Below are 124,905 nucleotides of genomic sequence, written 5' to 3'. Positions count from 1 at the left end.
ATAAGTATACGTTGTAAAATATTAGCCACGTGTCTATCTATCTCTATCTGTCTAGAGCTTGATGTCTGTAGCATGGCGGCGTGGAGCTTTACACCAAACTACGTAGAAATAAAATAACTGCAGAATTTACAAGAGCCGGCCTGAGAGAGGTGAATGGTGTGATACAGGGGAGTGTTTCTACGTCAGGCGAGAGGCTTAAGAAAGATGGCACCCCCTGAAGAGAGCAGGGAGGTTTGGGTAAACCACCACCACTGGGCCAGAGAGAGGGTTTGAGGCGGAAAAGAGGTCGCGAGCTTAGGAGCAGTGGGTATCAGTGGTGCCAACCCTCCCGATCCACTGATCCAGGCCGGAGACCACTGATTACAGGACAAGTCCCCTGCCTCCCGATTCCTGCATGCAGGAACCCGATGGTAAAACTGCCGGAAATAACATGTCCATACCTGTCAGGCGGCTCGAATCTGCCCCTCCAATAACTACCCCTGACATCAAAGGGTTGTCCTTAATTCTTGGAGGGGGAGATTACAGCTTCGACATTTTATTTACATAGCGCAAACAAAACGGAGTTTAGAATTCTGGTTATGGTTGCCAGAGTTTAGAACTCTGTTTTTGTTTACCAGAGTTTAGAACTATGGTTATGTTTGCCAGAGTTTAGAACTATGGTTTTCTTTGCCAGAGTTTAGAGCTCTGGTTATGTTCGCCAGAGTTTAGAACTCTGTTTTTGTTTACCAGAGTTTAGAACTATGGTTATGTTTGCCAGAGTTTAGAACTATGGTTTTCTTTGCCAGAGTTTAGAGCTCTGGTTATGTTCGCCAGAGTTTAGAACTCTGGTTATGTTCGCCAGAGTTTAGAACTCTGTTTTTGTTTACCAGTGTTTAGAACTATGGTTATGTTTGCCAGAGTTTAGAACTATGGTTTTGTTTGAGCGATGTTATTAAACGGACACATTTGAAATGCTGATGCTGTCACCAAACATACCAATAGACCCCATTCAGGTAGATTGCCTCTGCTCCAGCGCGTGTCTCTGACGACCGACAATACATTCTCCTGACTTTTTATTTTGAATTCCCCTCTTGCCTGATCTAAAATGTTGGAATGCATGGTAGCAGTGATGAGCCAAGGGAAAAAAGCAAATACCTTATGTGATGTTGAACGCCTGTCTATTACAGCAAGGCCTCTAGGCACTTGCAGCTGCATCAGGATTGAATCTCTGCTGATTGTTTTGGGCTGGGCTCATGTGGAGTTTGGGTTTAGTGCCCTTCCCAGGCTTGGCGGCTTTGGGGTCCGTGTTGGCGAGGACGGGGGGGGGGCGCGTGACTGGGTATTACCGCACAGGCCTGTACGTGGGTGTGGCTTGCAAGGGTAACACTCTCGGCTAATGCAATCAAGGAAAATGGGCTGACTATCCTCAGCAAAAGACAGCCATAATTGGGAAGCAATAGGCCCTTTACACAACACGGCCTTGGTGCCACTGCACCTACTGCATTACCGACAGCTTACACGTTTGATTGTCTTTGACTCCGTGTCTCCCTTCCCCGGTGCCCTTGCCCACCTCTCCTGGTAAAAAAAAAAGAGAGAATGGACCAGTATTGTATTGTATCGTAATTGCATTTATATTGAGCTTATTATCCATCCCTGAAGCGCCTTTTCGGCGAGAAGGACACTACGTCAGAACCCATGAAGGGTTAGTGTTGAATTAATATAGTTAGTGTAATATGTAAGTAATTTGAGTGGTGATATGTTACACAGAGGCAAGCTAACAGCAACAGAGGTGGGCCAGGTGGAAGATGGGAGAGAGGGCTGCACCTGTCCACGACCAAAAATTGTGGCAACACACACACCACACAAGTGTGGGGTGACGAGGCTGTAATAAACGCGACGAGGGAGAGGACCAAAGGAAAGGGGGAGGGAGATGGTCAGAGAAGGGGAGGGGGGATGAGGGGGGCGATGTGGGGGAGGAGAGAGACTACGCGAGGAAAGGCTGAGCTTGAGAAAACAGCCATTCACATGAAAATACGCATACGATCAGCCGGAGTCTGTCCTCGGCCGTGACAACCAGCAGAGACGGAGATTGCTGACGGTGAGCGGGGTGCACACCGCATGCAGCAGGCGCAGCTCGGATCTCTGACCGCACCGCAGACTGCAAGCCAGGGACAGCCGGCTGGAAATGCTGGAACTGGAAATAGAGACTATCTGCTCGAGACACAGTGCGAACCAGAGGTGAGACCGCCTCCAAACTCAAGAACTGACACTGTCTCCAACCTCAAGAACTGAGACCGCCTCCAACTTCAAGTCATACTGCAAACCAGAGCCGAGACTGCCTCTAGGCTCGAGACTGCAAACTAGAGCCGAGACTGCCTCTAGGCTCGAGACTGTAAACTAGAGCCGAGACTGCCTCCAGTCTCGAGACTGCCGACCAGAACCGAGACTGCTTCCAGGCTCGAGACTGCAAACCAGAGCAAACCAGACTGCCCCTAAGCTCGAGTCTGTCTGCAGACCAGGGCTGAAACTGTAAACCAGAGCCGAGACTGCCTCCAGGCTCGAGACTGTAAACCAGAGCCGGGACTGCTTCCAGGCTCGAGACTGCAAACCAGAGCAAACCAGACTGCCCCTAAGCTCGAGTCTGTCTGCAGACCAGAGCCGTGACTGCCTTCAAATGCGAAGTACAGTGAAAAGGCTGACAACAAGAGACAGACACTACTACAGGAAAACACTGCATGCTAGCTGGAATTAGACTGCAGAGTTTGCAAGGTACTGTTAGTCTGCAAACCCGGCCCCTGAGTGTTGTCACGGCGGGCACTGCAGAGAAGAGACAGCAGCAAGCAGAGCTACTGAGACCGGTCACTGGAGCAAAAGACGACCGAGTGTGAAAAGAAGAGAAGTTACAGACTGCAGCGAGAGCTGCTGGTGTGATTTCTCCCAAACCAATAATGAACGATTCATAATAAGCAAATACAATCAGATGGTTCAGAAACCGGACAACAGAGACCGCAGAGCTCGAGGCAAGAGACTACGGCTATTGGAAAGCGGAGACCCTCGGGTTTGCAGCCAGGTGCGGCAGACACGGTAAACAGAGGCGCTGTGGTCAAGAGACTGCAGAGAACGAGAAACGTGAAGCCAGACACTGCAGCGACCTGAAGGAAGAGTCAAGAGACGACACCCACTGGACGGCAGCGGCTGCCCCCTCCCTGGAGAGGAGAGACCGCGGCTGCCCCCTCCCTGGAGAGGAGAGACCGCACGGCTCGAGGCAGGGGAGAGACTGCAGAGCAGAGGCCGTGGCTCCTTCACGCCATTGCCAAGGTGAGAGGCTCGCGCGATCCATTCAGAGGGGGTGTGGGGGGGTGAACTCCTCAATCAGAGCCATCGAGCACCGGATTATGAATGGATTTGGGAGGAAGGACCCCCCCCCCCCCCTAACCCCCTATCCCCTTTGCATGCGCACACTGGGGGCAGGCGGCCGCATTTTCCAAGCCCAGTCTTTAACAGTTGCCTGTTTTATTGGGTGAATACAATATTTGATAAATAATTCAATATCATAGGCAGTGTACACCAAAATCCCCACATATTTGTTCAAAATAGCACTGGAAAGGTGGGTATCGCTGGAGCATAGGGGGTGTGTGCATTGGGGGCGGGGTGTGGGGGTCTCAAACAGCAGTCAGCCACCTGTACGATGGGGCTGGGCGGTATGCTTCATGCCCGGCGCAGGAGCACTTGCAAGGATGTCATGGCCTCTGGTGCAAGCAAAAAAATGTCCTCCCGGCAGCTGTTGGGGAGTAAAATACATGAATTATCAGGGCTCAATGTGTCCCTCAGGGCTCTGGGTACCACTGCACCTGCTGCACCAATTGTAGCCCCGCCCCATACCTGGTGCTGGGGAGAGTGTTGAGTCTGCTATTTGGGGGTATTGCTCTGTGGCTGTTGATTTAGATTCTCAGTGGAATCAGGGTGTCTTAGCAGGGAGCCTGTGTATCTGCCAGCTATCTCGGGAGGGATGGGTGAGGGCTGAACTGTGTCACCGGGTCCTCTGAAACATACATGTGCCTAGGGTTACATCTGGCTCTTGTCTGAGTTGGGGGCCCCCTGTGGGGACCAGAGCCTCTCCAGTTGGTGATTTTCTGGGGATCTCTGTTTCTGGGGTGACGTGGGGGCTTTTTTTTACCGTAGTGAATCATTTTGAGACCAAATAGGCACATAGAGCCGTAATAATAATGTTGTTCTTCCGAAAACATCAACGTTTTTTGTTCCCTAAAAACACCGCCTTCCCGTGTCACCTTCATTGATAAAAGAAGTGTTGGCCGAGCCAATAGTTCCGAATGCTACCGTTTTGGCTTTGTCAATGCTTGTTTTGTCACTTGTTTTGTAAAACATTTTTTGGGGGAACTTGGTGGACCTTCGCCAATAGAAAACAATGGCTAAAAGCAATGCATTTTTTTGGTCTTAAAAAGCATGCGTTGCCATAGTAGCCCTTGTACTGGAGAAAACTACTTTATGTGCAGCTGTTCACCTTGTGGGCGAGCAGAATGCGCTAACTCACAGTGAAATTAGCCAGTGGCTGAAATGGGCTGTCCCATAACCCAAAAGCTCATATGCGCGTCCAAGTGTTCCAGAATCAGGTCATGAGTCGTGTATGATGTGAAGACTCCGGTGGGAACGCGCTGCTTGCCTTTTATACCAGGAGGATGGACTGTACTTGTATTTACAACCTGTAAGGTTTACAAGGGACTATCACTCTTACAGCCACATTGAACCACATTCCCATGACTTGATTCTGAAACACATGGAGGCTCTTATAAGATTTTAAACTTATATATGTGAATCAGTTGTGGACGCACCTCACTTACATCGCTTTGAAGATTGATATCACCACTGATTCTTACTCTCCGTGTGTGTGGAATTTTATTATAGTGTCTTGTGTATTGAATGAGCCTTGAAGAAGCAGAAATCCAGCAAAACATGTGTTGGATACTTGTGATTTGATGTGTTGTATTTTTGTATGATCATAATGGTTATTTGTGACTTGATTGTTGCAACCTTGTATGGTCAAAATGTTTATGTGATTAAATAAGCACATACAAATATTTCAAATTAATGCTTTTATTGTTGTCCTAATTACTGCTCTTTGGATTGATGTTCCTATTTCCCCCTCTACACCTTATTGAAGCTCATGTAACATTGGTCAGCTGGATGAATTGATTTGTGGGTGAGTCTATCACAGGGCCAGTTTCTAAGTTTATCCATTCTCTTTATCAGATATATATGTATTACCTACTGGCGGTCACCAGTATGTAATTATGGTTAGGACCATGTTGTCATAGGAAAAGCATTTTTTTGACTTGGCTATAACTTTGGCGTAGTTTGACCAATCTTCATGAAACTTTCCAAAAAAGTGCCAAAGGTATATTCTGTGTGTCATGAAAAGTTTGGGGGTGACTTGTGCAGTTGGGACTGGGAAATTGGGGTGCAAAATAAGGGTGCATTTGTAGAGTTAATTCCCATAGGAACCTTTAGCCACACCTACAGCCTGAACCGCTGAATGAACTTGCACTAAATTTGGCAGGGAGGTATATTTTGGATCAAGGAAGTGCCTTTTGCTTATTTGGTGCAAATTCGTTCAGTAGTTGTTGAGAAATGTAAGTTGAAAATTATAGTGATAGCTCTGGTCGTGAAGCCTTCATGAAAAAAGACAAGCTCGTGTAGGGAAATGCACCACTCTGGCTGCCGACACTTCAACCTGGAAGTGTTGGCATCCATCTTGGGACTCGGCTTAACTGAGTACCCAAAAAAGTGCAAATAAAGAAAAGGGGGCAGGGTAGGAATTCCCTACCCCCCACACCATGGTCTTGGGGTCCCCCTTGAATCCCCTCATGACATAAAAGAATACAAATAAAAAAATGCAGCAAAATCACGATATTCGCAGCAAAAATAAAAAAAATATCAAGCACGGGCTCCTGTGCTTGCCTTTAAATAACCCCGGGTGGGCCATGTCCCCGGGGGTTATTTATGTACTCTCTCAGCTCGATTCCAGCCTGGCATTTTCACACTCTCCTCTACACCCAGCCTGAGCAGCGGCTTTGGCCATTTCTTGCACCTTCACACCCTCTTCTCTCTGCACTTCTTGCTCTTTCAGTTTGCCTGTCTGTCTGTCACTCTTACACTCGACTTCTCCGTGCATTTAAGGCTCTCCCTAAATAATACCTGCCTGGCACGCTCATTCTCTCTCCCCTCTATGTAGTTCTTCCTATCCCGGTTTTGGCTCGGTCTGACACCATCACACCCTCTCCTGTCGATCCAGTCCTGCTCTGTCATCTTCAGGCACCGCCATACTCTTTCTCCTCTATGCACGTTCTGCCCTCCTGGCTTTAGCCGGTTTATAACCCTCTCACTGCCCCCACTCCATGCAGTTTCTGCTTTATCAACTCGAGCTCGCCTGCATTTTCATATTCTCTCCTTTATACATATCCTGCTTTCCGGTCTGCCTGCCTCACACCTTCCCACTCTCTTCAATTCGTACTCGCCCAGTTCTAGCCCTCTTTAGCACCCTCGCACTGGCCCACCTGTGCAACCCATGCTCATCTTGCCCTGTCTTGCACTCTCTTCCTTCTATCCATGCACCTCCTTCTGAACGGTGCCTTCAGTTCAGTTCCTGCTTTAACTAAACTCTCCTGCACATTAGCTTGCCTCATGTATCCTCACAGTCTCCACTACCTGACTTAAACTTTGTTCCTTCTCCCACCAGTCCTGCCTTTACCTCTTTAACTCCCCATTCCTCTCCCTACTGGCCAAACACCTTAGGGCAGCACCCTTCTCCCACTCCCATTCTTTCAGGAATTATACTGCATTTTAATTGCTTTTACTACACCTATAGGGAGCCCTGAAGCCTTTCACTATATTGGAAGCACACTACAACCTGTAGAATGTGTGGTTGGAAATGTGTTGTCTTTGTTTTGGTCCTATGTGGCCGTATTTCCATGTTGTGCTTGATGACCACTGGGGTGTGGTTAGCGTGTTATGGGATGCAATGGATGAAGACGTGTTTGAGAGAGAGCTCACAGTTTATAGTTCTCATTAAGCCGGCAGCTTTCAATAACTTTGCAGGTCCCTTTATGATATTTTGTATGATTATAGTCCAATTAGCTGGTTACTGCACTGGGATTTCGATTCTGAGATATTTTGCTTAAAGTTTATGGTCCTCAGCAGGCATAGATTGGAGGAAGACACGGCGGAGAGATGTACTGGGATAGAGTTTGGTAAAAATAATCCCACGTCCTTGTGAGATGTCAACAAGACGTCATAGTATGTAGCTGGTTAGGACCTGCAGCAGTGGGCTCAATTAAAGGGCTCTGTTGTCCGGTGGCTTGCGGCAGATCTCTTCAGTTATTCAATGACTGTTCTTGATAGCTCCTCCTTCATTCATTCACTCTATCTTGCCCTCTGTTTTCCTTCCCCTGGGTTTCTTTCCCATTCTCCTCCCCTTCAGCAACCAGAGTTGTCCTCAGCATCACATAAAGTGCTATGTAAATAGAGATATAGGAACTCCAAATCTGTGGGAATTGTCTAGTTATAGTTATCTCAAGTAACTATAACTCATGCCTAAAGGTAACTATAACTCACACCTTTGATATGCAGTGTTAATTTCCCCACCTTGATAATAACACTGCAACATTTGCAATGAAATTATTGATGAGAAAACTGGGGCCACAAGTTATAGTTACTTGAGATAACTATGACTGGGGAATTTCTGTGGTTTTTAGAGTTTAAAATGTTACATTGTTACTGAACATTTCCCTAAACTATCAAGTTACTTTAACCTTGGGTTTTTTCAGTGAATAGATTTTATATGCAGTGTTTCCTATCTTTTTCTGAATTATTGACTGCTGTATGTACGGATAGTTGGAAAAGCCATTAAGGGAGGAACAACATTAGTATGGCACCCGCCACCATGACTGACACCTTAAAATACATCCACGTCGTCATCAGCTGGTGCAGAGGAGAGTCACAACACGCAGACATCAGCCACTGCACAGTGTGGAGTAAGGCATGGTTACATCCTTCACTTAACACTGTTTAGCTTGTTTCAATGCTCTGACGCCGTGATTGACATTTTCACTACCCCGGGGCTATTGCTGCATGTCACAGAGATAACATGGCTGTTTTATGCAGATGATGGGATTAATCCATATTGCTCTCACGGGAAGACGGCCAAATGAAGTCAGAGCTGCACAAGACACACTGTAGTGTAGATCATGGGAGCCGCAGGGCAATCTTTTGTCTTTCAAAGGCTGTAAAAAGTAATAAAAAATCACTAACAGCAAATAAATTGAACTTTTCACACTTCTTGGCTTTGCATTGCATGCACCTTTGTGTTCTTAACTGGATTTCAGATCACTGCAGAAACTAGCGGTAGCAAAGCCAATGGGTCTGTCCTTTGCAAGCTAGTGCAATTATAAAAATATATATTTTTTTATTAGTTTCATTGATATACACCAATAAGCCAGAAATTAAAGTCAACATTACAGTATTCACTTTTATCATAGTCCAAACCTCACCGCCATACAAGTGCCATGCCCGCCCAACATTAAATCATATACATGACCAATCCTTTATCTCTATTCATGGAATTCCCTGAGAACCCCCACCCCAGCCCCACCAATGCCTCTCCTCCCCCAGCCTCGTAACTACCCTTCCATTGCAGCAAATTCTACCATACCCATGCAGTCATCCCCTGTTGCTTCCTTCTTGTTTTGTGGGTTAGTGTCTGTATTATGTGACTGTGGGCCATATGTATCAAAATCGTCTTTTGCGAGTGGCAAATAGCGATTTTTTGTGAATCGCTATTTGAGAATCGCAAAATGCTATGTACGTAGGATTTGCAATAAATTTAGCGAATCCTACATATTCCTTAATTGCAAATCTCAAATTGCGATTCGCAATTAAGGAATACCTCCCCAATCATTCCTATGGGCCTAGAGGCCCATAGGAATGACTGGGGAGACATTCTCAATTTGCGATTCTCAATTAGAGAATCACAAATTGAGAATGCAATTTCAAAGGTGCAAGGGTGTCAAAAGAACACCCCTGAAATAAGCATGGGTGCACATGTGGCGCACATACCATGAGCGTCCCATGGCACTTTGAAAAATGCAAAAAAGTAACATTTTCAAAGAAATCGCAAATTATCACCAACTTGAAGTTGGTGGTAATTTGCGATTCCTTAAGGTCAAATTGCACTTTTTTGGTGCTTCTTAAATTGCATTTAAGGAATCACAAAATTTGCGATTCCTTAAATGCAAACGCAAAATAAGAAATCGCAAATTTAGCGATTCCTTATTTTGCACGCAGATTTGCCTCATACATACCACTAAGCAAAATTGCAATCGGAAATGCCGAAATTCTGCTAATTTTGGCGTTTGCAATCACAATTTTGCTTGATACATATGGCCCTGTGTCCCCGGGTGTTGTGTGCCCCGTCTGCTTCTTGAAATGCTTCCAGTGTTGCCGCCCAGGTTTCTAAGTCTTTCATCACTTTGTCATTGTGTCTGGTCCGTCTGATGTGTGTCTCCTCTGCCAACGCCAACTCAATTGTGTCCCTACTCTACAATGAGATTGAGGGGGCGTTCTTTCCCAGCCACCCCATAGCTACCCACCTTTTAGCAATGACCAGCTCAAGCTGTAGGAACTTCCATCGCATTGTCACCCTCTGGGGTTTCTTAATTATGCCCAGGAGACAACGTCTTGGGGCATCTTCAAGTTCAGTTCTAATTAAAATCCACAGTCTTGTCACCCCTGTTGCCCATAAAGCATGCAGCATTGGACACAGCCAGGCCATATGCAGAAAGGAAGCCCCATCCGTTTCAAATTTTGGGCCGGTTGCTGCCCTTCCCCTATACATTCTATTCAGTTTGATTGACGTCAGATAATTTTGATGGATATAATGAAAGTGTATCAATTTGAACATGGCATTGCATGACACCTTTTATATCAATTCACATGTCGACATCCATTCTATATCTGTCAACGGATACATTAAGTCATTCAAAAACGGTGTGGATTTAATGGTCTCCCTGACCCTATCCTTTCTAAGTGCTTTAAAGAGCATGGACAGCAAATGTCAAGTCGAACCAACTGTCAGCATCATTTGTAGCATCTCAGCCTGCTGGGGGGGTTCAGGGAACGCTGTCCACTGAGAATTCCTCGCATGCTTCCTCAGGGTACAGGTCTCCCCGCGTTCCACAATCACCCTCCCTCTAGCAGGAAACTGACAAATCTTCACTCATTCATTTAAACGGCACCAGTGCCCACTAATCCATCTCTCTCGCAAAATGGGGTGGGCTCATCGCTCTTTTAATCACCCTCTCCCAAATGTCTGGGATTTGTCTCACCAGCTAGGAGAAGTGCCTTGGTACCCTTTATCCCGTCATAATCAACTCCATTAGGGCAGTATTCCTGCATGTGCCCTGCAGCATTCTCTTCTCCCAGGTGTCTTCTGTCATCGCCCACTGAGCCGCATGTTGCAGTTCAGTTGCATGATAATAAAACCTGATATCAGGTAATCACATGCCCCCTCATCCATATCCAATTTGTGGGTAACAAGTGCCACTCTGCTTCTCTTACCTGCCCACACTAAGGTTACCAGAAGGCATGCCAGTGTCCTAAAAGTTTCTCAACGGAGCGTGTGTAACAAGTCCAACACTATATAGAGGCTGGGGGGGGGGGGATCTTCGCATTGGCGATTGTTCTTGCCACTGAAAGATTCAACATATTCCAGAAAGCGGTAGATCGTGTTAGACCCTCTAGAATCTTATCTATGTAATGGCATTATTGCTCCTCTGTACTATGTGCCCCCCTTAATTCCCAAATATTGAAATGCATCAGTTTCCCATTTCAAGCCCAGGTTAGGCACGTCAGGTCCAGGGGAATCAAGCAACTCTCCCAGTGGAAACAACAGCATCTTACTTCCATAAACCTGGGGATCTACTATGGCTCCTAAGTCATCTAATGCTGTCAATAACAGTGGTACATAGTCTATTGGTCTCTATGGGTAGAAAGAGCATCTACCTCATACAGCGGTATCGGATGCAAGTTATCACCTATCTTAAGAAGTGTGGCTCACTGGTTAGAGCAGGCAGACCCAGAAGCAGAGGTCAGACCCGGGACCAGGGTTCAATTCCCGACGCGGCAGGGTCTTGAGCTTAAATGTCCACGGACTCGATAATTCTCGCTACGGTGCCTGACCTAATCATGGGTTCACACTCTGCAACTCTGGGCATTAAGCTTGCTTAATCTCCACAACGGCCCCCGCGGCGGGATGCCTGGCTTTCACCTTGGGGATGCCCTGTAGGGGCTATCTCACAGGGTAAAGTCAGGACGGGTTCCCAAGGCAAGCGCTTAGAGACCCCTGGGTAATAAGCGCTATATAAATCCAATATACAATACAATACAATACAATACCATATCCTCCCATGTCCCACCTACATTTCACTGCCAAGGATTCAATTTCCAGGGCGAACAACAGAGGGGACAGGGGACATCCCTGGCGGATGCCCCGTTCCACTGCCCAGTCTACAGAGACTATCCCACTACTTTTAACCCTTGCCCGAGGGGCATTGTAAAGGAGCTTTGCCCAACTGCCAAACGTTTGGACCAAAGCCCATTGTGTCACAGGCCCTGTAGCAGATATGTCCATCCAAGCATATCCCATGCTTTTGCGATATCCACTGAAACCAGTACAAACTCCTCCCTGCTACTCTCCACTGAATGCAGTAGATGTGTCAACCTATGCAGATTCATAGCCATACTGCGGCCCGCTATGAAGCCACACTGATCTTCATGGACCAGTGTCCCCACCACTGCAGGCTATCTTTCTTCAAGTATCTTGCACAACACCTTTGTGTCTGTATTAAGGTTGGTCAGACGCCTATAAGAAGAGGGATCCACTGGGTCTCCTCCTGGCTTTGGCACCATTCATATCACTTCTTCTCCCCCAGTTTTTGCTGCCATCTGCAATGCAAAAATCTGGTAATACTCCACAGGAAAGTTGTCTCCGCCTGGGGTCTTCCCTCCAACCATTTTCTCCAGTACCTCACTCAGCTCCTCTAGTGTGATCTCCGCCTCCTGCTCAGGGGGGGAGGGAGGGCAGCGGGACCACAGGAAGGTCTATCCATGCCAAATAGGTGGCAACGGTCTCAACAGCAGGATGCCACCCACAACCATACAATCCTGTTAGATGGTCTTTGAGCACAACATTGATTGCAGTCTGCATCGTTGCTACTCACCCATCAGGTCATCCAAGGGCCATAATCGGTGATCGATCCATCTCCCATTTTAGTTTCAAGCCAGAAATGTGCTAGGTTTGTCGCCCACTCTGTGCAGGATTTGTTGATTCTCGACCTATCCAAATCTTCGTCCAATACCCAATTAAAGCCCCCCACCCACAGTATCTTGCTTGACATACAGTCAGTCAACAAGGGCTCTACCGCGAGCACTGGGAGACTGCTTCAGAGGCAGCTGTGAGCTCTACAAATGGTTTGTATTGTATTGAGAACCCAAATTATGTGCGGACTTCGCAGGAACTGTGGGCCCCTGCTCCTTGGCATGAGCGGGGAATGTGAGGGGCTGGTAGAGGCTGCAGACCTATGAGATCTTGACGCAGTGGCAACAAAGGGTCTCACAGACTGGAGACTCTGCAAGCCATGGTTACACCTCGAGTGCCAGTCCAGCAAGATGGCCCTTTGGAGAGCGAATAGGAATGTAATGGAGAGAGAAGGAGCAGATGACAGATGAGGACTTTGAGATGGGAGAACTCAGAGTGGATGGAGCAAGGGAAAACTAAAACAACACACTGGTGGGGAGGTACTTTCTCATTGCCATTGTCGAATGTGCCTGATGGCTGTGCATAATGAGAAGGGGCTATGGGTATGGAGGTAAAAATGGGTAAGATTAAACAATCCCAGGTGGCAGCGGGAGTGTCTCGACTTTGCAACTGTGGAACTCAGATATAATTAGATAGGGATACATAGGGCAGCTGGTGTTCGGCTCCTGGTGGTGTTTCATCCCTTCTGGACTGGAGACCTGCTGGTTGCTACCTTGCTCCTGTGTATTTCAATAGCTAGTTAATGCATAGGCTTGTGTAAGGCTCACTAGTTTTATTTTTGTTTATTTTGCATTGTGGAATTGGGAGGGAAAGGCTTGAAAGCATAATCTGACCTAATAGGATGGGTAAGCACAATGTGTTGTTGTTATCTAGTGTTTACCCAGGGAGGAGACTGGTGTTGCAGGGTCCTGATTTCCATCTTCTGGCTAATGTGGACCCTATTTATCTGAAAGACAAAATAAAACTGCAGCTCACTGGCATATGAGCATGCGCCTGGCCTCCTGATCAGTGGTGCAAATTCAAATCTGACCTCTCTTGCAGGCACAGCAGTGATACATTTCTAGTCCTGTCTCTACAGTCTGTTAAGTCTACCCCTTTCTCATAATCTTCATCCTGCTTTTCCGTAAGAAGAGAATAACTAGTCCAGAGCTCAGCATAAATTTAAGTCAAAACTAAAAAAACATCTGATCCAATAGCACCGATAAGAAAGCAGTCCTCCTTCAGACCCTGGATAGTGATTTTCTAAGACTATTAGCTTGTTGCCTATTGCTTCCGGAGGCAATCACAAAATGATGGAAGAATGACTCCACTAGAAACAAAACAAAGGTAACAGACAAATATGCCCTGGTAATACACATGCCATATAATGCATGGTATCTCTCCTTATTTATTTATTTATTTATTTATATATAAAGTTTAATATAGAGCGAACAAGATCCAGAGGGATATCAGAGCCCTTTACAATAGAATGGAAGGAAGGACATAAATACAACATTGTCATCAATTGGGAGTAAAAGGACAAAAAAAAACTGCATTAAATGCCGATTCAAGGACAATTTCACCATGGAGGGTAATACAATAAAACAGTCTGAGGTAAACAGGAGCAAAAACAAACGCTGGCACAATGGACATAGGAAACAGAGTCTTCGAACAGATGAGCCTAGCCCAATTAGGGTAGGAATGTATTCATAAATGCCGTCGTTCAGGAGATTTTGCGTACTTCCAGTGGAAGAGAGTTCCATATCTTTGGGACAGCGCCTGAGAAGGCTCTGTGATAAGTTCTCTTTTTGCTGAAGATGTGTGGTTTCAAGAGGAAAGTATCGGTGCTTCTTGAGGCTCTTGCACCACAGTGTAGTTGCACAATATTCCAGTGGCAGCTGACATGGCTTGTGGGTGGCAGGGCGGGAGCGAGGTGGGGGGCACTGTTAGGCGCGGGGTGCACAATTAAAAATAAATAAAACACTTACTTTGCCACTGGGTTCCGCGTCTCTGCTCCTGCTCTTCCCGTCTGACTCGAGAAACAAGAAGCACAGTCAGGCTCCCCGACCAATCACATCAATGCAGCATTGTGATTGGTCTCAGCATCCTGGTTCAACGCTCAGCCAGGGAATGGGGGTCTGGGCATGTTATCCATACAGGCTATGATGCAGCCTGCATGGAGAACAGCGAAATGGGTTGGCCAAACAGTCATGTGCACATAGGAGTGGGCAAACCACTGCTCCCCTGCCCTGTTCCAAGAGCTGAGCTACCCTGCCCGCAAAGCAGCACAGAAACATAAAATGATAATAGCTCAAAGTTATTATCCTTTTATATTTCCCTTACTTTGCACTGCTTAAAAGCAGTGGGGAGCCGCCCCTGAACTATACTTGCTCAAAACCTCTTTCTCATCCCCAACGGCAAAGCTATGTGCATCTTTGCAACAGAATCCCATGGATGTGCAAAAACTGTTGTCATGCAGTGGCCTTTAATCATTCAAAAAAAAGTTGATGTCAAGCATAGCACGGACATCTCAAGCATTAATACAATGCAATATTCATCACAAGATGCGGAACCCCAGCATCTGCTTTCTCGGGTCAAGGCAGCTAGCTACATGGTGTACCACTTCTGTTCCACCTAACCCATCTTCTCGCATCCAGCTTCCTAGCCACCTCCAGCACCTTTTCAAATGATGCTCAGGCGAGCACCACTCTTGAAATGACCAACAGGTAAATGTTCTCCAGCACATTAAGTGGCATCTACTGCAAGCAGCCCGTCCACGCTATCAGCAGCACCTTCTATCCCGCTGTGGATTATTTTTGCCTTGGGCGCCAACAGGTGTGTGCCTCAGCACATCCATGCACCTTCTGACATGCAAACAGTCCAGACCCTCAGGAGGCCTACGCCTCAAACCTGACAGATGCTAACTACATCACTAGCCCCTTACTCACTGCTGGGGCGTGTGTGATCATATGTGAGTATGTAGTAGTGCTGCATCTCAACAGCACACTTCCTGCCTCTCCTTCCCTTATGTCTCATCACCAAGGCTGGTAATGGGGTGAATGCTTTTGTTTTACCACATAGCTTTTCAGTGTCTCTTTCATGGCAGCACAACATGGAGCACCTGAATACATTGGTTCAGGGTCTTGCCAACCATCAAGCATCAATTGCTCTTTTGCGGTGTGGAAACCATTATGATATGTGATTTTAACTTTAGCCAAGTGCATCAGCAAATGATATTACCCTGAAAAAATGTATGCTCCTGAAGGGGGAGAAGCTTCAAGCCTGTTTTTCTCTGCCTGCCCTCAGTCTGAAACCTCAAACCACCCTTCAGACTGCCCCACTAACTGAAGAATCTCTTTGTTCATTAATAATGACAACCCCAAACCACTCTGCACACTTTAGCCTTGTCCAATGTCCAACCAACTTTCTATTCTTCAAAGCTACACCAAATGAGAAGTGTGCATTACAGCCTGCGTGGAGAACATGACCAGACCCCCATTACCTGGCTGAGCGACGAACCAGGACACTCAGACCAGTCTCATTGCTGCATTGCAGCGTTGTGATTGGTCAGGGGAGCTTGGCTGTGCTTCCTGTTCCTCTAGTCCGATGAGGAGAGCAGGAGCAGGGATGCAGAACCCGGCGGCAAGGTAAGTGTTTATTTTTTTTACATGTGCACCCCGGCGCCTGCTCACCACCCGCAAGCCATGCTGGCCGCCACTGCCAAACAGTATAGTTCAACAGTTCACTTACTGCTTTTAGTAAACATTTCCCTGTTTGAAAAAATACCCTTTTTAAATTGAAGGCCCCAAATTAAACATGAAATATGACAAATATTTAACAGATCACATGGTCTGTTCAGAGTTCCAGTGACATTTCTATTGTGATGTCACCAGCAAAACATAATGGAAACAACAACATAGCAAACCACAGCAGAATTATGAAAAACATAACACATCACTACCACAACAAAATGAGACATAACCAATATGCACAAATATTCTTTCCACACATTACCACTTCTACAAATCCTCTTTCATAATAAGGTGGTAAAAGGAGTTTGTACCAATTTACTTTTCACCAAGGATGTGTAATAGGACTAGTAAAAAATGTTTTGTGCTTCGGCCCCCAATGTGTAGACTGTGGCTGCCTTTGTTGATGTGGCTGAACATGTGAGTAACGTCCGGTGACAGTGCATTGTTCGTTCTGGCCGACTGCTGGGACAGAAGGCCTCTGTCTTTGTCCATCGGTCCCAGGGCGTTCAAAGAGTGCTGGGGAGGGCCATGCTCTCTGTGTGGGAGCTAAGATCAGCAGGCACTGTGCTGCTGAAGGCTGGGCTCGGCCAGGCAGAGCATTGATTGAAATACTGAGGAGAACTGTGAGGAGAGAAAAAAGAGAAGTTGGGGGGGGGGGGGGAGGGGAGGGGTTGAGATATATAATATTATAAGACCAGTGCTTAATTTGGGCCTGTGGTTGCAGGTGGGGTCCACTGGCTCTCCATTTGGGGACTCATCAGATTTTACCCCAGCGTAAGAGCGAGGAAAGCACGAAAGGAGGAAAGAAGGAGGAAGATAAAGTCTAAAGAAAAGTGGCAAAGGGAGTAAGGATTGACAAAAATGAACCTGCAAGAGTGAAATAAAGGAACAGGGAGTGTATGGCGGTAGAAGGAGGAGGCATGAGTTAGAATCTGGACAATGCAGCCTTGAAATCAGGCAATCCCGATATTCATCAGCAGCGACTAAGGGCTTTTGTTTTGAGAAAAACTTAGGGAGCTTATTGTTTTTAACAAATTAAGCACTGTGAAAAAAAATAAGGAAGAGGGAGGGAGAGTGGAAGAAAGAGAAATTAAAAACCAAAGTTGGAGCAATGAAGAGGGGAACTAAAGGGGGCGGAAGAAAAAGAAAAAGCAAGTATTGTGTAGCATCCCAGAAGAAGCAAACATCATCTTTCAAGTACGTAGAAGCGACAGAGAGCCTAGGAAAGTAAGGAAGAAAGAATGAGGACAAAAAAAGGTTATGAAGAAGCAAAAGGGCGAGATAAAAAAAGGATGGGAATGAGGGTAAGGTGGGTGAATGAAGATAAAGGAAAATGTGGCCAGGAATAGGGGTGAGTGAAAGAGTGTTGGAATGAGGGACACATATGGGGTGAGTTTAATGGAACAGAGAAGGAACATATAATGGAACTGGCAGAGAAAATTTGGAGGAATGAAAGGGATAATGGCGGAATGTAGGGAAAGGTGCAAGGTAAGAGAGAAATGGACCAGGTCTAATTATGGCATTGTTAACTAAACTGTAATCATGTAAATTAGATTTTGGAAATTACTAATTTCAGAGAACTGTCGTCTGTTGTGCATCCATTGTGGGAAAACGTGTGATGCATTATTTTCGCTAGACTTAACAGATAATTGGGGTCAATTTCAGAGATACTGACATCCAGTCGGTTGGGATTGCTCCACGCTCATGACGAGTTGGGTAGGTTGCCTACCAGCTTGTGAATGGGAAAAGAAGGCTTTTAGTCTAAAACATGCTTCCGGGTCAGTCCACACCCTGTCCTCACCACTACCTAATCAACACTGCCAGTAGTTAACACTGTATCAGCGATCCTAAAGAAATACAAATCAATTCCTCTCTCAGATCAATATGTTCACAGCATTTCCATCAAGATGATTTATCACCTGTGTGACCCAAAGGCCTAACCCAACCCAAGCAATGAGAAGGATATGGACATCTCTGATGGACATAAGTGAAATCAGCACTAACCATGATTCCCACGGCTGGTCCTGGGGCTGCCTGAAGGAAGGAAGATAACGGAACCCATTTCTGCCTAATCCTGCATGTTCTGAAAGGTTCGAAACGCAAAAAGCCAAGATTTCCTGGGCACAAAGATAATTTACTGAGCACAGGGTACATCCTAATTTACTGACAGAGGAACTTGTGTGAGTCCAAGCAGGGCCAAATTGTAAAATGGACCGTGGAAACGACTAGAGACCAGTGAAGGAATCGCCAAAGTTGAGCCTAATGTTGCACTGTGCAGTACAGGCGGCTAGTTTAAAGTGGTGCAGTGTCATATATTATTGCAGTCTTCTATGTTGGTTTGAATGTGTGCTCTGGTGTGTAGGTGGTGCCTATATGGTAATTCTGGTTATTCTTTTCTTTCAGAAGTTCAGAGAATTTTCTTGTGGAACAAGGAACATGAAGGAACTGCCTGCAGTAACAACCTGACAATTGTGCTTCATGATGTGAGATGAAGGTTATAAAGGGACCATCTCCAGGGACATGCTGAAGCCCCCTCTTCTCATTCTTGGAGACGGCCTATGAAGGGTGGCATGGCTTCTGTAGAACAGCTTAGAGTCTACCTTATGATCACCTTATTGATTAACTCTGACAATGTGTTCGCCACCTCTGACATATATCAAACCTCACCACTTCCTGTCGGAAATGTCACAATGCATGGAGGAGAGGTCCAGCACCATTCTACAGATTCGAGCACTTCTCTGTTGGACCCCAATTTGGAGCTTTCACTGTTCAAAGGTGAGGCTAGTAATCTGGAGATGCTTGGGGAGAGCGACATAGATTCTTTTCTCCTTTCAGACCCTCTTATGGATGATATATTTTCAGAGGATGAAAGGATGTCTTCAACCATAGTAAATTTTTTGACTCCTGTGAATCCACTTTGGACAGAACTTCCCCTCGATGAGACTTCTATAAACCCTCGGCTGCCCAGCTACCATTTGCCAGAAGAAGAACCTGTCCAGGAACCTTTCCATAGAAATGCAATTGTCAGCACTGATACGTTAGCCCGTGGGGGACAGTCAACTCTTGAGTGGAGTAGTTCAGTTTTGACGTCCAGGCTTGGTGAAGAAATCAGTTCTTCAGCCTCTCCATCAAGCCTTTCCCCTCCAGGACAAATGCAGCTTCCTCAATCCACGTTAGTGTCCCAATTATCAGACCCTGTCCCCTCCGTGGAGGTACCCTCCACTACTAGGCCTACGTTAGATGTCAAATCTACTACAGTATGGCAAGAGTTATTTGACACTGTGGGACCACCAAGCACATCTTCTCAAGATGGAAACCTGGATAATCCAGATGCAGCTGTGGAGTTACCAGAACATTCTGTGATTTATGACGCTGAGGAAGACACAGGAATAGCTCCCGTTGATGTGGTCAGGGACACACCATCCACGGAAAAGACCATGGATGTAATTTACAGGCTTCCAGTACTCACAAGTGCATCAACCTCAACAGAGTTGGAAACTGGGGTTCAAGACATCATCTCTTCAAGTAAGTACTATTCTGAGCCTTCATCGTCAGCTATTTAACATATACATGTTATCCCAAGTAAAGCAAATAAGAAGCAGCTTTCATCATAAAGTAAAGAAATGAACCTTCCCGGTGTCATTAAGCAAAATAAATAAGCAACATACTTGAGTACAGAAAGTTCCACAGAGGAACTCCATCAACTCTGATTTAAAGGTTCCAAACAAAATCTTAAAGCAATATCATTAACAAAGTTAGTGCTTAGTTCAAATAATTGTCTAAAAGCTGTGGTAGATGTTAGCTTGTGTGTGGGTCCTCACTGCAAGATACTAGGAGAAACCCCATATCGTTGCAATCTAGCATATTATACTTCCTGTGTTAGTTTATCATGGATTGTGTCACTCTAAAGAAGGATCATTACATGTGTTCTAAGAATTGCATTGGGCCCAACACTGCTGTTAAATTGCACATTTCTATGATACAGGGTTAGCGATACAACAGAGTTACTGACTGCTTTTAGACTGAATCCTCCTTTTGGGCTGTTATTGATGTGTTAATCCATTGTATTATTAAATGGCCATTCAATATGGTCACAAAAATATGGCAGGTGAGAGCGGACCTCCATAACTTCTTTCACAATCACAGAATCCCCGTGTGCTATTCCTTAACTCCTAGATGGAGGGTTCCTACAGTGTTTTAAAAATGTGTCATCATAGTGATGGACCTCAAGTGAAGCCTGCAGCAATGCCATGGGCATCTAACAGACAATGTCCACTTTGCAAATGAACGGCACCCGCTTTGAAGTGGCGCTATCCAACCAACGGTTTGTGCCCACAACTTTGTTTACAAACATTGACGCATATCCTTTGCATGAAAGGAGAAGGATGAGTTATTCGTAACCCTTCTTCCTTGTGAATCTCTTGAACATTGCAATTCCCAAATCCAATTCTCAATGACGCTGTCAGTCAGCTTTTTATCGTCAAAAAGCCTGTAATTTTTCACTCTGCAGGCTTTGCAACTGCAGAAAGCAACAGAAAATAAGGCCTTAAGTCTTTTAGTGTTTTCTTATGGACATACCATCTTAAAAGTTGAGGCTAGTATTTTGATTTAGCGATGGGGTGTTACTGGAAGGGTTTTGTTGTCGACTTTTGGTCTTACTCTGGATCACAGTGTGAGGTGTGTGTTGATCTGAGCTCCCAACTGGATGAAATGTGTTTGTTTGTTTACTCATGATATCTGACAATACGTAACAATAGGATAGATCCAGAAATAATGCTGGTGTTTGGACTGTTCCACATTGAGAGAGTGCCACTCCAATTAGACTGCTATACTCTGAGGTTAAACACAACAACACCCATTAATCGTCTTCTTTCTTGAGGACAGCCATTGTTTTTGTATTCTGTTTTTATTGATTTGTGTACAGCCATTATTACTCATGCCTCTTGGTGTTCTGTACAACCTATATTGCAACCAATCTACCAGTGCAAAATGTATTTTGCTATTTTCTATTTTATGCGTGGTACTTGGACTAGAGCCTTGGTTTCGGGTGCCCCAGCACACTTCATTAAGCTTTAACAAAGCATTAAAAAGTAGATGTGAAGAGTCACAACTTGATCCCGCCCCTCCGACCACACCTGTGAACACTAGAAAACGCTCTTACAACCTCTTCCTCCCCCCTTCACTTCACTCTGCATGCACAGGTGGAATGAATCACTGGGAGGCATCTAAAGTGTCTGCCATTGAACTGTGGGTGGGCATTGCCAACATGTGACTGACTTTGCCCAGCATTGCCAGTTAGCTTTGCTCACCGCAGCATGCCAGGCTACCCAAGCCCTTGCACCATGAATATTGCAAGTCTCAGAAATATGGCACCAGGCCTACGGCGGTCAGATGGGAAGTTGTCTCCCCCTTCCTGAGGTAGCTGTACTGATGAACAAATGCAGTAGTGGCTCACTTTGGTGTGCTACAACAAATGCATTTATTTAATTGGACATTTAAAGAACATTCTGAGACCAACCTTGAACAGTAACCTGTGTGGGCTGAAGATGGTCCATCTCACAATAATTCTGCGAATGACCCCTTTTTTTAATGAACTCAAAGCAGATGCAAATTAAAGAGCGCTGGCCGCAGAGCTGCTGGCTTTCTCGGTCATATTTGCACGAGTAACCAGAGAGGAAGGTCTTGGGAAGCGTCTGAACAAGAAGCACATCATAGACCCTGCAGGAACCCGAGCCAGTCTGACCCTGAAATTCAGGCTATAGTAGAGCAGGGTTCAGGTGAGCTTGGCCAACAATGCCGAAAGGCTGGGCACAGCCCTTTAATGAATATTTCTCCTCAGCATCTTCATGGCTGATTTCAACTTACTTCCTGACCAGAGCTTGTGAAAGTGGATGTTTCCTGCTCCCCTCTACCAAACCCCTCCTCCTGTATGGTGGAATGGGTGGACCTGTTAAATGACAAGACACGCACAAACACTTCATTAATTGTGCATCTGTTGTTGTTCGTTAAAAGCACAGATACTGCAAGACTTACTCATGTGATAGCCCTGCCAAAAAACAAACATTTAGAATTTTTTTAGACGGCATGGTGGAGCTTAAGCGTGGTTCAGTATTTATAAATAGCCACATACGATAGATATAGAAGTCTCTTGTAAAAATTCCAATTGAATTGTAATGAAATCATATTAGATAGACCATGGATAAAAACCTGGTATGATTCAATTGGTGTCTTTGTGAAAGTTGGAGCAGCAAGCATAACATACCGTATTATATATTGAAAGGATCATAAGGGACACTTCGTTTAAATCAAAAGAAAAGTTTATCCTGAGTATGTTTTGATATAAAATTGAAAAGTTCAGTTCTTCTAGGGCCACTACCCTCAGGGCCACTGGAATTATGTGGTTCTACGATCACAGGTTTTTTAACTAATTCTGGATTTGCCGCATAATCCATCATGTGCTGCATAATCTGCACAAAAAAATGTTTCTAGCTCAAACAGATGCAAAGTTACTAATATATGATGACATGTGTTCTGCTCGTAGTGGAAGGCCGTCTGCAAAGGTTAATCGGTCATCTTTCAGTTGCTTATTTCTAAATTTGGTTCTTAAACTAGTACTAATCAGATACAATCTTTGCCCAGGCAGTATTGCCATGTGTAAAATAAAAAAAATTATGAACACTATAAAAAAAAAAGTGCTGCATTACACCATGTAATTTGCCTTTGTTGCCACATAATTTGGTGCTACTGCCAAATAATTCCAGTGACCCTTCTATTACAACACACAGCAAATATTAGGCTAAAGATTAATTTCGTTTCTCTTCTCCAGTTTCTTTTTGTTACGTAGATCTGTATAAAGTGCTTTCCAGGGTTTTTGCAAAATAAAATAAAAAGTTCAGTACTTTCTGGGGGTCTAAATTACAGGGTCAGGAGTGGCTCAAAGATGAATACTGTCTCTGTTGTTTATGAAGATCTGTATTACGTGCCTCCCAAGTATTCTTGCCAACAGGTTTCAACTCTCAACAGTGGATTAATCTTTGGTGAGGTCTCTCTCAGGGCCACCTGCATTATAAACAAAGATCTCTGTTTCAGAAGCTTTGACATCCTTCAACTCAAAATGTCAGCGGTCAATAAAATTAAAAGAGTGAAACAATTCATTTCATAAAATGCACCTTGTGTAAAACTCTATTCAACCGAAAATTAGAATAACCCCTTCATATGAAATGTTCAAAGAAGAACTAAAGAATCTCCTATTCCGGCATTAGTCACACATGACTAATAGCAAATCAGGACCAGGAACTGTAGGAAATATGATCTCGATTGTGATTGCTAATATTGCTTAGCATCTAGTATTTATGATTTTATCGGGTAACTTACTAGCTTTCTCACTCTTCTGTTTATCTTTTCTAGTCTATCAATGCATCCTACATATCGAATTTACATATGTATGAATATCATTTTTTATTCCAATTTGCACTTGTAAAACCGTATACGTATGCATAGTGCTTTGGAACCCACCGGGTCACGTGCACGCTGCATCAACTATCAACTGAAAAACAAACAAATGGTAACTGCTAGCATGAGGCTGGCAAAGCGAAGACAAGCTATACACAGTGCACACAGGGTGTTAAACAAAACCTTAGCAATAAGGATCCAAAAAAGAAAAAAGGTAACAGGCCAAATGTTGGACTGCGGTTCTCATGCCCATCTTAGTAATGGGTGGAAGGCTAAATCTTAGTGGTTGGAGGAGTTTGGTAGATATCTGCTAATGTTAAAATGAGAAGCTGTCTGTCAAGCTATTGCTGGTGCCTGTATGGTGCCTATGCTGATTAATAGGACATTTGCAGATCAGGATTGCAGAATGCTACACATACTAGTGTAGACACTCGTGCATGAACACTCATAAAGAAATTAAAATAACCTTAAAAGCGGATTTAGAAAAAAACCTGGGCTCTAAGCAGAGCCTAAGCACTAGAATAAACCTTGAAGTGCTGCTTGAAGCATTTGAAATGATTTTGAAATGGAGGATTCTGAGATCTTTCTGAGTTGTATTTCTGCTTTCCTTATATTGTTGGAGGGTTGTTTGTTCACTGATTCTGGTCTAAAGGTATGGCGGTGGTTGTTCTACTAAGGGATTTCAATGCAATCTGGAGACTGTGACTGTGATATTGTTTGGGGTGTCTAGGTTTGATTTTTGTTTTTCTTGTGAGTGGGCGTCTTTCTGAACACTGTTTTGTACATGTTTGAAGGTAATCTGCTGTGTAGAAAACAATCATTATGTTGAGCTTATTAGACAGTACTTGCTCTGTCTGTTGCGAGACATATTGTGGCTTACCAAGAACATAGAGAGGCTTGGACTCCATTAATTGTTTACCATTGGTTGGTTTTCCTTGTTACTCTCCTTTGCCTGCTTATTTCTGGCCCAGATTGTCAATCTTGTCTTTGTCAGTCCCATAGACCATTGGCTCTTTGCAGTCTATTTTTCTTGGCTGGCATTGTTTCCACTGCTTGCTTTTCAAGAAATAGTTTTAAGGTCTCGCCTATGCAACGCGCATGTGTGGCGTAGGAGGAGACCTCATTGAATCGGTTTGCTTTAGGCCAAAAACGTGCACGCATTGCATTGCTTTGAATGGCAACGAGTGCATGTTTGGCGGTTCCCTTGTGTGAGCCAGCTTTGGCGACATCTGTTTGTAATTAACTTGCAAACAGATGGTGCCCCTGCTCGCTCCCGCAAGGGAAATGCTGTGTGTGCTCTCTGTCACTGGGGGGCTACGCCGAGAGAGTTTTTTTTTCTTAGCAGTCGTTCTCTGCAACCAGTTCGTGATGGGTCCAGGGAGGGTCTCAGTTCTAGGAATATTATGATTTACCATGCTCGGCCCTAACTACCACTCCAAAGTCAACGACATTAGGAGTCGAGTTTAACAGATGTAGTGCTGATATAGGGTGCAATTAGCCATTAAGGAAATTACTCAGTTTCATCTCGAATATCAACAGATACTCCATCCCTGCATGCTGTAGTCCCTGGGAAATTTGCATTGGCAGAGCCAATATGTTGCTTTGTTAAAAGGCAATTCTCGAGCTATTGGAGGGAAAACTGCATTTACTATCTCCTACTAGCTTCAGAATGGCAGGCCTACATTTCCCTCTCACTCTTTTTTCCACTGTTGTATTTTTCTCTTTCTCCTTTACTGAGCGTTTTTCTCTTTTCCTTTACTTTTGCTTCCCTTTTCTTTTTCGCTGCCTCTCTCCTGTTCCTTTCTTGTTCTGTTTTCCCCTATTTCGTTTCTTTTCCTTTCTCTTGTGTTACCTTCTTTTCCCTCTCTCTACTTTCTCTTTTCCTCCACCCTCTCTTCTTTCTTTCTCCCTCTTTTTCTTACCTTCCCCCTTCTCTCTCTCCATCTCTCTCTCTCTCTCTCTCTCTCTCTCTACTTTGCTCCGTTTCTGGCACTCTCCTTTGCGAACACTTGCTCTCTCTTGCAATCTCTCTTTCTGTCTCTCCCTCTCATAGATTTCCTTGGGACCTCCAACCACCCATAAACTTTTCGCAGATGTGTTTTGACTTGAGCTGCTGGTGGGGAGAAGGTGCTGCCCTGCCTCCGTTGCCGCGATCTCCGACTCAACGGAGAATTAATTTAAGTTAATTAAAAAAAAAAGTTTGCTTACCCAGGGTCCTGTGCATCCAGTAGCAGCTGCCAACTGCTACAATTAATGTCAACTTCATATATAATCTTGATTGGGTAGAAGTTTAAAATGGGGATGTTTTAACTCCAATCAGAAGCTTTTCCAAGGCGAGTAGTTATTTGAAGCTGCGGCCCTTTGAGGCCTATTTGAAGCTTTTCTTAAGTCCTTCGTCTTCAGACTATTTCCAGACTATTGGGTTTGTGGGCTTCCCGGTCTAAATTTAGCCAGACATTCACATGCAGCCTCCAATCTTGGAGTCTTCCCAAGGAACATTAATTAGCATTTTGTGAAAGTGTGCATTTTGTGCCGTTCTTGGTATGTTTTGTTAAGATGAACGGCCAGAGCAGGACGGCCTTCGGAGGCTTCCCATCTTGATGGACCATTCATGCCAATATCCCTTATCTGGACGCTGTTCCCGTCAATGCATGGTCTCCGGACACCCCCAGGCCCTCCCACTTAAAAAAATGCTTTTGCACACTTTTTTTTCCTTTTTAGTTACCGATCCATGATGGATTGGCAATTAAAAGAAAAAAAAAGCATGAGAAATTTGTAGGAGTGCTTGTGCATGGAGCACATGGCTATAAAATTACATGGGCAGCCCCATCAAAGGCTTTTGTTTTTTCCCCTTAACTTTAGCCATGCTACAAAGCATTATGGATGCTGTGCAGCATTGCTGAAAACCATTGGCATAGCCAATAGGTCACCATGGGTAGATATATTGACTTTGCCAGTGCTTGTTTTTTATACAAAGATCGTTTGAGTATTTCAGCGTTCTTTCATTACTGTCTTTTCTGTGTTGTTTAGCCACAGGGAGACAAATACATAATATTAGGAATGTCTGTTGGTAGGCAGAAAGGTTTAATTATTCCCAGAAAAGATTCTTTCATGAGTCCTCCAACATCCTCCCCAGAAGGGAAGTTGTAAGGCCACATGTTCCAACAAATACAGATACCTCTGGGCCTGTGGGTAATTGGTGACAAGTTCTTCAACATGGTTTCTGACGACTCCTATGCAATAATGTAGAGGATGTCCTATACCCAAAGTTTTTTCTTTTGGGCTTTTCATGGCGTGGGAATCAGGCCCACCTGACAGAGTTTTTGGACTTGCCTAAGACAACGCGCATGCGCTCTCTCATTTGCATGAGATTTTGTTTACTAAAAGGGGCTTGGAGCCTGCATATTGTTTACCATTCATTGTGTCTCTTATTTGTTGCCTTCTAATTGGCCAGTGCGTGACAGTTTCACTTTCTCTGCTTTTTTGTGCAGCATGTACCAGGTACTAATTGTATCCTTTTAATTAATGTCCTACTGCAGCTCTTAATGCAATTGAGGAACTATTTTTCTTTCTTCTTCTCCTGTTGTTCGCTGTTCTTAGTGTTGCTTCTTCCGTGTTATTTCTGTCCGCGTCATAGCCCCTGTTGTCAGTGTTGCTTCTTCCCTCCCTCCCACCTTCTGTTGTCCATGTTGCTTCTATCCTTCCACCTCCTACCCTACTGTTGTCCATGTTGCTTCTTCCATCCCTCCTCCCATCCTCTTGTTGTCAGTGTTGCTTCTTGCCTCCCGCCTCCCATGGCCTGTGCTGCCTCGCCACTCCCCATAGAAAACGTACTATGATGTGGGTAGTGCTGGTCACGTCAAAGCCGTGTATTACCCTCCCGTTGCCTGTGTTGCCTGATAACCCATTGCCCGCCCACACTCACTATGAGAAAAAAAGCACTGTGACACAGCCAGCACTAGCTGCGTAATAGCACGTATTTCTAACTTTTAGCCATGCTGCTCAGCATCCGCGCTGCTGTACAACGTGGCTCACAAATATTTGTAAAGCCAATAGCTCTCGCATAGGTGCGACCTATTGGCTTTTCCAATGTTTTATTTTCAATGAAGTCAGAAGGCTATGAGTTGGTAGAGTGGTTGCAGTTTCCCAGTGCCTCCGCTGTATCACCGTTCAGAAACTAATTCCATCACTGGTTCCTCAGGAGGAGTCAGTGGTCTAACGTGGGTTGATAAGCCAGGCAACTGGAAGCCTCCTTTGAAACCCTTGTTGCTGTTGTTCTGCTACAGCTTCATTCGGATACCTCCGTTTTATATGTTATTCCCTTAGTGAGTTCCTCTCAAACACCTGCTTTATTTCATCTAACAGTTTGCAATGAACCCCCCCTTGTGATGTCTCAGCTTTAGGCTCGACTCCATTGATTTGGGATGCAGGTCGCCTCAGACTATACTTAAAGCCCAGATGTTTTGGAGAGGTGGCATAACCAGTGGGAGCAGAATGGCAGTGCCCTAGTGGGATGTGGGGGAGCCTTTCTTTCTATCTGAAGGAAATAAGGGCTTGGTGATGGTAGTCGGTCGATGCATCATCAATAACCCGCTAATTTGTGGTGTCAGGGGACCATGAAAAAGGAGGAAAGGCCTTCATTTCTTCTCGCAGCTCAAGATGGCACCCATCCTTTCCTATACCTGGATGTGGGCAGAGTTGGTGGTTTATTGGAGCGGAATAAACAAGGAAAGAACTTGTCTCGAAAGTGTTGTTTTTTAAGTTTTTATGTATGGGGTACATTCACAGGAGATGGAAAGCTACATTCAACAAAGGTGCGTCTATTTTGTTGGGGTTTAGCCGCGACCTCAGAGGGTCTTAAGGTATAGCAGGCCTGATAAGTGAGTAATCAGGCTCAGAGGGGGGACGGTGAGTCCAGCTGAAGAAAAGACCTACAGGTCAGTGAGCAGCACTGTTCCAGTAAGTGGGCAATCTGGGCAGAGGACTGGTAGGTTTAAGGGAGGAAATGGTTGAGTAGTTAGTAGAAAGTAAAGTGCCCACTCGATCTGGGAGAGGAGTGGGTGAAAGAGAGAGGGGATAAAGTTGAGGGTGGAAATATTGGACTCACAAAATTATACATTTGTTTGAACCTTAGGCACTTATCTTTTTTTGTGAGTCTGCGGGGTCAACAGTGTGTTTTTAGGTTTTGCCTCGCCAAAAAGATGCGCTCTGCGCATCTTTTTCGCGCAGGCGAAAACCTGATGAGAACTGTAGTGTGCTTTGGGTCGGCCCTCGTCATTCATTGGCTGGCTCCGTAAATGGAGCCTAGCCATTGGATGAGGGGCCTGTCCGTCAATGCCGGACCAGACACGGGGGCGTTCCCGACATTCTTTGGCTTTTGCCGACGTCACGCGACGCCGGGAACGCCCCCGATTCTGGTCCGGCATTGCCGGCTCCCGCCTTCCGTCGTCAGCGTCTCTCCTCCCCCTTTCCCGCCCCCTCCCGCTTGTTTCTTGGTGCCCGCCTTCCCGGCCGTCGAATCTGTTCCTTCGTGCTCCGTCTCTCCTCCCCCTTTCCCGCCCCCTCCCGCTTGTTTCCTCATGGGCGCCTTCCTGCTCCAAGGCCGTCGTCGGCCGTCGTCAGCGTCTCTCCTCCCCCTTTCCCGCCCCCTCCCGCTTGTTTCCTCATGGCCGCCTTCCTCCTTCCCCGCCCCCGGAGCCCGGACACAGACTCAGCGCGGCGGCTGCACTCCACACGGACCCGGCTCCTGGCCCCCTCACCCTACCGAAACGGTTCCAGCAGGTTTCTGGGGCCCGACACCCCCGTCCAGCAGGTAAGAACGGCACCCCGGGAGGGAGGATGTGCTGCAGGGGGAAGGGAGCTGGGAGGAGACAGCCGGATCGGTCCGAGCCCGGAGACCAGGCAGGTAGGACAGTGGCACGGGGCACTTGGTTATTCTGTGGATTATTGTAGCCGTCCCAAGTGGCTAGGCTTCAGGGCGCTTCATCTGTAACTGGAAGACAAGTCCCCGAGGGTGCGGGCATTGTGTGCGCCAAGCGATACCCTGCCTGCCTGTCTGCTCTCTTTACTGGAGCGCTGCAGCCAACTGTGTGAGTACAACCCGCACTCTGCGCATACGCCCTAGTGGCCACAGTGCTCTCTATGTATGACAGCTGCCCCAGCCTTGGCTTTGTTGCCACCGCACTTTGCATACTGGGATTTTTGAGCCCATGCGTATAGTGTTAGAAGCAAAACTACCTGTCCCAGAATGCAACGGTCTACCGGCTTCAAAGCAAGGACAGGAGAAGTGTGTTTTCAGCATATACATCTCATTGACAGCTATGACATTTTACTCCGGGAAACTGGGAGATTTATCTGGAAAAGCGCCAGGACTAGGAGGGAGTGTGTGTCCGTCGGGAGCTTGCATTCAGCCTGTCATCCTTAGAAGTCGATGCATTATTCAGGCTAGAGGTGTTATTCCAAACAGACTGGGTGGTCTGTGGCAGAGCCTGTCAAAAGCCAAGCACGACTGACTCAGTAGTTCATCCTATCAAGGTTGATGAAAGTCGTAATGTAGATTGGACAATAATCGAATTGAGAGATAGCCCACCCTGGCAGGGCGTCAAGATTAGTATTCCTGTAGCTGATTAAGTGTTGGCCGCACCCGGCATGCCACTGACTCTCCCAGCCTTTCAGAATTAACCCCTGCAGGGAAATCAACTGTCAGCTCTTTAATAGCCTGTCGTGTCTCATCACTGTTCCTCGTGTTCACTTAAGCAATAGGGAAGATGTTAAATTGCGGAATTTCTAGTTCAATAACTTGCCTTCGAATATTATTTGAGCGCACTGTGTGATCTTGGGCAAATCACTTTAGCTTATTTTCCGTGGGGTGGAAAATCATGCACAGCGTAGTACACACAAAATGTATTTATCCACTTGTTACAGATTAAATGATTGTGCCGGCAGCCAATATCTTCGCTCTCGCTCGTTCTCACTACGACAAGCTGCGCATTGCAAGTTACCGAATGTACAAGTACTCGCGCCACCTTCAAGTGCACAGCATTGGCAAAGTCCTGACGAGCAAACTAGCGAAGAGACGGACTACTTAATGTTTGACATAGAAATGTATGAATTTGGAAAGTTTGCAAATATCTTAGCTACTTGTAAAGTGCCTGTTCAACGCAAGGGCAGTTTCAAAGCGCTGCAAATGTCACCAGCCTTGGGGTTGGGAGGACCGAAGCAAGAACCGGGACTCGAGCCTGTGATCGCAGGTCCCACCCACAGCTCTGCCCGGGGGTGCGATGAGGCATCTCGAGTTCTATAGTAAATGAAACATTACCGTTATGGCTTGTTAAAATATAGGGCTTCAAGACGGCCTCAGTGTTGAGCTTTCATGTATCAACCTGTTGTATTGTGGGAGATGTAGTCTTGGCCAGTTTCAATTAAACAAACGGGACCAAGATACCGGTTAACAGGAAACGTACAGGGCATAACATTCATTAGTCATGAAGACAGCTTGTACCTCTAAAAATCCGGAAACCCTGCATGCGAATATGATGTTACGTTAAATGCACTTGAATCGCACAATCCCAACCTTTCAGGATCCGCGTGCCCTGTCCGGCTCGCCCATTCACTGGCGTGAATGCGGTTGTGTGTAGAAATGTGTCCCTAAGAGAGGCGGGCAGGCTGGGAGCAGACTGGTATGTGCATTGCTTGGTGGTGGGTTATAGTCAGGGAACAAATCCTAAAAAAATAAGTGGGGATACAGAGTGCAGATACAGAGTGCAGATACAGAGTGCAGATACAGAGTGCAGATACAGAGTGCAGATACAGAGTGCAGATACAGAGTGCAGATTCAGAGTGCAGAGTGGAGCTTCAGAGTGCAGAGTGGAGCTTCAGAGTGCAGAGTGGAGCTTCAGAGTGCAGAGTGGAGCTTCAGAGTGCAGAGTGCAGATTCAGAGTGCAGAGTGGAGCTTCAGAGTGCAGAGTGGAGCTTCAGAGTGCAGAGTGGAGCTTCAGAGTGCAGAGTGGAGCTTCAGAGTGCAGAGTGGAGCTTCAGAGTGGAGCTTCAGAGTGGAGCTTCAGAGTGGAGCTTCAGAGTGGAGCTTCAGAGTGCAGAGTGGAGCTTCAGAGTGCAGAGTGGAGCTTCAGAGTGTCAAGAGCAATGCCAATAGCTCTAACTTTAACAAAGGCAAAACCATTGCATTGTAAATGCTTGTTGTGAGTTCTGTCCTGTCTTGGCCACACAGCGACAATGATCAGTTGCAATCATGTCTCCCTCGTAGAAGGAGAGAAACGGAGGGCGCCGGGGCACAAGAGCCCGACACAGACCAAGGCTGGGTGTGGCGAGCAGTCAGGACTCCGCTGGAGCTATTCAGATGACGCTTCTTGTTGCCACCACGCAGTGGAGAGCTCTCGCCGCAGGAGCTGATGCTGAAGGGCTATGTGTTGCATTTTTGATGCAGAACTGCTTGTGGATGCCCGTCACATTTGCACTGTACTAAGATGCCATTGGTATACCCATCCCACGTGCCGTGCTGACCCCCATTCAGTATTCTGAGTGAAGCCAGAAGTGGTTCGATGCTCCATCTTCCAGCAGAAGCCTTTAGAATGTCAAATTCATCATGCACAAAGTGCAGTGTTTACCTCTTCGTCCCTCACTAGCCTCCTCCCTCCACTGCTCTTACAACCTCCTTCTTTAACCGTCCTTTTATCTCTTTCCCTTTCAGCCTCCACTCTTCTTTTTGTTGCCTTGCTTTCTCCCACTCTTCTTCTCTTTACCCGATTAATCTTTCCCCTTCCTTCTTCCTTATCTCTTTTTACCATTGATCCCTCTGCTTTTCAGCCCTTTTATTTTACATTCCTTCGTTTATTCTCTCCTCTTTTTTCATTACTCCTCCATTTCTCGCAGTGCTTTAGTATTCATCCAATCATTCTTCTAGCCTTTTCCATCAGTTCCCCACTTTCTTCCCTCATTTTTTCACTGCATGACCGCCTCGCCATTGTAGTTTTTTTCTTCACCAATTAGCTCTCTAACCCTTTTGTTTATTCCCTCAGCCTTTTCTCCCTCTAGGCTCTCCTACAGCTTTTTATTTTCCCTTTAACTATCATTCCTTCTCGCTTTCTCACTCTGCTTATTGTTTTTCAAACTATATATATGCCTCTCTTTCATTATTGTGTCCTTCTCTCACTTCTCAATTGTTGCTCTCTCTTGCCTTCTCTCCCACTATATATCTTTCCCCCTCTCTTTCTATTTCCCTCGCCCTCAACCCCTTCACACTCCTTCTTTTCTTCACCTTGCAATTCTGCTCTATCATTTACTGTTGTTGTTTTCTTTCCACCTGTCTGTTATGTACTTGGTCTCCTCAGCAACTCTATTTCATTTCCTTCCCATAGTCACCCCTTCATTCCTTTTACTATCTGCACCTCTTACTAATCCCTTTGCTGTTTTCTTGCTCCCACTGGTCTTACTCCTCCGTTCTTTCCTCTTTCACCCTTTGTCGCCTCTAGCCCAGTCCATCTCTCTCTCTGTTTCCCTTTTCATTTCTTCTCTCTCTCGCTCTCTCACTTTCTCTTCCTCTTTCTTTCTTCCTTCGTCTCTCCATCTGTCCCTATCCATTCTATTTACTCCTTTCTCTTTTCATCCATCCATCTCGCTCATCCTCGTTCTCTCTCGCTGTCTCTGATTTCTTTCTTACCCTTTTATCTCTCTCCTACCTTTTCTAATTATCTGTGCCCTGCACACCCTTTCTTTCTACCCCACTCCACCCACTGCCTTTTTCTATTCATTATCTCTTTCTCTATTGCGCTCAGTGTCTATTCATTTCTTTATGTTTTATTCATTCTGTATCCTGCCTCTCCCTCTGTGTTGTTAATTTCCTCACTTTCCATCAATGTCTTTCTGTTTCTTTCACATCTTGTTGCTGACTCAAGTTAACTTGCAGTTCTTAATTAATAAAAAAAAATAAGTGCCATGGCCCAACGTTTTGCTCAGAATCCCACGGCCGGCAATATCGAAATCAGGGCGCCAAATGATTCCACTTCATATCTCTTTAACCTACCACCAAACACACCCTGCCTCTTTATCTCATTCTTGCAGATTCTTTTTTATCCCTGTTTATCGATTTCTCACTGTTTTACCATCTTTCTCTTCCTCCTCCTTTCCCCCTTTAGTATTTTTCTCTCTCTAGAAGTCTGTTGAGCAAAAAGAAGTGCTTATCCCCAAAAATGAGTGCCGGTGAGACCTACCTGAAAGCACTGGCTGAAATCAAGCATTGAAGTTCAGCTATAAATCACCAACACTCAGCAGAAAAATTGATAATCTTATCATGTATTAAACTCTTTTGATACAAATATGTTTACCTTCTGCAGATTCTCTGCTGATCTCGCTACCCGGGATATTTATTTGAGTGGGAAAAGTGGACAAAAATGCAAGGAAAGAACCACTGGCCAACATCTTGCTCTTTAATAGATTCACCGTAACTCCTGATCAGTACAACGAGCATGGCATCAGGCAAGCTTGGGGCGCACATTACCATAATGCATTAGCACTACTATCCATTTTACTCAGTCAGTACATCTCCTGCCACTTACCTCACCTCCTTTCATTCAGTGCAGGAAAATCTTATGTTTTTACCCTATTGAGGTTCGGCTGCACATCTGTTCAAAGCCAGCCTTCCTGTCCCTATAATGCTTTCCCAATTACCTGCAAAGCTTTTACCCTGGCTCGACATTTAGGGTCTTGTCAGAAAATATTAGCAATCGGGAAACTCACAACTAACTGATTTTTAGAGCGACAACAATGAAGTTATACTCAGTAACCAGCATCACTGGTTTGCTTGTCATCTCAACCCCAGGAAGAAGTCTTAAGATCTACGAGTCTCCACTAGTGTGCCACCGCCTCGATTAGGACATTGCAAGAACACTTTCAGGACCTCACAGAAAAGCCAGGATCTATAGATTCTATCCTCTCTTGTTCTTATTGATATCTTTTATTCTGGACTCCATTTTCAATAGAGCACCTTCAAACTGGGGCTGGGTCCTTGTGAACTATTCTTGAGTTATGTTCCTTGTTTCCACAGAGGTCTCCAATGCTACCCTTCCGCTGTGTAACGGTGGATGTTCTGCACGCACCAAGTTCTAGGTGCGGCCACTCTTTTGCAGCCTCCCTATCTTCACTGTGAGCAACTGCTAGGAAAACTCTCAAGGAATATCATCATCCTCTTCCCCTTTAACATTTACATCTGGGGTAAGCAACTCTCACTTGGCTCACCGTCTCCAACAAATGTTGGTACTGTTTTAAAAATAACTTCAGTTTGCTTTATCTTCTACTTGGTCACGGCTCAGCATTCATAGGCTGGAGGGATGCAAGGTGGATGCAGCTGCGAGTTTATGCACATGTGTGTGTGATGTGTGTGTGCACGCGAGTGTGCAAGACTTGCCTATTTTTCAAAGCGGTCTCTTCTTTTATGACACTAAAAAGCTTAAATTGTGCACACACTCTCGTCACTGAGATACTGTCGGTTGTGTTTCTCCTAATTATGTTTCCATATCACTGCATGCACCTCTAAAACTTCCTGTTTGAGTAAGCATCCTCTAATCTGAAAATGGCAGTTCTACTTCCTCAGACTCTACTGTGATCTCTCACCATGTGGGTCAATTATGTGCTACAATGTTATCTGCAAATATAGGATCACTGATCACCTTCCCTAGTCCCCTGTGGTTCTCCACCGGCCACTCACTAAATATCCGACCTCCTATACTTTGGCTCAGAGTCAATTTAGCATCATCTACCATCTTGTCACCTTCAGTCAGCCAGATGGAGAGTGATCCTCTCAGACTCACTGGAGCCACAGTTTCAGAGTAGGTTTAATTTTGCGGCCTCCCTATGGTTTATCTAGTGGCACTGCCCTGAGGACCAATATCAAGTACTCTCAAGAGCACAGCACAGAGAATAGAGTGTAGAGTACAATCATTTGTTGCCTGGGTTTTAGTTAGGCCTGGGCGGAGTTCCGCTACACAGAACTCCACAAAGTGACAAAAAAACAAAGCCAACCTAGGCGGAGTTCTGAGATCGGCGGAGTGCGTTACCTCACACTGTTTTTTTATTGCACTGGGTGTTTGCCCCGTGCTGTAACATCAGTATGAACAGCATCATGTGCAGCGCAAGAGGGCGCTGCAGCTTCCTCAACACTAACGGAAGGTTTCTCAACGAGAGCGGTAGCGACCATCCGCGACCGCCCACATTGACAAATGTCGCTGGGGAGCGGTCTTGCACTGGATTTTTCCTCGCTTGCGCTCGCCAGCTTTCTGAGAGAAAAAACTCTGCTTCTCTACACGGAGCAGAGTTTTTCGGAACTCTGTGAGCTCCGCGGAGTGTGAAAAACTCCACAAACTCCGCGAACAGAGTGGAGTTCACCACCCAAGACTAGTTTTACTACTTTATTGAAAGTGCAGCTGTGTGGAAGAACTATTGCTACCAATTCTTTGAAATATACAAAGAATGGAATTTGGCTCCAAACAGATGTGTAGTTTTGTCTCCCCCTCATACTATCGCCTGTTTGGTGGATCATTCTAATGCCAATGAAGTGCTTGCACTGGAATACATAACGTTCTATTTACATTCCAAAAGTACTCCGAACCATCACACATTACATTTTTTTAATCTCATAGATTCATTGTATACAGAAAGCAATTGTTTTTGCTTTGCTCCACACTGCAGCTGTCTTTTTAAATGCTTTGCTTAAGACTCACAATGTAAGGCATTTTCTGCTTTGCAATGGTTGCATTTATCAGACTGCTGCGATTATTAAAAACAAATGCACCTACTCATCAGGAAATGTGAATTGGCTTCAGTGAAGCCCCCCCCTGCAGGGAAGCTCACATTGGCTGCGTGCTTACTGCTGCACCATGGCCATATGCCTCAGTTTGGTGGCTGGAAAAAAACTGAAATGCGAAATCACTAGAAATATATGCAAACATTATTTGCAAACCTGCAAGAGCTACCTTTAGGGAAGCGTGGTCTAGAGGCGGCCTAGGAGCAGCAGGCTGCTTGTTTCTAGTGACTGTCAGAAGTGCCTGGTGTGCCACCTTTTTCACATTCAAAAATGCTGCTTATTTATACTGTTTTACATGCTCAGTTTGCCGGGTAGCGGGAGGCTAGGGGTAATACTGCACTCAGAGGCTCTTCCTGAGTGAGCCTCGGCAGAATGATACATAGTGCAACCCTTCTCTCTCACCTTGTTTACATCTCCTCTCGACGTCTTAGCACCCTTGCCTGTGCTCGCTTGGGTCCTTTCTATGTTGCATTCCTTCACCTTATCTATCGCTCGGATCCTTATTTTCTTGCTTTCGTCAGCGCCACCATAGCATCACTCTGTGCAACCATTCAACAACAACTGGTTCAAATATGTTCTCTCAATGTTTCAAGCTTTATTACAAATGTCACAAAACGATGTTAATATTTCACTTCTGTTCTTGGATTTTCATCACAATAAAATACACTGAACATAATCTTATCAAAAGTTATTTACAAAAGTTTAAGCTATTGCCATTATAAATTACAATAACTTTTATTTAAGTATTAATTATTTAAAAAAATTAAAAGCCATTGTTATTTGTAATATCAATACATCTAAGGCACGTAAATACAACACATCTTGCATTACAAATGCTATAAGTGTCACATTTGCGAAAGTTATAACTATTGGCATTGTAAATGACAAAGCTATTAATTTCGCTATTTTCAAAACCAACCAATAAATAAAAAAAATTGTCATTTACAATACCAATACCTCAAACTTTCCTAATGCGAGACCTATTGCATTGCAAATGCTTGTTCTTGCTTTCCTGATCTTTCCACCATCTCTCACACTTTGTCTATGCTTCTATCCATCTCCATTTTCACGTCTGTGTACTGTGCCTGCGTGTGCTTGTCTAAAATTCACACAGCACCCCGTTCTTCAAACGCTGCACTTTCTCTTCAAGCCGCACCTTCACACACAGCACTTTGTTGCACACAGCACGCTGTTTTGTGTTCATATGTCTCGTTCTTCACACATAAGATCCTATTCTTCTTCCAATGCACCCTGTTCGCCATACACCGCGCCCTCTCGCTCTCACAGAGCCCCCTGGCCTCCGTCAGGGATGTTTCAGCCTTTGCCGTGGCCTAGGCCCAGGCCCAGCCGCCCATTCTTGGCTCGCGCTGGCGTGCCCTGTGCTCATCATAAGCATCCCGGGACAGTCACACGGCGCGCGAGGACCACAAACAGCTATTCATTTCTATGTACCATAGCTCGACTTCCTTCGCTACCCCTCGTGCTCTCTTCCGCCATTTCTGATTCGCTCCCTTATTTATGTATATTATCTCTACTTTTCTCAACCACCCACTCTGTTTCCTCCCCCTTTTCTTTCTATCCCCTTTCCACGTTCTGTCACTGCCTCTCTCTTTTTTTCCATTACATGAGATAAATCCATGTCCAATTCTCCCTTAACTTTCCCTGCCTAAGTGTCTTTCCCTCTCTCCCAATATCTGAATGTCCCTCTCCTCTCTAACGTTCGTTCTCCTCTATACTTGTCTGCACATCCACCTGCGACCCTCTCTCTGTCCACCCGCCACTCACTCTCTCATGTATTCTTTGGCTCTCGCTCTGTCTTCTTGTTCTCTAGCTTCCTGCCTCGCCTACTTTTTCACACTCCCTCTATTTAGGTCATACAATTGTACAAGTTTGCAAAAGGAAAACTCATAAATATGCATATATTTAATGAAATAAAAGTAACACATACTGAGGATGAAATTACCTATATCGTATCTAATGTCTGTGCATTATGTTACTGTATGTATTACTCAATCACCCTGTCCATCTAATAGAAAGATAAGTGCCAAAGATTTTGATGGTCTCTTAATAAGAAAAGAATTGTATTCAACGTACAATAGGCCCATCAGGAGGAACACGAGTAAAGAGACATCTGTTTTGTTTAATAGTGCCCCAATTTTCTGCCTTGGTTCATCAAAAGTGATAGATTTTATCTGTCCAAATTCTAAGGCAGAAGCTACCAAAATATGTCCATATCTGTTGGCCACATTTAAGTATTGTTCCCAAACAAGAGGGTTTCAGTTGAGCGTTGTGTCCAGTTCTGGAATATACAGCAGAATATTGTATCCAGTTCTGAAGGTCACACCTGGAGTGTTGTGTAATGTTTGGGCAGCATCACATCTAGCATATTGTGCCTAGTTCTGAAGGCCATGTCTGAGATACTACGTATTGTCGGATACTACATGTGGTGCATTGTTTCGAGTCGTGAAGGCCACACCCAAATACGGTGGAAGGTCTGGACAACCATCAGGCATATTGTGTCCACTTCTGGAGGACACATGTCCTGAAAGAAAAGGTTGAAAATAGCTCTCAGACAGGCCCTCTAGAGCGCGCTCTTTAAACCACACAGTCTTTGACGAGAGACTCAAGAGGGTGGTCACATGTACACTGATGGAAAGGCGAGCAGGTGGATATGCTGGAGATACCATTATTCACATATGGGAATAAATAGAGCTGATGGGGTTGCATCTTTCAGCGGAAGAGCAGGGCTGGAGCTTGTGCACAACGTCTTGCTCTCTTGTTGGAATCCATGTAACAAAATCCATTGTGTACATTCACTTGTTCTTTGTACAGTCGGTTGTTTTTCCCGTGTTGAGAGTGTTTATTGTGCTGTAGTCCCTTTCGTTCCTTTTTTAGGTCTCGCCTACAGAAAGCTACAGACAGATCTATTTTCTCCAATGCATTAAAAAATATACATATGGTGAGCTTTCGGTCAGCCCCTGATCACTATTGATTGGCTTTCTTGTCAGACCTATTTGCTTGCTTCTTGATTAATAATTGTTCTTCTTTTGTTTGTCCCTCCCCTGGAGCACAGCTTCTTTACCATCCTTTTCATTGAGTGACTTGTATTCTTCCATTGCTTACAATCAGGGAACTATTAAAGCAGTTTTTTCCTATATAGCGTTTGCGCCACGCACTGTCGACCCAAAGGTATTGGAGAGCCTAATATGAGCACTAGGTACTATACAGTATACACCATTTTTTTGAAGAAAAATTTAATGTTTAATATTCCATTAGCAGCCTGTATCAAGTCATTGATACTCTCCAGTCCATGGTACCAAAATAAAATGGTAATTAAATAATTTTTTACCATTTTATTTTTAACTCTTTCTGTGCCTGCATGTGAGGGGGCGATACTCCTCCACGCTTATGGAGGAACCTCCACCGGTGCATGTGTTTTTTTGCTTTCTCTATCGTCTTCATCTTTCCTCCCCAAATCCTCCGCTCGCTTTGTGGCGGCTCCTCCTCTAAGGCAGAGGAGCATCACCCACTGCATTTTTTGCAGTTACACAAAGGGAAAATAAAATGAAAATAACTTGCATTATTATCAATTTCTTTTCTCCTACTTCTGCCCGCTTTGCGTTAGAGGGGCAGAGGAGGAGTGGTAGCACCCTCCTAAAGTGCTCAGTGACTGCTTGGCCAGCCCTCTCGGGCCGCCCAAGACAGTCTTGTGCACTCCGCATGTTCTCCATTCAGGCTGCATCACAGCCTGCATGGAGACCATGCCCAGGCTCCCAGTCAGCGCCTGAGTGGCAAAACATGGCGCTCAGGCCAATCACAATGCTGCTAAGGCAGCGTTGTGATTGGCTGACTGGTTGCCTGGGTGTGCTTCTGGTAAAGCAGAGCAACTGAAGACTATGGAGGTGAGTAAGCAGCAAGAAGATAAGTTAAAAAAAAATATTCCCACTTCCCCGGGATGCAATCCTGCTGCCCCCTATCTTCCGTGTCCTCCTACCCCTGCCCCCTACCTCTGATCAGTGCCATCCGCCACTGCCCTCGCTGTCTGTGTAGCTCCACTCTACCTTGAGCTATTCTATTGCTTCTTCTGCCCCTTTCCAACTGGGTTTAATTTTTTTTAATTTTTAACCCACTGTCAAAAATTGGCTTCTAGCTGGGGTTCTTTGAGGTCCACCACAAGTATTAAAGGCACTATCTTGTGAAATCTAGTTGAAGATTTCAACATGTAAACATGTGTTCACCGGCTAGCAGCTTTGTCACAAAGCAGATCAGCTTAAATTTTAGAGAATGTGTAAAGCATGTATAAGCTTCAAACCAGCTAAAATGTCAAAAACACAAACCAATAAAAAATCCCGCCTCAAATTCTAACAATAAAGAATGATTTAATTAACAAAATGGCACTAAAATAACCATAATAAAATAAGTGAAACCAGAGGTATGAATTTGAGAAGATTTAAGCAAAAATAGTACTAAAAAGCGCTAAGCATCAGTGTGGGTCAACATGTCGTGGTAGACAGGGACCTAGGCATGATTTGAGGCTGACCGCAATGGAGCGTAAGTCAGATATACCAACCAAGTTTACCTTGGGACTTCATCTCAAAATTGGATGTCAAAATCCTTCAGCAGAGCAAGGCAGCAGGCTGTATCCCAGGCGGGATCCACAATATCGGATAGTCACTGGATGAGGTCTTGGTGAAGTCGTTGGTCTTGGTGGGAAAAGTTCCAAGATAGAAAATTTGAATTTCATGCGCAGGGAAGTCTTCTAATCAGGTAGCTACTTTTGGCGTCTTCATTATGTCAAGATTTCTGCTTTCAGCCTTAGCCTCTTTGTTAGAGCTTGGAACCCTCCAGCTGGGCAACGCAACGCGTATGTGTCCAATGAGAAATCCATGAGGTCAGATACTTTCTAGCTGAGGTCCCACCAAAACAGATTTGCTGCTGCGGAGAAGCTCTGAAGCAGGGAAACATGTTTCTGTAGTCCAGTGAGGTCATGCTTTGAGTGGATTGACTTGGCAGGCTTGTCCTGGTCCACCGGAGCTCTTGAAGTCCCTCAAAAGATTTTTGTCCCAGCTTTTCACAGGTGTTAGAAGGTGTCCAAGGACCTCAGGAACAGCACTTGAGGGTAGTGACTCACTCCAGCAGAGGCCACCAGCAGTGTACAGGCCACGTACAGTTGGTACTAGTCAACTAGGAGTTGCAGGAAAAAGCCTCTTGTAGCTTTTTGTATCCCTGTAGCCAAACAGGAAACCAGTTAAGTGACCCTTGGAGTCCACTTCTTTGTCCTGGGTGCAAGAGAGAGCAGGTTCAATCCTACAGGGCTACACTCAGGTCACAGACAACAGGTCCAGTTCTGTTCTTCCTCAGGTCCTGTAGTGTTCTGAAGAAGGTGTCTCGAGATACTGTATTTCTGCCAGGCACAGGCAGGTGGGTGGAGGTGACTCCTTGCCCCTCCATAAGCAATAAAGTAAAAGTACACATAGTTGGCCCTACTCGCATTTGCGTCAGTTCTCATGTTCCCTACTACATACAATCCCGCAGTACCCCTCACTCACTAAATCCAAGACGAAGAAACCCTTCCCACGTTGTGTAGAGCGTGTGTACCTGCCCAGAGGTGTTGTGAGTGTAATAAGCTGTCCTTTTCTGTGGTCATCCAAACCAGTTCTAGGGGCAGCTTTCCCCTTCACTGGGTTTGGTGCCGCCTGTAAGGTAAAAAAGGGCCTGTTCATCTGTCAGATGACATCTGCTTGTGCACCCTTGAAGTACATTCCATTCCTGGGGGCTCTGCTAGGTAGAACCCCCTGGCGTTTTCAGGCTGGGATGGCAAATTTTGTGCCAAAAATAGCAAAAATTACAATCCCAAACCCGAAATTCTGAGGCATTTTTGCAACAGGCGGAACATATGCCTGTCATACTTCTCAATCCTTAGTCTGTCACTGCTGGATACTCTGACAAGTCACAGTTTGCAGCACCTTGCCTTGGACCAGGAGGGTGCCTAATGCCAGAGAGTGTGTATCTACAATTTAAAACTGCTCTCTCTGGCAACCAGCATCCACAATTCCTAAAGTGTATGGGGCAGCAGGTGGCGAAAGGAGTGGGGGAAAAATAGAGGTAAGGAGAGGGGCGCAAGGAGTATCCCGGTGTTGTTTGGGGATTGATGTTATGGCCTCGGCAGAGAGAAGGCACAGAAGGGGTTGGGGTGCATAGGAGGGAGTATGTAGGGTTAAGATCTGAGCTGCCATCTTTGGAACTAGGGAACCAGGTCAAAATCATCTCAACATCCTGTGATTCAGGGCAAATCACTTAATGTCCCCATGTAAATAGCACTCATGCAAAGCGCTCCAGTGATGTTCAAGTTTGCACTATATAATAAAGCAAATGGGGTTATAGAGGAGAGAGTGAGGGGATAGTGGTGCAGCAGAGGAGAGAGGATGTGTTGTTAAAACCTGAGCAGGCGACTTTGGAAGTGAGGAACCCGGTCAGCATCCCTGCGTCAGCTCAACATCCTATCATTCTGGGAAAATCATTTAATGTTCCACGTTACCTCATGCTCATGTAAAGCCCTCCAATACAGGTCCAGTTTGTGCTATATAAAGCAGCAAAATAAATTAATAAATAAAGAATCAAGGTGCAGCAGGTACCACAAAACAAAGGTAATGACAGGGAGGTAAGCAGAGATCTGGGTGCAGCCTGTTAGCACAGGAAGAGAGCCCTGTGCATTGTAGGGGATTAACTGGAGAAATTTAGCACCTCAGCCACCAGGCACCTTGTTGTTTACCCTCATTTTATTGGCTCTAAATAGCACAGGGCCAATAGAAGGAAGAGCAGCCTTAATATTTTTAGAATGGAAAATCTGTGCATGAACTTTTGTAAAAAAAAAAAAATCACAATATCCTGGGGGGTCTGGCTAGGGGAACACAAACACTTCCCCAAACCCAGGCCATTGCCTTTGTTCTGGGAGCACTTTTCACACCTCATCAAGGCTAGGCACTTACTGGATCAATGCTATAAAACTAGTGCAAAATAGCCTCCAGGAACTTCAGGCATGGAAAAATTTACTTTGTAAAAGTTACTTTCTTACTATTTACTCAAAATCAGACTTCACAATTTTGTAGGGCTTTTAATAAATATTTAAAATAGTGGCGTAATCCTATTTCTATCTGGTCCTAATCCATGTATAGCAGAATTGCTGTTTAATATAGCTTTCCAGTACTTTGCTGTGGGCCGGCCAACCTTGCTACAGTGAAAATAGCTTTTTGGTGCTAGTCACTAGTAAGGCCTTCTAATTTTACATTTGTGCATGTCCTACTTTTAAATTGCATGCACTCTGCATTGTGGACTGTAAGGTCTACATAGGGTGAATCAAAGGCCTACATTGGGGTGACGTATTAATATTTAAAAGGAGGGACTGCTCCTTTCAGAAAGGGTGTATTTTGATACATTTACATTGGCCATAGGCCGTGCCTATAGACTTAGGGATGGTAGAAAAAAGATGAGAAAAAAAGATACAATAAGATTTATACAACGTTTAGGAGTGATGTTGGTAAACTAAGTAGATTTTGGCTAGACATTGACCCTTAGTTCTCCAGAGTGTAGATGGTATAGCCTATGCAAATATTTCGTTAATAAGAAGACAACATTTAGCTATAATGGTAGTGGTGAATATAACATCCGACGAGCTATGTTGTGTACATATCAATATGCAGTTGTGATATGATCTATGTATAGAGTACCATCAGGCTCTTAAGAGAGAGAGTTATGAAAAATCTAAGCGCAGTAAAAACTGGGGGTTGAAAGTACCACATTGTATCTCATGTATTAGTATGCAAACACTGGACACCACATGTGGAATTTCGATTTAATGGCATTGAGGATGTGCATACAGACAAGACAGGGGGAGTTAGAGATATGAGCATATACCAGATAGAAGCCCGTTGGATAAGGAAATTGAAAGCAGTAGAAATGGCAGGTACAATTTGGTCCTATGTTACCACTTTTTCTTCCATCCTCTTTCACTCATTTTTTTTAATGTATTGCTCCAAGAGTGGCTGCCTCATCATGATCTATGCATGCACATGTGTGGTGACAGATGCACATATATACGTCATCACACAAAGGTTGCTGTAGCACCATTGTGCATACGTGATAATGCTTGTGTTCCTATGCATAATTGTACTTTTTCTTTTGCCTATGCTGGTGGTAGTAGCCTTTTATTTTCTCTTTTACCAATGCTGAACAGTATCAACAACGATTGGGAAAACCAATAGGTCTGTATTGAAAAAGCTAAAATGGGAGACCAGTTGGGTTTGCCAGTCCCTGTTTTAATTAGGGGCCTTATGATTTTGACTTTCTGTCTTTTAGATTGTATTTCTAAACTGTTGATGTCAGCAGACAGTGAGCCCTGCCTTTGTCTCCTTTGTAACAAAGGAGGGTGTAAACTGGTTTTCGTCCACCAAAAGACGTTACTGATGGTTGAAGCTATATTGCTATTCTTCAATACAACACATTGTCCTTATGCACTGCTACTGATAACGTGTATGGTGTTTTTTGTATTACTTTATGCTTTTTTACGTTAATGTTTCAGTCTTTCTATCTTCCACTTTCTGGCCATCATTTCATTACTTAAAGGCGTTGGGCACAAATCAACTTGTAAAAGCGAAGACAGCCTGGAGTGGAAGTTAGAGTTGAAAAGCACTCGTTACAGCGCATGCGCTTACAACACATGCCATTACAACGCAAGTCATTACAACGACGAGTTGTTCCATCACATGCCATTACAACGCAAGTCGTTACAACGACTTGCTGTAGAGGGGGTGCTGGATATTAGAATAGTATAATTTACTATTCCAACTCCAATGTGTGCAACAGTAGGGAAGGTGTTGGATTGAAAATCCAACAAATCTAACACCTTCTGCCCCCTACAGCAAGTGGTTGTAACGACTTGGTTTGTAATGGCAAGCGATGTAATAACGCGTTGTTGTAACAATTGGCGTTGTAATGGCATGCGTTGCAAACGATGGAGAAGTGTGGCTCAATAGTTAGAGAGGCAGACCCTGATGCAGAGGTCTGGCCCGGGACCAGGGTTGAATTCCCCGCCTCGGCGGGTCTTGGGCTCAAAATTCCACGGACCTGATACTTCTCGCCTCGGTGCCTATTCCAATCATGGAGTCCCACTCTGCAACTCGGGGCAATAGCTTGCTTAATCTCCACAACGGCCCCCACAACGCTAAGGATGCCTGGCCTCCACCTTGGTGGTGCCCAGGAGTGGACCCCTCACAGGGAAAGCCAGGATGGGTTCCACAGCGGTATTCGTACAAGCGCCTTGAGACCCTTGCGGGTGAGTAGTGCGCTATAGAAGTATCAGTTTACATTTACATTTTACATTACGATGCGTTGTAAACGTTGTTTACCGTTAGAGTTACTGTGTCGCATTCTGGGAAGTGATGAACAGGCTTGTTTGGCCTAGCTGCCTGTATCATTTTTATCATTTGTTTATGCCTCAGACCTCTTTTTTGCTCGTAGCTGTTCATGGTTACATCTGTTTTCTCATCTACTGAATGATTAATTGTTGACCGGGTGCTGTGAAGGGGTGTTTCCTTACTGTTTACCACAGCATGGTGTGCACAGGGGAAAGGAATTTGTTTGCACAGAGAGTGCGTGAACTGCATAAAGCAGCAGTAACTTTGTTGCTCTTGGTGTGACATTGTGCCGTTCGGTGTTTTGTGAGCGCCTCCTCGTTCCCTGCCTGAGCTGCCTCCCCCTGAACTGGAGGCGCTGGTTTCTGCTACATCTCAAGGTGAAACCGTGGTTTTACTGGTCACTGCGTGGGAACTGTCGAGCTGTGTCTGAGCTCATCAGGAGGTGCGCCCAGCCTTCACCCCCTCCCTTGCAGCGGCATGCATGCCACCACACAAAAAATGCCTCATTGAGGGAGCCTCGTGAGCAAGGAAGACATTACCTATTTGATGTTTTATTACTTGCAAAACACACGTGATGTTAACAAACCCAACTATTTAATTCCCTACAAAACAAGTGTGAGGTTGATAAACATAAGTGAAATAAGACAGTCTCATGTTCTGCGTATATGTTTCTGTTTCATGGAGATTTATAGCAATTTAACTAGATTTCAGACTGGTTTTGTAGGCAGTCAAATTCAAGAGATTGCTGTTCAGGGTTTGCCTGACTTTTTTTTATAGTTTATTTTAAAACATTCACTGTATAATTGCGGGGAGGAACTCGTTTGTAATCATTCTTAGTGGCTTACTCTGCTTTCTGGGTTTCAGACTCCATATACCAGTTTAGAAAGGACACAGCTTCTCAGATCTGACATTCCAGAATCCTATGTTTACGTTTTGTGGCCCTCTTTTTGTTATAACACCTTGAGTTATAGCGCCTAGCCTCCTTGGTGAGAGAGCATGCCTCCCGTTGATTGATAGAGTGTAGCACCTTTGAGTGTCAGACCACATCCTCTGTGGGTAACACATCCTATGGCCTGTTTGGGGGACGAGGCTTGACCTCTTTAGATGATAGATCACGGTTATCTTCATCCACTTAAACGGACCACTTTGGTAAACACAAACTGGACTCTCAGGTTAACAGATTTGCCCACTTTGGGCTACAGGTCTTGGCCTTTTTAGGTCGAGCCTACCGCAGCGCGCATGCGCTACAAGACTTTTAGTAAGGGGTACCAGAAAGCTCACCACAAGCTTGTGCGTGTGGTTTTGTTTTCGTCACAGGCTATTGGCTTTTGCGTGCGTCTTTCTAAGTAAGACAGCACGCAATTAGGCAAAGGCAGGCGCATGTCCTGCCTTTGCTCAGCCCACGGCCTTTTGCTTGGGGTTACCTGCACTGGTGACATCTGTTTGCAATTATCGTGCACAAACGTGTGCTCGATAATTGAAAACAGATGTCTCGCTGTGGCGCGCACTGGGGCACCACTCTCATGCTTGTTTTGGCTGCCGGCGCCTCATGTTTCCCCGCAGCTTGACTTTTTTGGCGCTCACAGTCACAGGATCTTTGCTTCCATACTTCCCCGCTCTCCGCATGCCACCATACCCCAAGCGCCTTCAGCAGGACAATGGTAAAACGCCCATCATTGGTATGTGTGTGTTAACGTGCTGCAGTTGAGCTTTCAGTAAAAGTTGTTTGATAATTGATGCAGAACTATTATCTGTTTCTGTGGATGTGTGGTGTTCGTTGGGGTCACCGGCTTCCACCAGAGAGCATGTGACCCTCCTTTCCTGGCCCCTGGGGTTTTGGGGAAGTAGCGTCACCCCTCTCCCGAAGCCCCCTAACAGTGACAGTTTTCTGGTCCATTCAGGATGATCAACAAGCATCATTCACCCCCCACACTGCTCTCCGTTATTTCCAGTGTACTGCACGGAACCCCGGACCTTTAAGAATCACAACATCGCTGGGTTGCCCCGCAGCCGCATCGGTGCTCTCGAAAGTAATGACTTGTGGAAAACAGGTAATTTGTTTCTGCCGCGGGAGACCAACAAGCCAAGCCTCCGCGGGAGGCAGCTAAACATTTTTATCGTGCTCGGTTAACCCCCTCCCTGAAACCAGACATATTAAGCACTGCCACGGCCTGGGCTCCGGTTGCGCACCACCGTCCGAAGGTGCGATTCTGATGCCCGCCTGGGTGCGCTCACGGGAAGGGGATGGGCCGAGGTGCCACAGCCTGAGCTCACCACTGCAGAACGAGACATTTGTTTGTGATGTCGACTTGTTTACCTTCCTTTTAGTAAAATCACCTGGCTACTGTGTTTCGCAACCGTGTGCTGGAAAGGTGGGGGATTGGTGGAATTATCGTAGTTTTAAATCACATAAAATACAGCGCTGAAACCACTCTGGATTCATATGTGAGATTGCAGTGAACTACTCTAAGTAGAATCCAATTTAGCAAGTATTTAAAACTCTGTCATCTATCATTGTGCGCGCTTAAAGAACAGCAGCAGTGATGTTTCTGTAGTAGAATAGAACCTCAGCGCTTGTTCTATTGAATGATTCCAGTTATCTACGTCAGCGGTTCTTAACATTTTGACTGCAGTGGACCCCGACTGAATAAATCCTCGGACAAGTCAGTATGCAAAGTCAAGGACCCCAGCCTAACCAATTTTCTACGATTTGAACCACAGGACAATACACTAAAGTACAAAAACATAAATACAACAAGCATTGGCATAGCCAAAAGTCTCGGCTTTGGGACCTTAAAAGTCTTTAGACATGCAACAGTTGATGTTGTTGCACCAAGGATATTGTGCTGTATAACTAAACACTTATAAGGTCCCAATGGCGAGACCTATATGCTTGTTTAAACTGAGGTCTCTCTCTCTCTGTCTAGCTCTCTCTCTCTTTTTCTCTTTCTCTCTTCCTATAATAAGTTGGAAAGTAACCTTATCTATTTGATTCACAGTCCTTGGTGACATATTCCAGCTTTCTTTGGTTGACAGAGCTTGTCCTCCTAGGTATGAAAAGCTGTTCTCATCACGGACAGGCAATTTGCTCCCTGGGTGATAGATTGGGAGGCTCTGGGTGACTGGTTCCCCCTTGCAGGTTACAAACTCTGAGTGAGAGATCCTACACTATGTGATGGATAAGTCTCTGTTGGCAAAAGTAGCTGTTCAGAGTGAACAGTTTGTGCCTTTTATGTTAAACGTTTGATAAATGATGATACTTTGTTTTTTCCAATTTAAATCTGATTAGGTAGTGGCCGTTTATAGCTTGCCACCTCAAATCATTGATTTACTGGTTTTCTGCCTTTAATAGTATGCAAGACTACAACATGGTACTATGCCAAACTCCAGTATCTGGGTAGAGAAATGTAACACACCAGCCGTCTCTTTGTTATTGTAGCTGAGCCACATGTCTATGTAATGTGCTGTTGACAAGCAGAATAGGGCTGGTTTGTAGTCAAATCATGGATTATCTCAAGAGGTAGGTTAAGGGTCGCCCACCCCCACACTATATCATTTTAAGAGTTAGTAATCTAAAAAGTGAAATCAAAATGACACCAGTATTCTCTGATAAGAAAATAATCTATCCCTGGTACCCTATGGTAGCCAAACTATGGCGAGAACAAATCATCTGTAATTTACTGCATATTTGAATTAATCGCTGCTGTAGGAAGCAGAGGGATTGTTTATGATGGGTAAACGGTGTGGAACATAGATGCAGGGCCATAAATGATTGCAGGTTTGTCCCCGGCAACCATCTTCCTAACCAACCATCTCCCATTTTAACATCTAGACTGCTGGTCAAAGACTAAGCCTTCTAACATTGCCCAAAATGGCGTCCGTCATAAGTATTTGAATTCAGCCACAAACAATAAGTATGGCCCCAGTCAAACAGAACGAGGCCTCCTATCTCTCTCTCTCTCTCTCTCTCTCTCTCTCTCTCTCTCTCTCAAGTCACTCGCTCACATTCTCTAATTTCCTCTAACTCATGAAAACACATTTTCCGGTTAATTGGACATGGACTATTTTATTTGCTCTGGTACGAGCTGAGACAGTTTTAGATGCCAGGGAATAGCGAAGAAATGCACGGGATATAGGTGTCAGGGGACTAGCAGAATAAGCCATGTTGGCACTTTTTGTGTAAATATTGTATCTAGTCATATGCCATTTGTAGATTTCCTGATATGCTGTGCAAACCCAGAGGCAACATTTCCTTTCAAAAAGATGCATTTGTAAGATATGCATGTTCAATGAAGCAGATTGTTTCTACTATCTGCAATGTTCAATTATTACAATGAAATTCACAGTGCCTACAGCGACTTGAGGGTGAACTGATGGTGTGAATCCTAGCATATAGGGATAAAAAAACAGAAAGTAGACCCTCTTAACATTCTGTGTTTTTCCAAATTATGACATATCTGAAATTCATTTAGTCCTGAATAAAGTTATAATAGTAAATAAAACTAACCTCGTGCGAGGAACAACAAAAATACAACATGCTCTTTGTCATTAATTATTAGATTTTTTAAAAATCCAAAATTGGCCACCAAGCCATTGGAAAACGGGCTTTCTATGAAAGAATGCATCCCATGGTTTAGCAATATTTCTATCCCTTCTCTCGGCCCTCTGCAGCAATAAATGGAAGTAAACAATTACTGTAAGTCCATCACCTCCCCTGAAAGGAATTCTCCTCCACTTCTGCCCACAAAACTGCCTCTGCTCAGTGATGCTTGATGCTAGTTGTTTATCCGCAGCCCTCTTAAAACCTAGCCACGGCTTCTCAATGGTGAAACGCAGCGTTTGCCATTTGCCAAGCATGTTGTGCATAAAAGCCAAAGAGCTACACTTTGATCTTATCTATTCAGAGGACATTGCCCCAGAAGTCTTTTATAGTTCATCCAGGCGTTGTTCTGCAAACCTAACAAGTGTAGCAATGTTGGTGTTTTGTTGTTCTTGAGAGAATGAGTGATTCTCTGGCCTACTCTGCCAGAAAATCCGTACTTGTTTAGTATTTTGATAATTGTAAACTTATATACCCTAATGTTTACAATGTGGGTATATGCATGTAGATCCCTGGATGGATGGCAACTACCTTGAACTGTGAACAGCCTTTCTCATTGCAATGATTGACTTCATACTTTATGGAAATAGCTTTATAAGCCTTGCCTGGCTGATGAGCAGCACCAATGTATTTCTCTGAGACAGTTATAGATATCTTTTGACGTAGGCATGGTGTTTTACACAAATCAGAATGCTCCAGACAAAACTGGCAAACCTTCTGATTGTACAGGTATAGTTGGTAGCACTTCCTGATGCTCAAGTAATCGTGGATTTGCTTAGCCACACTTGGTTCTAATTCCAACTTAAGTTATGTGGGAGAAGTAAATGGAAGGTGACCGGCTTTGAAAAGCAAACACAGAAGTAGGACGTCAATTTTGCATCGACGAGGGCACTAAATGCTTTGGCAGTGATCACCAACGTAGAAAACACGAGAATTAGCTACTAAGGATACATGTTATGTTATGTTATATAGGGATTTGTATCGCGCACTGCTACTCAAGAGTGTCCTGGCACGGAGGGAGATCAGTGACATGAAGGCCACATTTGTACATTGGGTCATCCGTGTTAAGTAAATTGCTTTCTGATAAGGTTTGCAACGCAGGCATGCACTGGAACACATGAAAGCTTGCCTTCCTCTGTGATTAACTGGCCCTATCTGAAAACAAGTACATGCTAAAGCAACCCTGCGTGGCTTTTCATGGCCTCGTAATGGTGTAAGGCAACGCAGTTCAAGTCCCTGCGTTGCCTCACAATACCACTGGGAAGTGTGCCACGGGCATTGAGGTGGGTGTTTCCACTCAATGTCCATGGTTTTTAAAACATTTCCAGATTTGCAAAATAGTGTAATTCCGGGAATGCGTCAGAACGCTGGGTGACATAATGGTTGTTTTTGCGAAGGAAGGTGTGAAGTACTTGGCAGGGGAAGCTGGGCTCACTGTTGGTTCAGAGCGCACCAGCCTGTAGGTCATGGGGAGGGAGGGGCACTCCTGCTCACCTAGAATCGTCCAGGTTGCCAAGGCATTAGTCTGTCCACACAACCTGGGCAGGTAGTAATTGTCCCTGATCGTGAATGCTGATGCTTGTGCCACATGTCCATAGTGTACAGCTTTAAACGTACTCAAGCATTTCTGAAGCTAGACTTTTGAACCCCAATCTTGCAGAATTAGCGCGTGGACGTTAACTGACGGAGTAGCAGTGCTTTAATGGGCCGGTACTCACCGGTACTGAGTACCGGCACTTCTCCGTTTTCTCCTCCTGAGTACCGGAACTTATTTTCGGGCAAGGAGAGTACCGGTACCCCAGAAGCAGCAGGGCTCAGGCCGGAAGTACGGGTACGTGCAATGCAAAAACTAATGAAAATGACCCTTTCAGATGGAGCGTGTTTATGTGCAGCTCTGGCAGGCAACGGGTAGTGTATTCCTGCGCTAGGTTGCACCTGCAGTGTTAGGTTCTAATTGGGATCGCAGCGAGAATGAGGATGTGGTCAGAGCTGCCGACAGTGGAACCGGAGAATCAGGTTCGAATCCCGTGGTCGGCTCATCATCCTGTGATTCTGGACAACTCCCTTAACCAGTGGTGCTTCAAAAAAAGTAAGCTTTAATGCAAATGTTCTGATTCTCATGTAAAGCGCTTAAATGTCAAACGCAAGTTCGCGCAATATCAAACTTCCAAAAATTAGGCCCTGCACATACAACATAGAAGCTGATGCTTGCCATGTCTCCTATGTAAGGAGGCAGTTTGATATTGTGCTAATTTGGCCCATGGGCATTTAAGCGCTTTACTTGACAATCAGAACATTTGCTTTAAAGCTTACTTATGTGGCTATTGTTAAATTCCTGGCTCTTAGCCACGCTCTTAACTGCCCATCCAGTCTAATTAGTGAGTACCGGCACTTCTACTTTTCCATTTAAAGCACTGCGGAGTAGCATCCACAGGGATCGGCCGTGAACCTACCGGTTTGAACCCTAATGGCCTTCATTTGTTAGAGTTCGATAAAAGGAGGCACGTTCATCTGTTTCCAAGTTCCAGACACTATTAGGAGCGCCTAGAGGCCGTTCAGGTGTTGGTGTCCGCTGCCTGTTATTGTTATAACCTTCGCCATCTTACCCGATGCTTTGCTTCTGTGACTCCAAGATCTGCTTTAATCCGTCCCCGGATTTGAACGGATTGTGCACCAGAACATGGCTGAGCTGAAAATACAAATTGAAATATGACGCAGTTCTCGAGGGAAATCAGATCTCATCTGGAGCGAAATTCGGTGGCAATTATCCGCGTAATTCACTTCTCCAGTGCATCTGTTCTCTGCGGAAACCAGAAAAGGAACATCCCTGGGACCCTGCTGGACGGGTGGGGGTGGTTGGAGAGCTCGGTGGGGTGGGGTGAAGGGGAAAAAGGTGGCCTAGACGCAACCTATACCACGTCAGAAATATTCATTTTAAACCCACCGTTTGACATTTATTTGATAGACAATATGACCGGGGCACTGGGAGGGGCTCGGGCTCTAATTATGGGCAACTGGGCTGGCATTTACTGACTCTGGCCTGGCATTCGAAGCCCCTGTCACTGCCCCCTTTGACTCAGCAGTGAAGAAAGCTGCAGCTTGTGTGCAAATCAATAAGTGCTATGAAGGCTAGGTTTACTTTATTTATATTTCAGCCTTACCCGCTTCTGTTTTACGAGGTTAAAGGGTTAACAATGGCACTTCCACCTACCTCGGGAAATTTCAATCGATCACCGATCGTGGGCTATGCATGTAACGTGAGGCACAGTCGGTCATAAACATGCAACCTTCTACTCCAAGGTAGGTTGAAATTGCCCTGGGAGATGACAAACCTGGAACAAAATCATGGGATTTCAAACATTCATAATATCCTCCCAGGCCTCTGTGCCTCAGTGTCGAATGAGAAAAACTATCGATGGGTGGAATACCTGAATTAATTTTGTAGAGACTTTCTCAAGGCCGGAGTGTGGAACCAAAAGCAGCCCTGTTAAAAATGCTTTCCCATTCATTCATTCTCTCTATCTCTCCTTTCTCTTCTGCCTCCCTGATCACTTTCACGCTTCCTCCCTCCTTCCCCCTCTCGCTCTCTTGAAGCTCCCCCCTTTCTGCAATTGATTTCGGAGGAAAGTTACAGAGGGACCAGGAGCTGCCCTGGGCTTTCATACCCGGCCGCTAATGGCCTGTCTGACCATGCTCTTTCAGATAGCGTTGTGTTATATCCTGTTAATCTCTTTCCCTGCTGCTCAGCCTGTGTGTGTGTGATGTCATTGGAATGTTCCTGTGTGCATGGTTTGAATGTGTGGTCAGTTTGATTGAGTGGGCTGAGCAGCTGGATGCTGCTCCCGGTGGGGCCACCTGCCACCTTCCTTCCTTATTCTTACCTTCCTTATTACCTACTTTAACCAATAAACACCCTTTCAAGAATACCTACGACTACTGGATCTTCTTACCTTACAAATTACATTTTCTACATTGCAACAATGGCGACGAGCGAGAAAGAACTACGTGTGCAGGAACTACATTTGAAAAATGGAACTACAAAGATGGAAAGTAAAGCTTTTAAAAGAAGAAAAGCAACGCTTTTGATGCCCCACCGGTGTCATGTCACATCTGACAGCCTACAGGAAACATCAATAAAGGTATGTTTCAAGCGTTGGTCTTTGTGCAGATTATTGAATTTTAAACTAGGAGATTTATTGGCAAGAGCGTCAAAATTTAGAGTTATGACTGTTGTCAGAGAGAAACGGTGGAAAACTTAAATATATTTCGTCAAGATTTTCAGAGCCCAACTTTAATTGTCTATCTATTTATAATTCAAGGGCAAAGATGTGAACTCTTAAGCATTTTATTTGAGGCGGCTGCTTTCATTTGGTCTATAACCTGTGAAGATAATTGTGACAGATATCTGGACTATTTAAAAGTAAATTGCAGCTGTGAAACAAATGAGCGCTGCGTTCATGGAAAGATAACTGCCTTTTCAATTCATTATCTGCAAGCATGTGTACACGCTGCGATTTTTGTTTCCACTTTGAGGCTTCCGTTTTTCTTTATAATCAGAAATTAATTTGAGCAGTGTTTGGGAGGCAATTGACTGCCAGCGCCATCAACTTAACAAGTGCCAGCGCGCTCAACTCAACGGAGCTGTAACATTCATTGTACTTTCTTCGTTTTTCATTTAAAACTCTGACACTCACCGTCCTGTTCGGGGATGACGGTTGAGTTGTCAGTTGGTCTGCAGCGATCCTTGCCCTTCCCCTGCTTCACGCTGTGTGATGACGTCTTCAGAGTGTTTCGAGGAGTTGGCGAAGGGGAGCTCTCCTCGTGTTCCATTTCCGTGATGTCAGCCTATGACTCACCGCCTTTGTTTCAGCACATCTTCTCAGCCTATGAGTCATCGCCTTTCATCAAGTGCATTTTCACTGTGAGCCATCGGGCGAAGACGTGACTGACAGCGTGATGTTTGCTGCGTGCTGTTGTTATTCATCAAGCGTTTCTGACATAAAGCCTTTCCTTCCTAATGTCTGCCATCGTTTTCATCATCGTGTCACAGCGACTGGCACGCTAACTTGTTTTAAACCCTGCAAGTTTCTGGGATGTTTTCGTTTATATTTCAAGAGACAAGGTACTGTTTATTTATTCAAGTCTCACAATTCACAACGTCCATGACAACGGTGACTACTTTTATTATTTTAGTTTCTTATTTTTCATCAGTCGCTATTTACATATATATTGATATACATGTTGTGTTCTGTGTAATTTATGGAACTGTTGTTTGCTGAAATTGATGAATTAATTTATTTATACTGTTTGCTTTTAAGGTCGATTTTAATTGTTAAGTTTACTATGCTGAGTTCTGGCAATGTTTGAATTTATTTATGGAAATTAACCACATTGTGCTCAATTAATTTGAGGAGTTCACCACTTAAGTAGTAGTGCTCTATTTTAAATAGAGGGGTTCACACTCAATTAATTTGAGGTGTTCATTACATATTGATATTTATTTATGCTGATTTTTGATGAACCACTTATGTAATAGTGAGAGGAGTTCACACTTTATTGCGATTAGTTGTGCATAGTCTATATTTATTGCTGAACTTTGAGGAGTTCAATGTTGGTGTGTATTTTCTTGAACTTTGAGGAGTTCAATTTGTGTATTTTCTTGAACTTTGAGGAGTTCAATTTGTGTATTTTCTTAAACTTTGAGGAGTTCAATGCTAGTGTGAATTTTGATGAACTTTGAGGAGTTCAATGGTAATGTGTATTTTGATGAACTTTGAGGAGTTCAATGCTAGTGTGTATTTTGAATTTGTTGCGGAGCCACATTAGTGCTCATGGTTTGAGGTGCTCCATTTGTTTATCAAATTATATGAGGATGAGTCCTCAGTTCTGTTTATTCTTGTTTTATTTTTTCTGAACCACGCAAGTGCTCTATTTAGTTAGAGGTGTTCAGTTTTACAGAGAGTCGTTAGGTAGCCATGTACCCCATGCATTAGGTGTTATGCGCTTTGTTCTTTATACTTTATTTAAGTGGTTTTGGACAGCGTGGTAACTCCTACGTCCTAAAATTGTTATTCTATTGGGACGCTTTTTTGTTTAGTTTGATTCCCTAGTATTGCTTTTCGTGACAGTCTGGCCAACTGGCATGATTGGTAATATTTTGGGTTTTTCTTTGAGATGGGGGATGGTTGTATGTGATTTCTCTTTCCGTTTGGTGCGAGAAGATATTATTCCTGGTTTTGTGCGAAAAGATATTTTTCCTCTCCATGTATCTTTCATGTTGATATATTGCTATTTCATGATATTATTTACAGTTATTCATTTTCTATGTTGACTGTTCATTTCATGATATTATTTACAGTTATTCATTTTCTATGTTGACTGTTTATTTGAAATCCTGATTTTGTCACCATCAGGACATACTGTGTTTAATTTCACCCTCCCTCTTTTCTTTTCTTTGTTTTAAAAGAGGGAGATGTGTTATATCCTGTTAATCTCTTTCCCTGCTGCTCAGCCTGTGTGTGTGTGATGTCATTGGAATGTTCCTGTGTGCATGGTTTGAATGTGTGGTCAGTTTGATTGAGTGGGCTGAGCAGCTGGATGCTGCTCCCGGTGGGGCCACCTGCCACCTTCCTTCCTTATTCTTACCTTCCTTATTACCTACTTTAACCAATAAACACCCTTTCAAGAATACCTACGACTACTGGATCTTCTTACCTTACAAATTACATTTTCTACATTGCAACACGTTGTGTGTCATAGACGAACAGGTCCATATTTATTACAAGGTTGGCACTGATTCCTCCAAGAGACTCCCTTCAATGGCTGAAGACCACAAAGAAAAGACTAGGACTAGTCCTTGAGATACTCTGATGGTCGCTGGTAACCACTGTGATTTGGAAGCAGGTCCTATTTTAACCTCTTCGGTGCTCATGACGAGACCAGGTCGTCATGAGTTACAATGGAGCTGTGCTCATGACGAACTGGTCTCGACATAACGGCTCTGCTCCGCCCCCGCGCGATTGATTCCACGCCTGCGCTGACAAATTAATCAGTGGGCGGGGTCATGACTAGACCAGCTCGTCATGAGCACAGCTCCACCGTGACTCATGATGAGCTGGTCTCGTCACGAGGACCGTGGCGCCGCGCTCACCCCCTGCCCCCCATCGCACCATGGGGGAATTACCCCCGCAGGGAAGAGGTTAAGGTCCTACAGGAATGTTCATGCAGTGAGTCTTTATCTCTTTGCCACTGCTCAAGGACTCCTATTAAACATCCAACAGAACAGTAGTACATAGTTTCATGTACTGTACTCTCTGAAGTAGCACATCTGGATGAGCCGGTGTGGAACGGAGAGGTAGGAAGAAGCCTTGTGTATTACATTATAGATGAATTAAATGCATGTTGACAGGATTCTTTGGGGGGTGATAACCCCTGGTGGAATCACACTTTCATATTGCTTCTTGTTTCACCATTTTAGTTGATGTGGAATTTTTTCCTGTGCTGAGGATCAGTGTCACAAGTCACCAGATAAAGGTTTGGTATTCTCCAAGGCCCTACTTAATTAAGGCCGCAGCGCGATCTAATTGAGTAGGTACCCAGACATTTCTCTTCTACTTCAGTGTGACCTTGACATAGCCTTGCCTTTCCAACTCATTTTGGTGTCTGTCTCCGGCATTTTTAAGTCGAGCCTGGGCAGCGCATGCGCTGCTCCGAGGCATGCAGTATTGGAATATGGCTTTGAAGCCCCACCCACTCTCCTCCCATATTTGTAACTGGGTTGTGTCATTTTCCTTCATAAACGCTGGCTTCCGAGTCGTTATTAGGCTTGTTAGTCCCTCCTTGGTACCGCCTTGTCTGAATTGTTACCTCCTAGAACGACTGGACCTTTTACTTGTCTTGTTACACGGTCTGCTTTATCTTGACTGTGAGCACTATTTTGTTTAATGGTTTGCCCTATTCCAGCCACTAGGTCGCCGGACGCCACCCGCTTTTATTTTACTAATTAATGGCGGTCCCCTTTAACTAAGGCAGCCGCTTTTCTTTCTTTCTTTCTTTTACTTACTAATGGTGGTCCTCATTAAGAATAGCGGTCGAGCGTACTTATTACTATTAAAGTGAAAGCACTGCATGGAAGCTTTTACAAAAAAAAATCTGTTTGTCAACTTGACAAACAGATCCTTTTTTGTCCTTCAAAGCTCTGCATGCCCCGGTTCCTTACATGTATCTCTATGTTCTGTTCTCCGCCTCTTGTCTGTGCTGTGGCCAATGGAATAAATGTAATAAAGCACTTCAGACTTATTTTAGATTCACATCCTTTCTAATCGAAAAGTAGGATTTTATGTGTCTACCTTCCATGAATCAATCCATTTTCAGGAGGTCAGTCTGTGGCCTGAGGAATATGACAACTGAACAATGCACTGTAGTCATAGAGATAACCACAGCAGCACACTTTCACAAAGGAGATGGACTGCTTGCCTACCCCCTGCAAATCTAGGTTCCCATCTGTCAAGAGAGCAGAAGTCCCAAAACACCCATGTCTGGATGGAGGCTCTCTGGACATGATGTATTTGAGCTTATATAGCGCACAGCTACCCACAAAGGGTTTCCCGGCGCTTGCTTAGGGAACCCGTCCTGGTATTCCCCTGTGAGATAACCCCGGCAGGGTATCCACAAGGTGAAAGCCAGGCATCCCGCCGCGAGGGGCCGTTGTGGAGATTAAGCAAGCTATTGCCCAGAGTCGCAGAGTGTGAACCCGTGAGTTGAGAAGGCACCGGAGCGAGAATTATCGAGTCCGTGGAATTTTCAGCCCAAGACCCGCCGAGGCAGTGAATTGAACCCTGGTCCAGGGCCGATCTCAGCTTCCGGGTCTGCCGCCTCTAACCCCTGAGCTACACTTCTCCATACATATAGCAGTGGAAATTATTGATTGCCTGCTATTCCCAAGGATTCCAGAGTGACTGTGCACCTTTATGCAACTTATTTTAGATGTTGTGGCTTTCCTTCAAATGTTTGGGGAGAACTTTAAATGTGAGGGCTCAGTTAGTTTGGACCAAGGACCGCTTTTCTGAATATACACCGAATGTAAACTGACATTGTGAGTCAGATCATAAGTTAATCTTTGTTTTAAAGAACTCAGCACTAGTACAAATAATTGGATAGAGGGAGCCAGGACACTTGGATACCTCCCTTAATACAATAGGGAATATTCTATTGGCCTGAGGAATCTGCTGCTGCTATGACATGACAGAGAAGAGATTAGAGTGACTGCCATGCTGAGAAACTCTCATTTGCCCTCATTCTCCTATTCTCTGCATCCTTCAAAAAAAATTGTAGCTAGAATAACATTATCAATGGAGGTACGGGGAAGGAGTAAGTTACATAGATTTAGGGTCGACCACTGCCAAGTAAGCAGACTGCCTGAGGCTATCTTCACCCCTTATCTTGTCTGTTCATTGCTTGATTGTGGCACCCAGGAATACAGCTAAACTGTGATGGCTTTGGATTACCACTCAGAGTTATTGTCTGTTGTCCCTGACTGTACAGTTTTCACCTGTGCTTTCCCCACTTACCTCGCCCTCTTTATGTGAGCTGTAGGGAGTCTGTGTGCTATCGCCTCTTCACTTAAATAATGCAGAAACTCTCTGAACTTAAAACTCAAGATCTCATGTCCCAAAGAGAAAATTGTGCCTGAGCCTCTCCCTATCTCAACCCTTCTAAGGTGAGATCTCTAGTGTACACAGATATAGATAAGACTGAAAGGCCGTGTAGAATGTTCACAGCTCTTACCCAGTGTACTGAATAACTAGTACTGTAGTCCAATTGAAATTGTATTTACTAAGTAATTGCAGTCAACATAAATCAAACTCAGATTTTTAAGTCTCACCTATGCAGCGCATGCGCAGTCTCTTCTGAGACATGCTGTATCTACTCTGCTTGGGCTCCGAGCACACTCATCGCTTTTCATTCATTCCTGTTAGTGTCCTTCATAAATGCCTGTGTTTTTTTGATGAATCTGTTTTATAAGTCCCTCCTTTTAGTATTTAGATCATGCTCATGGAGCCTGTCCCTGTTACATGTGGTCTTACTCTTTTGGTTATCTATGTTATTTTGTACGCACCATGTTTTTCGTTTGCATAAGTTAGTGTATTAGGTTTGTAGTTATTGTTGCCCTCTCGACTAAAACTCACATATGTGTTTTATGGGTTGTTTTTGTTTTGTCTTGGCTCATGTTTTATTGCCTTTCCCCTTAAAGCACGCTTATCTGATTGTCATTTTCGTCAGCTCGTGTTTTGCCTTTCCAACTAAAACCCAATTATCTTTTTTTTTCGTTTCCCTCAGCTTGTGCTTTAGGATTGTAGTTGCACAGGTGGCCATTTTATTTCCCCTTAGAAATGGCTTTTCCATGAGGCATTTCAGGCAGTCTAAGTTCAATTCTGGAAGCCCTGTATACTAGTATTTAATTTTGTAACTGTGTATTCTGAATATGTTGTCGAATCATTCATGCAAAATAAAGAAAACAATAGAAAATAGAAAAAAGTCAAACTTACAATTCCAAAACATTCTCTGAGGTGCATCAACACATAAATCTGTTGAACTTTCCCTTTCTCTTTCTCTCTCTTTATTTATCAGTTGGAGGGTGTTTGATTTGTCATAGAAAGCTTTCATCTTCGGAACCCTGTAACTTTTGATGATATTCTTGTTAATACAAAAACAAAAGCGAAATAGTATTAAAAGATTTTTGTATATATGACGTTGCAGCCCCCCCCACTGGCTCCAGTGTTTAAACATTATAAGAGGGGCATATTTTAAATTCAGCCTAAAAATTCTCCATAATGGCTGTTCTCTGATGTGCAAGTTCTCTTCAGATTATTTTTGTGCATGTTAGTGCGCCGCATTTCAACCTCAGATTTCTTTTTCTTCTAGATACATTTTTATGTATAGCAGATTTTCTATAAAGTCATTTAAATAAGGTACCCATTAAAGGCATACACGATTTTTGAAGCTACCTAAATGCATTCTCAAGCAAACAGATGTGATTAAATCAAATGGAGACAAAGAAATATAATACACTTGTGGCATTTGTCATTAATCATCATATTTGATAACATCATGCAATACAAAACAAAATGTAAAATAATGTCAAACTTCACGATGTTACTTCTCTGAATGGGACTGTCTATAGTTACACAACCAGTCCTCTAATGAGGTATTTCTAAACTACTACCAGATGACATACATACAGAATTTAAAAATGTGTTAATACTTCTAATGTAACATGCACTCTTTTTGGGACATCATAGGGATACATAGTGCTCTGTCATTATTATGTCAGGGTGGTTTTCCTGTTAAATTATCATTATTTGGAGACACAGGGAAGCCGAAAAGGTCAGTGTTTCCTCACATTGCAAATTAAGTGAGGTTTTCCACCAGATGTAGCATTCTTTTTCAGCAAATTGTTGCATACATAAATTCATTTTTTTCACATATTTTTTCTGTCTTGAAAAAATCGATTTTTTTAAAATTAATTCTTGTTTTGTACGAGCAGATTCATTGTTTGTCATTTTTTCATGATAATGTAAGATGGTATATGGATATTCACAATTCACGGAAAAGTTATGGTGGGCCTAAATCTGCCCCAATTCACCCTTTACCATAATAAACTCAAGAAGATCCGGTTAGTTTTTCATTATGTACAAATTGTGCCTTCCACACATCCCATACAAAATATATAACAGAGGGAAGCGCATATGAGTCCCATATTTCAAGAAAGAAATGCAATATTCTTTACTGTGCATAATATTCTCAATAAAAGTCTTTTGAACAGTATGGTCGGCAAAAAAGGAGCATATTAACCCAATTTCTATACCTCACACCATATAATTGCATCATTCTTAGCACCGTTGCTGTACTCCATTTTCTTTAAATAAATTATCACAGTCTGGCTGAATCTGTAAGTAACAGAATGTTATGTGCCACTTCAAATTAGCATGCCTTCTAAGTAAAATGGATTCCCTTATTAATTGAGGACTGATGTTCTGATAGAACTGGTCTATCAAACAACCCACCCTTATCTTTGCAAATATGCTTCTGTCTAAGTGTCAATACAAGGACGTCAAACCCTCTACCACATGGTGTGGCAAGCGTCATCATTGGGTTTGCACTTACTACACCCCTTCACCTCATTCAATCTACACTGCCACATATTGCCACATCACACATACACCTTTTTGCACCTTGCACCGTCTACGTCCCCTCCATCACACCTCCGTAAATCCCTAGCTTACAGCACCATCTGTACCTTACAACAGTGTCACTACCTTGCTAATAGTTTAACCACTGGCGATCAACCGGGTAGCATTCCAACCCATTATTGTTTTATCCACCATGCCACCTCAGCTTAGACCAAGCAATATAAAAATCAGTCTTGGTCCTACTCCAAAACGAACTGTCCAGCACAAACTGCCAAACCAGGTCCTCTCTGATCTGAAATACAAGCAACCCAAGAATGGTGTTAGCGTATTTTGGAGTCATACAGTCGGATGTAATTTTGGTGCATGCAGGTTAGAGTAGTGGGGCGGTGGGGCAGTGTGGGGGGTATTTTGATGGGCAATCATGAGGGAAAATGTATTATTTTCCCTCATCATCGTCTGTCGAAATATCCCCCACACAACCCCATCTGCTCTTACGCAGCTTACGCAGGTCGCAGCTGGGCAGAAGATTGATAACTACCTGAACAATCACATTCACAAAAAAAGAAGTACATTTAGAACTCACACAAAACATCCATCAAAAAATAATATACACAACACTACATTCAAACAAACAAACATACATCAAATAAACAGCAACACATTAAATATTATTGGATTAATACAAACAATAGACACTTAATGTACACTTAACTGCAGTTAAACAAAGGAAAAAAAACTCAGGCAAAGGCAAGACCAATTGGTGTTCCCAAAGGTACAGTGCTGAGTGAACAGAACAGTACATTTTATTGTGTGCTTTCCACGTGATGACTCCTACGTACTACCACCCCCCCTACCCCACCGGCCACCAACCTTCAAGAGTAAACGTTGACTGTTCAACTTGACCAGTACCAATTTCGTGAGTTTGCAGCAGAATCTCCCCCATTTTTTTCCAAGAACAAAAGGAAATACTTGTCATAAGGATTGCCCAGTTGCCCTTGAGACCGATAGGCTACTGAGAACTGTTCTGCAGTGTGTGTGTTACAGTGAAGTTGGAAAACTGACTGGTGTTTAAGGCAGTTGTTATTGATTACATTTTGGAGACTGATTGAGACTGTTTTCTCAGTTATCTTGCTGAGAAATGCTAAGTGCCTGATTACAATTGGCAAGTGCTGGATGCAATCGCATCCGATAAAATCCAACACTGAGGTGTTCAGAATGTATCTGCTGTGATAAAGATTGACTATTCTACGTTTTTAGGTCTCGGCTAGCGTAGGATGCGCACATGCGCGGTCTCGCTGGCGAGATTTAATGACTTGAAGTAGCGAGGTTAAGCCCCGCCCCTCTTCTCCATTGGCTGGTCTCCGAAACTGCAGCCAGCCATTGGAGAAGAGGTCCCAGTGACGACATTCTTTCGATCTCAGCCCCGTCTTTTTCGGATTGGGGGACGTGTTTTAGACTTTCTTTCTACCCTCTTCTCCATTGGCTGGAACAGTCAAAAACACGCCCCCCCAGTCTGAAAAGGACGGGGCTTACAGACAGTGTGAGCACAAGCAGCTTTTCTATGAGGCGTGTTTTTCTATGGGGTGTGTCTTTGATTGTTGTTTGTTGCCCCGTCCTTTTGAGATTGGGGGGCGTGTTTTGGACATTCTTTCTATGGGGCGTTTTTCTATGGGCAAGGTTGTAAGCTCTCTGTGACGCACATCGTGCAAAGGCTTTCTCAGTAGTCTTTTTCCCAACATAGCCGCTATGCTCTAGTGCTAGAGCCTGCCTCTTTCCATTCCCCACTCCCTCCCCCTTGCCCAGACTCCGGTTTCCGACCACACTCTTCCGCTTCCTTAAAGTGACTTTAAGAGAACAATACTGTAAGTGCAGGCGTGTGCAGTGGCGCACGTACGCAGGTCCCAGGGAAGAGGGCCAGGGAGCGGCACGCGTGACTAGGGGGAGGCACTGCAGCGGAATTCACTGAACTGCAGTCGCTCTCAGCGGCCCACAGATTCCATCCGACGGAAGTCTACCCGTAAATGTACATGTGGTTTCCAAATTGGGGACTCAGGAGTAGGGACCCGTGGCTCCCCCGCTATGTCTGGAACAGCCTGGTGATCGCCTTCCACATGCCGGGCAAGAGCGAGGTGCTAAGGGTTGAGCGAGGCCGGCTGCGGGCCGGGCTGGAGGCCTGCCCACCGCTGCTCCCCTACAGGCCACGAGTGTGCAGCGCCCGGAGCCCACCAGGGAGAAGGTGCCCGAAGGCGGGTGAGTAGAAGTGATCGTCTGTTATGGTCTGGACCCGTGCCCTCACCTGCCCCGGCCCCTGATGCCTGTGTTCATAACCCGCGAACAGAGGGAGGGGCCGGGGCAGGTGAGGGCATGGGTCCAGACTTCGAATCAACGCCTGGTATGTAGACACCTCTTGTGTCTCCCACAGCTGTGCCCACCAACCCTCGCTCACCGTCCAGCCCCTGCAGATCTCCCCCTCCTAACTACCGCCCTGCAGCCCTCTCCTTCACCCTGTCCACCCCCATTGTCCGCTCCCTCACCACCTCCAGTCCAGCCCTTTCCCTCACCATGTCCATCTCCTAGAGTCCTCTCACTCACTCACCCTCCAGCCCTCTCCCTCCCTCCCCTCACATACCGGCTGCACTCCCCGTCCCTGGGGTCTGCCCTCATTTACTGCCCATGCTCCCTGCATACACACCCCCACTGTCCGGTCCCTGCATACCGCCCTCCATTCACTGTAAACACCTGACGGCTCTTTCCCTCTCCACCAACCCTCGCTTACCATCCAGCTCCTGCAGATCTCCCCCTCCTCACTGCCGCCCTGCAGCCCTCTCTCTCAACCTGTCCACCCCCACAGTCCGCTCCTTCACCACCTCCCGTCCAGCCCCCTCCTGTGCATGGGGGGGTGTGTGGCTGTGTATTTGTGGCTGTGTTTGTGTGGCTGTGTGTGTGTGTGGCTGTGTGTGTGTGGCTGTCTGTGTGTGGCTGTGTGTGTGTGTGTGTGGCTGTGTGTGTGTGTTTGTGGCTGTGTGTGTGTGTGGCTGTGTGTGTGTGTGTGGCTGTGTGTGTGTGTGTGTGGCTGTGTGTGTGTGTGTGTGGCTGAGTGTGTGTGGCTGTGTGTGTGTGGCTGTGTGTGTGTGTGTGGCTCTGTGTGGGTGTGGGTCTGTGTGTTTGTGTGTGGCATTTGCGATAGATTAAGCTATTGGCATTGTAAATGGCAATGCCTTTTATTTATCTGTTTTTAAAACCAACACAAAAATAAAAAATTTGTCATTTACAATGCCAATAGCTCAAACTTTTTCAAAGGTGAGACCGTTGCATTGTAAATGCTTGTTTTAGGAATAACATAAGCTCTAAATCCTCATGTGCGGTTACATTTTGTCCTTTGTTAAATTCAGCCAGATTCAACCTGCAGAAATTTAACAAAGGCTGCTATCTTTTCACTCCTCCACTCTCTGACTCACCCCAAAACCCATTCTACTACTATGATCAACAAAATAACCCTTTCTAGAGTTTTACCTCCTCAACCCCTGCTTGCATCGTCTCATACTTCATTTACTATTCAGATATCCCAAACAAGCCTTACTAAACCCTTCCCTCTGACTTCTTCCCCTCCTCCCCCTTTACTCATCCCAAACCTCCTCCTACTGCTATGAGCTCCCAAAAAAACACTTTCTAGACCCTACCCACTTCTATCCCTCCACTATTCTTTTCAATCCAATTTACAGACTAACATGTATTGTAAGTATATTTATATGGCGCTTACTACCCCTGACGAGGCATCAAAGCGCTTTTTCGGTAAGTAGCACGCTCTACCGCTGAAATTAATTTCATGTTTCCCTATACTAGCTCCCCACTAATCCTGTTTGAGTTCTGGAGTAGCGTGCTACACGCCGTAAAGCTCTTTGAAACCTCATCAGGGGTAGCAAGCACCACACCAAATAAATGCAAGCCCTTCCCTCCTCTATCACTCCACTATCCTTTTTAAATCAAAATAACAATTTCACATGTCAAGTGCTCAAATTAATTTCATTTTTCCCTATACTGGTTCCCCACTAATCCTGTTAGAGTTCTGGAGTAGCGTGCTACAAGCTGTAAAGCTTTTTGAAACCTCATCAGGGGTAGCAAGCATCATATAAATGCAAACCCTTTCCTCCTCTATCACTCCACTATCCTTTTTAAATCAAAATAACAATTTCACATGTCCAGTGCTCAAATTAATTTCATATTTCCCTATATTAATTCACCACTAATCCTCTTAGGGTTCTGGAGTAGCGTACTACCTGCCAAAAAAGCAATCTGACGCCTCATCAAGAGTAGTAAGTGCTATATAAATACACTTAGAATTACAATTACACGTGGTAATTATGGGGTGCGATGAACAGCACCAGTTGTAAGTGAGTTCTTCTCTGAAAGGGAGTTTCATGCTGGTGGAAGGCAGGATGCCATGTCTTAAAGTTTTGGTCATGACGTTAAAAAGGACTGAGCGAGGCAAGTATGGAAGTCCAGAAAGAACGACTGGGCAGGGCATGGGTGCAGATAAGCAAGGACTGCCTGCAGCTACCAACCAGGAGCAGGAAGGGACATATTCAGTAAGCAGGGGGAGCAAAAGAAGAATAGGCGAGTGAGATAAGGAATGATTGGCAAGAGCGGAGGGGGAGGTGGGTGAGAGATGGAAGGGTGCAGCAGGGAGGAAGCACATGGAGGGCTTGAAAGGAAATAGGGAGCAAAAGAAGGAAGAGGTAAAGAGAGGCAATGAAGGATAGAGAAAAGAAAGAGAACTATGAAAAAAAGCGGGGAGGAAGGACTGGGGATGGCTGGGGGATGGGTAGATGGGAGCGCCCATTAAATGAAGGCAAAGTGGACGGTGAAGTGAAAGCTTGAAATTATGGGGAAACGTTACAATGAGAACTGAGAGCGAGATAGACAATGTGGATGGTTGATGCAAGGCAGAGGCAGACGGACAGAGGGAGAGTGAGAGAAGAGAAATGGAAAGTCTATGGTGGAGACAGCACGGGAGAATAGAGGAATGGAGGGCGGAAGTAGAGATAGAAGGGTGAGGGTGGGACGGAAGATGGGGGGACAGAAGGGGTACGTGTGGAGAGATTGGAAGAAAATGACTGAGAGAGGAGAGCTGCGGGGACAGAACCGTGCCCTCAGCTCTTCCTCTCTTGGTCACGTCACAGTACATCACATAGGCTTGTCTGCCTGCGCGCTGTGCGGTGCAGTCTGCATGCTAATCCTCTCTGCAGAGGAACCTCGTGCACTCTGCTGAATCTTAACGACGCCGAGCCTGCCTGGCAGGGCCCTGACAGGTCTCGGCTCCGCCTGCCTGCCTGCCTGCGCGCGCCCTGATCCACCACAGCTCTCTGTGGCCTGCCTGCACGAAACGTGCAAGGTCGCGTATCTGCCTGCACAGTGTGTGCCTGGTCGCAGGTCTCTCTACATGCAGGCAATGGCAAGCTCTGCCGTTTCGTGCCAGGCTGCAGCGGGGTCTGTCTCAGCCTATGTTGCTTCATTGAATGCCTTGATTGGCCAAGATTTATTCAGTGTTATGCTCTGCTGTGCTGCCGACCACAACAGGTAGATAAACTGCTGGACTTATTATCTTCCCCAGTTCTCCAACCCACAGTGGTAGACTTTCAGTTTGTTATTATTTGTGGGTGGCCCCCATCACTCATTTTTCGGGCGCCTGGATTCATTTTTTTGTCATCACACTTCCAGTCAGAACCTGTGCGACAAGAGATGGGATATAGGAAGAAAAACATGGATAAAAAAATACTGACAAAGGTAACGGGGATGAAAAATAATTTGCAAAGTGTGAGATAAACATACTGAAAGTGCAGGGTGGTGGAAGAAAGAGGCAAGCAGTGGAATGCAGACTAGACCGCTTAAGTATTTGGCTATCCTGCTATTAGGCTGCGTCAATGAGGGGCTCCTAAGAAAAGGTCCACACTTCTTTTTAGGTCGAGCAGACCTACTCTCAATGCGTGAGCATTGAGAGTGTCTGCTTCAGACCTTTTGTGGCCCGTATTTAGGAATGTGGACAGCTACCAGACGCGCGCTTTGACGAGGTCAGATTTCACCTCGGGAGCGAGCGTCTGGTAGCTGCGCATGCGCGAAGCAAAGCCCTTGCTCACACACAGACACAGGCAGCCCCCACCCCTCTGCATGCACGCACACACACACACAGGCGCGCGCATGCACACGCAGGCATACGGCACACATACAGGCACACATACAGGCACACTATCCCCTACCTCGCATTCTCTCTCAATCACACATAGTCACGCATGCGCACACACATTCCCTCGCGCACACACGCACACACGCGCGCACACATTCCCCCCCCCCCTCCCCCCCCCCCCCCCCAGGCATACACACAGGCACGCACGCACTTCACATCAGCCCTGGGCCCCACTCACCGACTGCGCTCTTCCGGCGGGGCTCCTCACGGCGCGGCGCGTCTCGTCTCCTCTTCTCTTCTCAATCGGGGCTCCCTCAGGTCCGAGGAGCCCCGCAACAGGCGCCACACTCCTCCTTCTCCCCGGCTCCCTCCTGGGGACCCGGGCTACCTCGGACCGGCAGGGCGCTCCATGCGCCGGCAGCTTCGGACCCGGGAGGCGGGACTTCCGGTCGGCCGCGACCGGATTGGCCGGCCGGCCAAGAGCTTCCGGGTCGCCGCGGGACTTGTTTTTTTAGTAATCCGATGACAGTTCCATAGAGTTTAAAACTCGAGGGCAGATGTATACAGCACTAAGGGTCCTGCTTGGAGCCCTGGGCGATGTGTGACATTGACATCGAAGTCCACAAGTATGGAAAGATGAGATCACGTGGTCACATTATTAATATCCATTCTTTTATGCATTACGATAATATATATGCTTGGATGTTGTATGATGAATTGAGGACAAGATGGTTCAGCGAATTAAACGTGCGCTAATGACTTTGCTTGTGACATACAGATCATCTGTTTCTATACTAGCTAGGCCTATTCTGCCTTCCTTCTTTCCGAGGTCGGTCAGTCGAGTACCATTTTATTGTTTAATCTAAATTTTTGCAGCTGGCAATGGTAATTTGTCAGTATTAACTGCTGTGCAAAAAAGCATGTGACATTGTCTTGAGGGATTCGGAGTTTCAGATAAACGTTCATACTACTGACAAAGTCCTTACTCACTGACACCGTGGAGTGTGCCCAGTGCCTGTTTTTCTAGTGATGTCCATTGCAAGACTGACAGACACATAAAATGGCTACATGGTGAGATTTGTGGTGAAATGTTAAACATGAACGGCGGATGTTGTTTTCTCATTTTCTTTGCTATACCCTGTCTTCCACCTCTTTCCAAAACCTGCAGGATTCAGGTAACGCTCCACAAAGTGCAAGGACGTTGCTGGCCAGATACGTTAGGACCTTGGGGATTGGACATCCCCCCTAATAAAGATACTCCTGTCCGACTTGAAGCCATTGCTGCTCTCCTTATCAAAATGAAAGGAGATCTTTGGAGAATTTTCAGGCAGATTGTGTGGTAAACACGATAATATATATGCTTGGATGTTGTATGATGAATTGAGGACAAGATGGTTCAGCGAATTAAACGTGCGCTAATGACTTTGCTTGTGACATACAGATCATCTGTTTCTATACTAGCTAGGCCTATTCTGCCTTCCTTCTTTCCGAGGTCGGTCAGTCGAGTACCATTTTATTATTTAATCTAAATTTTTGCAGCTGGCAATGGTAATTTGTCAGTATTAACTGCTGTGCAAAAAAGCATGTGACATTGTCTTGAAGGATTCGGAGTTTCAGATAAACGTTCATACTACTGACAAAGTCCTTACTCACTGACACCGTGGAGTGTGCCCAGTGCCTGTTTTTCTAGTGATGTCCATTGCAAGACTGACAGACACATAAAATGGCTTCATGGTGAGATTTGTGGTGAAATGTTATACATGAACGGCGGATGTTGTTTTCTCATTTTCTTTGCTATACCCTGTCTTCCACCTCTTTCCAAAACCTGCAGGATTCAGGTAACGCTCCACAAAGTGCAAGGACGTTGCTGGCCAGATACCTTAGGACCTTGGGGATAGGACATCCCCCCTAATAAAGATACTCCTGTCCGACTTGAAGCCATTGCTGCTCTCCTTATCAAAATGAAAGGAGATCTTTGGAGAATTTTCAGGCAGATTGTGTGGTAAACATTTATTACCATCAGCTGTCTTCACCAGAAACTCAGGAAGGGGGTCGGTAGATCTGCTGATATTACCCCATGATGTAATAAGCAAGAGGTCAATCAATGGTCACGCCTCAGCAGCTACTTTTTTTTATCCCCTTCCTCCCTACGTTTCGGGTCGTGACAATCGGGACTCAGAAGAGGAGGGGTGGCCTAATAAACACCCCTGCAGAGGAAATGGAATGGACTAAGCCACTTCCTCCAACATAACACACTCCAGATGCATGAAACGCATGTTTCACTGGCTTCCTTATCTGTTACCCCCACAGGAGGCCAACAATGATAATATACAGAATATGTAATGAGGTAAAATGTTGGGGGTAGAGAGAATTGTGATCGCTGTTGTAAGCTAAGGAAAGCCAAATTATGTCCACTGAATGTAACAATGATTGGTAAAATCAATAGGTCTCACCTTTAAAATGTAAGAGGTGTGTTACTGGTGATGGCAATGCTTGTTTGTAAAGCATCACTTAAAAAAACATGAACTTGGCTAGTGGTGAGAAACCGCTTTCTCAGATGGTCATCAGTACATTCGTTCTAGGATGGTCACTAGTTTGTCAACATGCATGTGCACTTGAGTACAGACATCTTGGAATGAGTGTGGTGAAAGATAAAGGATTCCCAGATGGCCCGAAGCATGAATCCATGCGCCATAATTTCACAGCATTTTGACTGTGCTTTGTAGTGCTTTTGGCTTTTCTTTGTAGGTGGAAATGTATTTTCAGGGATGGCTAACTTACACTTTTAGATAATACATTAATTACCATAAAGCCAGTGCAGCGTACTAAAATAAAAGATTAAAAGCCCAGAAATAGAGTGAAGCTGTGGGCCCTCCCCCAAACAAAACTATCTTTAGGGGTGAAGAGAAGAGTGGGGTGATAACAGAAAGGATTTCTAACCAAAAAGTATCCCAACCTGTTGGGGCTCAGAATTAGACTTATGTGGTGTGACCCGCTCAAGCGCTAGGTAACCCTCACACACTCTATTGGTGTCATGTTTCATCATAGGGTTCACCCTGACTCCTTAAAGTCAGGGTGGGCTCAACTGTATTTCAGGGAGCGCTTAGGAGAGGTTGGCCAGGGAGTCTAAAGAGAAAAATCCTACTGCGTTCCCCGGGTATCCCTTTATTGGCGGGGTCGTGGTGGATATTTAAAATATATATATATACAAGGGGTCGTCAGGAGGTAATGGTCCTATGACCCTAATGTCATGCCAACATGTTTCAGCCCTTGACTGAGGCCTCTGAGGTCCCAGGCTTTCTTCACCGCAAATAGAGATTCCCTCCATTCCGCCATTTATTTGCATTATCAATACATGTAAGTCACGTAAATAAAACACATATTGCATTACAAATGCTATAGGTGTCACATTTGCGAAAGCTATACCTATTAGCATTGTAAATGACAAAGCTATTCATTTCGCTATTTTCAAAATCAACACATAAATACAAAATTTGTCATTTACAATACCAATAGCTCAAACTTTCCTAATGCGAGACCTATTGCATTGCAAATGCTTGTTTAAATTGAGCACTGTTTAATCTACGTCATATCCTAGTCCAAAGAGTTATACAAACAATGCTGGGTTCCCTCAAAATCATTAGTGCAGAAAAGCTGTAGTGCAATAGCACTTTAAAGCATATCTGTTCACACTTACTGGAAAAAAAATTGAATTTAGAGACACCGCTGAAATCAAACTCTTCCCCCATAAATGCAGTTTTAAAACAGAAGCAAATGTGGAAACATAATTCAGTATGAACCCGTTTCAATTTGTGCCCATTCTGTTAGTAGAAAAAGACATTTTGTCGATATTGTAGCTCGTATTCATAATGTAAGAATTCTCTTAAAAATAAGTATTTTAAGGTAATTGTTTTGTTGGTGGTTCAAATAAATTAGATTTGTGAGGCACTTCTTGCAAAGCATTTGCAGTATGTAGCTAAAAAATGGAGTAAATGTAAGCATTTCTAGGTTGGTCAATGTGACAAACCAGGTAAGATACAAACATTTTTAAAAAAAGCAAAGTGATCTGTTTGAAAGCACCTTTAGTCGACTAAATTCCTAAAAAGCAATCTCAAAATGCCCATAAACTAACCCTTGATGTACCCCTGTATAAACATTCAATGACTTTTCACAAAAATCACAACAATGTCCTTAGGAATAATGACAAACATTGCCATTGCCAATAGGGCTGGTGTATGAATAAAAGTGCCTTTTGTTATGTTATGTTATGTTATGTTATATTGGACTTCTATAGCGCACGGCTACTCCGAGGAGTGTCCCGGCGCTTTATAGTAGACCTGTAGCAGAAAACATAACAAGAAAAAAAGGGCCAAAAATCAAAGGGAGAGAACATATCTAAAGAGTAGAAAGCCAAGTTTTAAGGCCCTTCCTAAAGGCCAATAGATTAGAGGTGCTGTGCAGTGCCACGGGCAATGTTTTGTGTCAGTGATGAGTTTAGGCACTCAATAATTCCTCATACATGTACTCTTTTTTAACTTGTGCATCTATCCATCCATCAAGTGATTGATTCTGGCATTCACCCTCCGACACAATCACAATAAAACACACACAATCTCCACAACATGAGCAAGATAAATCAAAAAAAATAGTAGAATGAGAAAACATGCTTCTCTATGAACATTGCAAAAATATGCTCGCAATAACGAAACGAAACATAGAAGAAGATGTCCATTGTGCAGTGGTACTATACATAGTATTGTTGGTTTAAAGTCCCAGCTGGTTTGCCATGTTTATAACCAGTGTATTGGCCATTTTGAAATGTTTAAACAATGAAATACTATGGACAACAGCATTCCAGAATAGCCTCCTTGTTTAAAGACAGTGGCACACAGTATGCGAAATACTGCAGATGAAATGAACCGCAAGGAAGCAGGAAGCAGTCCGTTAGCACTTCCGCTGGAGCTGTTATATCCTCCTAAGACAAAATAAAATAAAAAGAGGAGGGACAAAGAAATGAAAGGGGAACAACAAATAAAACCAGGACATTGGACACTAAAGAACTGTCCTATCAGCCCTAACACTAGAGCACACTAATTTTCAGCCGGATGTGCACATGTGATAAAAAAAAGAATGCTGCCATTCAGAGAGCAAGCGAGCCAATGACTGATGTGGCCTGAACCACAGCCCTACTCAGTACTGAATGATAGTAAAGTGTAAATTCAATTCAAACTTTAATTTGGCAGTCTGAGCCATCAAAGTTTCACAAGCCAACTAAAAACATTAAAATAAAATTACACAGTTAAGACAATAAAAATGATAAAAGTCTATTAAAAAAAACTCACATTAGACATAGGCAAACAGCATTCTTTTCTGATCAAAGTAAGAGGGCAGACTCATTCTGGTGGCCTGATGTAGTGGCAAAGCATCTCTAGTGCAAAAAGGTTCGTACAAGCAAACAAAGTGCGTCTCAGTAGACAAGCTTTGCGCAGAAAGTTTGCTACTGCGCAGACAAAGAGCGGGTTAGGATAGGTACTTAGGATGAATGTATAAATAACACTCAGACTGACCAGTGGCAAATGAGGGCTCTCTGAAAGGACCTTTAGATATCTACCTGGATATATATTTATACATTTGATTGGATGTATTATTTGTGGTGTTATTTATTACAAGATCCTGACAGGCTGTCAGACCTTTGGAAGAGACTCTAGCAATAGTGATAATGAACAGTGCATATATTCTAATAATAACAGTATTAATAATAGTAATAGTATAAGGGTGGGAATTAATATTATTGATAGAAGTTTTAATTATGATAATGATGATAGTCATACGGACAACAAAAATAATAATCATCATCATGATCGCAATACTGCTGATGATGAGAATGGTGATAGTGGGATTAATATCATAATCATCAATACACATTCATTAAATGGCGCCACTCCTTTGGTTTTCATGAAGCGGAAGCACAGCAAGGCTTTTTGTACCCCTATTTTATACCTTCAGCTTCTGACCTTTTTCTTTATCAATCACACCCTCTTGAGCTGAGAGAGAGACAAAAGAATTGCAGATAAATACCTGAGGATGCTGATAAGATAGATGGCTGTGCCTGTAAGATGCTGCCTCTGGGTTTCCCGGTAATCGACACTGTGCAATATTAACTCGCAGCAGAAGGCATTATTTAAGCCTACACAGCGCTTTATAACACTCGCGTGGAGGCAGGCCGCGCCACCCACCCCCACCTTTAATATAGGAAGCGGCCCTGGAGGGTCGTCTGTATCTATGCGCGGTTCATATGTAAGGCCCAAGATGCATTGCGACATTGACTCTAGATAGTATTACTAAGCGGCACTGCATGCTGCACAGTTTATTTTTGTGTACCACTGATAGGCACGATGCCTCAAAAAAACAACGCTTCTTTTTAACCAATCAAGGTTTATGTAGATGAGGATGACACTGGCTGCATGACGTAGCGAGTTTTCTTTCTCACAGTGTAACCGTCAGAATGTTCAGCTTATTTTAGTGCTTGGACAGCCCTCATGTTTCGTTACTCTCAGAACATGATAACCAGCTCATCCCGATAAGATCTGACCAGAGCAGTGGTTCTTAACCTGGGTCCGCAAAGCCCTATCGGGGGTCTGCGACTGTTTAGAAAATTAAATGATATTAACAGAGGAATTAAATGTCTGTAAATAAACAAGCAAACTGTAAAATTGAAAATTTAGTAAATGTGAAGGAACTTGAAATTGGAGAGTCAAAATTAAGTTAGCATCCTCAAATTCATTTGCGGGAGCACTGAACTAGAGTGTAAAGTGCATTGCGTACTGTTGTTTGGAACCATTGAAGGTAGAAGTGGTCATTCTCTTGTGACAATGTGCCAAACAGTCTATTTTGCTTGTGCCACGATTATGGGGTTAAATTCTTTAGCATAGGGTTACTGGAGTGGGAGGGGAAGTGGCTCGGCTCCGTTATTGCCAGGCTGTAGGTACACAGTCTTCCTCCATTCCTTAATCCCCAGAGTATATCCTCCAGTCCACAAGAGAAGTTCTTCAGTAAATGCCAGTCACAAATATAAAAGCCCCTCTGTAGGACTGGGGCAGTTCCACCCCATCCCATGCTGTCTTATGAATTTTGGTCAACATTTGGCTGGAAAGAAAGAAAATAACTGTGCCCCTCGGGACCCACTGTCTTTGAACATCCAAGAACATTTCTGACGGCACACACAGGTGATTTCCTTGGACTACCGGAGTTGGATGTGTAGTGACCTATTGCTGATCAAAGTGTTTTGGCAGCCACTCATGATAGTGAGTTGTCGCCTGGATTCAGTGTAGCACACCACATATCAGTAGACCATGTAGGGTTAGAGCTAAAATGTGCTTCCGCACTACACCCTGCATTATATTTGATTAAGGAGGAAATCCCTTCGCAGTTTAACAACATAGTAAAGGTCCATCCCTAGAGCAGGGAACTTTTAGAGCAGCCACGACCACAGCTGAGTGCATTTTGCATCCAAGTTTTCCAATCAAGCTCAACATGGCTTCGCTCCAGAATCTTAACATTTTTGTAGGACACCTTGTTTCAGCTCCAAAATGCTCGAGATGTTTACTGGGTCCTGCCTTTGAGACCCAGATGGAGCCAACAGTGTCAGTGATTTTCGAGTTTGAGAGGTATGCCATTCTCTGGTGAAAAAACACACAATAATCAATGCTCTGGGGAGTGGCTCGGGAGCACGCGCTTGTTGTGCCTAGTTTCTGGATGCAAACTCTGTAGAGCGGTTGTCAGATGCATGATTGGAAATGGGAACTGTGCAATGTACTCACATTGGTCAACAAAAGATAGCAGTTCCTTTAAAATAAAAAACTAAGTATTATTCCAACATTCACATTATGATGACACAAATATTTATTCAAATACTGGAATTTTTGTTGTGCAACGGTTGCATTTCAGACAAGCGTCCTTATCTCTAGCTGCTGGCATTGTTTGTGAGTCTACCACAGTTTGTTGCTCATTTGGTCAGGCGGCAGACCCGAGAGCAGAGGACGGCCCGGGACCAGGGTTCGATTCCCGGTGCGGCAGGTTTCTGGACCAGGGTCAGCGGACTCGATAATTCTCTCGCCTCGGTGCCCACTCTGATCAGCGATCACACTCGGCAACTCTGGGCATTAGCTTGCCTCATCTTCACTAACGGCCCCACCAGACTGCCGGGGATGCCTGGTCTCACCCTGGAGATACCCATTAAGGGACCATCTCTCAGGGAAGCCAGGAAGGGTTTCGCAGCGGTCGAAGCGCCTTGGGACCCTATGGGTAAGTAGTGCGCTATATAAATGCCTATACATTTACATTTACATAAGCAGTATTCTCTCCCTCTTATATCTTTTATGAAATTCAGACGCATTTTGGACGCAGACTCGAACCAAAAACCGAAACAAACATTGACCATGCAAATATGTCTGGCTTGTAACTGAAAGTGCCTCTTCAGTCACTGATAACTTTAGACATTCGATATGTCTTCATGCATGCACCCTGTCACTCACCCAGGCACTCATACATACATTCATCCACCCACTGACTCATTCTCCCATTCTCCAAATTACCCACCCACGATAAAACAGAGACACAAATTCCCATAAGTATGTAGAACATAAATGAAAGGAATAAAACCAGAAAAAAAGAAAACATGTTGACACCTCAATTTGGCAGGCATACACTTGCAATACAAAAATTAAATTAAATATAACAGTAGGTGGTTGTCTTGCAAACGTATTGTACATAGAATATCACTGTTTTATAGTACCAATATAGCTGCCATGTGTAGAAGCAACAGGTTGGCCATCTTGGAGCAGTAAAAACAACAAGCACAATGCCATTCCAATATGGCAGCTCAGTAAACATCGCCCTGGACGACCATCTTCGAATGCTAACATGTATAGTGTACCACTGTTGTACTGATCCATGGTGGCCAACACAATGCTCCTAAAAAAGGTGGCCATCTTGGTACGGTAAAACAATGATCCACAATGGACAAAAAAGGCTGTCCAGTTTAGCAATAGTGCACACTGCAGATGAAATGAGCGGTGAGTGAGGGATACAGTAGGTCTATTCATAGAGGTGCAGGATGCTTAAAAAATGAAAATAAATGAAGGGGAACCCATAAAAGAAAAAAATGGCCACCAGCCCACACACAGAAGCTCACTCAGTTTCAGGCAGATGTGCACGTGATTAGATAAAATGCCATTACTTACAGTGAAATAGAGTCAGTGGCAGTGGCAGAAATGAGCTAACTTGTTGCCCCATGCTTATGCTAGAATGCGTTCATGTGGAGAAGCAGGTGTGAATAACACTCAAATTAAGAGAACAGGGCTGACCTAAACACCTGCAATGTATGTATATGTGGATTTTTTTTATTCTTTTTTATCACAAGGGCCTGGCAGACAACTACACCTTCCAGGCCCTCCTAAGAGTGTCTAGCAAGGATTATCACAGTGTAGCTCTTCTAACCCTGTGGTTTGCCATAGGCCCGCCACCAAAATCTTTGCTCACTGCAATCATATATGAAAATCAGTATAACAAAATGCCTATCTACCTGCATTAACCTAGTGGAATATCAATCCATTCTTAAAGGTCTATTGTCTTTAACATAATATTTTCACAATAAATAAATAAGGCCTACTGCTTTTGTTGTAATTTTTCATAATCAACAGAATGGACCTATGACATCCAACAATATTCTTCCTAATGAACCAGTCAGGCTTATGCAACTTATCACTGGCTCATCACTGTACAGTACTACTATTTTGAGCATAAGCTTTTAACAACATAACTATCGATAATACATTAAAAAAAAATTAGCAATATGCACAAAATTGTATTTGAAAACACAAAAAAACAATACACAACCCCTCCTAAGAGTGGCTAACCAGGATTCCCTTTGTCACAGTGTACATCTTCTGCCCCCAGGGCTTTTTCACAGAAATAGCCAACACCAGACCTCTTGCCTTTTAAATTTGTTTATTGGAATCCATGTATCGCAACACCTGTTGACAGGCTTTAACACAATGTCATAACAATCAACCTTTAAAAGCCTACTGGCTTTAGGATATTGTATTGTATTGCAACTTTTATATATTGCTTAGGAACCCTTTGTGGGTTGCTGAATCGTTTGTCGACTTGGGTACTATACCTACACTGTTCAGGGTGTGTGGTTGTAGTGTGTTGTTTTCCTATGTGGAAAGTGTTTCCATGAAGTGGGTGATGTCCACCATTTATCATCTTATGGGTTGCAACATTTAGCAACGTGATGGATAATAAAGTATGAGAGAGGCACCCAGTTTATGGCTTTTCAGTAAGCTGACAACAACTGTGAGCAGCTCTGCAACTCCCAATATTGTTTTTTAATGACCATAGCCCACTTAGCTGGTCTTCTGCACTGGTTGTCAATTCTGAGATATTTTGTTTACCCTGTAGGGGCTCAGCGGGCATAGGTTGGAGGGAGAAAAGGTGTTGGGATCGGCCAGGATATTTTATTTATTTGTAGCCTTTATTAAGCGCGGCTGTCACCAAATTGGTATCCTGACGCTAGCGGACAAGGAAAACTGTCTTACTGGGAATGCACATGCACAACATTCGCCCAGGCCCAGGTTACTTTGGGAAGAGCCAAGTCTTCAACAGATATACTTAGTTAATATAATTCCATTACTGATTGTCTTTGTGAGATGTCGCGAAGCGGTCATAATATGAAGCTTGTCAGTACTTGCAGTGGTGGACTAATTTAAAGTTCTCCATTGGCCAGAGGCATGTAACAGATCTCTGAGTGATTCATGATGCCTGATCAGTTGGTGATGGGTGGTGTATTGCTGTGGACTGATACACTACTGGGCAATGGGCATGACCGTAGCAGGTTTGTCTCGTGTGAGAGTAAAAGTGTTAATCATTATAAAGGAATTATTATGCAACATGTATGAACTACAATCTACTGCCTAACCACTGAGTGTTTGGTATTATTGTGGGCAACGAGCGTTATATATTGTATTCATTTATATAGCGTTTACAACTCATGACTGGGCATTGAAGCGCTTTATGCAGGGCAGCAAGCGGCTTCAAAGTCCATGGTTAGGGTTTAACCTAGCGGATAGTGGGATTCGTCTTTTGCTATCAAGAAAACCATTCAATGTATTTACTCCAGTTTCCTTCTGGTGGTTTTAAATTAACAGTAGTTAGGTATGATCACTGGTGGGGGGAGAGTATGCGAGTTCATGCTGATGGTTGGCGGGATTAACAGATGAGATCAAGGAGATTTGGTGTTGTTATGTTGCATGTATGACTCTCAAAGAAGGAGAAGTTGTGACTTATGACACTTTTGAATGAAGTGAGGGAGATTGGCAGAAATACAATAAAGATTAAGGCAAACATGCCTGTGATGTAAAGTAGGCTGTGTAGGAGAAAGGAGGCAAGTAGAGGATGGAAAGGGAGGAGAGGGTCACTTATAAGAAAAGGAGAGGAGAGTTTTTCCTGCAGAGTTGTGGAAATACAGAGGAGGTATTTTTTGAGATAGCGCACATTCTGAAGATACAAAACTGTAGAAAGAAACATCATTTGCAGATAGAGTTGCAATAGGTACTTTCATGGGCACTAGAATAAGCAGACATTATGTCTGCTGCTAGGCTACAAGTAAATCATTGCTACAGCAAGGACAGCTCTTTATAGACGTTGAATTGAATGGTATTGCCACGTTTATATAGCACTTATCTATCTAGTAGAGAGTTGGAAGCTCAGGAGCTGAAAGCCTGAGTAAATCTCTGGACATACATATAGGAAAATCTCAAGAGTTTTAGGTTTTGGTCAAGATCTTTAATAACAAATGTTAGGCTCACTACAATTGTTGTAACATTGTATAATAAACAGATGAATCCTCTGGCTCATGATGAAGCATTTTCCAATGAACCAACCATAACCAACACAGTCCTGCTGTATTAAACATTAGCTCTCCCACAAAGCAAAAAGTGCAATACAAAAAGTGCATAATTTGAGCCGGTGGTTTCCGGTGCCCATCACTGGCGCTTAATTGGTTTCCGGGGCTCCACTCCGGCACTTAATTGTCAACACCTCATTTATGACAGTCTGCCACATAGTTGCGCTGCTCATCTCATTTAGAGATGAACAGAACAACAGTTGTTTATGAACACAATATACATTCAAAATTACTAATACCCGCCTCCCCAGCCATTCCTTTAGCTCTGGGTACCTGGAATAATCTGAACTGTTGCACTTGCAGGTGAGAGAGATTGTTAGTAGTCGTTTCGGTAGCGATCACAGGGGCTATGGGTGGTGCAAGCTGCAGTGGCTTCTTAGTCAAGGCCCTGGCACTTATTATTTTACAAATTAAGCACTGAATACAAGCACTTTTTTTCAGCGGAAGCACACAACTTCAGTCCACTCAAAAATCCATACTCAAGAGAATCAATATTTGAGCAGAGCCAAGGACCCTTCCTCAGTTGGCATAAACTTATACATCTGCAGAAATTACAGGTGGCAACACAAAACACAACCCTACATAAAATGACATTACAAGGATTCTTTAAGTGAAAATATTCTACCCCCTAGGGTTGTCAAATGGGTTAACCACTATACCAAAACCCTTTATGGCTACAATATTCTGAGAGATTTCCTGTAACAAAATACCTGTCTAAAGCTTTAATACAGTGTAATAACAATCAACTCTCAAGGGCCTATTAGTATTTACATATGCGTTTCAACCAGATAAGGCTTATAGCCTTCGTCGATGACTTGTGACCAAAACCAACTCAGACCAAGTGTATTGATCGTGAGCTTTCCCATACAGCAAAAAGTGTGATACATGTACTATTTTCCGTGGACACATACAAATTCTGCAGATTCAAAATCTATAGTGTAGACAGTCACTATTTGGGTGGAGATTCTGTGTCTTAAAGCTCATTTTCTGTAGATCATATACAGCACAGGGTCAGCTGCACTGTCAAGTCAGACGTACAAACACATTCTTTGCAAGATATCTGCAGGTCCCGAAAACTGTGATGCACGTCACTTGCTCATCTTAATATGCCCCTTATTTCAGAGAACAAAAATGGCCAACACGTTGGAGAAATTAGTAGAGACGGCTCCTCCGCTAAGCCTTCCAATAGTGCAAAAAAAGGAAAAATAAAATAACAACATAATGTTATCATTTTATTTTATCCTGCTGAGGAAGTTTGCAGTGTGGGGCTAGGCTGCTCATAGAGCAGGGGGAAGAGTGGCTGGGTTACTTTCTAAGTGCGCATGACAATTTAGCCGACCGTCCTGGGCCGGCCAAAAAGTCATGCACACTTTGCATGTTCTCCACTAGGATGTATTACAGCCTGATGGACAACATACACAGGTTGATAGTCCCCGTCTGAGCACCGAACCACAGCAGTCAGACTAGTCACGGCACTGCTGTCATGGTGATTTGCTTAGGGCAGCCTGTGTGTGCTTCCTACTTCCATTCCGGGACTAGTCAGAAGGGAAGCGGAGGAGAGACGTGGCCGGCCGAAGAGGTAAGTGATTTTTTTTTCTACACCGCCTGCCACACCACCTCCGATCCCTGACAGCCGCCACTGGAAATAAGTTTTATTGCAAGCCATCAATAAATGAAACATGTAAGACAGGGGAAGTGTTTTCTATTTAATTGATACAGAATTTCTACTACTTACTTTGCAGTTGCCTGCATGATCTCTATAGGGCGTTAGTGTAAGTAAATATAGAGTAGGTTTCTAAGAACTAGGAAAGAACAATAAAGCAATTCAATCTCCTGCAAGTAACTGCCATTGCCACGATCAGTAATGGAGGTTGTTCCTTCTCATCAGTGGGTGAACCCCTCTGGAACTTCAAAACCTCTGCACCTATGAAAATTTGGCAACCACGACCCATGTGGATGAGAAATAAAAACATGGCATCCTGTACCACTGTTTGGTACAGTATGGTTTATGCTTGGTATCCCTTTGGGCACTTTATGGGGCATGTCTGTTTCATACAAGCTTCCCAAAAATAATGTATCCAATTCACAAATACACAAAGCAACAACAGCTATGTATGCAGCATTACAGAAACGCAATACCTGACAAAAATTAAGAACATTCAGACCTCTCCAAAATCAACAGTACACCCCATTTCTTTAATTGCACCCAGAAATCTTAACATTAGGTTCATTACATATACCTTCGTTGAAAAACTGGGAAAACAGTTGAACTTTAGGCAAGGAGTCACTATGTGTTTGGAATGGAATTCTCTTTCTTTGTGTGGATCTCTCCATTCCACTTGCTCAGTTCATTGATATGCCTCTTGTTGTTCTTTTTAGGGCTTGCGCCTGTGGTGCAGTGCCCAGCACTGCTCGCGCAGCAAGGGCCCTTTTGTATGGGGTTCTGAAAGCTGCTCATACCATCATGTGTGTGATCAGGCTTTCGCTGGCTGCCAATGGGTTTAGCGTGTTTTTTGATAAAAATAATACACACAATTGGGCAAAGGCGGGCGCATGTCCAGCCTTTGCTCCGCCCATTCCCATCTGTGGCCAGCATGCGCAGCAGTGCGAGTTCGCTCACTGCCGTGCTCCCTCCCCCGCTCCTCTGTGGTGCGCGTGCACCACTACTTTCGATCCCTGGCCCTGCTCCTCTGAGGTGCGCGTGCACCACTGGTTTGTTTTGCTTGTTACATTACTTTCGACAGTGCAGACTAATGGTGTCCGTAGTGTTGTTGTATAACATATTCCGGATGTATGACGTTACAACGCATGCTTTTACCACGCATGCCGTTACAACGCAGTTTTTACAACGCATACCATTACAGCGCATAGCGCTTTGGGGTGCTGGATAGTGAATAATTAAATTTACTATTCCAACTCCAATCCCCGTGGATAGTAGGGAAGGTGTTGGATAGTAAATTAAATCTATTCCCTATCCTAGAGCGCACCCCAGCGCAATGCGTTGTAATGGTTTGCGTTGTAATGGTTGCGTCGTAATGGTAGTGCGAGTTTAGTTGTAAAGGTTGTTTACCACATATTCCTGGATGTCTCCATTGTTCGCAAGTGCTGCTCTGTCCGTGATAGTGTTGTGACGTACTCGTACGAATATGGAAGAGCTGGAAGAGGGCCGGGATCTTTTTTTTTTAAACGCTACCTATTAAAGAGCTGCAGTTGCCAAGCTACAGGTGCTGGCTCCTGTGCCGTGCTGCATGTGCGCGCGTGGATGCGGTGAGACATAATGCTGGAGGTCCGGTCTGGGGTCCTCGCATCGACTGGCGAACGGTTGGGATTTTTACCCCCTCATCCGTCACGTGCAGTTGGGAGCCTGCGATCTCATTTAGGGCAAGCGGCGAGGGCCTGGCGGGGACTTGGAGATCCTGAAGTGGTTCACCAGAAATGACTCGTACGCCAAGGTAGGGGCGCCGGCCAGAAAGGTATGCAGCGTCGCGCGACCCATGCACTGCACGCTTAAGCTCGCCCCTGTTAGATGCCTGCCCTACCTCAGAAGACTGCCACACGAACCTGGATTGCTATATTTAGCAACCAGGAAGAGATCGGAATGCCGCCGAGCCTTCTGCCACCAAAGAATACAGGATGCCTGCCTCCCTGCTTAATCCGTCTCCATAGGGACTGGCCTGCCCTGGCTGTGGGCTGCCTCCCGGGGCACTCTCTTAATTTTTATGGTCAGTCGAGTGTGGCTTATATTAAAATAATGAGCCGGTAGCTGTGTAAGAATTACGTCAAAATCTGCTCGGTGCAGCCTAATGCATATTATGTGCAGGGGAAGCTACGGCAGCAGTGCTCGTCTGAAGTCCGTATATAGCTCCTCTTTCCCGTGTGTATGTTTACAATGAATGTTTGTATGTAATTTGCTGCCATCTTGTCAGGCCTGAGGATGTGATGAATGCAGCTTCCTGGCTCGCACTTACTTCAAATTAGAGCTGAAATGTCTGGAGGAAATCAGCCTGATCTTGTTTGGATGGAGGGGAGTGACAAGTGGCGCAACAGACTGCTCCTAATTAGATTTAACTTATTTTAATATAAGACTCTGCCAAAAAAATCTGACCTGAGTGAGCATTTCAAATACTTATTGGCGAAGTAATGTATATTTTTTTACATTAGGGTCCTCTCTGTACCGTTTAGTATTGGTTACTGTTATCACCCCTTTGAGACTGCATACAAAGGTTCATAAAGTGGGATTATATTACAACTATGATATGGGTGCTTCATGATCATTTTAAAGAAGAGATTGCAGATTATTCAATTTCACTTAGTTTCATGCCGATTTACACAAATTTATTAATGGAAATACCTGGAACCTATAACAGCGTACAACACAAAAATTAAAGAGTTAATGCCAGCCAAAAAAAATGTCTTCCGAATAGCAACTATTTAAGACTAGCAGGTGTTTTACATGTAACAATCACTTTCATGTTATGATGAGAATTTTGATACGTTTCAATTTTGTTTCTGTCCTTTAAAGGATTCTCACCTGGTACATAAATGATATAGTTCTCTTTTTTAAGTTACTACTCGATCAAGCCTTTAGTTTTCTCACTGGGTTTATAAAAATCAGTAGTACTTGAAGTGTTTATGCGTGATTAAGTGTTTACGTGTTTTTCTGAGTAAATTCAAACGCTACACTGCAAAGTCAAATCACACAGGAGCAAAGGATTAACAAATTGTGATAAAAAGGACAAACCCAGCCGCATGTAATCATACATAGTAAATTAGTGTGTGCCTGCCTGGGGAATATGTGAAGGAGTTTTAGCCTAGTTGTTGTTGTTGCAATGACCGGCCTGCAGTGAAGTTCACCTGGGTATTAATAAGTGGACAGCAGTGTCGTAGGTGCCTGCGAGTTGATAGCAATGGAATGTCTGCCTGGGCACTGTGGGCACACTGTCTTAAACCGCAAAAGCACACCCAGCAGTTGGGTGCATCTGGGACAGTGTTAAGCTGAATTACACAAGACAGTGTGCCCCAGAGGCAAGGTTCGCACTCCCTTCCTTCTTCCAGTGCCTCGACTCTCGCAGCTCCCAGTGTCTAAAGACATACAAGCATTTGCAATAGAATAGGTGTCGCATTACTGAATGTTTGAGCTAATGGTGTTGCATTATTAGGTCTCGCCAGCGAGAGACCTATTGTCAGCGTGCTGCCTCCCAAGGGAGACAGACCGGGGCACGCGCAGATTCTGGTGTCTGAACGCGCTTCCCATGAACAGCTTGTGCACGTTAATTAGATTTAAGTGCTCCTCTCCGGAAGACGTGCTGCGCGTGAATTACAGTTAAGTGGTCCTCTCCGGGAGACTTCCTATTATTTAGCGGCATGGGGCGCCTGTCGGCATGCTTGTTTAAAAAGTCCCCCAGTCCCTACACCCATGGCCCCACTTATGCAGCCTTCGTGCGAAGCACCATGCTCACCACATCCCGACCTGGCCAACCAAACACACGGGAGCGTGCTATCACAGCCAGGAATAGGAGCAAAACCTTCCAGCCAGGCACACGGGGGGCCTTGTCCCTCACTCCCCATTTGCATAGACATCGCGCCCCTCACCATGCTCGCGGCTCCTCTGCTTTCAGCGGTGCACGAACCAAGCAGCGGCAAACCGTTTCTCACAGCGTGAGCCACTTAAGACGACCTGGTGTCCACAGAGCCCACCCTCCCCCCCCCTCACCCAGGGGCAGGCAAGGACCAATCACAGACAGGGCACGCAATCCCAAGTGCGTGCTTAAACGGGAGTGTGTGGGCGGAGCGCCGCGAGCCTTGTGGAAGTCAGGTGCCAGAAGCTAACCAGAAATCGAAAATAAGGTCGGACTACACTTTTTTGCAGTTTTATATAGCGTGTACTTGACTCGAAGGTATCAAAGCGCTTTACGGGAGCACCAGATGCATTACAAACGGACATTCATTTTTAGGCACAGGGAAATTGAGTGGTTTTTGTAGTCGCCTTATACAATGCTGCTGGTAGTAGTATATTTCTGTTTCTGTTCTGAATAAATGCGATCTTTTGTTGTCCCCCTGACCATAGGAGACCAAGGAAAAATGGTTGTGTGGTAGACCATAAGTATTATATGCAATCAGGCCACAATTGCCATGTATAAATATAAATATCACGAATTCTCCACTTCTGACGGGTTATGTTGCAGAAGGTTGCGGTTGTAATTCTCTTTTAGGCTTCACAAAGATAACCTAATGGGACAATCTAAGGTTTCACAGTCCCTTGGTCATCGTGATATGGCCAAACATAATGAGAGTCTACCTAGTTAGTAGATAAGGGTTCTGCTCTCTGTGGGGGTCCGAGTCGTGTGAAGTAATTTTTACCCCCATGCTATCCAACGCATTCCCTACTGTTGCACCCTCTGGAGTGGGAATAGTAATTTTTACCCCTACGCTATCCAACGCTTTCCATACTGTTGCACCCTCTGGAGTGGGAATAGTCATTTTTACCCCTACGATATGTAACGCTTTCCCTACTGTTGCACCCTCTGGAGTGGGAATAGTAATTTAAACCCCTAAGCTATCCAACGCTTTCCCTACTGTTGCACCCTCTGGAGTGGGAATAGTAATTTTAACCCCTATGCTATCCAACGCTTTCCCTACTGTTGCACCCTCTGGAGTGGGAATAGTAATTTAAACCCCTACGCTATCCAACGCTTTCCCTACTGTTGCACCCTCTGGAGTGGGAATAGTAATTTTAACCCCTACGCTATCCAACGCTTTCCCTACTGTTGCACTCTCTGGAGTGGGAATAGTAATTTAAACCCCTACGCTATCCAACACTTTCCCTTCTGTTGCACCCTCTGGAGTGGGAATAGTAATTTTAACCCCTACGCTATCCAACGCTTTCCCTACTGTTGCACCCTCTGGAGTGGGAATAGTAATTTAAACCCCTACGCTATCCAACGCTTTTCCTACTGTTGCAATATGTGGAGTAAGTATATATATTAATTTATATGTAGACTTTTTAATTTATTTTAAATGTATATGTATTAGTTATTATTGTTTAAATATGTTTTAATGTTTTTATTTAATATTTGTAAAATTATATGTATTTTAAAATTATTTTTACATTATTATTAATACATTTAAAAAAACAATATTTTTAATTTCGATTTTTTTTGTACTACGATATTTTTTTTCCGATATTTTTGTACTTACCTTTATGAATATATAACTCCGATATTTTTGATGTCGATATTTTTGTGTCGATATTTTTGTATGTAGATATTATGTCAGACATTCATTAACCGCACTGTCGGTGGGCATCAGTGTTCTGCCCCAAACAGAGATCAACCTCACAGGACTTAATAAGACGTGAGCTAAAGCTTGTATTTTCAACAGCTAATTTATCATTCACGATAGCAACTTTAAATTGACAGGACAAGTAAAAAATAAAAAAATGAACTTTCCAGTCTGTAATGCAACTGGTGCTCAGGTAAGCGGTCTTATACCTGGCTTCAGGTCAAGTTTGCTCTATATAAAACAAGCATTAAAAATGCAATAGGTCTCGCCTTTTATTAATTTAAAGCCTTTTGCTTTGCTATACAATACCATTAGCAAAGCAACTGGCTTTAACTTAACCAAGGCGAGACCTGTTGCGTTTTCAATGCTTGTTATTAGCAATGCCAATAGCTCAAACTTTAATAATGCAAGACCTATTGCATTGCAAATGCTTGTTGGGGTTTGCTATTGTGTTTTGTTTTTCCCTCAAAATTTGTGTTTTAAGCTGTTATGACCTAGAATTGTATCGCACCATTTATATAATGTTTCATACCCGTGCCAAGGCCTCGAAGTACTTTGATGGTGGTCAGATAGCTGGAATACCCATTTGAAGGGGATAGTTAGAGGACTGGAGGTTTGTAGTGTGATTTTTGTAGGGACTATCGGGTGCATTGCTCGTGATTCATACAGATGCTCCAAAAATGTTGCAGTGAACATGTAGCTGTATTTAAACACGAAGCAGTCAGGAAATGTGTGAAGCCTGGCATGCTTGCTCATACAGAGACATTCAGTTTTTTTGTTTGTGGTTACCTTTAATGTATCATGGCCAAGTAGCCTAGGAATTATGGCTCTTCGAAATTCTAGATGGTTATCAATTGATAGGTCTCATCTAAGACAGTGGGCATGCTCTATTTCTTGCGAAAGATATTGTTTACTACAAGGGACTTGAAGCCCACTCATTGTTTACCATTCATTGTGTTCTTTTTCACTAATTGGCAAGCGTTGGCTAATTTTACATTCTCTTCTTTCGTGTGGAGCATAGACCAACTACTGATTACTTCATCTTGATTAGTGTCCTTTCGCTGCTCATGCTGTGATTGAACTATTACAAAATAATGCGGTGACCCATACTAGTCCATAGACCAGGGTAATGCTCGGTATATTAAACAATGGTCCTAGACTAATTACCTTCAAAAGGTATTCATTAAATCAAAATCTATAAACATGATACACATAGGACTCAGGTTACATCATAAGTGTATCCCAGTGGTTTCTCAATTCAATAAGGTATATCCTCAAAATGACACACAAGCACCATAGATAGCTTCAATAGAGACTGTTTAATCTCCCCTGAAGGTTCCAGGGAGGACATTCCAGAGTGCGGGGCGAGGGCACGGAATGATCGACCTCCAGCCTGTGCTATTTTGACATGGAGGACACAAGTGTTAGTCTGAGGACCGCAGCAAGCAGTTCGGAATGTAAGGAGTAAAAAGATTGGCTAAAATGGTGGGAGCTTGGGCGTACAGAATTCTATGGGAGATGCACAGTACCTTGAAGTGAACTCTTTTCTCCACTGGAAGCCAATGGAGCTTTCGAAGGAGGTTGGAAGCTGTGCAAGATTTGGGAAGGGCGCAGAGCATCTGAGCTGCAGCGTTTTGTGACCTTTGTAGGCGGTGCATCCTGCTTTGTTGGCGCCCAAATACAGAGAGTTGCAAGAGTCCAGTCTTGAAAGTATAGTAGACTGGATGATGACTTGGCGGGTATGGGCGTCAAATATCCCAAGCAATGGCTTGAGCCCACATAGCAGCCCAAAACATGCACCTGCTACGGATTTTGTCTGTGCCTGATATGTCAGAGCAAAGTTGACCCAGACACCTAGATTTTTTATGGTCTGCTTGGGCAAAGGGGGGCCCCTAAGATGGCAGGCCACAGGCGCTCACTCCATAGGGGGGGTTGCTACCCAAGAGAAGAATCTCCGATTTATTAGCGCTCAGCTGTAGGCAGTTGGTCGATATCAATCTATGATAGCCACCAGATCATATTGAAACATTGCCACATTTTAGTCAGATGCAGGGACGGCTCCTCCGCTAAGGCAGAGGAGCATCACTCCACTGCTCTAAGAGTAGGAAAAGGAGAAAAAAATTATAAGGCTGAATTAGGGTGGGGCGGGGCTGGTGTCAGCCGGTGTCAATGCACAATAAGTGTGCATAACTGTGTGGCCGGCCAAACAGGAATGCACACTTAGTATGTTCTCTACTGGGCTTTAATACACATCCTAGGTGGAGTACATGCTTAGTCTCCCAGTCCCCGTTTGAGGGACGAACCACGGTGCTCAGACCAAACACAACGCTGCACTACAGTGGTGTGATTGCCTTAGGGAAGCCTTTGTGCTTCCTTCTTCCAGGACTCGCCAGGAAGAGAAGCAACGATGGAGGAGAGACGCGGACATGAGGAGTTTTTTTTTTTAATCCCCCCACAGCCACCCGCACCTGCCACCCCGTATGTTTTTGTCCCTACACTAGACCATGGCCCACGTACTGCTTCCCTTGCCCACTGTCCTTCCATTGGTTGCTGCTTTCAGAAACACTTTATTTTTCCTTTTACTTGCACCCCCTTCCTCCCTCCCTTCCTCAACGTTGTTGTTTGCCCTGCCCCTCCACTCCCCTCCTGCGCTGTTGCTTGTCTGGTCCACTCCCTCCTGTCCTGCCAAAAAAAGACCTTAAAAGTCGTACCAACAAGTTTTAAGATGCTACAAAAATGCAGAAGTTCTGCTTTAAAGAAAGAGCAGAAATATCCAGGCGGAGTTTGTGTTATGTTAGAGAGTACCTTATAGAATAAGGGATAGAACAAGTAAAGGGTTCATGTTTTGGGAAAAGTTAAATAGTGGAGGAGGATAGTACTGATCAGGAAGAGAATGAAAAAGTTTACAAAGCACAAAACTAGGGGATATTATCCAGGGGAATTGCCAGATAGAAAATAAATTAGTAGGCTTCAGGGGCGTCTCTTCCGCTAAGGCGAAGGAGGGTCACCTCACTAAATGGAAAAACAAGCATTTACAATGCAATGGTTTCGCCTTTGGAAAAGTTAGAGCTATTGGCATTGTAAATGACAAAATTTGTATTTATGTGTTGAAAACAGATAAATAAATGGCATTGTCATTTACATTGCCATTAGCTTAATCTCCTGCAAATGTGAGACCTATTGCATTTGCACCCACACATACACACAGAGCCACACACACACACACACAAAGGCACACACACACACACACACAGAGCCAGCCGCACACACAGAGCCAGCCGCACACACACACACACAGCTAGCCGCACACACACACACACAGCTAGCCGCACACACACACACAGCCAACCGCACACACACACACACACACACACCCACACACACACACACACACAGAGCCAGCCGCACACACACACAGAGCCAGCCGCACACACACACACAGAGCCAACCAAGGCTGCAAATAAGATAAAAAGTAACTGGGTATACAGTGGTTAGCTAGCCATGTTTAATGCTAGTTTACAGCTAGCTTACCATGGTTGGTTAAAATATTGTTTTTTTGCTTAGGTTGTTTTTTTTTCAGTTTTTTAAAAAATTTATTTCCTACGTAGGGCAGGCTTGGGTGAAAAAAAATATAGGGCACAGATGTAGGAGGAAAAAGAAAAGGCAGTTTGCGAAGACAGATGGCACAAATAATTGATACACATTTGTGCATACATTGTTTTTGCAGGTGTTATCACACAAAAGCAAGTCCTGCTGACTTTGCTATTCCTTGTTATTTAACCGTGGACCTTTTCTTGCTTATAGGGGGGAATAGATAAAGTCCAATATCCAGTGACCTGTCTGCTGCAAATGGATCTGGTGGAGATACTTTTTAGATGTTGAACTTGAATTTTAATCAGGGTTGGTTGCGAACTTGCGACCCACAGACAGTAGCCTAGGCTAAGAAGCAGGATGATAGTAGGTGACACTGCTGCAAGGATTCTGGTCTCCACCAGGTCTTTAAGTGGGATGTAAAAACTGGAGGGAGGGGGGTTCTCAATGGGGCATGGCCAGTGTCACTAAAGGCGTGGCTTAAAACACTCTAAGAAGCAAAAAATCTGTGCTTAGCATAGTGTGACACCCAACTGGTATTTTGCTGCATCTGTCATTGCATCCAGATATATAATACAACAAGTAACAATACCCCTACAGCAAGCCAAAACTATTGGTTTTGTCAATGGTTGTTAGCTGCATAAGCAACTATGACTTTGTTGAATATAATATGACAATCCTCCAGTTCGGAAATTATGAGACTGTGAAAGAACTTTGACAAATATCTCGAAGTTACCCCAAAGGCAGTGAAGGCTGGCACTGCTTGCAGAGTTAGGATTTTTTTCTCACCGGGAGGGTGATGGCAAAAAGAGAGAGCCCGATAGGGACCCGTCTGGACACCTGCTTATTAGAACGGCCGGGGCTCAGCATCTGCGCGACCCGGCTCACTTAAGCCTTGGTCTCAACTCATGTCACACAATCCGGCAGAACACACTACAGTCACTGGGGGCACAGAGGAATGCGTGCAGTTGGTCCCCCTCACGCCAAGTAAGGCAGGTAGGGTGAATGAATAAAGCTAAGAGTGGTGCCGGTCACGGGACTTGCATCCGCTGCTTAAAGTATTTGATACCTCATGACGAAATTGCCCCATCAGCCCTAAATCTAGAAAAAGAAGTGGAAACCTTCTCATGTAACTTAAAAACACACAGCGTCATACGGCATCCAATAGAATGCACTGAGAAGTGTTTGATTGCGGGGGGAGAGGGGATGGGGGGGGTCAGCAATCCAAAATACCCTCTTAAATCCGCTACACTCTTGTCTCCCTGAGTCTGCGCCCTTAGATCCACCCCTGACCGGATCCCATCTGACTCTACTGTAAAACAAGCATTTACAAGTGGTGCGGGAACGGGCACACGGAGAGCGGGAGGGGGGGCAGGGGCGGGAACGGGCACACGGAGAGCGGGAGGGGGGGTCGGGAACGGGATAAAGGGGGGCAGGAAAGGCAAGGACAGCGGGAGGGGGGCGGGAAAGGCACGGACAGCGGGAGGGGGGGGCGGGAACGGCACACGGTCAGTGGGAGGGGGGGCGGGAACGGGCACTCACCTGGACTTCTTCCGGCGGCGGTCGACCTGGAATGAACAAAACAAACCTAAAAAAAAAAAACCCGCCCACCACCGAGATGACGCGCACAGAGGGGCGGAGAGGGAAGAAATCGCCAGAACGCCCACGAATCTGGTCCGGCCATGACGGACAGATCTCTGTTCCAATGGCTAGCCTCCATTTATGGAGCTAGCCAATGGAACAGAGGGCGGATTCCCAAGCCACTCTACTGTAAACATAAGGTTTTCGCCTGCGCGAAAAAGCTGCGCAGTGCGCAGCTTTCGCTTCGGCAAAACCTAATGATAATAACACAACATTTATTATGTTACGTTATTATCATTTTCTTCTTCTGTAAGGAGCGAACCAGGTTGGGGCGTGTCTGGACTTGTCACAGGGAGAGGGAGGAGGAGTGGTTGCTGCTGCACGATAAGTGCGTATGATGGTTTGGGCCAGCCAAACTTGCATGTGCACTTAGCATGTTCTCCACTGGCTGTATTGCACAGCCTGGGTGGAGAGCATGCACAGGCTCCCAGTTCCCGTGGGAGTGCCGATCCACAGTGCTCAGACCAATCATGACATTGCTGTCATTGTGACAGCAGTGTCGTAATTGGGTTAGGGGAGCCTGGGTTCTGCTGGGAGCCATGAGAACTGTGAGCATGGAGAAAAGGTTGCGGCTGGTGACCAGTGAGAACAAGGTAAGTCTTTTTTTCTAAACCCCCTTTTCCTGCATCCCGCCCCGTTTCTATCCGCCCCCGCCACTGTTCCCTTCCAGCACGACTGGTAGGCTTTTAGTTGTTTATAGCTTTTGGTTGGCTTTCTTGTCAATCCCATTTACTTGCCTCTAACTCAGTGGCTTTCCTTCGTTTTTTGTGTTTGTCCCTCTACTGGGTCATTGCTTTTAAATACCTTTTTGATTGGTTAACTTGTGTCCTTATATGGCTCACATCAGGGAGCTACTTAATGGCAAGCATTTTCCTTTACATTTTAACACTTCCTCGGACAGCTTTAATGTTCTTTTATGCACTTGCAAGTAGTCAGTGCTACCTTTAAGATAGATCACGTGCAAAAGACTTTTTAAACTGTGTTCATTGTTTTTTGCACAAAGTTTGAAAATGTTGAATTCGCTGTTCAGTTTCAAAATATAAGATATGTTTGTTTTTCGTCTAGGATTTTGCTATTTTGTTGTTGCTTCTTTTTAACAATGTTTTAAAAGCAAGTGTTAGCAAAGCCAATAGCTTAGCACTCACATTTTAAAGGCATGACTAATTGGCTTTGCTGATGCTTGTTTTCATTTATGAAAAGTGAAACATTGGGATATTTTTCACCTTAGGGCTCTGAGCGATAGACTAGGCAACTTAACCTTGCTTCTCATCTGTTTGACGTCACTTAGAGCCAGCCCCTCGTGAAAAACGTCCCCATTATTTGCTGTAAACTATCTATAACTCTGTATTCTGTATTATAGTTTTTCTTCCTGGGACTACAGAATGCACAACACAATAGGTGACTTTGATTATTTTATATTATGGGAATCAAAAATGCTTAAAGCCAGAACCAGTACAAAACGCCCTCCAGTCACCCAAAATCTTTTGCTACCAAAAAGAAAAATAGCCATAACGTGTCCCTTTGCCACCTATACCTGTAGCCAACTCTGCCATTTTTTTTAGTCAAGAGAATTTTGCATCCTGGGACTTGTGAACGCTGAGTTGTAGTGGGAAATGCAAAACCACAAGTGCCACAATGCAAAGGGTTGTTAGTGGTGTCACGCATAGCAATGGGCCGCTTGGCAGCACTGTGAGTCTCAGACTGAATTCCAAACACCTGCCTCTTTAAATAAGGTCAGTCGATGCAGGTTCTTTGATGCCACCAACTCAGGTCTTTTCTCCCAGACATGATCTTCTGAATCTAATGATCCTGCGCCCGAGTTCGAAGATTTAAATGAATTTCCTTCATACCATCCTGAATACTGGTTCATCGCAGCAATCTCTCGGAGTGCTTTTGTTCTCCATCGTGTATGATTGACATTTTGACCACTTGGGTACCAACTGCAGCAAACTGAGTAGCTTCAGCCCTATAAATACAGCAGGGTTCTATTTTCACCAGTGTGGTTGTATCCCTCCGTTTTGATTCCACAGCTCAGAATGGAGAATATGATGGTAAACTCACACACTTTCTCCGGCTCAGAACAGATAGAAAATGTCAGCAGATTTATACCAGGAATCAGGGATTAGCACACATTGATGGACCCAGTAATCCCTTATCCGTGTAGTTATTAGCCATGGAATTTGCTCTGAGGATATTAGTCAGAAACAAGTGATTAAGTGGGCAAAAGAAATTACTTACCAATGGGTGAAATTAATTCACAATTTTAGGCCTCGCCTGAGGCTATCCATGCGCTGTCACTTGTGAGTGTCATATAAAATAAAAAGGGCTTAGAGCCCGCCCATTACTTGGCTTTGACATACCACTCATTCTTCACTCGCCTTAATTCTCATTGGTCAGCACCTCCTGCTTTCACTTCCTCTTCCTGTGTTTGTCCATTCTGTGGAGCATGAGCCAAGTATAGCTTCCTGTCTGCAGCCAGTGTCGTTCCATTGGACGCGCGCCTGCAGTGGTGCTTTTTTAATTTTCTAGTGTAGCACTCCATAAGTGTGCATCAGTTTTGCAGGCCGTCTCTACCCATCCATCCCAACCTGCCTGCATTCCATTGTTGCTTGCCCAGTTCCTCCCATCACCTCCCTCCTGCTGCTTCTTACCCCTTCCCACAGTTGCTTGCCTCACCAACTGACCCCCATCGCTGCTCGCCCCATTTTGCTTACCTTCCCCCATTGTAGCTTGCACCATAGTCCATCTCCCTGTGCTTGCTTCCCCGCCTTCCCAGGAATATTATTGCTTGCCCCTTCCCGGCCGCGCACTCTCACTAGAAAACAAGCATTTACAATGCAATGGTCTCTGCATTTTTAAAGTTAGAGCTATTGGCATTGCTCATGCCATTATTTTTATTTATGTTTTTGTTTTTAAAACATATAAATAAATGGCATTGTCATTTACAATGCCAATAGCTTAATCGCTTGCAAATGCGAGACCTATTGAATTTGCAGCCACACAGAGCCACACACACAAAACCACCCACACACACATACAGAGCCGCGCACACACACACACAGACAGAGCCGCGCACACACACACAGACAGAGCCACACACACAGACAGAGCCGCGCACACACACACAGACAGAGCCACACACACAGACAGAGCCGCGCACACACAGACAGAGCCGCGCACACACACACAGACAGAGCCGCGCACATACACACAGACAGAGCCGCGCACACACACACAGACAGAGCCGCGCACACACACACAGACAGAGCCACGCACGCACACACACACACAGACAGAGCCACGCACACACACACACAGAGCCACGCACACACACAGACAGAGCCACGCACACACACAGACAGAGTCACGCACACACACAGACAGAGCCACGCACACACACAGACAGAGCCACGCACAGACAGAGCCACGCACACCCAGACAGAGACACGCACACACAGACAGAGACACACACACAGACAGAGCCACACACACAGACAGAGCCACACATACAGAGGCACAGAAACACCAGGATGACAAGCAGGGAACAGTGGCACAGAAAAACTGGGATTACAAGCAGGGAACAGAGGCACAGAAAAACTGGGGGAACAGAGGCACAGAAAAACCGGGATGACAAGCAGGGAACAGAGGCACAGAAAAACCGGGATGACAAGCAGAGAACAGAGGCACAGAAAAAAAAGGATGACAAGCAGGGAAAAGAGGCACAGAAAAACCGGGATGACAAGGGGGGAACAGAGGCACAGAAAAACCGGGATGACAAGCAGGGAACAGAGGCACAGAAAAACCGGGATGAGAAGCATGCCGGGATGACAAGCAGGGAACAGAGGCACAGAAAAACCGGGATGACAAGCAGAACAGAGGCACAGAAAAACCGGGGGAACAGAGGCACAGAAAAACCGGGATGACAAGCAGGGAACAGAGGCACAGAAAAACCGGGATGACAAGCAGGGAACAGATGCACAGAAAAACCGGGATGACAAGCAGGGAACAGAGGCACCGAAAAACCAGGATGACAAGCAGGGAACAGAGGCACGAAAAACCTGGATGGCAAGCAAGTAACAGAGGCACGAAAAACCGGATCACAAGCAGGGAAACAGAGGCACGAAAAACCGGATCACAAGCAGGGAAACAGAGGCACGAAAACAAGAAAACGAGCACAATCAGGAAACCAGAGAACCGGATCACAAGCAGGGAAACAGATGCACGAAAAACCGGATCACAAGCAGGGAAACAGAGGCACGAAAAAACGGATCACAAGCAGGAAAACAGAGGCACGAAAACCGGATCACAAGCAGGGAAACAGAGGCACGAAAACAAGAAAACGGGCACAATCAGGGAAACCGAGGCACGAAAAACCAGATCACAAGCAGGGAAACAGAGGCACGAAAACCGGATCACAAGCAGGGAAATAGAGGCACGAAAAACTGCATCACAAGCAGGGAAACAGAGGCACGAAAACAAAAAAACGGGCACAATCAGGGAAACAGAGGCAAGAAAAAAACTTACCGGCTCAGGGGGGCGAGTCCCTCGAAGACTTCCTCGGCTGCCGGTGTGAAATCCTGTGGCTGAGAGGCGGGCGGGAAACCAAGCAGCACCACAATGTTTCTCCGAGGAGAGGCAGAAATGCCTCGGAGAAAGCATCGTCATTTTCTGATTCGGGGGCGTGGTTTTCTTTCTTTCCTCTTCCCATTGGCTGGAAGTTAAAATTCCAGCCAATGGGAAGAGGAGAGAAAGAAAGCAAGAAAGAAGCGAAAAAAGACGCCCCCGAATCGGAAAAAGACGGGGCTTGAACGGAGTGACGCCCCTCTCCTCCAATGGCTGGCCTCTGTTTAGGAATCCAGCCAATGGAGAAGAGGGGCGGGTTCAAGCCCCCATACTAAGAAACATTAAATCTCGGACCGAGACTGCGCAAGCGCAGCCTACGGTCCTCGACCTAAAAAGTATTATGCGCTTGTCATTGCAATTTTCTTTTCTGTACTTTCAACCATTTCCACGCCAGCCGCGGACGCTGTGCAACATGGCTGAAAGTAGAGCAGTTCACCCCACCCCCATGACCGGTCCCTGGTTACATGCGATCACAGGTTGTCTAATAGTAAGGGCTACTAGAATTATGCGATTGTGCAGCTGTGGCAATTTTCACATAATTATAGATTTGCAGCATTTGCCACATAATCCATCATATGCAGCATAATCAGCAGTTTTTTACAAAAAAGTATTTTGTTTCTTGCTCAAATGGGTCAAAAGTTACAAAAAACTGCAACACATGTTGCTGCGCAGGTGAAGGCCTTTTGCAAAGCTGGACTGGTCACCTTTCTGTTGCTTATTACTATTTTTGGGTGTTAAACTGATACTAATGAGGTGCAACCAATGGCCATACAGTGTTACCAAGTTTAAAAATTATGAAATAATGAAGTAACACTATAACGAAATTTGCAGCATAATTCCAGTAGCCCTGCTAATAGCTCTTACACAGTACTTCTCATGGCTGCTCCAGTCGGTGTCCTGCTTCTTTCTACAGGGTAACATGAAATATGGTTGGCGCAGATTTATGTCCTGGGGGCTATATGTCCTAGGGGCGGGGACGAGACTCAGTGCCTGTACTGTAGGCTTTAGAAACACAGAATCCTGTGCACTATTCTTACACGCATATAACTCTGAATTCACTTCTTGAAAAGACACTCCCAAGTAGGTTTTCTTTAGAAACCGTGCTGTGATGCAAAAAGCTTTTCCTTGGTTTGCGGTGGCATCTCAGGCCGAGCGTCATTGTGGGGTAATGTATTGATGGCCTTCAGAGCTCGCCCCTTACTTTTGAATAAAACACTTTCACACGCTACTTCACGTTGCACAAGGTAGCAATGCCTTGGCCCAGGTCACACATGAGCATGGCTCTCGTGTTCACGTGCTCATTGCTTGCGAAGATTCATGACTGTAGTGTTGCAAGATTTTGTACAACGATATCTGAAATCTGTAGAGTGCTCCCATTTGGCAAAGAAGCACGAGCCTTATTAGTCGATATATATATATATATATACCCAATGTGTGTGTGTGTGTGTGTGTGTGTGTGTGTATATGAAGTCAAAAGTTCCTCTTTATTCAGAAGATCACTCCGGACACTGCGTGGCTTTAAAAACAGGTACTTTTATTCAGGATTTCTTAGCAGACCGGTTTCGGCATGTGCCTTCTTCACGTGCTATCATCCTTAAACTGTGAATGCACTTCACTTAAAATTATATTCTGGCTTATATATACACACACACAGGGGAATCTCTACAAAAAGTTGAACTTTACCTGCCAATCGGAACATAACTATACTATAATCAATATTTCTACATTGTACACTACAGATTGAATTCTGTAAAATGATCAACTCTCTAGAAATAGGTACTGAAGTAACCAGGACGTGTTTCCCCTGCACACATATTTCCACAATGTCACTACTTGGGATGTGTGAAATTCGGATAATTTGCTTTAATGTAAATCTGCAAAAATTCAGTGAAATTATGGAAGATTGCACGTAATTTAGCCATGTTGCACAATTGGAGGATGTTGTTTAGCATGGCTAAAACTATTGGCAAAGCCAGCAGGTCCCAAAGCCGAGACCTATTGACCTTGCCAATGCTTGTTCTAAGTTGGTAATGGAACAGTTTAATTCCTCAAAATAGCATATAGCGAAAGCCAGCAGCAGAGGCCTCCATCAGAAGGGAGTTAAGGGTGTTCAGAGCATGTTTGGCTAAACCCCCAGCCAGAAACTAAGGCCTAGATTCACTAAGGGCTTGTGTGATCCTTGCGCCAAGAAAGGTGACGCAAGGCAAAGCAAGCCCTTAACTGGGATTTACTATGCCTCAACCTTGCGTGACTGTGCGTGGTTTCGTAAATCCAGAGTAACACAAGGCAGCGCATGTCACTGCCTCGCATTACTCTGCTTTAAGTAGGCTTCCCATCGGTGGATCACGGGCGTTCCCATGCATCTACCTATGGATTTTGACGCAGGCCCAGATGTACTAAGGTCGGTAAACCTGGGTTTGCTTCAAAATAGTGCACCTTCCAGGCGTAACAAGGAGAAATATCTTTATTTTGTCCCCGTCACTTCCTCTTTCCATGTGTGCTGCATTGTGCAGCACACATAGCAAGAGGAATATGCCTTTAGAGATTGTTTTTGTGAAGGAAGGTATGTTTTCTTTCGCAAAAAAGGATTATTCATGTAACGTAGGCACCCTTGTACCATGGCACACCACACAGTGCGCCAGTGCAGGGAGGCAGCCGAAATGTGTCATATCTTCATAAAGAAGGCATATTTCTGCTATCTGCCTGTCACGCAGCGTAGGATGTTCACTTTCTGCATTGCGTTGCATGACTTTCACAGAAAATGTACAGTGCAGCAAAGGAAGCGCATGGGTGCGCACATTTGCACACACACACACACTCTTTAGAGTGCAGCTGAGGAAACACATGTCGAGCACTTCATGGGAAGCTATATCACAAGCTTCACACACAGAAAATGTTTATTAAAGCAGAGAATGAAGCAGGCGATGCTTAACCTTCTTAGAACATGTACAGTGGAACATGGGAAGCAGCAAAGGCACAGGTGTCCCTCACACAGGACATGTACAGTGCAGCATGGGAGGCAGCAACGGCGCAGGCATCATTCACACAGGACACGTACAGTGCAGCATGGGAGGCAGCAACGGCGCAGGCATCAATCAAACAGGACCTGTAGAGTGCAGCTTGGGAAGCAGCAACAGTGCCGCGTCACTGTAAGAAAATGGGTTGTTGGTTGATTGGGGTGTTTGCGCTGGTCAAACAGCAACCACTATCATAATCCGGGTGAGGCATAGGCCAACCACAAATTAACCTGTGCTCAACCCTCTGGTAGTTTGGCACAGAGCAGTCAGGCTTAACTTAGAGGTAATGTGTGAATTATTTGTTCAATACTTAGTAATAAAGTGGAAACACAACAAAAAAAGAATCCCACACCAAGTTAAAAAGATAGAACTTTCTTCACTTTATAACACAAAAGCAAAATAACAAAATCCAATTAGTAGAGCCAGAGTTATGAATATAAAAAAAGTGTAAAATAGTGTCAAAAACACAAAGCACGAACCGCGGATATGTGGTTACGCTGGACCGGCCCAAAGTCCTTCAATTACCCGCAGGCCATCTGCGATGAGCAGGGTCCCCTGATTCCAATCTGTCTTCCGCAGCCGCCCCAGAACAGTGAAAATATGGCCTCCGCGGGGTCTGGCTCCAGAGCAACGGACTTAGTTGTCCAACTCTATACACTGCTGATCCCTCCTCCCCACCCCCTCCCCACCCCCAGCACCTTCTTGAATGATTAGAGGCAGGAATAGATCAGACGGTGTGGGTGAGTGACTGGTTATACGTTAGTATGATGCGATCCATAAATGGGTGTTCACAGAGCTAGTGACACACCGGGAACCGAAACAACACTCTGGATAGGTGCAAGTTATATATAATGCATTCACTGTTCTAGTTAACTAGCCCAATGCCATGGTCTAAAACTGTATTACAGAATGTCAGGTTCCAGGATATTGCAGGAGATTGGAAGACAAGTGGATCTTAACAACAGAGTTGGGCAGGAGTTGGGAAGAGAATGTGAGGTAGACATTTTGTTACAGAGATACGTGTAATTAAGAAGTCTAGAGAACCTGGAAGCACCAGGTGCTGCATTGAGGATTTAGAGCAAATGGTGATAAAAGCTTCCTCACAAGTTTAGCCAGGAATCGTTATTGCCTTCTAAACCGGTTTCCAGAAGTTAGGCCTGGAGATGTACAATGTAGGCAAAGTGCAACTGTGTCTCTTTGTTGAGCATTTGTCATAATCTTGATAAACATACATCTCTGCTTTCTTTTCCAGCTCCAGGAGAAACGGATGATGGTGCTCCTGCAACTGCATCATCCCCAGGGTCAGTGTGTGACCCAGAAAAAGCTGAAGACTGCAGCCTGTCCACAACGCAGAGCACCATGGAGTTCACAACAGACGCCAGCCCTTACTTTCTGCCCTCTCCGCCTTTCTTCATCACTCTGCACTCTGACTGGAACTCCGCCATAACTGACTGGGGGTTGGCCTGGGAGATTCACATTTACGGGATAGGGGCTCTGTTTGGAGGGGTAGTTTTCATCTCTCTGCTGAGTCTCTTGTGCCTCCCTTTCCGCTGTCCATTCGGCTGCCGTTTCTTTGTGGTCCTTGACCTCCTGCTGATCTCTGCTGGTGGCAGCCGGGCCTTCTCTATGTTCTACGATGCTTACAGCCACCAGGAGAGACTCCCTGCCTTCACAGCCCTTCTGTTGTATGATGTGACCTTCCCCTGCCTAACCTCCTCTCTGGGTGTGGTCTTCCTTCTGTTGTCCATGAGGTCCAGAGTTCAGCTATCCAATTCCAGATACCAGCACCCATGTGCATTGGCCACCATTGTGTTCCTGCACTTCTTCATCTCCATGGGAGCGATCATTGCTGTAGATCTTCTTCACCAATTCCCATTCCTCCTCGTCATCTCGCGGGGAGTCTTCGTCGGCTGGGCTGCCGTTCTCTCTGTGGCCTTCTTCATCTTCTACTGCCTGGTGAAACCAGACAATGTGCAGCTGTATGACCTGAAGTGCTCCATGCCACCTGCAGAGTACCCCAGAAGGTGCCCCTTTGCAGACGCTGAAGACTGGAACCGAGCCGCACAGACTGGTCTGTTCTCTGCCATATTTGGACTCTTCAATGCAGGGCTCCAGTTATATGCCATGCTTTATGCCTTGGGATATGGGGGTTCTCTTCTATTCACCCCTTGGCTGTGGTGGGCCATGCAGCTGGGGATCAGACTGTGTGAAGTAGGCATGTGTGTCCCATTGGCTCTTGTTAGTATGTACCCTGTTTTCTGCTCTCGTGAGCTCCCTAGGTTTCAGTGCTGGACCAAATTCTTTTGCCTATCCCCAGGTCATGTCAACATGAAGGCTCCTATTCTTCCAAACAATTGCGCTTGGGCAGAGTCCCAGCATGAGAAGCTGATGATATGTGAAACCATTGCGCGCAGCGATTCAGAGTTCCTGCCACTCTATGCATTGGTGCAGAAACGTTTCAGCAGTGGGGAGGATCTTGACCTGATGTACCACAGCAACAAGAGCATGGACTTGGGGGCCTCTGACCTGAACCTCAAGAACAGTTATGGTTCAAAGGACTCATCATTCATTAGCGTACAGCTAGACAGTGACTCCACAGTGGACTTCAGGCCACCTTCACCAATCAACCTCCGGCGCAGCATTGACGAAGCCCTCTTTGGCGAAGCACTAATTCTCAAGAGCCTTTTCCATGGTCCTGCTCTGTCCAGCAGCCTATCTCTAAACATCAAGAGCGCCGCACTCCCAGACTCCCACCTCTTCAAGGAGAAGCCTTCAGACCGCGGCCTCTACCGTACCTCCTCATGCGTGGAAATTGAGACTGCACTTCCTGCAGAGGTGTCAGCCGCTCATGCCAGCAGGCAGGACACCACTGTATCTCCTCCAGGACTATGGAGGGGTGGTGGTGGCAGCCAGTCCAGCTCCCTCTACAAGCTGTCTCTAGATGGCTCCTCACTGGTTCTGTGTTCAAGCACAGAGAAGATGGGGCACACTTCATCGTTCAGCTTTGATACCAATGCCTTCAAGAACCTCTCGCAGGCCAATCTGAGCCGCTCCTCCCAAGCACAAGGGCAGTACCGAGCATTGGCCCCACCGTCGCAAGATTCTTTGGACCTTCTGGGTCAACGCAGCATGGACCTCCAAGAGCAGTTGATGGACGTGTGCCGACAGATTGATACTTTCAGCGTCAACAGTGAAACTATTGACTTGTGAATTATTTAACCCATTTTGTACAAACATCACGACCAGCCACTGTTACTGCCATGGATAGTTTCCAGAACCGCCATGACCGAAGCATGCGTCCGTGCCCATGTGCCATAGATATACCAGTCGGCATTACCAGTGTACTCTTCTGCGGCTGGAGTCCAGGGTGTTCAGATGCACGTCATGAAAAACATATCAAACTGTTCAGGCAATAATGGGGACAGAAAATGCAACATACATCAGTGCCATAATAGTTTTGGAGTTATTCTGTATCAGTGGAAAGACAGAAACAATGATAAAACAGATGGTTTTCTACTCCACTCGACTGTAAACCATTGCGTTGGAGCTGATACAATGAGATGTTGCATGCCTCTTATAAACAAGACCTTGAAAAACGACCTTGTTCCATAAAAGGGCATACAGGCTCAGCCCTATCTCTGTGGTTTATTAAGACAGCTACATGTTGTGCACAATGCTGTATGAGCGCTCCCCTTGGTGGAATCCAAGGGATAGTAACGAACTGAGCAGGTTGGGAAGAGAAGCATTTCACATGCCTACTGTGCACTTGGAGCCACATTCAGAAACTTTTTTCCAAAAGTTGGTGTGATTTACTCCCTTTGTATTCAGGAGTAAGTCGCAGATGCTCAAGGAAAGATATTTGTGACTCAGGACCCTGGTGATCAGGAGACTTGCTGGCTTTCGTCATCGAGGAGCAGAAATGGTCAAACAGACCGATGAGGAAAATATCATCACTCTATTGAAGATCATGAGTGCCTTGGATGTGAACATGGCAAATGAGGAGAATTGGCATGACTTCATTGAAGTCGATAGTGTATTGGTACATTGACGGGTCATGGGTGAGACTCCTTTGAAACATACATTGCAAAAAATGGGAATAGACTGAACATACTCTAACGTATATGACGCCAAGAATGGCAAAGGAGCAAGTCTTCATTGAAATGTACAAGGACGGATCTATGGAATCAGTGAGGCTCCATTGAAATGTATACCACGAGGAAAGGGAATACGTAAGACATCTGATGAAGTGTATGGGGCAGTTATGGAGAATAGGTGAAACGTCATTGAATTAGTTGTGGCTGGTGATGGGAAATAGGTGAGCACTATTCACTTGTATACGGCCAGGTGTGGTGAATTGAAGTGCATGAAGTCGAAGATGAGGAGATTGTGGGAATCGATTGAAGCACGTGTGCCGGGAATGTGGAAAGGGTGAGCCGCCACTAATTTAAATAAGACCAAGAATGGCGAACGAGCAAGTCTTTATTGAAGTGTATGGGGGCAGGATGCAGAATTAGTGAGTAGCCATCAAAGTGGTTGTGATCAGAATTAGGATTGAGCAAAAGCCATTGCAGAGTGCAGGGTAGGTGAATGGGAATGGGTGAGTCGTCATTAAAGTGGATTAGGCCTGGAATGGGAGTGACGAATGAGAAAGACCCTAGCGATGGAGGATGGTCGAGACTTCTTTGAAGGATGCTTATCTGTTCATAGTGAAACTCCCACATTCAAGCGTACAGAGCCATTGTTGTGGGTCAGAAACGATGAATACTGTGTAGGGCTCAGTTAAGGTAACTGAGGTCACAGGCAGAAAAGATAAGAGACTCTATTGAGGGCTGTCTTAAGAGGGTCAAGTCAGGATCTATCATGAAGTACGAGGCTATTAATGCTGGAATCGTTGTGACCTCATTAGAGTGTTAAAGGCCAGTGATGTTAAAACAACACTTCACTGATTATGACTTTCCAACTGAGACATAACTGAGAGAGTCTGAATGAATTTGTGTCGTAGATTTTTTCTTAATAAATGTATTTCCCAGAATAAACAGACTGGAGGTCTGGTGAGCATACAACCTTAGTCTGTGATGCGACCACTAGAAAGAAGTGCCAAACTGATACTTTTGATAAACAATGTCTTTTTCATGGTCAAGCAAGTACATTTTTCTGTGATCAGTCATGCAGAAGGGTCAGGCTCAGCCAAAAAGTTCGGGTTCCAAGAGTGTGCAATGTTTCTAAGTGAATGCATGTAATGGAAAACCCATGGTTCATGTTACAACACACAGTGGAGATGCCACGCATAGTGGCAAAGAAGACGAATGGTAAAGCAATGAGTCCTCTTCAGTTCTAGAGTCTAGCACACTGTGAAAAGTTATAGGAACTGGCCCTGAGTATAGACTTATACCGTTTTGAAGCCGGGGTCCAAGGGAAGATCTGCTCATGAATATTTTTGGAAATAATGGTGCAATATTATGAATTTTAAAACTACTCAATTACCTCTTTTTTCTTTCAGGCTTTCTTTGTTTTGCTATTCATGTCTTCCATCTTGGCAATTATGGGGTCAGAGGTCAGAAATTCAGTCCTTGTAAGGCCCCTGATTTTAGCAAAGTCACCTGCTCAAAGGGCAGTGTGGAGAGGATATTAATTGTCATGAATATGACTATCCTCAAAAACACACTGTGATACAGCACAAGAGACCAAACATTTTCCGACATATGTTCACATGAAAAATCATCATTCCAGATTGAATTATGGCCAAATGACTGCCCTTCCCAGCTTCTGATTGTTCTAGCTCGGATACAATGAAAGTGCCAAGGCCGGTGTTGTATTCTCCTTCCTGCTTGCCCTGGCCATTTATTTTTCCTCTGGTGCAACCATGGACTGATAATTAAAATGCCAAAATGTATGTTGCCAAATCCGTAAACTGCCATTTGAATTGGTGCTCCATGTCCTCTGGCCAAGCAAGACTGTGTATGGAAGAGAAACCTCTAAAGTAAGCTTACATTAAAGTATTTTTTAAACATGTGTCTTACGTCTAATATGTGGGAGAGTGTTGTTTGTGATATTTAATGAAGGTCCATTCTGACAAATGCTGTCCCAGCAACAATTATCACATAAAGAATACAGTGGAGGTCGTCAATGTTTATAACATACATAATAATTAATACACAGGCAGTTGTGTATCATTTTAAATTAAGGGAAGACGAATTAATATGTCAATATGCTACTCTCAATCACTAACATAAATGGTTTTGTCTCACAGTCGGTTTAACTTTCTGCTCTAAGTTTTACTGTATTATAGCTCATTCATAGTCATGAATCATGCCCCAGGACGCTATTCTAATGCAAGTGTTGATATATTTTACAGGCATCACATAAAAAAACTTGAATGTTGTGATTCGCTGCATCATTCTGTCTTATGTTGCTCATTACTAGTTTATCTAACAAATAAATTACTTCGCCTATAGGTAATCATAAGGATAGTAGTCACACGTCCATGAATAGCATTATCTTTTTTTTAAACGGTCCAGTATTTTCTGAGTAGCTCCACCACCTTTTTGGGAGGACTATTACATGTGATTTGAAGTTTTATCTCAATCTTTGGTGAAATATTTTCCTGTCTCTAAACTAGAAGATCCAACTTTGTTTTCTTCCTTACTCTTTCTATAGCTCTATCTAAAACCTAATGTGGGTAGCTCATATTTTTTAATCTTCTTGAGATAACGTGTTCTTCCTTCTCATAGCTTTTATAAGTGCTACAATTTCACTCTGCTCCGTGTAATTCCCGATAGGGGATATTTCATTTGGGCAGTTTGGGATGGTTATCATGATCATGAAGTAGCCTTTTCTTGACGTTGGTTTACGGTACAGTTCTGTAGATATAGTATTGTCAGTAACCACTACTGTTCTGTCCAAACCTTCTTTGGAAAGTTTGCTAAAGGTACTGGTGAACTGCATATTTTAATTGTTTTGTTCAGTATCCTAACATATTCATGTGTAAAACTCTTTGGAACCTTCCAGATAATAAGCAGGTCTTCTGTAAACCTTAGCAATATGTTAACATGTTAACATGTTCTGTATATTTCACCAGTACTGGCAACTAGTCAGCTGCTCAACCAATCAGCCCATCAAAAGACTGGCGTAGCTGGGTTGTGAAGCAGGTGCCCATCACCATATCCCTTGTTTGATTGTATATTCTGTAATTGAAAAAATACATTTTTATTTAAACAGAAATATATCATCGACTGTATCATCTTCCTATGTGAGAAATAGTGCAGAATTTTTGCCGTTGGAAACTTCTGCATTCAGAGGTTTCATCTTTATGACCTTAAATAAATAAATAAATATTAGTGCACAAGACTGTTCTAGCACCAAATGGAGCAAGTCATTTTACCATTAGTTTCCTCAATCTTAGGAAGAAAGCTCAGAATATCCTTAATGTAAGATGGAAGGGCATAAAAAAGAGCTTTAAAAGTGATCAAAATATTGGCTAATAAATTGCCTTTTAAAAATACAATAGGTTGCTCTGCTGAACTCTTCACATTCTTATGTAGTTTAGCTAAGAGGTATAGAGCTTGTGGTTTGTAAGTTTCACAGCTCCAAGACCTAAATTCTTCTATATCCACCAAGCCTCAATCTCTCCAGTCAATTACTAAATCCCAGGAGATATATTAATAGTTGTCACATATCTCCGTCTATTGATTTCCTAGTAACAATTATTGTCAGTCATCTGTCACATTACTTCCTATAAATACAGCCTTGCAGCGGGAATCCTTTTTTGGATTCACATGTTGTGCATTATTCCGCCATCTAGTGGTTGGGTCCAGAATTGTCTTTTTTTTGGTTTTGGTGCAGTTAACCACCATTTGGTGCCAGGTACGTCCCCTGTGTGACGTCAGACGGTATCCTGGAGGTCGACGTAGGTGGTAACCATCTTCAGATTCTTTTTTCCGCTGTTGGGTCTGGAAGCAAAACGGGAAACTCCGATGATTTTTACGATTTTACCCAAAAAAAACCAGGAAAACCGAAAAAAAGGCTACAGCGAATCTCATCGTTCATCGACGCCGCAACTGAGAACAAGATCAGAGCTCTGGCTACATCACCATAGAGGACCCCATCGGTCCAAAAATGGCAAGGTAGGGGGACATGGAAAATACCCTCTTTAAGTTCTGTCCCAAGTGCCACCACAAGTATGCTCAACGCCATCCATGCAATGTCTGCAACCTGTGCCTGCCCAAGGATCAACAGGACAAGGACCGTGAGGCCTGCGTGGCGGCATTTCTGTCTAAAACACTCAGAACCCGCCAAAGTCAAAGAGAGGCCCACTGCGCCACAATGTTGCAGACCGTAAAGAAAACATCCCTCAGAGACCTGGGTTTCTCCAGCGACGAGGAAGAACGTGGAGTACCATAAGAATCGATGCACGAGGTATTGGATATCGAAATTCTAGAAGAGGACTCTGAAAAAACCACGCCCAGAAGAAGGCGAGTGTACAAACGAAAATAGATAAGGTAAGACACCATAAACATCAGTCGGAACCGAAGGGCCATGAACATAAGACGCAACCCAAAACAGCCCCGACGACGAGCAAAAAGGCGATCGAGGGTCAGCCGTGATTAAAAGAACCCCATGGAACCCAACCAAAGAAGACAGAGGAAGGAAAATCGCTGAAGCAAAGGGTCGAACATGAACCCGCGAAGAAAAGCACTACGCCGTCGTTATCGGACGTGACCACTAGTAAGAAGAGGACATCTCCAGCCTCCGACCCTAAGAGAGCTCTCGAGGTTGGAAAGAAAAGTAAAAGACTTGAGAACGAAATAGCAATGCTCCGCCAAAAGAAAAAGGAGTTTGACGTGTCTCTGAAGGATTTTCAAATCCATAAAGTCATGGTTGCTGAACCAGAAAAATAGACGCCGGAGAGGCGGAAGACACCATGGGAAAAGAAGAAAGTAGCTTTGATTCACCCCCAACCCCAGCACCTCACAACAAAGAGCCCGAGGAATACAGGGAGCTACCTGATGAGGAGGAAATCTCCGAAAGTTTGAGGATTCCTGGAATGACCTAGACACCAAGAGCCCCGAGGAGGAGGTATGCATTTATCCTTCTAAAGCATCACCACCAGATGACATAGCTTTCTACAATGGCTTAATCAATAGGGCAGCAGACCATTTCAGAGTCCCCCTCGAGGAAGAAAAAGGAGACACATGTTACCTCCTGGAAACTCTAGGCCCTGCCATCAAAGGGCCTCAATACCTCCCAATGCCTCATAGCATACTGGCTGAAGGCATAGAAGCCTTCAAGGAGCCAGCTTCAAGCAAGGGTGTAACACCCAGGGTGGGGAAGAAATACAAGGCCTCCTCAAAAGACCCTAAGTATATTCAAGGAAATACAGTGCCAGATTCAATTATTGTCACCAAGGCCAGAAGAAGGGCTAATGCAGTTTCCAATACCTGCCCTCTACCAGAGAAGTAGAGTAAGATAATGGACATTGTGAGAAGAAGAATGGAAAGGAAGCGGCAACACAGTGGTGCATCGCAAATTCTAACACCCTACTATACAGACTCGGCCACCAAAAGTGGGACGAAATAGAGGAGCGTATTACCGAACTGCCCGAAGATGACAAGAAAAGAGCTAGGTCTATTGTCCAGGAAGGCAAAAACGTAGTAAATACATGCCTTAAGTCAGCTCTTGATGCTGCAGACACTGCCAGTACTATTTAATTATAACAAGGGTACCCAAACAATGGCTCAGGACCACGGGGAGTTATTCTCTGAAAAAACAAAGGTCCTTAGCTTATCAGAATCAACATGAACACAATAATATAGGCCATAATAGGAGACTATATTTGCCTCTGCCCAGCCGGGCAGGGTATTTATTTCAAATGATAAGAAGGTGATACTTGGTTAGAAGGCACAATCCTGTACCATACTTTGAGACAAACAAACAACATATAAGGAAAAGGGTTACACAGGCAAATTTGAGCAATGTTTGGCCACTTTTAACTCAGTGATAAAAATCTCAAGTATTGCCAAAAAACACTAGACACAGCAAGGTAGAACGCAATGGTTAGGCTGTGAAAGTGTTTACAACAGTCGACGTTTCGATCCTTTTTTGCTCAAGTTAGTTGGGATCATCCTCAGGACTAAAGTTTTAAAAGCATTTGCCTGCCTGAATTACTTTAGAATCCGCCCCGAATTAAATTAGTTAAAATGAGACCGGGGGGTCTAGTCTTGTCAACAGCGCCTGTGGCTGGAGTGGGTGAGAGACCGATGTGCTATTTGCAGGTGGTCGAGGTCCGGGCAGTATTAATCTGCTGTGAAATCCGGATTGCTTCTCGGAGAGTCCTTCGACTCACAATGGAAGGGATAACCGAGGTCCAGGACGGTTCTCCGGATGTTTTTCTCGAAGGACTGGAGGCTCCATGGAATCGGGAGTCTGTAGACTTGGATACAATGTCTAATCTGTCTGCTGCTCCTCGAAGCAGCAGACAGATTAATACTGCCCGGACCTCGACCACCTGCAAATAGCACAGAGGTCTCTCACAGCCTAACCATTGCGTTCTACCTTGCTGTGTCTAGTGTTTTTTGGCAATACTTGAGATTTTTATCACTGAGTTAAAAGTGGCAAAAATAGTCTCCTATTATGGCCTATATTGTTGTGTTCATGTTGATTCTGATAAGCTAAGGACCTTTATTTTTTCAGAGCAGACACTGCCAGTAGCCAAATGTGCACAGGCAGCATCCTAAGAAGACATGCCTGGCTCAGATTATTAGGATTCAAACAGGAGGCTCAAACCTCCATCATCAATGGACCATTCACTGGGGACGCACTCTTTGGAAAAGAAGTGGATGAATCCCTTCAGCAAACCAAAAAGGACAATGAGACTGATAGGGCAATGGAGCCCTACATCAGAGAAGTTCCTTTAAAAGAGGTGGTTTCAACAACAGAAAGACCACAGGAAGGGGTACATTTGGTCAGGGACAGTAAATGTCACAGCAACCGTAAGGTCAAAGCCCTGGGCAACAGTCAAGTCAACAGGCAAGCTACCACGGTTGGCAACAACAGCAGAAGAAGCCTTTTCGGGGAGGAGTCAGAGACCAAACATTCAGAGGAAGAGGAAATGGCTCTAACTAACTCACTCACAAAAAAATCCCACACAAAACACCAGTGGGGGGAAGATTATCCTTTTACCACAAACAGTGGGAAAATATCACAACGGACAATTGGATATTTAATTTGGTAAAGTACAGGTATTGCATAGAGTTAACAAAAACACCACCTGCAAACCTACCAAAAACAAGAACATTTCTGAAATTAGAACTAACACAGCTAAATTCAAAGATCAAGGAACGAATCCAAAAACAAGCAGTATAATTAATTAGTCCTAAAAAAGGAATGTTTCAAAGGAAACTACTAACCATACTTCCTGGTACTCAAACAGGACCTGATTCTAAGGCCAATCCTAGATCTAAGGTTCATAAACAGGTTCATACTTACACAACGCTTCAAAATGTCTATTCTTCAGGAATTAATTCCTCAAATTAAAAAGAGAGACTACATGGCAACAATAGACCTCAAGGACGCCTACTTGCATATCTCTATGAACAAAAAGCACAAATAGTACCTGCGGTTCCTACACAACGGAACACATTCTCAATTCAAAGTACTTCCCTTCGGGATAAATCAGCTCCACGTGGCGGCATACCTAAAAAGGGAAAGAATCCATGTCTATCCCTATCTGGACGACAGGCTCATAAGGGCACATTCAAAGCAAACATGCCACAATCATGTTCAAACAGCCATCTAAACGTTGGATTTCTCAAGAAACCACAACAAATCTTCAACAAAACCAGAAAGGGAAAAAACCTTCCTAGGATCAAGATTAAACTCAAGGATTGTGAGCGCTTACCCCACGCAAATAAAAGGATACAGGCTATCCATCAGGAAGTGACCCTCTACCAGAGGAGACAATCTCTGACATTGAGGAAGGTCATGAAACTGATGGGCATGATGGCAACATGCATCCCACTTATCCATCGCGCCCGCCTGCACATGCGCCCATTCCAGGAATGGCTTACCAACAGCTGGTCTCAAGTCACAGGAGGTAGGGAGGATCTAGTGGTTGCTACACAAAAGGTGCAAGCAGAGATGCAATGGTGGGCATCCAACAACATTGCACAGGGGAGAACTTTCAGGAACCCAACTCCATTTGTGACAATCACCACGGATGCATCCCTCAATGGTTGGGGAGCACACTACAACCAGCTGAAAGTACGTGGTCAGTGGAACGAACAGGATTCCATAAAACACATCAACTTCCTGGAGATCTGTCTTTCTTGCACAGAAAGCATTCCAGAAGCACATCCAGGGAAAGACTATCCTAATCCAAACAGACAATAAAACAAAAATGTTCTATCTGAACAAGCAGGGAGGTACAAAGTCCTTTCCCCTGAGCAAACGTGCGCAAGAAATCTGGAAATGGGCAGTAGCTCAAGGAATCTACCTACAAACAGTACATCTACCAGGAGTAGACAACACTACAGCGAACCAGCTGAGCAGACAGAACAACTGCTCCCACCAGGAGTTGAAGCAGGAAACCGTACAATTCCTTTTCAACCTCTGGGGAACAGCAGTGATAGACCTGTTTGCAACAGTGCAGAACAAGAAATGCCAGCTCTTTGCATCGAGGTTTCCACACCACCTGTCAAAGGGGAATGCACTTTCACTCAACCAGTCACAGACATTTGCTTACGCCTTTGCACCAATACCCCTCATGCAAAGAATGTTAGAAAAAGCAAATCCCCCAGGAACAAACATGATGCTCATTGCCCCTCAATGACCAAGGCAAACATGGTACTCAACTCTGCTGCAACTATCCAAGGGGAAAGTGATCAAAATCAAAGCAGACGAGGGCCTGCTAACAATGCAACAAGGCCAAATTATTCACCTGGAACCAGCAACGCTACATCTGGCAGCTTGGCACCTGAGTACATAGAATTTGGCCACCTCAAGCTGCCTCTCCGAACAATGCAAATTCTAAAAGAGGCAAGGAAACACTCAACAAGACATGGCTATGCAGCAAAATGGAAGCGATATGCCACCTGGTGCACCACTAACAATAAAATCAGTTCAATCAACACACAAGAAACAGTGATTACATACTTAACTGACCTCTTGGACAACAACATCAACTACTCAAGCTTAAAGGGGCATCTTGCTGCCATAGTAGCATACACAAGAGGGAAAGCATGCAAACGCTTCTTCAAAAGACTGGTAATTAAAAGGTTTTTAGAAGGATCAAAAAGAATTGGCCCACCTAGAGCAACCCCAGTTCCCGCCTAGAGCCTAAATACAGTACTTGCTCAATTAATGGTAAAACCCTTTTAGCCCATGCATGCAGCAGACCTCAAACACATTACTCTAAAGACAACCTTTCTCATCGCTATTACTTCCATACGGTGAGTAAGTGAGCTACAGGCTTTAACAATACAAGAACCATACTCTCAAATCCACAAGGCTAAAGTAATCTTAAAAACAAACCCACACTGCTTACCAAAGCTGGTATCAAAATATCACTTAAATCAAAATTACCTGGTGACCTCTTTCACTCCCAGCCCAAAATCTGGGCACCGTACCTGGTAGTTCTGTTCAACGCGGTCCTCTGGGGTTCCAAGTTACCGGAAACCTGGTTGGGAGCTAAGATCGTCCCCATTTATAAGAAGGGCTGCCTGTTAGTTCCATCTAACTATAGGCCCATTAGTCTTTTAAATACTACTCAAAAACGAATGGGCCGGGTACTACTGGACAGAATACTGGGGTGGATGGAGGAACACGAAATACTGACCACCCTCCAAGCCGGATTTAGATCTGGCACCTCGACCCTGGACCAAATTTTTAGGCTGCAGGTCCTTTTCTGGAGAACTGCAAGAGTACAGGGTGGCAGCCTCTACCTTGTCTTTGTAGACCTGCGGGCCGCTTTCGACCTTGTGCCTAGGGAGAGATTATGGAAGGTGCTGGAAGAACTAGGCCTCCCGTCCTACTTATTAGATGTTTTAATTTGATTCCATGTAGGGAACTATGCCCAGGTGAGGTGCGGGAGGAATGGAGAACTTTCGGCTCGCTTCCCCGTAACCAGGGGTGTACGCCAGGGTTGTGCCCTGGCCCCTACACTCTTTAGCCTTCATGTTAACGGCTTGGTGGATGAACTAGGCGGTGTCAGGGATAGTGATGCCCCGTGGTTGGCTACTGGCCGGGTGCCCGCTTTGATGTTCGCGGATGACACCTTGTTGTTGTCCCGAACATCAACGGGTATCTAGCGGGTTTTGGACGGGTTTGCAACCTTTTGTGCCTCACTGGGATTGGAGGTAAACTTGGAGAAAACCAAGTTTATGATCTTCAATCCACCGAGGCACACCCGCCCGAACCCTGTACTGAATGGCACCCCGCCCGAATGGATGAAAACCTTTGTTTACCTTGGTGTCACGTTGACCGAAGATTTTGATTGGGGTCGCCAGGTTTCTAGATCCGCCCTGAGACTTTCACAGATCATAGGGGGTATCGGCAAATTCCACAAAACATCACAATTTAAACCAGCTGCCCCTGTCCTTGAGATCTACAGAACCCAGGCAAGGTCAGCAGCCTACAGGTTTTCTTCAAAAACCCAAAAACTAAAGGAGAATGAAGCCTCCATACCCTAGATGTAAGGAGGGTGTTGCTGTATTAATACAATTGTTTATCACCTACGCACATACCAACACAGGATCACCGGTCACAAAGGCTACAATTGCACCATGGATAGTACAAACCATCCAATCATGTTATGCCTAGGCCAAAAAAGAAGTAACAATGTGACCAACAGCTCACTCCACTAGAGAGATGGAAGCAACCCTAGCTTTCATGGCCAATATAACCCTAGACACAATTTGTGCAGCAGCAACATGGGCATCACCACACACTTTTACAAAACATTACTGTGTGGACATACAAATGAGTAAGGAAGCTCAAATTGGACAAAAGGTACTTCAACACCTTTTTGCAAGGTCTTCCTTTCACCACAGCCTCCCAAGCACGGGAGAAACTGCTACGTAATCTAATGCACAGCACGTGAATCCAGAAAAGGATTCACACTGCAAAACGAAATGGTTACTTACCAGTAGTAGTGGTTTTGATGCTTGAAGACTTTTCTGGATTCGCATGCGACTCACCCGGCCTCCCCTACAAGGAAAACAAACAGGTGGGGAAGCAAATGATTACATCAGTTTTTTAATAACCATCTCAAGGACTACAAAATAGAAATAAGAACAGAAAAAAGAATCTGAGGATACCGTCTAACATCACACAAGGGACGTACCTGGCACCAAATGGTGGTCAACAGCGACCCAAAAAAAAAAAAAAAAGACAATTTCAGACCCAACCACTAGGTGGCGGAATAATGCACACCATGTGAAACCAGAAAATTCTTCAAGCTGCAAAACGACTCATACTGGTAAGTACCATTTGACCGACTGTCCAGGCCTAGCCACATATAATAGGGCAAACCAAACTTCCATCATTGATTACCTCATGATGGAAGCAAAACATTGGGATAGGCTGAAAGAATTTAGGGTTGTGCCAAGGCATGATAGTGATCATAATGCCTTGGTCTTAACCGTTAAGCCTGGGTCTGTTGGTTTAACAAACCCCGAACCCAATCCTGCCATGGCGATGCGACCTCTCATGGTAACAAACAACAGGAGAAGGATTAAATGGCCCCATTTTGTGGACTCCCCTTCCCGGCTTGCAAAAATATATCAGATTGCAATTCCTTGCATAACCGAGATGGGTGATCCGACTTCTCACCAGCAAGCCGTAGAAATACACAGGCAGTTAGCCGTGACGCTAGGGGAAATGTTCTACCCAGTAAGAGGAAATATGCGGTGCACGCCTAGGACACACCCCTGGTTTGACCGTACCTGTAAGAAAGTAAAAAGGGACCTCCTTGCGGCAATCAAGTCCAAAGATAGTGTAAAAATCAGGGCAACTAGATTACTGTACAAAAAGGAGATCATTAGGGGAAAGAGAGAGTGGGAGGAAGCAAGGTGGGAAGAACTGAGATATGCACTCCTCTCAAAGGATGCCAAATCATTTTGGGCCATAGCTAATTCAGGTGCTAAAGGGGGAGGAGAGGCTGTTTTATCGACATTGCTCCCTCAGTATGGGAGGCACACTTTGCAGCCCTTTACACAAGTCCTGAGACTGGCGCCTATGTGTACCAACCCCAGGACCAGATGCGAGAAGTAGACAGTGCCCTTCGGATCTCCCCGGCCCTAGACCTACTGCACGAGCATCGACTGCCGGGGGCCTCGGGCTTGGGCCATCAGTCAGGCCTGCTGGATGTCCTGGAGACGATTCCCTCTGAAAACCTCAAGAGCATCTCTCTCAAGGAAGTGGAATCTGCCATTGACAGATTGCTCCCAAACAAAGCCCCAGGTTTTGACAAATTACCTGGTGACCTCTTTCACTCCCAGCCCAAAATCTGGGCACCGTACCTGGTAGTTCTGTTCAACGCGGTCCTCTGGGGTTCCAAGTTACCGGAAACCTGGTTGGGAGCTAAGATCGTCCCCATTTATAAGAAGGGCTGCCTGTTAGTTCCATCTAACTATAGGCCCATTAGTCTTTTAAATACTACTCAAAAACGAATGGGCCGGGTACTACTGGACAGAATACTGGGGTGGATGGAGGAACACGAAATACTGACCACCCTCCAAGCCGGATTTAGATCTGGCACCTCGACCCTGGACCAAATTTTTAGGCTGCAGGTCCTTTTCTGGAGAACTGCAAGAGTACAGGGTGGCAGCCTCTACCTTGTCTTTGTAGACCTGCGGGCCGCTTTCGACCTTGTGCCTAGGGAGAGATTATGGAAGGTGCTGGAAGAACTAGGCCTCCCGTCCTACTTATTAGATGTTTTAATTTGATTCCATGTAGGGAACTATGCCCAGGTGAGGTGCGGGAGGAATGGAGAACTTTCGGCTCGCTTCCCCGTAACCAGGGGTGTACGCCAGGGTTGTGCCCTGGCCCCTACACTCTTTAGCCTTTATGTTAACGGCTTGGTGGATGAACTAGGCGGTGTCAGGGATAGTGATGCCCCGTGGTTGGCTACTGGCCGGGTGCCCGCTTTGATGTTCGCGGATGACACCTTGTTGTTGTCCCGAACATCAACGGGTATCTAGCGGGTTTTGGACGGGTTTGCAACCTTTTGTGCCTCACTGGGATTGGAGGTAAACTTGGAGAAAACCAAGTTTATGATCTTCAATCCACCGAGGCACACCCGCCCGAACCCTGTACTGAATGGCACCCTGCCCGAACGGATGAAAACCTTTGTTTACCTTGGTGTCACGTTGACCGAAGATTTTGATTGGGTTCGCCAGGTTTCTAGATCCGCCCTGAGACTTTCACAGATCATAGGGGGTATCGGCAAATTCCACAAAACATCACAATTTAAACCAGCTGCCCCTGTCCTTGAGATCTACAGAACCCAGGCAAGGTCAGCAGCTATGTATGGTGCAGAACTTTGGGGACACAAGAATGCACTGAGCCTACTAAAGGTTGAGCAGGCCTTTATGAGAAATCTGGTGGGCCTACCCCAAAGCACCCCTCTCATACCGTTGCGGCTAGACTTGGGCCTCGAATCCATTAAAGAATTGATAGCCGCACGACCCCTGCTCTACTGGAAAAGGCTCTGGTCCGTACCGTAGCTTGCAGATTACAGAGCGGAATTTTCTGCAGTTTGGGGGCAGATAAAGAACAAAAATATACCCTGGTTATCTCACATCAAGGCCCTCTCCTACCAAATTGGCTTGCCTCAACTGTGGGAGTCCCCCGAAGAGAGTTGCCCGAGGTTGCAGAGGTCAGAGTTGTTGGCCTCTCTGAGATATTACAGCTTTAATGTGTTACATCGTTCGACAACTCTGGGTAGGCTGTCCACTGAATTCTTGCAGGTGAAAATTGCACCCAAGAGAGAGGAATTTTTAGATTTAGTGCAGCCTCCCCTTGCAAGGAAATTATACACTCAACTAAGACATGGCTGCCTGCCCATTAGGGTACTGACTTTTAAATGGGCCGATGCAGAGGAGGGATTCTGCCCAGCTTGCAACAATAGTATAGAAGATATTGCGCATGTTCTGTTCTTCTGCCCGGCGTATAGTAAAATACGGAAATGCTGGTTGACACCATTGTGCAGAAACTTGGGATTTAAACAATGCGCACAGGCTTGTAGAGTTTTAACATTTGACACCTCCCCTCCTATTGTTTTTTCGGTTTCCCGCTTCCTACATGGTATGTGGCGCAGAAGGACTACCTTTGTTACAAGAAATTAACTGGGGCAATAGCCCTCTTTTTGATAACTTACTGTTTAATAATTTCTTTAACTGTTTTTATCAATGGATTTTATTAATGTGCTTGTATGTATTTTATTTGCACTTTTATGGTCAACGACCGAAATAAAGTTATCAAATGAATGGTAAGTACCATTTCCTTTTTAAGGCATTACCACCACATTTCGATCTTTGTCAGAAGGGTTGAATAACAAATGTTTATCGCTCTTTAAAGATTTTAATGCCTTCCACTACACAAAGATAAATTGGTGAATGCTTTCAAAAGAATGTTTATTTTGTCTTCACCCATTTGTGTGATTTAATTTAAAAACGATAACTGAGAAACCACACTGGAGGAAACCAAGGGCCAGATGTAGGTGGGAGATTTTGGCCATTTACCGGCCGGTAACGGCCGAATTCGGCAGTTACCGACCAGTAAATGGCCATGGAGATGTAGGGGGATAAAAAAACATGCATTTTCGGTAATTTTACCGAATCGGTAATTTTACCGATTCGGTAAAATTACAGAATCGGTAAAATTACCGATTCTGTATATTTTACCGAATCGGTAAATATACCGGTCGGTAAAATTACCGAAAATGCATGTTTGGTATGTAGGTGCCAATTTTAACATTGACACAGGGCTTTGAAAATCGGTATTTTACCATGCAATACAAATGCATGGTAAAATACTGATTCAGGTGTACATGCACATCTGTGCATGTACACCTGTGCCATGTGGCACACATACATGCCCTAAGGGCATGTATGTGTGCCACATGGCACACAAGCCTAAAACAGGGGTGCCAGAGGGTGTCAAAGTGACACCCCCTGCACCCTTGCAAAATTCGGTATTTACCGATTCGGTAAATACCGATTCGGTATTTGATATTGAATCCTATGGGCTTCAAGGCCCATAGGATTCAATAGCAAATACCGAATCGGTATTTACAGAATCGGTAAATACCGATTTATACTGATTCTGTAACATTTACCGAATTGGTACCTACATTAGAAATACCTACTCTTAATTACCGAATCGGTAAAATTCGGTAATTAAGAGTCGGTATTTCTGATTTTGCTACATCTGGCCCTATATGTTGTTCTGCAATGCCTTCTACTGGCAACAAACAGTACTGTCTGCAAAATGCCCTTTTATCAATTTTGCTCTACTTTTTAGGTTTCGCCTGAGACAGCGCATGCTGTTTCTCCAGGACATTTAGTAAGTAGCTTTTAAAAGTGCCACCAGAGGCTTTTGCTGGCCTACAGCTTGCGTTCACGAGCTCGTGCACAGCTGCCATCTGTGTTTTATTGCTGTAATCAGGCTCCTCTGCTTGCACTACCCACTCCCTTTTCCCCCTCCCTCCTGGTCTGCTTTGTTTCTGTCTTCTAGCTGTGAATCATGCTCCTCAGCTCGCACTCCTCCTCCCTTCTCCCCCTCATCTTCGTCAGTTTAATTTTTGTCTTCTATCACTGTGAATGCTCCTGCTTCCATCAGTCACACACACCACCAGCTGTCAGTGCACGCTTCCACCAGGCACACACACCACCAGCCGTCAGTGCACACTTTCACCAGGCACACACACTACCAGTCGTCACACACTACCAGCCGTCGGTGCACGCTTCCACTAGGCACACACCACCAGACGTCAGTGCACACTTTCACCAGGCAAACACACACCACCAGCCGTCAGTGCACGCTTCTACCAGGCACACACATCACCAGCCGTCAGTGCATGCTTCCACTAGGCACACACACCCCCAGCCGTCAGTGCACACTTTCACCAGGCACACACACTACCAGCCGTCACTCACTACCAGCTGTCGGTGCACACTTCCACTAGGCACACACCACCAGCCATCAGTGCGTGCTTTCACCAGGTACACACACAACACCAGCTGTCGGCGCCCGCTTTCACAGGGCACACACACCACCAGCCATCAGCGCACGCTTTCACCAGGCACACACACCATCAGCCGTCAGTGCACGCTTCCACCAGGCACACACACCACCAGCCGTCAGTGCACGCTTTCACCAGGCACACACACCACCAGCCATTAGTGCACGCTTCCACCAGGCACAGACACCACCAACTTCAGTGCACCTTTCCACCAGGAACACACACCATCAGCCGTCAGTGCACGCTTCCACTAGGCACACACCACCAGACGTCAGTGCAAGCTTTCACCAGGCACACACACACACACCACCAGCCGTCGGTGCCCGCTTTCACCGGGCACACTCACCACCAGCCATCAGTGCATGCTTCCACCAGGCACACACACCACCAGCCATCAGTGCACGCTTCTACCAGGCACACACATCACCAGCCGTCAGTGCTTGCTTCCACTAGGCACACTGACCACCAGCCATCAGTGCACACTTCCACCAGGCACACACACAACCAGTCATCAGTGCATGATTCCACCAGGCACACACTCCACCAGCCATCAGTGCACGCTTCCACCAGGCATACACACTACCAGCCGTCAGTGCACACTTTCACCAGGCACACACACTACCAGCCGTCACACACTACCAGCCATCGGTGCACGCTTCCACCAGGCACACACCACCAGCCATCAGTGCATACTTTCACCAGGTACACACACACCACCAGCCGTCAGTGCACACTTTCACCCGGCACACACACTACCAGCCGTCACACACTACCAGCCGTCGGTGCATGCTTCCACCAGGCACACACACACCACCAGCCATAGGTGCCCGCTTTCACCGGGCACACGCACTATCAGCCGTCAGTGCACGCTTCCACCGGCACACACACCACCAGCCATCAGTGCACGCTTCTACCAGGCACACACACCACCAGCCGTCAGTGCATGCTTCCACCAGGCACACACATCACCAGCCATCAGTGAACGCTTCCACCAGGCACACACACCACCAGCTGTCAGTGCACGCTTCCACCAGGCAAGCACACCACCAGCCGTCAGTGCACACTTTCATCAGGCACACACACTACCAGACGTCAGTGCACGCTTCCACCAGGCACACACAGCAACAGCCGTCAGTGCACGCTTCCACCAGACACACACACCATCAGCTGTCAGTGCACCCTTCCACTAGTCACACACACCACCAGCCGTCAGTGCACACTTTCACCAGGCACACACACTACCAGCCGTCACACACTACCAGCTGTCGGTGCACACTTCCACTAGGCACACACCACCAGCCATCAGTTCGTGCTTTCACCAGGTACACACACAACACCAGCTGTCCGCGCCCGCTTTCACAGGGCACACACACCACCAGCCATCAGCGCACGCTTTCACCAGGCACACACACCATCAGCCGTCAGTGCACGCTTCCACCAGGCACACACACCACCAGCCGTCAGTGCACACTTTCACCAGGCACACACACCACCAGCTATCAGTGCACGCTTCCACCAGGCACAGACACCACCAGCCGTCAGTGCACCTTTCCACCAGGAACACACACCATCAGCCGTCAGTGCACGCTTCTGCTAGGCACACACACCACCAGCCGTCAGTGCATACTTTCACCAGGCACACACACCACCAGCCGTCAGTGCACGCTTCTACAGGCACACACACCACCAGCCGTCAGTGCACGCTTCCTCCAGGCACACACACCACCAGCCGTCAGTGCATGCTTTCACCAGGCACACAAACCTCCACCCATCAGTGCACGCTTTCACCAGGCACACACACCGTCAGCGGTTAGTGAACGCTTCCATAGGCACACACACCACCAGCCGTCAGTGCACGCTTACACCAGGCACTCACACCACCATCCATCAGTACAAGCTTCCACCAGGCACACACACCTCCAGCCATCAGTGCATGCTTCCACCAGGCACACACACCACCAGCCATCAGTGCACGCTTCTACCAGGCACACACATCACCAGCCATCAGTGCTTGCTTCCACTAGGCACACTGACCACCAGCCATCAGGGCACACTTCCACCAGGCACACACACAACCAGTCGTCAGTGCATGATTCCACCAGGCACACACTCCACCAGCCATCAGTGCACGCTTCCACCAGGCATACACACTACCAGCCGTCAGTGCACACTTTCACCAGGCACACACACTACCAGCCGTCACACACTACCAGCCATCGGTGCACGCTTCCACCAGGCACACACCACCAGCCATCAGTGCATACTTTCACCAGGTACACACACACCACCAGCCGTCAGTGCACACTTTCACCAGGCACACACACTACCAGCCGTCACACACTATCAGCCGTCGGTGCATGCTTCCACCAGGCACACACACACCACCAGCCATAGGTGCCCGCTTTCACCGGGCACACGCACCACCAGCCGTCAGTGCACGCTTCCACCAGCACACACACCACCAGCCATCAGTGCACGCTTCTACCAGGCACACACACCACCAGCCGTCAGTGCATGCTTCCACCAGGCACACACATCACCAGCCATCAGTGAACGCCTCCACCAGGCACACACACCACCAGCTGTCAGTGCACGCTTCCACCAGGCAAACACACCACCAGCCGTCAGTGCACACTTTCACCAGGCACACACACTACCAGACGTCAGTGCACGCTTCCACCAGGCACACACAGCACCAGCCATCAGTGCACGCTTCCACCAGACACACACACCATCAGCTGTCAGTGCACCCTTCCACTAGGCACACACACCACCAGCTGTCAGTGCACACTTTCACCAGGCACACACACTACCAGTCATCAGACACTACCAGCTGTCGGTGCACACTTCCACTAGGCACACACCACCAGCCATCAGTTTGTGCTTTCACCAGGTACACACACAACACCAGCTGTCCGCACCCGCTTTCACAGGGCACACACACCACCAGCCATCAGCGCACGCTTTCACCAGGCACACACACCATCAGCCGTCAGTGCACGCTTCCACCAGGTGCACACACCACCAGCCGTCAGTGCACACTTTCACCAGGCACACACACCACCAGCCGTCAGTGCACACTTTCACCAGGCACACACACTACCAGCCGTCACACACTATCAGCCGTCGGTGCATGCTTCCACCAGGCACACACACACCAGCAGCCATAGGTGCCCGCTTTCACCGGGCACACGCACCACCAGCCGTCAGTGCACGCTTCCACCGGCACACACACCACAAGCCATTAGTGCACGCTTCTACCAGGCACACACACCACCAGCCGTCTGTGCATGCTTCCACCAGGCACACACATCACCAGCCATCAGTGAACGCCTCCACCAGGCACACACACCACCAGCTGTCAGTGCACGCTTCCACCAGGCAAACACACCACCAGCCGTCAGTGCACACTTTCACCAGGCACACACACTACCAGACGTCAGTGCACGCTTCCACCAGGCACACACAGCACCAGCCATCAGTGCACGCTTCCACCAGACACACACACCATCAGCTGTCAGTGCACCCTTCCACTAGGCACACACACCACCAGCCGTCAGTGCACACTTTCACCAGGCACACACACTACCAGCCGTCACACACTACCAGCTGTCGGTGCACACTTCCACTAGGCACACACCACCAGCCATCAGTTCGTGCTTTCACCAGGTACACACACAACACCAGCTGTCCGAACCCGCTTTCACAGGGCACACACACCACCAGCCATTAGCGCACGCTTTCACCAGGCACACACACCATCAGCCGTCAGTGCACGCTTCCACCAGGCACACA

At 45.2% G+C, this 124,905-nt stretch overlaps 1 protein-coding gene across 1 annotated transcript; it reads left to right on the top strand.

Annotated features, from left to right (window-relative positions):
- The first annotated feature begins 3,210 nt into the window (after positions 1-3,210).
- Positions 3,211-106,870, top strand: PRRT4 (proline rich transmembrane protein 4). The gene is made up of 3 exons (XM_086918870.1): positions 3,211-3,297; positions 18,502-19,623; positions 102,124-106,870. The coding sequence occupies exons 2-3, from the start codon at positions 18,657-18,659 to the stop codon at positions 104,079-104,081; spliced, it is 2,925 nt and encodes a 974-aa protein (XP_086774996.1). The 5' UTR covers positions 3,211-3,297; positions 18,502-18,656; the 3' UTR covers positions 104,082-106,870.
- Positions 106,871-124,905: the final 18,035 nt, after the last annotated feature.

The sequence above is a fragment of the Lissotriton vulgaris genome, chromosome 1_1 (assembly GCF_964263255.1).
Source record: "Lissotriton vulgaris chromosome 1_1, aLisVul1.2, whole genome shotgun sequence".
Classification (NCBI taxonomy): Eukaryota; Metazoa; Chordata; class Amphibia; order Caudata; family Salamandridae; genus Lissotriton; species Lissotriton vulgaris.
The sequence above is the reverse complement of the archived record's forward strand: the minus strand, read 5'-3'. Positions and strand labels throughout refer to the sequence as shown.

Coding starts and splice junctions, on each gene's coding strand:
- PRRT4 (XM_086918870.1), top strand. CDS start 18,657: ATGAAGGGTGGCATGGCTTCTGTAGAACAGCTTAGAGTCTACCTTATG. Junction 19,624..102,123: donor TCAAGACATCATCTCTTCAA/GTAAGTACTATT, acceptor TTTCTTTTCCAG/CTCCAGGAGAAACGGATGAT.